A 144,179-nucleotide genomic window follows, 5' to 3' on the forward strand; every position below is an offset into this window, starting at 1 on the left:
TTCTGTTGGCTTTCCTGACAGGGACCTAGTTCCATGCAGCTGTATTTTCACTGTGATTTTTGTAATGAATCTGTATATGAGGAGAGCATTCCTTTGAGAGGTGTTCATGCTTTCCACACTTGTGGCAACAATTATTTTCTTTGTAGTTCCTGTTGGATCTTTCTTTCTTTGGGATCCCACTGTTTCTTCGAGCCATATCTTGGAATCTTTGAGTGAAAAACTCTATATCGATGTCGTCACTTTCTGAGTCATCTTTCTTTGACTCTCCTCTCTCAAGATCTTGAATAGGCTCGTTGTCATTCATTTGTATAACCCCTTGCACTCTTTCCTTCCACCACTTATAATATTCTCCATTGAATCTTGGTGGTCTTGTGCTAGATTTTTTCCTTCTTTAGGTTTGGTGAACTAGTCATGAAGGAGATCCTTTCTAGGTGTTAACCTTTTAGAAAACACCCGCTCTGATACTAATGGATAGAACCTATGGGTTCACACTTTGCTAGTTCACAACCTGAGAGTTTACTAAAACAGTCTAAGGGACCAGGTCCCAAAACTGTTTCCACAGATAATGACAGAAAGTAAATAAGGCAAGTAATTTTACGTGAAAAACTCCTTGCTCAAGGGATTAAAAACCACGACCTACCCTAGTAGGATTTCCAACTTCCCTAAAGACGAGCAACTTCAGATTACAACCCGTTGCAACCTAGGAATTAAACTCTTAATCCCTAACCCTTTCAATACACCCATTGTAATCACCTTTATAATAACTCTATTGCAAAGCTCCAAGTCTTGACTAACTCTAGCCAACGACTTAACTAATACTTAGCTAACTCTAGCCAAGAAAACAAAGTTATAAAGATTGAAATCTGTTCTACTATGATGCTTCTTGATAAGCAGTGTAAGAACACAAATTAAGAACATGAAACAAGACTCAACTATCCTAAGGAATTCAGATGTCTTTAGTGGCAGGAACTGGTCCCTCTGATTGTTGAGATCTTGTTCTTGTGGACACCTTCAGAAAGGTAGCCGCCACACTTGAGAGAAATATAGACTTTTAGATTTGCAAGTGTTAGGTCAAATAATCCCAATATGATGTATGTCTATGAGACCAAACAGAGAGCATTTGAGAAACATGTGACCATGGATAGCAACTTTTCAAGGGCTTTTAGTTTCTAGAACACATACAGCTGTGCTGCTGCAGTTATGCCTGAACAGTGCAGCAGCTTTACAGCTGTTAAGTACCGTGCAGTGCTCCCATGAGACCTGATGGAGGACCTGATCCTTGACCCGTTTGTTAAATCATCAAAACCATGAAATGCTATAACTCATCATTAACTCATATGTTATTCTCTACTTCAACCGATAACAATTATTTTTGATAATTTGTGATAGTTTTGATACTTATATTTTGACTTTTTTGATAGCTCAATTTGATCAATTAAAGCGGAATGTATTCATTGACTAGACGGGAGAAAGCACATTTGTTTATTTAACACTAAAAAACTTCTCATAAACAAAAACAAATGTCATTTTTAGTCTTTCTCAAGAAAGATAAGAAGGATTTTGTTTGTGACACTGATGGCATCCATTGTATTTTTTTTTTAACTATCCAATATTCTCATAACTGGTTGCTCAGGACTAATTCGGATTCAGATAGGCTCATTAAGGGAGTACATCACTCCCTACTAAGAAGTTATCCATTTTCGAGACTTGACCCCAAAACATATGATTAAGGATGAAGGTATTCAAATCATTTTGCCACATTCTTTGCTGCGTTATTACTCGTGAGTTGTGCCAACTCAAGTAGCGTCAAACATGGAACATGGGAGATATATGTAAACGTTTTTGTGAATACTATGAAAAATTACATCCTTAATTATAATTACATTAATAACAACCTTTTAAAGACAGTGGAATGAAGATCGGAAGAAAAAAACACTACAAATTTGAAACTAAATTAAATTAAAATATTCAAAAATCTACAAAGATTCTTCTTTTCCTATTATAATCAAACTATAACCGGAAATTCTATTATTCATTCATACAGAAAAGCACTCTACAAAAAAATTAGAGATACTTCAACATTATAAAAGAATAATAATATTGCAATAGAGAGAATAATTAGTAGTACTAGTTTTTTTTTTTTTACTTACACATGTTAACGTCAGTACACAGAACAACTTTTTGGTTCCTTTTTCCAAATATGAAATGAAAATTCACACTCTCTATTTGTTCGGGTGACTGAGGAAAAGCTCTCAAATTTTTCAGAAGCTGTGCTACTTTGCAAGTCTCTTTTTTTATTTTTCCCTTCTAAATCCTTAAAATATTCAGAAATATGGGGCTTCACTATAATTTTTTGATATTTGCTTCAAGTATTGCGTTTGTTTCTAAGTAATCTTTGTGTCTTTTCTTCATTGTTAACAGTTAACAACCGTTTCTAGTTGGCATTTATATATGGCTTTAATGCAGTTTGGTCTGCAAAATATTTATGAGTTTTTTAATATTTAGAATTAGGTGAATGCTAATTTTAAAAGTAGAAAGTAAAAAAACAAAAGTTAAATACTTCTCTGATACTTATTGCATGTCGAGTTCTTTTGTTCTGTTTCATGTTTTTGGTTTTTGGGTTTTAGAGGTGAATTCAGTGAAATAGAAATATTTTATGTGCTCAAATTCCCGAAAATAGTTGAAAGCAATTTAATATTCTTTCTGTACGGAGTTTGAAATTGTCAAGAGATATCATGTACTAATACTAAACAACAATTGAGCATTTTCAGACTTTACATATAAGTCAATTTGACTTAAATTTTATAGAGTAAAATTATGTGCGCAAGTTTCGATTATTTGCACTTTGGTAAGTACATTCTCATTATTAATTTATATGCTATGCTCTATTCAACCGATGACACATTAAATAACTCTTATTCTAGTAAGTGATTTGATAATTTGTGACATTTCCAATACTTCATTTGACTTTTTTTGATAACAAATGAAACGGAATGAATTCATTGACTATACGGGAGATTGCACATTTGTTTTATTTAACACTGAAAAGAACTTCTCATAAACAAATGTCATTAACTTGGTCTTCGGCAAGAAAAATAAGAATGAAAATGTCCGTGACAATGAATGCATCCATTTTTTTTAACTATCTGGTATTGGAAATCTACTCGCCACGATTAATTCGGATTCGCGTTGGATAGGCCCATTAAGGGAGTAAAACACTCTCTACCAAGAAGTTATCCATTCTCGGGGCTCGACCCCAAGATACGTGGTTAAGGACAAATGGATCCAAACCATTCCACCACACCCTTTATTGCGACAACATCCATTCTTACTTGTGAGTTGCGACTAGCTAAGTAGAGTCAAACACGGAATATGGGATATGTAAATTTATTTGTGAATACTATGAAAGTCACATCCTTAATTATGATCACATTAAACAATCTGTTAAAGATATTGGGAGAAGAATTGCAAGAAATATCAGAGGAACTGTCCACATACAATGACATCCCATATAATACAACAACGAATGAGTTATATGACCTATCCATCCATAGTTCTTTTTCCTTCTCTCTTTCTATTGCCTTATAATACCTCACCCAAGAATGTCAACTGCTAATTGGCAATTGCAATTAGAGAAGATGAAGCTACTAAAACTAGCTATGAGAACCCTTTACTTCTCTTTCTTGTGCTTGTTGATTTTCTGTAGTTTAGAGTCCACTGTTTCTTCAGAAACTGAGATACTGAAACAAGGGGAAGTTGTGAATTCTTCCACTTCACTTGTTTCTTCCAATAAGACTTTCACTCTTGGATTCCTCATCCCGGCCGAAAGAAACAACTACAGCTACTTAGCAATTTGGTATACCAATAATTCTATGATCAGATTTCCAGTATGGATTGGCAACAGAAATGAACCTATACATAACAATTCTGGTGTTCTTACAATAGATAGCTCAGGTAGACTTATTATCAAACATAATAGAGGGAATGTTGTGCTTTCGGCAGAGCAAACTACACTTGACACCACAGCTACCCTACAAGAATCAGGCAGTTTTGTGCTGAGTGAGGTGAGTTCAAATGGTTCATTAATCCGGGAGTTGTGGAATAGCTTCGACTATCCCACGGATACCTTGTTGCCAGGGATGAAACTAGGGATCAAACACAAAACCGGAAAGAATTGGAGTCTTACGTCGTGGCAAAATCCAATTACACCGGCACCTGGAGCTTTTACGCTTGAAAGGGACCCGCTAAGACGTCGTTTAGTTATCCGACGACGAGGTGTGATTTATTGGACAAGTGGAGGTTTGGAGAAGGGGGAATTCCCACACATTTGGACAGAGTTTTTGAACCTGAATTATAAATTCTCCACCTTACGCAATGCCGATCAAGAGTACTTCAGTTATTCACTTATATACGATGAACTGACAAGCATAGAACGACGAACCATCTCCGGTTGGCAATTATCTGCCTCAGGGAGTATACTTGATGGAGACAGGCCAAATGTTGCCTACACAGAGAACTGTTATGGCTACAAAGATGAAGCTCCGCAATCAAGTGGGTGTGAGTTATGGAAGCAGCCAAAATGCAGGAAGCCAGGCCAAGAATTTCAATTAAGATCAGGAGATTTTATGTTTGAAAAACCTTTAGGGCCACGGTATGCTGAAGGAACGAAAGTGGGAAATTCAAGCTTTCCCCTGAGTGATTGCAGAGCTGAATGCTGGAATGATTGCGATTGTGTTGGCTATGATTCTTCTGAATATTCTAATGGATGCACATTCTGGAGAGGGAAGAATTTGAACTTCAGTCAAGATATTTCTGGCATGGGCTCGAAATGTTATGTCATTACAGAAGTAACAGAACCTCAGAGTAAGTTTCTGACCGATACAATTTCATTCATACAACTATTGAACCGAAAACTACAGTTTTCTCGGGCAAAATAACCACAATAAGTGGGAAAATGTTTGGCTCTGCTTTCTAACTTTGCAATTTTTGATGATAAAACATGCCTACTAGGCTTTTTGGTAAGATTTAATGAGTATTTATTTTATGAGTAACCAACCGCAAGTTCAGTAATTTAAAAGTGAATGAATTAGTTAAGTAACTTTTGTAGAAAAAGAAAAGAGATAATGGTTAAAAACACACCTCAAGTATAACTTTTTTTTGAGTTTTTTCCCTGAATTATTAGATGTGAGAGTTTCCTAAATTATCACAACTAGTTTGCAAAACACACCTTAACTAGGGCTGTTCACGGTTTTGGTTAAAACCAAAACCAAACCGAAAATTTAATCAAACCGAATAAAAAAACCGACATTTGGTTTGGTTTGGTTTGGTTTGATTTGATTTTAAATTTTAAAAACCGATAATATTTGGTTTGGTTATGGTTCTATTAAAAAATAACCGAATAAATAACCGAACCAAACCGATAAATTATACACATAAATTTTATAATTATTTATATGTATAATATTAGTTTTTCATAAATAATTATAAATATTTTATACCTTTTAATCATTAATTTGATTTTTGATCCACTTATTTCACATGATTGTTTAAGACTCATGTTTTTAAGAATATGTCCAAGCTCATGTCTTTAAGTCTTTTAACTCTTTTAAGTGTTAAGTGTAAACCTACTAACAGAAGTTCACGCTAGAATCTAATGTCTTTAACTTAAATTTTTAACCTTTCTTTGTCAGTCATTTGATTTTAGATTGTTTCTTCTTCTTTTTTTCGAATTTATACCTTTCTTTTTTCTTGTTTGAATGAGTCCTAAACTTCTAATATTTTTCATATGAAAAGTATAGGGGTTGTAGATTTGGAGGTTCCTATAGAAGATACTTCAGTAACATCAGCATTTGCTGTAACTCAAGTACATGGTAATGCCCTAATACTTCTTCCGTGGGTAATCCTCCTAAAAAGCAGAAAAGAACAACTCCTTGTAATCGAGACCCTAGCCTTGGGGATAATGATAGAAAAATATCTGAAGTTTGGGATCTTTACACAAATATTTTTAATAAAATGGGAGAATTGAGGGCAAAATGCAAGTACTGCCCCAAAGTTTGGGATCATTACACAAAGTTTTTTTATTTCATATATTTTCATTTTAATTTTAGGTAGTCTTTATGTTTAATTAATATGTATGTTTGTAAACAACAATTAAAAGATCCTATGCTCTACTTTATTTTCAGGTATGTGTATTAAGATGACAAAAATGGTGCAGCCACTACTAAGTTAGTTTTTAGCTCTATATGTAATAGTTTAGCAACTTTGGGTAACTTGAGTACTACACTATCACTAATAGTGAAAATGTTTCTATGATGTATGTTTCACCTTAAACTATAAATAAAAGTTATCATTTGAACAAAAAAAAAAGACATGTCTTTTTCAACTTTTTAATGTTTTATTGATAAGTCTCATGGCTGCTAGCCATAAACCGAAAAATCAAACCAAACCGACAATAACCAAACCGGTGGTTATTATTTTATTTGGTTTGGTTATGGTTTTAGACATTTAAAAACCGACTAAATTGGTTTGGTTATGGTTTTAATCAATAACCGATCCAAACTGAACCATGAACACCCCTAACCTTAACTATTAATTGTTCACTTTTTCTACCTGAACTATCACCAACTAGTTTGCAAAACACATCTTATTAAAAATGAACAAAGGTGTATTTTGCAAACTGGTTAGTGATAGTTTAGGTAGAAAAAGTGAGCAACTGATAGTTGAGGTGTGTTTTGCAAACTAGTTGTGATAGTTTAGGTAGGAAATTGAATAACTGATAGTTGCAGTGTGTTTTGCAAATTAGTTGTGATAGTTTAGGTAGGAAATTCTCATACCTGATAGTTCAAGTAGAAACTAAAAAAAAAGTGATACTTGAGGTGTGTTTTTTATCCTTAACACAAAAGAAAATGGTAAGTTGGATGACCATTTGAGAAATAACTTTTATTTATTAGTCTAAATTCAGTGACACTTCCTTCTCACAGTGAATGCAGAGGCAAAAAAGAGAGAGAAAAAGAAACTCTGGATAATTGCTCCTATAGTAATCCCTGTGTTTCTCATGCTGCTTGGTCTAAAACTATGCCTAAGGAAATGGAAACAAGGTACTAAAGACTTAAACCCTCCTCCTCTCGAAGTTTATTTGGAGTCGTGTTAGATCACTCTTGAAATTAATACTATGTTCTTTTCCTTATCTGATGGTCTGAATTTGGACAGCAAAAGCAAGGAAAGAACAAGAAATAAGAGAAATACTCGCTGACATTTATGATATTCGGGACGATGAAAGTGGAGGTACTGCTGTAAAAGTTTACAGCTATTCTACTATTCTAACTGCCTCAAAGTGCTTTTCATCAGAATGCGAGCTGGGAAAAGGAGGTTTTGGATGTGTTTACAAGGTAACTTAGAAGAGAAATTAGTTTCAATGGAGTATCATGGTCACATAATTCCCTCCACAACATTCTTTTTTCACCTTATGTTGTACTCCTAACTCGCGTAAGTTTCAATCCAGGGAACAATGTCAGATGGACAAGAATTAGCGATAAAGTTGTTGTCAAAGTGGTCTAAACAAGGATTATCGGAGTTCAAAAATGAGCTTATTCTCATCGCTAGACTCCAACATACAAATCTTGTCAAGTTGGTAGGTTTCTGTGTACATGGAGATCAGAAGATGCTTATTTACGAGTACATGCCCAATAAAAGTTTGGATTTTTTCCTGTTTGGTAAGCTTCAAATTTTACATGACTTTTAGCCGTAGTGAGCATCATCCTTGAAAATGCATATACTTTTGTTCACTTAGAAGTGATTAAGATTTCAATCTAACCCTTCTAAAACTCTTGCTTCCATATTAGATCCCAATAAACGGAGACTACTACCATGGGAGAGACGTTTTAGCATTATTGAAGGGATCGCTCAAGGACTACTTTACCTTCACAAATATTCAAGGTTGAGAATAGTTCATAGAGATTTGAAAGCTAGTAATATCTTACTCGACGAGAACATGAACCCTAAGATTTCCGACTTTGGAATGGCAAAGATTCTCAAGCAGAACATCCCGGAAGACAATACCACAAGATTTGCTGGAACATTGTAAGCAAAGAGTAAAATTTAACTTGTGATCTCTTTCTCTTAAGTTGTGAATTTTGCTGTCTGATAAGAATTGCGTCATTTGGCAGTGGATACATGGCACCAGAGTACGCCAAAGAGGGAATTTTCTCAACTAAATCTGACGTTTACAGCTTTGGAGTTTTAGTTCTGGAAATTGCTAGTGGAAGGAAAAATAATTGCTTTCACAATCAGGGAGGCCCTCTCAATTTAGTCGAATATGTGAGTAATTACTATTAAGTTCCACATTTTATATTTCCGTACTACCCCATCCTTTAGATCAAGTTAACAACCTTTGGTTCGAGATCTACAACTATAGATTCCAAGTAATCTTTTTCTATTTTTGCTTTTATCGAATATGTTCTACTACTCTTATTTGTTACTCGACCATTAACTGTTTTGGTGTAGAATTTATAGTCAATTATCATGTTATTGTAGGCATGGGAGCTGTGGAATACAGAGGCTATAGTAGAGCTCATAGATCCAACAGTTAGTGATTCTTGCTTCTCGAAGGAACAAGTAGAAAGGGCTGTTCATGTAGGACTACTTTGTGTTGAAGAATGTGCAGCTGATAGGCCTAATATAGAAGATGTCATTTCCATACTCAATAACACCAATATAGATTTACCAAAGCCAAAAAGACCTGCATTTGTCTCCAGATTTTCTGTGTTTAAGGAATCCCAAAAGGACCAGACAGGAAAATATTCAGAAAATGGATTATCCATCACTACGGTTCAAGGGAGATGAGGATATTGGATTGTAGCTTTCAGTAAGTTTTTTAATTTTTGCTTGTGTACAAAGAAATTATGAGTTATTTTGTGTGTAGTTGTGGAAGACGTGCGATTATTGAAACCAGCTGTCTAGTCTAATGAACTAAATATCTTCAATAAAAGTATGCCCACTAGATAATCCCGTTATTACCTAATCTCATATTATAATCACTGTATAACTTGTTTGAAAAGATTCACTTACTTTGTAAAAGTTATGACACAAGATTCACAGACCAACAATGAGTATAAGTTGGAATTTTTTTTACCAGTTTATTATGAAGCTTTGGGCAAATACATTAATTGTGTAAAGAGAATTTGAATGGTGATGAGCAAGAGTTCATGGATCTACTACTTTCTTTCTTGAAGGACTCAGAAATTGCATATAGTTATGAAGTTGATATCACTGAAAATATGTTTTCCTAGTGGCAAATGGTTCCTATTATTATTTCCAATTTTTCATCTATTTTATTTACAATGCAATGACCTTTCTAAATTCTTTATGACTACATGTGTTGGATATCAACGATTTGGTCTAACCTTTAAGGCATGGTAAAGGAGGGCTCTTGGGAACATTAACTTGTTATCTCTAAAATAGAACTGTACTAATTTTTATCAGTCGAGGAACGACCCTTCAACTCGACACCATCTTAAAATTGTGTCTAGGAATACAATTGAGTTGAGAAAATACAATAATATGAAAACTGCAAATAACCTATGAGAGAAGGAGAAATGAAAATTATGCTAGCTTCACTGCAAAGTATCTACACCAAAAAATAAAGGTTTCCTTAGTAAGAGCTAACTTCTATTGGCTTTAGTTAATGATTGAGCTATATGAAAAAATTGTAGATGATTGAACTGAAACAATATGTTTGTTTTAATTGAAAATAAAATATACTAAATTGAATAATACGAAAATTACAACTAAAACCTCAAGAATCAAAATTGCGAGTTTTCCAAAAAATTACTCCGTTAAGTTTTCTTTTATATTGTTGTTGCTGTTTAGCGCTCCCATTAAGAAATTCAATTAACAACATCAATCACAATTTCACATCATTGTGTAACAGAAAAGATATCTGGAGCAGATTCAGAGATATTATTAGGATGGTGCACGATTATAAAGAGGCGAATTTAGAATTTATAATCGACGGATTTAATTTTTAGGTTCTTACCTTTAACTCATTACACTTTTGGAAACCTAGGCTCAAAATTATTATTCGTTACACTAAGGTTTTTTTTTGTTTTTTCATTAACACATGTCGACTTTTCAGTGAGTCAGTACAAAGCAAACCTTTTTTATTCCCATTGCCAGTGCATAACGACGATCAAATTGACTCGAATCAACACTCATTGGCCATTGCCCTTACTATCTGTTTGTGAGGAAGCTCTCAAAAATTTCACCCAAAAGGAGCAAGGCAAAAGCTACGCTACTTTGTAAGTCTCCTTTTTTCTTCTAACGGTGTATATGGCATAGAAGAAAATATTTTTCATGAAAAAATGTATTTTTTGAAAATAAGCTTACTTATTCTCTCATATTCCATAGAAAATATTTTTATGAAAAATACCACCCAAGCTCCACTAACCCCACCCCAACCCCACATCACACCCATCTCACCCCCACCCACCCACCCCAAGCAGCCACCCTCCACCAGCCACCCCTAACCAACTACCACCCTCGAGCGTAACACATTTCGTGGTCGTTTGGTACGCGGACTAAATTATCTCGGGATTATAATCCCGGGATTATAGTCCCGGGACTAGTTTATTCCATCTCCCAAATGGGATAAAATAATCACAACCTTAGTGGGATAAGGTGGGATATCCCACCCTTAGGATTTTACTTCATTTTATACTCAGTTTGGTAGAAGTTGATAAATTTATACCCTCTACCAAACATGGTATAAAAAATTAGTGCTGAGATATCCCAACTTATACTATGCACCAAACGACCCCTTCATCTTCACCCACTTGACTCCCTACCCCACCCCACTCTACCGCTCCACCCAACCCCCCTTCTAAATTTTCTATTTTATATATTTTATTTTACTTTTATAAAAAATGGAAAAAAATTCTTACAACCCTCCCCCTTCCCCGAAACCACAATCCACCCCACACCAACTTTAACTACACATATTTCTCATTTTTTATAAAAATAAAATAAAATATATGGAGTAGAGAATTGTGGTTGGGGGAGGGGGAGCAGAAAACAAAAAACAAAAAACATTTTTTTTTTTTTTTTTTTTTTTTTTTAGGGTGGTGTAAAAAACTAAAAAAAAAAAAAAAACTTTTAAGAACTCTTTTTAAAAACGGGTTGAGTTGGATGGGTTGGGTGGTGAGGTGGTTAGTGAAATGCCACTGGTGGGCTTGTTTTCTTACTTTCGTAAGGGAAGTTATTTTCCCCATTTTTAAAGAACGTATTTTCTAAAGAAAATACTTTTTAAATTTTTTAACCAAATGAATCAAAAAATGTTTTCCTCTATACCAGACATACCTAAATCATTAAAATATTCAGAAAATGTATGGCTTGAGGATAAGTTTATGATAGTCACTACAAATTTTTGTGTTTGTTTTTAAGTTAATTTTGTAGGTTTCGTTCATTCTTAACAGCTGTTTCTGATTGATATCGATATATAGCTATAATGCAGTTTGCTCCGTAAATTCTCAGATACTTGTTGCATGTCGAGTTCTTCTATTTGGGTTTGATGCTTTTGGGTTACGGGGTTTAGAGGTGAATTGACTGAAATTGGAATATCATTGTGCTGACATCCTAAAAATAGTTGAAGGGGTGGTGAATAGTTGCGGAAGTGGTTGGGGTTTGGTAGGTGAAAAGTGGGAGTGGGTGGTACAAAAAACAAAAAAATTCAAAACTTTTTTTTTCAAAACAAAACTAATTTGTGTTTGGGGGCGGGGGTGAGTTGGGGTTGGGGTGGGGTGGTTGCAGGTAGGTTGGGTGGTTGATAGAATGCATAGTGGACTTGTTTTTCCTACTTTTATTAAGGAAGTCATTTTCCTCATTTTTAAGGAATTTGTTTTCCTAAAAGAAATGTTTTCCCAAATTTTGACCAAACGAATGTGAGAAAATTAAGGGTGTCCTCCATACCGAACACACCCTTAATTGAAAGCAATTTAATATCAACTTTATGTCTTTTGTACGGTGTTTGAAATTGTCAAGAGATACCGGGTGTGTTCGGTATGGAGGAAAACATTTTTCAGAAAATATTTTTCAATTTTCTCATTTCGTTTGGTCAAAAATTTTGAAAAATATTTTCCTCAAAATTAAGGAAAATGACTTGCCTAATAAAAGTAGGGAAAACAAGTTCATAAGTTCATAAGTTCATTCCACCACCCAACCCAACCCCAACCACTCCCAACCCCCCACCCACCCCACCACCCCATCCCTCGCCACCCCCTGGCCCAAAAATAAATTTTTTCTGGAAAAAAAATTTTGACATTATTTTTGATTTTTTGCATCCCCCCACTCAAACCCCGCATTCTACCCCCCACCCAAAAGTTTTGACATTTTTTTTTGCACCTCCACCCCACCCCGCACCCTACCCTATGTTATATCCCTTTTTAATTGAGTCAAAGCAAAGTACAACATATTGGTGATTGCTATATCATTTAACTTAAGGAGTCGCCACCTAATTATTTTTAAAGGTGAATTAGGACACCTATTTTAACTAAGTAAATGCTAAAAATTAACTTCGATTAATAGTCTACTTAACTAATGTGATTCTAGGTAAGAGTTCTTAGTTATCCTAAAGGAAAGGAGTTAAGCATCCTTTAAGATCCGTTAACTACGATTAACCGGCCAAACTTAGGTTAATAAAAAAAAATCTCAAAATATAAGTATAGCATTTTAGGTACTCCGTAACCATTTGAGAAAATAATTTGTAACTAACAAGCTTATAATATTATAAGAGTAGTCAAACTTTAACGTTTTAAAGACAGAACAAAATATGAAAAATCCTTACAAGTCTCTGAGACTTTCGGATGGTCAAATAGGTACAAAAATGATTTGAGCTCACTGTTTCTCAAAAAAGCATCTGGATAGTTTTAAAATATTTTGGAATCAAAATGGTTTAGTAAAGAAGTTGGTTTATGGGCAAAGACTCCAAATCAACATCTTCTCTAAAAAAAAAACTGAAAAGTGGAAATATTAATCCATGATTTCCAAAGCTACGGTTTTAGCAATAAATTAAAATAAGATTTGACAAAATACACAAGTTTAAGTAGTACTATTCATTTCGACGGATATAGCGATGCCTTCAAAAATTATTGTCAAATTTTATCATTTTAAGCTCTTATATAAATATTACCACTCCTTTAAGTGATGAAAATGCTACTCTACCTAATAATATAATAAATACGGGGGTAGTCTAAATGATAAAACTAAAATCTGTATTAACTATAAATTTATCCTACAACCCCAAAACGGGGATAAACCCAAACATACACAAGTCAACAAAAATAATAAGACTAGAATGACTGGTAGAGGAAAGATTGCCGGGGGAGGCCCGAAGCTAAGGTCGCTCGTTCCTCTTCAGAGATTCGATGTATTTAAGGGAAACTTTGTGTTATAATCGACTCCATGCCCGGGTATGGTAGTGAGTCTTGGATGTCGCTCCAAGATGCATATGAAAAAAGAGAAAACAAAACAAGAATTAGAAAAGGAAAATCTGATTCATAAGCGTGCATAGGTCAACAAATAAAACCAGAACAAAACTACATAGTTACTTAGAATATGGCAGCTCATGAATCATACTAGCAAAGACTGCACAATTGTTAATGTCACACACTTTAAAGTATCATGAGGTGTTACTCATAATTTAACCTATGGACAGACAGTGGCATGTTTTAGGTCTCTTTAAAGTCATCTAAGATTAACAAAAATGCAATCATCTATTAACATGATTTGCAAATAGTTACACAATTACAAAGTAGTAGTATGCTTCAGTTAATCACAATATATGCCTTGTGTATTTAAAATACTACATATACAATGGAAACAGATAAAATGAATTTAAAATTATTTTAAGATAGTGTAAAAACACATTCTAACTCAAACAGTACTCAAACATAAAAACTAAAGATTAATCCCACAAAACTCTTTAAATTATGGCATTTTAACATCTGCACAAAGTAAACCTCTTACTTGTTAGCATGGTGATAGAAGGGAATAGCAAGGTATAGCTCATCTCACCAGGCAAAAGGCAAACTTTATTCCATTATGGTTCAGGATCTCTAATATTTGAAGGAAAACATAATACATAGTTTTAACATGCTCACAGTTCTTAATCACCTCAAACAGGTCTCAACGAAAAACCAGATAAAATCCTTCGGCGATATCGTCCACAACCATCACATAATCAAATCTCAAAAGAATATCCTAAACCATGATTTTGTAACAGATTTTGCTAATAAAAATGGACAGCAAAAGGGGTAAAATTCACCTTTTTCGGGTGCAGTGAACAGAGGTAAGGGTCCTTCAGATCTACCCGGGACAGTATCCGAACTTATCTAATGAAGCAAATGCGAAGCCTTTGTGATATTTGAAACTTAACAGAGACAAACGAAGCTAGAAAATTAAGTTTTACAAGAAAGAAAAGCAATGACGCTTCAACGGTATGGGCGGCGGCTCCGAAACCTTGTCCGAAATGGACTCAAAGCAAATATTTATAGGACGAACTTAGGGTTTGAGGTTTTGGGCAGGATTTGACCCAAAACTCCATTCAAAATCCGAACGTTTGAAGTATATCCTTGGCTATCGATTTTCCTTTTACGAAATCAGATTTTTTTCTGAAAAGCGTTTTGCTTTTTTCCTTCGTGACAGTGGGTCTTCTGTCTAAAGCAAGGGATTGCACCAAAATGGAGGAACAAAACTTGTGTCTAGAGAAAAGAACAGTTGGAAGATTTCTGAAAATGGTGAAGTAAATCTGAAGCCATGTGGAAAGACAAAGGAAAAGAGGTAGAAAGGAGTAAGCTTATGATTTTTGGTCAGACATCACGTGACGGAGCAACTAATCAAATTTAAGATGGGTATTTTGGGTATTTTAATTGTCTGCGCAAGACCTGGAATACATATAGGTCGGTTGTTGTATCTTGGGCTAGTTTGGGCTTACTTTGGACGGATTTGGGCTACATTTTGGGCCATTAGTTGCCAAATTAAGGATCAGATTTTTATATAAATTGGGCTAGTATGAGGTCTTTTATCTTGGACTTAATATGCTTTCTTCCTTATATTTATTTGGGCCCCCTAAATTAAGATGAAAGACACTCTTTAGTTAATTATATATTAACGCGTGCTAAATATTACTTAGTATAAAAATATATTTATTAGTACTCAAATAAAATTATGCGATATTGTAATAGCCGCGTGATAATATTTTTAAAGTTTAAAAGTAAGTAAATGCTATCGTCTAAATATATATAAAATAAATGCGATGCGTAAGATGTTAAAAGCGATCAGGGCGATTATGATATTAAGTGAGAGCAGTATAATGAAAGTAATAATGATAATGATAATAATAATAATAATAATAATAATAATAATAATAATAATAATAATAATAATAATAATAATAATGATACTGATAATAGCTAATGACTATAGTTGGATAATGGAAAACGATGATATTAATAGAAAGCTAATAATTGTAATAAAATATAAATAATTGTTCTTAAGTTGTCCAAATATTAGAAGCGTAAATAAATATTGTGGAAGAAAGGAGGAACAAAATCGGGTGTCAACAACTTGTCCCTCTTTGGCTGGTAATGATGAAAGAATTTTCGATCAAAGATGTTGACTTAGTAGCCTATTTTGTCCCGACTAAAAGAATTTGGGAGACTATAAGGATAAAGGAAATTTGAGAGAATTGCGGCCGAACTCCGATCTCCGAGTTTCCTACATATCCCAGGTTGCACGAGAATCAGGCCGTGTGTAGTTCTGGGATAGCTATGACACCTGCGAATAACGAGTCACGATTGATGCGAATCTTTGAAAAATATTGTCCCAGTGTCGAATTATCATGGCACTGGGTATTATGATTGAGGAAATATATCGAATTTGACAATTCTAAAATATGAATACGTGTGACCTCGATGATCGGATTATGGATGTAAGCGGAATATTTGAGGGGTAGAGACGAGCGTTTGAGGTAGACCCTTGACCTTTGTCAGGAAATCTGATTATCCTTCCCAACATATTGCCCAAGTTCACTGCCGAAGAAATAGTTCCACGTTGCGCTAAAGCTCCTGCGAAACTTGAGCTAGATAAAAAGTTAATAAATAAATAAATAAATATTGAAGGTAAAGCGATGTAAAATAAACACATGAAAATGACACATCTCAAGTGTTAACTTATGAGAATGCGGCCATATGAGCTGGAATGATTTAATAAAATGATAGCCTTAGCTAAGGCTAATGCAAATGAGGTTCTGGGCCGATGATTCATGAGAATGATGCCTTTGGCGATGATTAATGAAAATGACGCCTCAAACCGGATATGAAGATGAGGCTATTTAAGCCGAATGATTTATGAAAATGAGGCTTTCTAAGCCGACATAATGAGGTTTTTCTTTAAAACCCAATGATTGATGAAAATGAGGTTTTTCAAACCAACATGATTCATGGTGTAAAGCATTTATGCAGTGAATTTTAAAGCATTTGTGTGGTGCATGTGCGTTTGAAAGCATTTACGCGAAGAGGTTGAAAGCATTTGTGCAGTGCGTGTGCAGTGTTTCTTAAACCAGACATGCAAAGCATTTTTTAAAGTAGTTATGCAATGCACGTGCAGTGCATTTGAAAGCAGTATTGCAATACACGTGCAGTGCATTTGAAAGCATTTATGCAGAGTATTTATGCAGAGCATTTGAAAGCGGTGCGATACATTTGAAAACAGTAGTGTGATTCATGCGCAATGCATTTGAAAGCATTTATGCAAAGCATTTGAAAGCAGTAGTGCGATGCATGTGCAATGCGTTTGAAAGCATTTATGCAGAGCATTTGAAAGCAGTAGTGCGATGCATGTGCAATGCGTTTGAAAGCATTTATGCAGAGCATTTGAAAGCAGTAGTGTATATGCAATGCATTTGAAAGCATTTATGCGAAGCATTTGAAAGCAGTAGAAAATATTTGTGCATCGATACATTTTGAAAATCTTTATAAGACTTAAGCATTAATTTATCGTAAATTTCGAGAATTATTGACACTTGAGAGACATAATTTCTCCTAAATGTTATAAGAAAACTCGAACCTTTTGACACCTAGTCCTTGCAAGGCTGTAAACATTACATATTTTTAGCTCCCACAATTTGAAAAAGAAAATTTGTAAGTTTCAGGGGAGGTTGATTCGCGTTGACTTTGAAGATCCAGTTCTTGATGCTTCGTGCTTCCAGCTTTGTCTGGACTTGTAACCTCCGCCTATTTCTAATTGGCCAATTAATAAAACTATTTGATTTAAAAATCATATTATTTCAAAAGGAAATATGCATAAATTTATGGTAAATATGTACATAGTGATAAATAATTTATGTCGAACTTGGAACCGTGACACGTTGTGAAACAAAGCGACCGTTCTTTCTCCAAAGCCTTTCCTTTGTCTGATGATTATGTCGACCATATACTTTTTCATGTCTCTCGATGTCGTTATGCAATAATGCCCTTAATAATTGTCCCAGTTTCTGGCATAGAAGGATATTGAACTTTCAACATGACAAAACCGAGCCTTATATAGGCTGCCTACGTATCCCATCAAGGAAATCAGGTCAAGCATAGTTCAAAACATACAAGGCAAAATAAAATTGAGGTTTTCTAATAATGTGACCGAAGCCTATGTAGGCCGCCTACGTATCCCACCACGGGAATCAAGTCAGGCGTAGTTTATATTACAAGCAAATGGGAATTTTAGAAATTTCTATCTTAAAGAGACCAAACCCGATATAGGTTTCTTACGTATCCCACCGAGGGAACGTAGTTTTCATTACATAGAAAGACATTACAAGATATTATATATAAATAAACGAAAAGCTCCTAAAGGTAATATCTCTTGACGGCATCTGCATTGATGGCTTTCGGCCACACTTCGCCATCCATTTCTGCTAGAATTAGTGCTTCTCCAGTCAGTACTAGGTGAACCATGTAAGGCCCTTGCCAGTTAGGTGCAAATTTTCCCTTAGCTTCATTTTGGTGTGGGAATCTGCGCTTCAACACCAATTGCCCCGGTTTGAATTGTCTCGGTCTTACCTTCTTGTTGAAAGCTTTGGCCATTCTGTTCTGATAAAGTTGTCCATGACAAACTGCATTCATCCTCTTTTCATCAGTGAGCATCAATTGTTCATATCGATTTTGTATACACTTGGCATCACTCAACTTAGCTTCTTGGATAATCCTGAAGGATGGTAGTTCTGCCTTTGCAAGTAACACAGCCTCTGTTCCATAGACCAAAAGATAAGGCGTTGCCCCAGTTGAAGTCCTAATAGTGGTGCGATAACCGAGAAGGGCCAATGGCAATTTTTCGTGCCAATGTTTATAATTGTTAATCATCTTCCACAATATTCTCTTGATGTTTTTGTTGGCTGCTTCAACTGCTCCATTCATCTGAGGTCGATAAGGGGTGGAGTTACGGTGAGTAATCTTAAATGTTTCGCATATCTCACGCATCAAACCACTGTTAAGATTAGGTCCATTATCTGTGATAATTGACTCAGGGATTTCGAATCGACAGATGATGTTATTGCGAACAAAGTCTACCACTACCTTCTTCGTCACTAACTTGTACGAAGATGCTTCTATCCATTTTGTGAAGTAGTCAATGGCTACCAAAATGAACCTATGTCCATTTGACACAGCAGGCTTGATAGGACCAATGACATCCATGCCCCAAGCTGCAAATGGCCAAGGAGAACTCGTCACATTTAACTTATTTGGTGGGACTCGAATCAAATCGCCATGAATTTGACACTGGTGAAACCTTTGCACAAAACAAATGCAGTTTGTTTCCATAGTCATCCAGAAATAGCCAGCTCGTAGAATTTTCTTAGCCAGAGTAAAACCATTCATATGAGGCCCACATGTACCGTCATGCACTTCTTCAATCAACTTGACCGCTTCTTTGGCATCAACACACCTTAGCAATCCTAAATCTAGAGTCCTCCTATAAAGGATTTCTCCATTTAGGAAAAAGTGGTTTGCTAATCTTCGAAGTGTTCTCTTCTGAACACTGGTTATGCCTTCTGGATAGTCTCCTGCCTTGAGATACCTCTTAATGTCATAGTACCAAGGTTCTCCATCAGGTTTTTCATCTACATGGAAACAATAGTCTTGCTGATCTTGAACATTCACCTTGATAGGATCTATGTAATTCTTGTCCGGGTGCTGAATCATAGAGGACAAGGTTGCCAAAGCATTAGGGAACTCATTTTGAGCCCTTGGGACATGTTTGAATTCCACCTTGATAAACCTCTTACATAAATCTTTCACACAATGCAGGTACGGAAGTATCTTCACGTTTTTAGTGGTTCATTCGCCTTGTACTTGATGAACCAATAAGTCAGAATCACCTATAACCAACAATTCTTGTATGTTCATATCAACGGCCATTCTGAGTCCAAGAATAAGGTATGAATCTCTCCTTATTAATATTAATTTTAGTTTATTTACGGAGATAAAGTTATTAAATAGTCGTATAATAAGTTGAATAGTTGAGAAACTTGGAAAACATCGTGTGGGATGTTTTATGGAGACTATTGATGTTGATAATGTTGTTGTGATGTTGGTATTGTTGTTGTTGTTGTTGTTGGTTATTGGATTGTGATTTTGGGCTAGGCATATAAACAGGGGAGATGCTGCTCGAATTTCGGCAAATTCTAAATGGATTTAAATTAAGGGTTTAAGACGAGTGTATGACGATGAGCTTAACAATAATATGAATGGTCATATATGTAGATTACGAGGCTACGAATGATCTTAAGTGAATTGCAAGACAGGAAGTAAGTTGGAAGTCGAGAAATTATCTTCCAGGTATGTTAAGGCTAGTCCCTTTCTTCTAAAGGCATGATTCCTTTCTTATGAATCCAATAGGTGTTTTCCAAATGTCCTATGATCCCCTTCTGTGAATCCATAAATGTTTTCCAAGAATATTCTTATTCTCAAAAGCTAGAGATTCATGATTCATAGAGTTCTTATGATGCTAAAGATAAACATGTTTTATGATGACGATGATCCTATTTCTAGAAACTCCTATGTTATAATTACATACATATGTTTCATAACCTCTTTACTTCCAAAAGTTAGAGTTCATGATTCAAAGGCATGACTTCTTTCTTGATAATCCTTAAATATAATCCAAAATGTCCCTATTTTCCGAGTCAAAGATTTATGATTCTATAAGCTTTTATGACAACAATAACGGACATGTTTTTACAATGTTAGTGACGATGCTAAATATGAGAATGTTTATATGATATGATGATGATTTCATGTTTAAAAGTCCCAAGCTTATGATTCAATGTGAATATGAGAATATTGAGTCATTTTCGTGATTTTCTTGATTTTTATTAATTGTTGTTAATCTCGCCTTATAATAATTGTTCCTTCAAGGTGAGATAGAGCGGTGATGATTATTCCATAATATAATCGGAGGTTCCCGACCTTACGTTACTCCGATGTATTTATAGCTTTTATTTGGCTCTCATGCATGTTTTATATATATATGTATGTATCTTCTCACACTGCGCCGCGCTATAGTCGGCCGGGCATGGCACGTACATGTGCACACCACTGTAGTGGGCATGTTATGATATTGCTCCGGACGCGGGCTAATGATGATAACACTGAGCCTTAATGGCCGGGCATGATACTATATATATATAACACAGAGCCTTAATGGCCGGGCATGATACTATATATCTATCACACCGAGGCTTAATGGCTGGGCATGGTACTTTATATATATGTATTAAAATGTTTTTTTAAAGGCCAAGCATGCATGACAATCGCCTTATGAGGCATTCAGATGTACAGGTTATCTCTTTTATTCCATGTTACCTTTCATATCTATATTACGTTGTTATTCATGCCTTACATACTCAGTACATTATTAGTACTGACGTCTCTTCTTGTGGACGCTGCGCTCATGCCCGCAGGTAGGCAGGGAGAGGGATCAGACCCGTAGGTGTCCTATCAGTGGATTCTCAAGAGTACTCCACTTACTTCAGAGCTGCAGTCTATTTGGTATTGTCCTTATGATCATTTGTGTTCTATGTAGAGGCTCGTAGGCGTGTGTGTACAGTTAGATGTTTTATAGCTCCACCGGTTCATATTATGGTATAATATATTGGTGGCCTTGTCGGCCTTATTTTGAGCTGTTGATACTTTATTGTTAGCCTTGCTGGCTTTATGATATACGCTGTATTGTGGCGACCTTGTCGGTCCGCGTATGTACATGTGTTGCTAAATGATTGGATCTTCCTATGTTGGGCCTTTTCTGCGTGCAGATATTCTTTGAATTATGGTTTATAATGTTTCAAAGTAACGGATAAGTCAGATGGTTCCCGGCCTACGGGTCGGAGCCCGTCATACTCCTGGTAGGGGTGTGACAGTTGGGGTGGAGTTGTGGGGCTTGGCTAGTTATTTCCTGAAAATGTTTTCTACCAACCAAACGAACATGAGAAAATAAGTAAGAAATTCACTTATTTTTCAAGAACACAATTTCCAGGAAAACATTTTTCTTGGAAAACATTTTCCTTCATACCGAACACACCCTTGGTCTCTGACAGATATATACCAAACTTTGATTGTTAAATCTGACCGAAATTGTGAATTTTTTTCTTTGTCCAAAAACGTCCTAAATTCCGTCAGCATTCCATGAACCACAATATAAAACATTATACCCTACACAAAATATACAAAAAAAAGAAAAAAAAAAACGGAAACCGCATATCCAAAAGTTGCACCAGACTCTTCAAAAATATACCAATAATAACATAAACTACAAACACTATACTTTCAAATATGAGTTTCCATTAAATATTTTCTTTTTTTTCACTACAATCAGAGTTGGATAAATATAAGATGTAGATAAAAAATACTCACATTTAACAAACTTAATAAAGGACCAAAGCTTCTCAAGTAGCTATTTTGAACCTACAATCAAAAGTGGCGGGATTCTCAAACTTCACTTCCACGTTGGCAATTTCAAATTTTCAACAAAACCCGCGTAGTATAAAATCCCCAAAAATTCAAATTACCATCACATAGAAAAATTGTGAATATTTCGAAATGAAGAAGAGATCGAGATCAACAAGGAAATCATCAGCAATGGAATTTCTGTCAACTCCACCGGCAACAAGTCCAGTCCAATCAATGAGTGAATCACCAAAGCCATTCGAGTTCAATTTCGATACCGGTAACGTCACGCCTACGTCATGGAAAAGGAGGAATGGAAAGAAGAGTAGCTTTATTTCAAGTCCGGTTCAGTTGAATCCTGTTGGTGAACCGGATTCGGTTAAGAATTTGAAATCGATTGTAGATCTGAAGGAATTTGCGACGTGTCAATTGGATAGTGTTAAGAGGCAAATTGAGAGATCGCATGTGGAGATTCTTAAGGATCTAGAAGCTTCCAATTCTCGTCTTCAGAAACGACTCAAGGTGTTTATACACGTGGCTGTGAGATTTTGCCGTTTTTGTGTAGAGCATAGGCTTTTGCCGTTTGTTTATTTCAATAATGCTTAGGTCAGTAGTGGAATTAGCTCTTATGCTTACTTATATTGTGTGTGCGCGCGCGCTGTATGTCTATATGTATGTACTTGTGTTTTTTATGTATATATGTAAGGAATGTATGTGTGTGTGCATGCGTGCATGTATATGTGTATGCATATGTAGTATTATGTATGTATGTGTCTCTGTGTATGTATGCGCCCGCGAATGCATTGTATGTATGTATATGTATGCTGGTAATTATCTTGTATTCATAGTGTATGGACATATATGTAGTCCTTTTTTTTTTGTTCTATGCTTCCACATATTTGCATGATGATTGAAGATTTTTGGTTTTGGTGTTTCCGGATAGATACGCTATGTAATGTATCCTGGTAATGTATCATTGATGGAATTAGCTCTTATGCATATGTATATTTTTTTTTGTGTGTGTGTGTGTGTGACTGTTTTTGCATATGTATGTATGTAATGTACGGGCGTATGCATGTATGTATCCTGGTAATTATCTAGTGTGTGCATGTACATATATGGAATCCTTATTTATTGTTCTGTGTTTCCACATATTTGCAAGATGATTGAAGGTTTCTGGTTTTGGTGTTTCCGGATGGATACGCTATGTGACGTGTGGTGATTTCCGTGTAATTTTCTCAATTTGGTGATCTGTTAACTGTTTCCGGTTTGTTGATCTAGTTTAAGAACTTGCATGAGTTGCATCAGTAACAAATTGTTTTTTCCATCTATGTTTTGACGTTGCTTTTGAGTTTTGAGATGCAGCTTCTTTTTGAGTGTTTGTCAAAGCTTATTATCCTAGGAACTAGGAAGTTAGGTGTAAGATCTGTAATATAATGAGCTAGGAAACTGGAATAGTGATGTTCTAGAACATTCCGACAATATTACAGTTTAATAATTGGACGGCTGGTTAAAACTCTGATTTACTCAGATCTTACATTCGTTATAAGTGTTCACCCCCCTTTTGATGTTTCTATAGTGCTGGACTCCGGAAAATTTTAAATTCACTGCAGAAAGTAGTACCAAGGGAGAGCCAGAACTGTTTTAGCCAGTTAGATAGGCTTTCAGAATAGTAAAGCTATTCTGTTTGCTGAAGATGAATGCTTATGGAGACTTCCTCAATTGATGGACTAAAATGTGTCTACTTTTAGGATATCCAGGTTTGGCTCACAAATATTCGAGCTTAATGCCAAGTTCTGCAACATTGTCTGATGACATGGACACATGGTGACATCTAGAATTGAAGTTTTAATTTATGCTCTTCTGAGTGAGATTCCAATGTTAAAATACCAAATTATTTGTACATTGCAACAATTAGTGCAGTTCTTCGTGCTCTGCCTTCAAACATGAACCAGAATGTTTTGCTGATTACTTTATTGAAAGAGGATATATAACAGACTTGCAGGAGATGTGAGTTTCCTTTAGGAGTAATGACCTTCTCCTCTATTTGCTCGACGGGAAGTAACCAGATATATCACATTGGCAACACTATTGTAGAAACTGGAGCTTGTACATGCAAAGTCGTGGTCTTTAATGATATCATCTGACTAATAGACAGCATCTAGATATAATGCCCTTTTATGTTACTGAAGTCCAAACTTCTTCTTCTTTGCCCGGACTCTGAGCATAGAGGGAGCTTAGTGCACCAGGCTGCCCTTTTTTATGTGATTTCTGTTGTTCATGATTCCATTGAACATGGGGTTTGATTGCATTTAGTTCTCATCATGAGTAGTTTTCTCTCAGTGGCTTTGTACTCGTTATGTTGTACTTTAACTTCTAAAGCAAATTAAAAAGGGTTAGAATAACCATCTATGACCAGTTTTCTAGATAGTATAACCTATTCCACGCCTCGGAGCTGTTTCATATCTGTTGTAACTGTGGTGTTTCATTGCGTTTTCCTACTAATTTCTTGGTAATTAAGTAGATTCAGACACAAGGATGCCAGCAAGTGGCAGATGAAGCAGAAAAGGAGTACAAAAAAATGTCTGAGCGAATCAATGAAGGCAAGGAGGCAATGAAGGTGAATCTTCCATTATCTGCTATTACCTTTCACAAGTTTGATCCTATTTAATCTCAAATGTTGTGTCATTACCATTATTAATTTAATCTTTCCTTCCTAGGGTTCATATTCTATGTTCATGGCAGACCTTCAAGCTAGTGGTGCTCGCTGTAAGTTCTTAACCTTATGTCAACTATGAGGATATGCTTTTTAGTAAGTGCAACTATACTGCCACAAGTTTCTTAACAATGCTGAATGCTCTAATAACCTTGAGACATTAGGCTTTAAATACTTGGAATGAGCAGATGAAGAAATTGATTTATTTGTCTTCTTTTGGCTTGGCCAAAAGTGTAACAGATTCTTCTGAATGGCCTTTTGGATTAGGATGAACATCTCATAAACTTTGTTCTCATTCTTTACAGTGTGCAAACAGACCATCCCGGAGCTGTCACAATCCGTCAAGAAAGCCATAGATACTCTCAAGAACCGTTATGGGATCCATTCAACTTCAGCTTGTTGAAGGCAATGCGTTTGAGGTAATTCCTTTAGCTGCCTTGTTGTTGTACTTGTACCTATCTTGTGTTTCTTTAAACCTGAACTAAGAATCACATGGGGCGGTAAGTGTTTTAGTTATCTATCATATTTATGTTAAGTATTGCTTTTCCTGGTATATGGAACATGAATTAGGAAAAAAATATCTTTTGATAGTACAAGATCACCAGAACAATATGGTAGCCAGTATAAAAGCGTAAAAAGTTGCAGTGTGTTCATTCTGACTTATGTGAAATCTACCTGGGGGAAATGCCTATGAATTCATTTCTCCTTATCCCTATGGCCATATGGAAGACTTGATAAGATCCTGGTTTGCTTAATACGGTCAGCATAGTTTCTGTTTGAATAGTGTTTCTCATGCAATTAAATTATTTATTCCTCAAAGACTGTTTAACCTTGTGGAAGAAATGGAAAATAGAGTTTAGCTCTTGTAAAAAGTGAGTATTTGGCATAAAACTGATAACTATTTGAAATCAGTACTTCCAAAATCATAAATGTGCCTGGATCCTATGCAGAACAATCCTTTTCTACCTTTTCAAGCCGTCATGCATCCATATACAATTCATTCATCCTCGAAATCATTTCCATACAGAAAGTTGAGCACCAAGCCAGTATATATAGCCAAGGGTTGAACCCCTGATTGATAATAAATCTTCAGATGGCAGCTGGCTGATGAATGAAAAAACATCAATCCTTAATTATATTGACGCAAAAATTTTGTTCTTGCTTTCTCATTGTTTATTGTTGTGTGTGTCTGTTTTCCCATTAAATGATTATCTGTCAGGCTGTTATAAAGCATTGTCGTTCTGCTTTGGATGGACATTTTTCGAAACTTGTAATTTTCTTGAAAGCTGGAAACCAGTTTCTCTGAATTTCATTGAATAAAGACACTGTATGAGGCTTAGGAGCACACGGAGACAGTTCAATTGATGATCTTCCGAGCCCTGCTTACAACAGAAATTCAACTCATGAAAACTAAACTCTTTTTTGGTGCTACATTTTTGCAGGCATAATTTTTGATTGAATAGATTGGAAATAGGTAGGCTGAATCTGAAGGGTGATCTGAGGCAGTTTGCAGCTTACAATTTCAGTTTCTTGAGGAATAAATGCAACACAACGCGCAAATTTGAGTGCTTACTCTTGTAAATTCATATTCTGAATCTGAAGTGTGATCTGAGGCAGTTTGCAGCTTATAATTTTAGTTTCTTGAGGAATAAACTCAACGCAACATGCAAATTTGAGTGTTTACTCTTGTAAATTCATATTTTCTAGATGCATTGGAGAATACTAAGAAGGTAATTAATCTGTCCATGCACGCTTATATTGGCTTTCTGGTTATGTTCTTCTAGAACATCACTTTCATGCATGTCACCCAAAGCGGAAACTTAGTATTGGTAATATACTAGTTAGTTACGGTTTATAAAACCGAAGATATTTGAATAAGAAAAGAAACCTGGAAGAGTTCTGTTTCCTTATATCCACCAAGGGTACCGCTCCAATACCAATTTATTAGTAGAGGTGAAAGAACTGCTTCAAGGGCCTTTAGTCAAGTTTAGTCACAACTAAGTCTTCAATGTGTTAACGCCATTCTTTTCTATACTTTTGCATAAACGAAATATCGTCCTATAAATAAATGTAACCACAATAAAGTTAGAAGATAAAGAAAAACACAAGTTGTCATAGACTCCACCATTTGGCAATACCTAGCCCATATTGAACAAAAGCTCATTCGGTCAGTTTCAGCCCGTCAAAGTAGGTCCCAAGCTAATTGAACTTTAGTAGTCCAAACATAGTGTAAACAGTCCAAACTTAGACTTTACTGGATTATTCAATAAGTTGAGTTAATTCCAAGACTAGGTTAGTCGAGTTATTGAGTTCCAATCACATCTATTTCCTTGTTAATCTATCCAAAATAGATACAAAGTTAAGTGCGAAAGAAAAGTAGTTGGTCAATTGTTCAGGATTAATTGTTTATCAAGCATAAATAACAATAAAATGAACAGTTTGGGTAAGAAAAGAAATTAAAGCTTTTACACAATACTATAACTTAAATAATTGTGAGTTGAGTCAACTTGCAAATACTGATTGCTCGTGAGTCCATCAAGTATTGGCCAGAGTTCGACATTTTTCTCCGATTCATGCCTTAAGTGTTAATTAATTCAACCAGGAGTATTCGAATTTTAAAAGATTGGCTTAAACAAAACTTAACTATGAAGGTCTCAAAATCTGTTCATGGAAAAAAAATATGATTTAATAAATAGAAATAAAGTACATTAACGGCAACTGGGGTCTCTTCTTTTTAACAATGAGTAAGCATTCTTTATTGGAACAAAAAAACTGAAAGAAAACCAGAAAAGAAGCTAAGCATAAAACCAAAGATAATGAAAGAAATCTTGGAAATGGGGAAAGACTTGGGGATTGACAGATGATGCATTAGATCTCTCATATTTTAATATATTCTACTTTTTAGAGAAGATGATGAGATCACTGAATAATGTCTTTATAATTTATCACTTTTTCAAACATGTATTTATATCACTATTGCTTTTTGTGTTTTGCTTGCACCAAACTAAAGAACATTCGTAACGTTAAAAGTAAGTCTCTTATAATCTCGACATGCAATAGCTTTTTCATGCATGTGTCTTTAACCTTTATGAGTATTGTTAAGATATGGTTAGGTTGGATTTGATGTGACCTTGTATGGTGCAAAAATAAAAGGCTTCTAGTTCGAAATCACTTCTTTCATAATGACTCCCCTTTTCTTTTGCTTGAAAAATTAAGAGGGGTTCCCACTTCCCTCCCAATGATTTTACTTACTCCCTACATATCAAATTATTTATTATGATTACTAAAAATAGTTGTCTCAAATAATTTATTTTTTAGAAGTTCAAGGCACAATAAATTGTTTTTTCTCCATTTTATGCGGAGTAGAATTTTATCATTAAATGGAGATGTCTCATAAATAGAGTAAACATTTAATGGAAAGAGATTATAACGCAGCCATAAATAATGGTAAAGTTAGTCAAATGCCCCCACCGCCCCTCCCAATTAATATTTCTTAAGGGGCTGTAAACAAAAAAAAAGACTGATAATTTGAGACGAAGGGAGTAGCACATTGCTTCGAGTAATTATAATTATGGGCTTTGTAAAATTTAGTAGTCTCAGATTCTATATTTATGTTAAGAAGTTTATTTAATATGTATGGGTAAACCAGAACTCAATAAGCAAAAAAAATAAAAAAAATAAAAATTGTGGCCCAAAATTCATAAACTAAAAATCCTGAATTTACTCCGATTATTTGCTTCATGTCTTTTCTAATGCGTGTATATACTGTGATCTCACATCTTTTGGAGAGTCGATGGGTTGTAGAGTTTGACAAATTAAACTGTTGAGGTCATGATATTTTAGTGTGTATGAAAAGTTTTTATATTATTGTGTAATCTTGTAGTTATACTACATGTTATATATTTCTTTTATACGATGAAGTTTCTTCTTGGCAATTCAATACACACTTTTATCAGATTGACTCTTGAAAATTATAAGAGATCAGGTTTAATCTATCTATATCTGTATATAATATAAAGCTAGGCATAAACAAGGTGATGTGACACTTCTCTATGGTCACCATTCCTATTTATCTTTTTTCTCTTTTTTTGGCATTTTCTCATTTTTTTGCATTTATGTGTCATGTTATTAAAAAAAAAAACAACTAAAAAGGTATTCATTTAATTAACTCCATTAATTATATCTTAATTATGTTAAATGTGCTACATTTAACACTCTCTATAACATTTATAAGAGAAACGTTTACATTCATTACATTGTAATAAAAAAATCTGATATTACTACCCAACCTGTCTCATTCCTTATAATATACTCTCATTATTTTTGCAAATTTCTGTTCTTTTTATAAATTCAAGGCAGAATGTGGAAAGACCACTAATTCTAATTAAACTGAATAATCCCAATTTATTACTCAATTAAAGGGTAAGATATTAATTCAATGAAAGATGAAAGGACTATATATATATATATATATATATATATATATATATATATATATATGATCGTTTTCTTTTTCTTTGCGCAGAATTTGAGTTATAAAAGTAAATGTTGTTTTTAAGCTCTAATTAAATGTGAGAATTAATGCATATAAATGCATATTATCATACTCCCTCCATTCCATAATAAGTGACTTTTTAGGCTTATGCACACCCCTTAAGAAAGTGTTCACTCCTAGAAAATTAGGAGTGCTTTTACTAATTTACCCCTAATTAAATGCCTAGAAAAAGAAAAGCTTAATGATTCTTAATTATGTAAATGAGGGTCATTTTGGAAGAAGAAGATCAATTTCTTCTTGAAATCCTAAAACACCACTTATTTTGAAACAAAATGAAAAGCTTAAAAAGTCACTTATTATGGAATGGAGGGAGTATATAACAAGGTATGTAGGCTGCTCACAACTTCTTCCCATCAGTTGCAACGTTATGAACTTTTTTTTGCCTCATTTTGTTTTCATTGATTTAATTTTTTTTAAATTTTTTTTTGGGTTATGTGTTCATGTTTCAGGGAGGAAAAGAAAGAAGGCAAAACTTTGTGCCTTTGTCCCATGAATAGAACCAAACCATATGACTTTTGGGTAAGTTTCTTGTCTTTGTATTTCATTTGCTCTTTCTTTACCTTTTTTGTTTCCTTCTTTCCTTTATTATTTTTTTTCTCAATGTTTATATTAATCGAGGTGGTGTTGATGAAGTAAAAATCGGATTAGCGAAATGGATAAAAATGTTCTAGTAACATGTATTTTTCATGTATTACCTTTCTGGTCATTATTCATATTAATTCGTTTCATAGATTAAGTTTGTGTACTTTTTGGTGGATAGTTCGGGAAATATTATTGAACATCATATGAAATGTTGGTCTTTGCTTTTTGAATGATCTTGAGGGTCTATTCTTCATGCATTCTTGATCATGCAGGATATATGCTTTGAGATTTTTTACTTTAATACCACATATCAACATTTGTTTGGAGTCTTTTTCATGAGAATGTCACTCTAAAATTTACAGGATACTAGATAGCGTTATTGGTGAAGGTGTGACTGAGGTTTACAGGACAATATTCAAGGAATGCAATTTTAATTTAGAGGAATTGATAAATGATTGCAAAGCAATGCTTAATAGCAGAAAGGACGACAAGATCAATAGTAAAACAAAAATTAAATTGGAAAGAAATGTTACAGGCTTTCTTTTCCGATACAGGCTTTCTTTTCCCATACATACTTGTGTAAATATATTTGGAGCTCACATTTCAGTCATATTATCGTGAGAACAGATTATTATAAGATTGACATAAATTTCGAGATGAAATAACAGAAGACGAAAGTAGATGGGCATGTTTTGTGCTATTAAAAAAGAGAGTATTTTTTTCCTTCTGCACCTAAAATGCGGAAGACAATCTTATGATTAGGGGTGTACATGGACCGGGTTGGTTCGGTTTTTTTAAACACCAAACCAAACCAATTGCATCGGGTTTTTTAATTTATACACCAAACCAAACCAATAAAATTCGGGTTTTTCAACCTCGGATTTTCTCGGGTTTTTCGGGGTTTTTTTTTTGGAATAGTCTTGATACAAAATATATAACTTTTACTTCAAATATTTCTTTAGTCCTAGTAAGATACAACTATATAATTAAGGTGTTTCATAAGAAAATAACACAAAATGCGAGAAGAGTGATGACATTGTAATAAAATATTCAACAAAAGATAATAAAATCGGTTAAAATAAATATTGCTAATTAATAAGCCATAAAGAAAATGACCATAATCTAAAAGTACTAAGTCATGCTAAAATAAGTACGGCTAATAAATATTAATTACATGACAAGAAAAAAAACTTAAGTTATGTATTTTCATTCTCTAAACCAATTATACAAAACTAAAGAATAAATATCCAACATTATTTTCATTCCTAGTGGTAAATTGAATTTCTTTTGTTAGTATTAGTGTTGAGTTGGTTTTGGTGGACTTTATATGAGTTACTAACATCCATAAGATATAAAACTTATTGACATTCAAAATTCTAAGTTCAAGCTTGAATAATATGATAATAGATAAAAAAAACTACGAAAAATTAAGAAATATTTATAAATTACATTACAAATAAATATTTTTATGTATAAAATATTTTAAAAATTGAATACATGTAATGTCGGGTTGGTTTGGTTCGGTTTGACTTTTTTTTAGCTAAAACCAAACCAAACCAATTATGATCGGGTTTTTTTTTTCAACACCAAACCAAATCAAACCAAACAACTAATCGTGTTTTTTTCTCGGTTTGACTCGGTTGATCGGTTTGGTGCGGTTTGTCGGTTTACTTTGTACACCCCTACTTGTGATATTATGGAATGAACTACAATTGAAAAATTATTACTCTAGAAATGTATTCACATGCTTATCTTTTTTCTTTTCAAAATTAATTGCTTAAATCATTTTTTAAACTTCTAATGATAGAAATGCTAAAGTAATTAATTTCTGCATTCAAATTCTTGAATCCCACTTCCAATATCGTTTACATTCATTAAGAATCCTCTTAATTTCTTTCTATTACTTTTTCTTTCCCAGTTTTATTTCAACCTTTCGAAAGTGTAATTTCTTTTTGGCTCTTTCCAAAATTCTCTCACTTCATTTATTCTTATTCATCTAGTTTAATTGAGAGTGATCATTTTATTTTACACCATTGATTAACAAAGTAAGAAAGCAAAAGAATATATCTGAATCGATCAAGTAGGAAAAGGAAAAAGTATTCTTTTCTGCCTCATGTGCTTAGCACGCTCAATTGTTTAATAGATATCGGTTTTTTTATAATAAAAAATATGACATTGTTCAACTCTCTATTGAAAGAAAGAAAGTGAATATATATATTACAATTATATATAAGAGAGAGTTTTGTAGTACTTAGTTACATTATAACTATTTAGTTAGGTTGCCAATTAAAAAGGATTTGCTCTTTCAAATATTTGCCCTTATATTTGCTATTTATTACTTCATATACCAAAATATTTTTTCAACAAGTCAAGATATTTTCAAACTCTTTTTGGTAATACATCACTCCTTAGACTAACTTTTTGGAGGTGAGGTATTACCATGATTTTTTTTTTCTATGTCTTATTTTTGCCCCTACATTATTTCTTTTTTACTTGGGTTGTCACATCCACTATGGTGCATATAATTTGAGCCCTTCAAAAATACTTGAAAAATTGTGCATGGTGGTCATATCATCTGATAGAAATAACTTTGCACAAAGATATTCTAAAATGGTATTAATAATAATTTTGGAGAACTCATGGCGGAGCGTCAGCCATATTTTCTTAGTAATTCTAAAATGCCATTAAATTTCTCTTGATCTAAATTTTATTTAAAAAAAATATTTTGAATATATAAAGGTTCAATGATGTAACAATATTTATACAATAGAAAATAAATTTTAAAATCGATCCTTAGAGAAAATAAAAATGAGAAGGAACAAAATTATTAGATATATACGTCGTTGCACCGAGACATGATTTGATTATTTAAATTTATCCAATGCTAATGTATTTGGGGCTATATCATAGTTATAATATTATTATAACATAAATTTAGAAAATATATTAGATAAAGAAAAAAAAATATCGTTTCCTCACATGCATTTCTTGAAAGGAAAAGAAAACTTTTAATTAAGAAAAATCATTATTTTTTTCATATATCTTTTAAATGTTTTGAATAGCCAAGTATTGAGGTTTATAGTACTTTTTACATAGTTTTTAAATATATAAAATTTCAAAGACTTAAAAAATTTATGCCCAAATTCACTATCAAAATTAAACTATTTGACTCTCGAAATTTAAACTGTGACACATAAATTAAAACTTAGTGATTATTTTATTACCTTGATCTTGGGCCTGGGCTCAGCACGGGCTTCTTGACACTAGTATATATATATATATATATATATATATATATATATATATATATATATATATAAAAGGGCAGCCCGGTGCACTAAGCTCCCGCTATGCGCGGGGTCCGGGGAAGGGCCGGACCACAAGGGTCTATTGTACGCAGCCTTACCTTGCATTTCTGCAAGAGGCTGTTTCCACGGCTCGAACCCGTGACCTCCTGGTCACATGACAACAACTTTACCAGTTACGCCAAGGCTCCCCTTCACTAGTATATATATATATATTAGATGAGAAAGTTGAATACTTATATACATAAATGGGAAAATTTCAGAAATATACAAGTTGGTCACTTACATTGCAAAAAAAAAAAAAAAAAAACCCAAAACTTACATTACAAGAAATAGCCCAAAATATACAAACATATACATACATGTACAGACACTTATACCAGCATATACAAACATATAAGAAGGCAGAGAGAGAGAAGTTTGGGTAATTTTTTGTAAGAATTAAAAAAATGGGTCAATTTTGGTAGGATTGTTGCCCCAATTAACATAAGTGTAATTTTCTCTACATAAATTAGACGTACAATGGAATCATAATTTTGTTAATTAAGAGACACCAATTTGTTAAAATTATTTTTATGTCAAAAAATAAAAAATAGTTATAGCTATATGGATTAAATAAAAACACAAGTGTATTTAAAAATGAAAACTCTTAGGTGATGAAAAAATAGATAAAAGTGTAAAATGAAGTGTTAATAATAAAACACATGAAAGTTAAAAGTGTGATTGATATGAATTTGTATATTACAAATAAATTTTAAGTACTTTTAATAATTAGATATTAAAATGATAATTTCGTTTATAAACTTAGGCCTTTCAACACCGCGCGAAGCGCTGATAAATTCTCTAGTCCTCAACATAAACAAATATATATATATATATAGGTGATTTAGTTCAGTCTTATCATTTGCTTGAGCCAATTGGTTGCAGAATTACCCATCATTTGTACAACGGAGGGGGGTGTATAAATATCTACAATTTTAATCACTCTCGTACTATAAGAGTCCGAGTTAATTATTGCTTAATGATGGAATTAAACAAATCAAAGTTTGAATTAAAGGCATTGCAAGTTGCCAAGACATATGGCAGGGTTTTATCAAGTCCCATTCCCATAAGGCAAAGACAATTGTACGACTAAGATATACAGTAGAGAGCTGTTCTTTTCACTTTGGTTAGCTCAGTTTTATTATTGGTCACACTTGCTTTGGGCAAAAATCTGCACGAGGCTGTATTACAAAGAAGAATGTGAAGGTAAAATAGTATAAAAGTTTCCACCCTTACCATTCAGAATTGTTAGATTATGAACTTAAAAGGAGAAAAAGAAAAGAAACACAAGTATGCAGGTTAAGTAAAACCCTAAATGGGAAATTGGACAAATATGGGATTTTGCCAGACAAAGAATTGAAGAATAGATTGAAAGGAAGAGACTTTGACTGTGCTTTTCTTCCTAACGACATCTTGTAAGAACCCTTTCGTTAGAACATAAGAAAACTCGTTCTTCCTTTCATTGCCACGTGTCAAAACCCCATTTGTCAAAACACACTTGCCACAACACATACTCATATATCAACGTTCTAGTTTTGGAACATCTGAAAAGGAAACTGTGGACAGGATTAGGTTTCAAGTCCAATGGTTGTAATTTTACTTTCATCCATTTATATGTAGAGTTATAAACTACCAAAGGTCCTCTCTTTTTAGCTTTCATTTTTCCAGTATTCACGGATCTAATCCTCATAAAAAGAAATAGAATCAAAAACTCTGTGCACGATTTCTGACTAGGAATAGTAAAGATCATTGACACATAACGCACGAATGTTTAGAACCATGGATTTTGTCCTACCAGGTTTGTTGGTTATGACCCTTCTCTTGAATTGACCCTGTAACTCATTGGTGGATTAAGAATTTGCAACTTATAGGTTTTTCGACGATTTCAAATTAATATACAATAATAATTAGGTTCACAATCAAATATTTATAAATATCTAATGAATTTCTTAATACTTATACAAGATTTGAGCAAACAACTGCTAGATTGCGGTGAACTCATAAATTACACTATAAGTCTGCCTCTACGCGTGTTAACTAGTTCAAGTTTACTTAACTCGTACATTTGTCATATCTAAATCTGACATATACCACAAAAATTTCTAAATCTAAGCTGGACTCTTGGGGACCTATGAAGGGTCCATTCGTTTTCTCATCTGAGGATGTTTCTTGTCTTGGCTGCTATATAGATGGCAATTCAACAAACCAGTTGTCTACCCTTTCCAAAGAATTTTTTTTTTTTAAAAAAAATACTCATGCCAATGTTTTAAGTTGGACAAACGGTTGGGTTTAGTGGTGGAGTCAGGATCTTTGCTGAAAGAATTTATAACATAATGATGTAAACTTAGTAAAAATTCAAGAGAATTCAACATTACTATATATTACTAACATATATAAAAAAATAATTGTTATATTGTATATACAGTATAACTATTCCGACAGAAAAAGTTCGGATGAACCCCGTGTGCCCCGAGCTCCGCCCCTAGGTAGGGGTTGTTGCTTGTCAAGGGATGAAAGAGACCGGCATTGAGTTGTCTCGTTATTCCAGGCATTTTTCTTCTTTGCTTAAGCCTCAGAAGGAGGAATAAAGCTACAAGTACAACCCAACATTAGTATTCAAAAAAAAAAAAAAAAAAGGCAGAATTGGCATTTATGCAATTTGCCCAAAATATTTTGTCCGAAATGCCAAAGCAGAACAGAAGAAGCAGCAAAATAGAATAGAGAACCAGTGCTGACAACAGACAATAGCAGGTTACACGCCTGAGTGAAATTTGGAGTATCTCTGCCCAAAATATGGCCTTGCAGTGAACTGTCACAGCCGGTACTCATTTGGTAAATAACCTTTTGTTTTATGGTCTAAACGTACGGTAAAAAAAAAGATGTAATTGGATGCAAGAAGAATATATAAGGCATAATTTGTCAAAGTCGCAATCAGATTCTAACGACAAAGAATGGAAGTTTGAGGTCTTTGAGATTCAACCAACTTAATTATGTCCGAAGTAGAATTAATGTAACAAAAGGATATAATACAAACTCTTAAGTGTGACGCTTGAGGGTAAGCTATTGAGGGCGGGTTAAAAAGAATGATTTCTAGGCTATCAAACTTTCAAAGAAGAGCTGTGTATGACACCTTAATTAAGCTAATAATCCACATTGAAGGGAAGTGCTATATAAGATAAAGTATAATTTTACATGATATACGTATTTTTAAGCTCGATGATGATGTAGTTTGAAGAACAAATCCGTGAGAATTGTTAGGCGAAGCAGACAATACGTATAATAAACTTGGGCGGTGACACTAAAACCACTCTCTTCCTCATTGGCTATCTTCCTTAGCTAGACCTACTTGTCAACACTCAACAGCCCTATCGCCATAAAGGTTTGAATAAGAATTAGAATTAGAATTAGAATTGGAATTGGAATTGCTTAGTGACGAGGCAAGACAAAAAATGATGGAATCAAGAATAAATAAAAAGAATCTCTTTCTCTTTTTTTCTTTTGTTGAAGTAGTTGCATGGGACTTGACGAGATGGGAAAGAACTTTGCAATATTCTCATTAGGATTTGTAAATGTGAAGGTGTACTTTTGATACTATTGGTTGTGGGTATAGTCTGGTTGTGGTATAGTCTTGGTACTCTTATCGTGCATTTTGATTTGACCTTTCATTTTGCACGGATGCATTTCTTTTCTCTTTCCTTGCTCTTATTTTTTTTAGTGACATTTGCTTTAGAATTTAAAAAAACTGCAAATGCAGTTTCGAATTTTTTTCGAAAAGTTATATCGTTTGAGTAGTGTTTTTTTAAATAAAGAAGTTTGGGAATTTTCAATCTCAAATTTCAAATCTTTCACAATTCTAAAACTATTGGAACTAATAATATGTCTTTAATTTGTGGAGTAATATTTAAAATATCAGAGTTTGTTTCCAACTTTTTATTTTATAATTTTACAAAAAAAAAAAAAAAAAAAAAACGTATTAGTTCAAATTAAAACTCAAACAATGACAAGTGAGGGATGGCTCAGTGGTTAAGCACCTCCACCCACGACCGGTAGGTCCTGGGTTCGAGTCACACTGGAGGGGAAGTGTGGAAACACTATAAATCCTCCTAAATGGGTGGGGAAAAAAAAACTCAAACAATGAGTTTGCAAACACAACTTTACAAACTCTAAACCATTGTGAAAAATAGTTGGAGTATAATTTAAGGATGATTGAGAAATAGTAAAACAAGCATTCTCACTGAAAATTCTAGAAATTATAATTCACATCACACTCTAGGGTGTGAATATTCTGATCCAGCCTGTTATATTATTATATCAAAATTTTAATTTGCAATCATCTGGATTTGTCTTCAATTTAGTTCAATTGTGTTAATTATTGGTACTTTTAAAAAGTCAAACAAGAACACTAATGTTACTAAGATTCTCATTTGATAACTAAAGTATAATCTTCAATGACATAAATTATTTGCAATTTCCATGTCAAGAAACAATTATAGGAAATGAACAACAGTAACTTTCAGAAACATACATACTTTCAAATTAAGTAATTTTTTTGTGCATTATCGTTTACTTTACTGATTTACACCATTTGAAGGAACATTGCCTACCAGTAATTTTGTTTGGTGGAACATATTTAAGACACATCAAATTGAAATGACGTGAGTGAACAAAGAAGAAATAAAGTTTAATACTATGATAAACCTTGACGGCATTAATACTTTATTCAATCTTATCTCATTTAATGCAAACTACAAAATATATGGAAAATCTAGAATTCCAACATTTAAGGTTGTGGGTTGTCTGAAGTAAACTAAATGAGACAAGAGGGAGAGCTCACATGGTAAGCACCGTCCACCTCCAATTCGAGAGTTGTGGGTTCGAGTCACCAGAAAAGCTAAAAGGGGAGCTCATGGGGAGGGGTAAAAAAAATACGCAATAAAAAGTAAGGGTATGGTGAAGTTATAAACTTCCATATAGTGTAAATCTCTTTTATTCATTTGTTGCACTTTCTAATTGATCAAATTACACCCATTTCCTATATATCCTATATGATCAAATCAGTTGCAATATCTTGATACTTTCCAAGTATAAAAAATGCCAATGGGTTTAAATATTTTATACATACATATTTTTGTAGTTCGAATTTAGTGACTGAGAAATCACTTCCAGTTCGCTTTTACTTTTTGTGCTATTAAATATGCCAAAAGCAGTAAAATAAGTCGGAATCAAGCATGTAATCAAAGTATATCATTTAAATTTTGACGTTAATTGGGACTGCCAAAGAACCACCACGATAATTTTTTATGACAAACATTAAAAGAGACAATGATTTGATTGTTCTTTGATCCAACAGAATCATTTGCTTGATTCAGCAACCAATTAATATTTACTAATTCTCCCAATCAAAATACTGTTTCAATTTACGTGAACTTATTTTTTTATTAATCTGTGTTATAAAGAATGATCTCTTTCTATATTTAGAAACAATTTATCTTTATACAATGATTTATAACACACAAAATGTACGCGATTCATTTAACACAACAAATTTAAAAGTCTTCTCTTCTTTGTTAAATTTCGTATCAAGTCAAATAAGTTCACATAAATTGAAACGAGGGGAGCAGTATTTATTAAAATTTTGAGGTTGATCCACTCCTTAATGCTCCTAATCAAAGCAAATAACGTCACGTGTACAACCTCGACATATGGACCCATCATGTCCACCCCAGTCAAGACCACATTTAACCCCTTTGTCTAAATGACAAAACCCTCATCAAAGTCCAATTCCTTGACCACAGCGTACAACCCAATAATGCACCGTACCCACCTTATATCCAATAAACAAACGCACGGTTTCCGTTATATAACAACGACAAAATTTGACGGCGTCACATCCTTCTATAAATACCTTTGCATTTTTTTCCAATGTTGTTTCTCTTACTTTGTCTGCACTCTATATTATTTGTTCTCTTCCCATTACATATATTCTCCATCTTCTTTGTAACTTCTTGCTTCATTTTTGTAAATATCTGAAACTTCATCCCATTGTTGCCACCGGCGAATATTTCTGTTTCTTTAATGCAGCTGTATTTATGGTGATTTGATTATATATATCTTCAAGATTTGCAAAAGGGTATTCAAAAATAGCAAAAACGAAGGGTCTTGTGGAAGCCATTTTGAGTATTTGGAGACGGGTTTAACTCAGTTGCTGCTATTTTTGTTATCCATTTTGAGGTATGATTTCTGTTGAAATTGAAGTATATCCGCCATCAAAATGATAGACAGACAAATATATATATATATATATATATATATATATATATATATATATATATATATATATATATATTATTTCGTCCATCCAATTTTACTTGTTCAAGTATACTAAAAGTAGATGTTCATTTTTACTTGTTCAGTTTAAAAAATCAAGACATACTTAACAATTTCATACCTATTTTCCCTATATTATTAATTATTGGGTTGGAAACTTCAAGAAATTGTTAGTGACTACACAACTTTTAAAGTATGTTCGATTGATTTTAATCATTAGATGACTTAATAATAATTAAGTCAGGACAATTAAAAATGAACGGAGGGAGTAATGTATAATATATTTTAAATATACATATTTATATAAAATAATACAATATCTATTTTTTTTTCCACATATTTGACTTGTGAATATGATTATTTTCTACCAACTAGCTCATTGTATAACTTGCACATTTTTTTGGGTGGGTCACTATCAAGAGTGTTTTTTGGTTAAATGGGGTTTGTCTGTATGTACAATCAGTGGCCGCTTTCAAAACTCGACAATGTGTATTAAATTCTACAGCGATTTATCATTCATTCTATACGATACTCTGCTGTGCTACTCATGCTACCACTGCCACTCTCTACACCTTTTTTTTTCTTTCTCTTTTTACTCATAATAATAATAATGAAGATGAAAAAGGGAGGTGATAATTGATTAATAAAGATTAATGATGATGAATAATCTGTCAGAAAATTCGGCTGTGGTCATTGATAAAATGACAAATAAAGAAGACGATCTTAAATGAGGCTTTGTTTTAATTTCTTTCCTTTTTTTCTGTTTTCATTATGAAGTTTCTTTATTTGTCTGCACATTAAAGCAATCACAGAATGAGATTTCTTTTTGGTCATTCAATTATTGACTGTTCTTTTTAGTCTTCTTCTTCTTTAATATAAATACACTCTCTTTTTTTTCCTTTTTCTTTCAGTACTTGTTCTGATCCTCAGAGTTCTCTGTCTCTCTTTTTCTTTCGTTGCCCCTTTAACTTCTTTTCTTTTTGTCTTTGGCTAAGAAAGAACATTCAGGTATTTATTTTTCCATTAACTTCACATATCAAATTTGAATTTTATTTTAACATTTGTTCTTTCGTTCAAATTAAGGTGTAGATTTTTTTTCTTTCACAGTACTATGAGGTTTTTGTTTGTTTGTTTGTTTACTTTAGATTTTATCAAAGTGTTTACCTACTTTGTGTGTGTATTAATTTATTACCTATAACTCCTCCTCTTTTAAAGGAAAGCCAGCTTGAAATCATTTGAAAAAAAGTTAACCTAGAGAGCTATCATGATCTTTTCCTTTTTTTTTTTTTTTGTTTGTCTCATTAAAAATTGTCAATGTTTTACATTATCTTCCAAGAAAAATAACAATATGTATATTCTAATAACTTTTTAAATCTGACATCTCACACAACATGTTTAGTACAAGATTCAAAATACATTTTGTTACATTATATATCTATTTAAGTTTATGATTCGTTCTTACTTTATTAAATTCTTGCACACAAATAAAACCGGTGGGTGTATTGTTTACAAGTAAGGGTTGTTATTTGTTTTGTGCATTTCTTTACTCATCTATTTATTAAAGTTTATGTTTTATTTTGTAGGGAGTAAAAAGAGAAGAAAGATAGAGTAGAAGAGAGTGCAGGAGAAGGATGTTGACGTGTATCACGTGTAAGCAAAAGATAGAAGATGATGGAGGTGAAGAAGGACCTCGTGGCCGTGCTACTCCCAATACTAAAGAATCCATTAAAAGCCTCACTGCACAGGTCCTATTTCAACTTTTTTACCATTTTCATTACATAGAAAAAAGACTCAAATTTTATGATATTAATTTAAGTAATATGATAAAGTAAAAAAAATATTTGATAAAAATAGGCCGATTTTTGCTATTGTTCATCAGCTTACGGGTATTAGCAATCAGTTTTAGCTATTATTCCCTTTCCAAGGATATGTTCGTACGCGCTACTCAACATAAAAGTGAAAACTGTTTGATATTTAAAATTTAAATAATTTGTTTGATATTTAAAATTTAAATAATTTGACAAATTAATAGAGTGAAGAGATATAAGAATAAAACACAAATTTGACCCATATTTCGAGTCATATTTGGTTATTCATGAAGACCGCCCTTTGGTGAGGGCATTATTCGACTCTTAGGAGCCGCTTCGACATGGTTTGAAATCTCAAATCATGTCTTTTTGGATGATTTGAGATTTTATCTCATGACATGAAACCATGGTGCTGGGTTTACCTTGTGCGCACCCGAAGGGTAGCAACTGCGGGTTCCCATGTCATCAAAAAAAAAAACAACATGAAACCATGATTTCAAATCGCAGGTCCAAACACCTACTTAACATATCTTGGCCAAATCCTTTGCGACTCTCATTTGTGTAATTTTTGATAGGTTTATTTATAGTATATTTTTGAAGGTGTTACATGTCTTTAATTTCATTATTTGTGTTTTCTGATTTAATAATAGCACTTATCCTATTGAGTTTCACGGACCTGGTGTGTCAAGAAGCTTTTTTTAGCTCCAGCATTCTTGTGGCTATAAATTCCTAAAAACTATAGAAATTGAACAAAAATAAAATGATGTAAAAAAAGGCAGAAGGGTTTAGAGATTGAACGAGTAGTATTTTCTGGTTTGTTCCCGGGAATGCCCTTATTTCGGGGTGGTCTTTAATTTTTGACCATTAAATTGGTGATATTTAATTTTTGCCCTTCGTTACAAGTCTTTGGTTTCGGGTTCGAATTCCCGCTCAGTCAAAAATTAAAAAAAATTACAAGACAGAGTTTGGATTCGCAATGCAAAACTCTGCCTTCATGATTCGGGCAGAGTTTCAAACTGAAGGCATAATTCTGTCTTGCGAATCCAAGCTTCTGCCTTGCAAAATTTTATTTATTTATTTTTACTGAGCTGAAATTTGAACCTAAAATTTCAAAGTTTTAGACGAAAGGCAAAAATTAAAAACCACTAATTTGAGGGTAAAATTAAAGACCACCCCAGAAGAAGTGTAATCCGCGCAAAAAAATGTTTGTTTTCTATTTTTTATGTTTGTTTTCCATTTTTTTTCTTCTTTTTCTCCAAAGTAGGGCAACTCTTAGTACGAGGCCTGTCGCTATAGTCACTACTATATCTTTAGTGAGGGCCCACATTTAATTCTTTTGGGCCCACATTTCTCAACTGGAGTTGGGCTATATTTGGACATTGAGTTCGAACAGTAACATGAAATGAACATTTTGTTGGTCACGCGGGAAGGAGTGAGGACCATATAATGTGACTATAAAAACCAAAGTGAGTCCAAAGATTTAATAAATAGGCTTTTATTTGTGGGCACTATTGTTCCCTAATGGCTTTAAATTATTTGACCCCCACCCTTTATGTTTAGCATGTAGATTGGGTCATGTTCACGTTATTTCTTGGATCATGTGTCTTAAGTTCTTGGTCCCATAGTGTTCCTTACTTTAGTTTACGAACCCGCGACTTAAATAGCGCAAAAGAAAAAAAATTAAATCAAACTAGTATAAAAAAAAAAAAACATAAGTAGTATTCACGCACGAAATTCGTGCATGAAAGGACCAAACTGCAAAAACACAGTTTTGGCCTTTCACGCACGAATTTTGTGCGTGAAAGGGGTCACCAAAAAAAAAAAAAGAATATTAGTAGTCACGCACTAATTTTGTGCGTTAATGTTGGAGCTTTTTTTTTTTTTTTTTTTTTTTTTTTTTGCGTTACCTTTCCAATCACGTTTTTTTTCATGTTTTGGGCAAAGATTAGTCATGTTTTAAAATCCCAAAATATCAATATTTTATATAAAACTTAATATATTTTTTTTTGCGTACAATAATGTCGGCTCATTACATGAAGTCCAACTAAACGTTTGGATCGTCGTTTTAGGGATTCTAAAGTGCCCTAAAGCAAGTTTTGAAACTTGTAATATTTATAGGGTTTTGATTTAAGTGTTTTATTATATTTGAATGTACAAATTTAAATATTTGATTTAATAATAATTCATCCAATACGAGAGGTCAATTGGATTGTAATTAAATGGAATGAATTATTTTTTAATTAGTATAGACCTCTCGTATTGGATGAATTATTATTAAATCAAATATTTAAATTTGTACATTCAAATATAATAAAACACTTAAATCAAAACCCTATAAATATTACAAGTTTCAAAACTTGCTTTGGGGCACTTTAGAACCCCTAAAACGACGATCCAAACGTTTAGGTGGACTTCATGTAATGAGCCGACATTATTGTACGCAAAAAAAAATATTAAGTTTTATATAAAATATTGATATTTTGGGATTTTAAAACATGACTAATCTTTGCCCAAAGTATTAAAAAAAACGTGATTGCAAAAAAAAAAAAAAAAAAAAAGCTCCAACATTAACGCACAAAATTAGTGCGTGACTACTAATGTTCTCTTTTTTTTTTTTGGTGACCCCTTTCACGCACAAAATTCGTGCGTGAAAGGCCAAAACTGTGTTTTTGCAGTTTGGTCCTTTCACGCACGAATTTCATGCGTGAATACTACTTATGTTTTTTTTTTTTTTTTTTTGTACTAGTTTGGTTCAACTTTTTTTTTTGTGCTATTTATGTCGCGGGTTCTTAGTTTACTTCCATATTTAGTGGTCCTTATATTTTGTACTTTCATCATCTTGCAATTATAAGTACTTTTCTATCTTGCTCATTCATTTCCATCCCCATGTTAGGCTGAACAATTGACTATTAAAGGGGTAAGAAGCTTAGAAAAAAATAGTATCCGCAGTATACAAGAGGGCCTATACCAATTTGTCCCTACAAACACTATCTGATAAGTCATGTTATCCATCGAAAATGTTGTTGCACCCGTGTCGAATCTTTTGAAAAATGCTTAGCTTTTGGAGGATTCGACAGTTGACACACATCTGATTGATTTTTTGAAGAGTCCGAGTGACATAATTGATAAGAATTGTATTATAAAGTTCACATATGCCCTTGAAAGATGCATAAGCAAAGACAAATATATGGCTGATTCTGTGAGTTCTGAACTCATTGCTTTAGGCTCGAACTACATATACATAATACAACGAAATTAGTATGTATACAAATAATAAGATCACACTTACTTTACATTCACTGACTCTAAGCGTATGGTGAATTGTGTTTAATGGTGGATGTGTTTCTTGGATATACCGGTGAACATCTGCAAGGTAAATTTCCCTTGAACAAACATGAGGAAGTTGATGAAGTGATCTTTTTCATTGTGTGAATTTGTTTTGGTCAACTCTACTTAGAAAACTCTACTTAGAATTTGCAAACCCAATAAAAAGAACAGTCTAACATGTAAACCAGCAGAATCTTAGAAAAGACAATACCAATTGCCTGGCAAAGACTTGTCTGAGTTATCTTTGACATGACCAGTCATTGATATCCTGTCCATTTACAGTAGTCCAGCCTCCAAATTACTCAACCCTTCACATGTTCAGCTGTTAAATTGATCTGTACCCCAGAAAGTTAAAACTTCTGAAATTAAGTGACTTTCAAACAGTAATATTTGCTTTTGAACATATTATAAAATCTTTTGCTTTTGGACTATCTTCTTTGACTGTTCTTTGTTTGATAGTACAAGTCAAATGCCTGATCTTGCAGCAGTAGTAGGTACAATCATTTCATGTTGTCTGAAATCGGCAGAAGCGTTGTCAAAGGCACGAAGCGTGCTTAAGCCCAAGCGAGGCAAAAAACATTTTGAGCGTTTTGCCTCGCTCAGTGAACGCTTCAATGTCCTTCAATGTCATCATCAAGCTCCAATGCATACTTTTTTTCTTGCCAATTAGTAGGCGTTTGTCCATGTGTTATCAAACCCTGGTTTGAAACCAAGACCCCAAACTAGCGTTTGGACATGCGTTTTCACTCATAGTTTCAAACCTTAAATCATCCACAAAGGCATGATTTGGGGTTTGAAATCATGATTTCAACTTTTTTAAATATAAAATTTAACCTATAAGTTTATATTTTGTAAAAAAAGACCCATAAGTTGGTAGATATTTTTAACAATTACCCTCATCAATCATTTATCAATCTCATTAACTTCCACCAACCTTTATTTATGTGTACCAACCTTTAATTTGTGTGGGAGGATTATATTAACGAGTAGTTACATTACTATTCATGTTAAATTTTCATTTTTATTGAACTAAAGTTTGATTAATTAATGTTGTATTTTTAAGAAAGGTCTTCTAGTAGTGTACTAATTTTGTTATGAACTATGATTTGCTCATTTGGTAAGATTGTATAAGAATTGAAAATGTTTTAATAGTTTTCACAATTGTGGGGTTTTTATGTCTATAAGAGAAAATACAACTTAAAATATTCAAATTGCATATCCAACATGGTTTTAAACCATGTCCAAACGGGGCCTTAGTGTAATCATAGGCAACTCTAAACCAATGATAATTCACTTTGTCGGTTTTTTTTTCCAATTTCTTTGACCATATTAATTTTATTCATGCTTATAATTATTAGTCTTGGAATAAATATATGTATATGTGTATTTTTTCTCTTTTTGTGCCTTTCTTCGTTAAAGCTCACGCTTCATTTGCCTTTAAAGTCCCCAACTGACCGTAGAGCATTTTTTCGGTTTTTGCATTTGATAACACTTAAACCAACATTCATTGTTCAAATTATACTAATAGTACAATTCATCTTATAATCAAAAATCTATCTTTTTGATGTTGTACTTAGCTGTTTTGAACTTATAATTTTTAAACATTTGCAGATCAAGGATATTGCTTTAAAGGTCTCTTGTGCTTATAAATGCAAGTCTAGCACACCAACAAGTACTTACAGGAAAGGGCATAGACCATATCCTGATTTTGATTCAATATCAGAAGGAGTTCCATATGCTTATCAACCAGCAAGTTCAAGTTCTACTCCAGCTTGGGATTTTACAAGTGCTGGAAATTTAACGACTCCTAGGCCTGATCCAAGATTTGCTAGAGGATTTAGTGGTGCTGGTGGTGGTGTAGAATCTATTTCTCAGTCTGGTAGTGATGTTGTGGTGGAAGATGATGGGCAAAAAGAGTGGACAGCACAGGTTGAGCCTGGTGTTCAGATCACTTTTGTTTCTCTCCCTAATGGCGGAAATGATCTTAAACGAATCCGATTTAGGTATCTATCAAAAATTCCCTTTCATTTCTATCTAGAAACTATATTATGGAAATTATGATTGTGCCAACTTCTTGTCTTTGAATTTAAGTTAGGAAACTGCCTTTCTGTAAAGAAAGGTTCTTTGGAATTATTATCCATTATCTATTAATTATGCTTGTCCTAGGCTAATGTCCAGTCCCTTTCATTCGTAAATTGAAGTCAAATTGAGTTTCCCTTTTCTTTGTTCCACTCTTGTCCGCTCAACCATCTCACTTGTTTAGTATTGTTGCTCTCAAATATCTTACTGTGGCTTATGAAAAACATTAGTATCTTACTGAATGTACCCTTCTCATTAAATGAATGACCAATTGAATGCATCCATGTTTTGTAGCTTTCTAACTGGCCCTCTAAGCTGTCAAATTGTCCAAGAATTATCAGTATCACTCATGTCCTTAGTTAAAAGATGAGTATTATTCATGTCCTTATCGAAACAACAGTTGATTTTACTGACATTAGTTTCGTTGATTCTTTTTCAGTCGGGACATGTTCAACAAATGGCAAGCTCAAAGATGGTGGGGTGAGAATTATGACCGAATTATGGAGCTTTATAACGTTCAGAGATTCAATAAACAAGCTCTTAACACACCTGGAAGGTCTGAGGATGGAGTAAGTCACTTTTCACTTGATTTTGTCTATGTACTACTGCCTCGACCTCCATTTCCTTTCTGCTTTGATCTAGATCACTCATTAACATCCATGAAAATTAACTCTTGTTATATAAATGTCCTGTTAAAACTTTACCAGTATGCTAATTATATCGCAAAAGTTATCCATTTGACTTCCAGTGTAAGGTACTTTTTATCCCTATGTGGAATAGTAGGGCCAGGATTCCCTAGCTGGGGGCAACTTCTTTATGTGTATTGACTGCCCACTTTCCATTAGATCTTCATTAGCTACTTGGACCTTGCTCAAAGTAAATAGCCAGCTCAAGTAATCAGATGTTTTTTACAGGCAAGAGTCATACTTTTGTGGCCTAAAAATCAACAACAGCATTAATATTATTTGATTAAAAAGACTGAACTCTTCAAGTTCTATTCCCAAAGATGGATAACCTGAAGAAAAGGGGTCATTTTTAATAGCTTGAAGAGATTGATATCTAATAGCATCAACCTTGGAGAGATTTTATATTGATCGATCATTATGTTCCTTTTATAGCTTCAACGAGGTTAGTAAAAACACATCTTGAATTAATGAACTTACACGAGATTAAGAACATATCAGAAGAGAAATACTTCCACTGCTGTCTACTGGCTAGTCATATTTGGAATGTTCAATAAAGATCTAGGGTGTGTTTGGTATGAAGTTTTCCAATTTTTTCATTCTCTAGGAGAACAAGTTCCTTAAATATGAGTAAAATGACTTCCCTTGTGGAAGTAGGGAAAACAAGTTTTATAAGTGACATTCCAAGTTTGTTATCTCCTCCCCACCCACCCCTGAACCCCCACTCCCCACCCCATTCCACCCCTATAGTATTTTGCTAGCTTACATATAAATGTTTTTTGGGATAATATTTTTTTGCTTGCTTACCAAACACTAGAAAATAAGTAAGAAATCCACTTATTTTCCAAGACGCAATTTCCTTCATACCAAACACACCCCTAATATTCACTGTTTTCTGGACATATACACCATTCTTTATTACATTTCGAGATTGGACAGAGATATTGATGTGCCTAAGATATTTTTCTGCAGAGAGATTCTAATTATTCGAGGCTTGGATCCGCGATAGAGAGCCCTATGATGACTCCTGCAACAAATAAGGACTGGAATCCAAGCAATTACCATAAACCATCTGGATCAACTGGTTTCCCAAAGGGTGACATGTCATACATGGACGCGTCAAGGACAACCACCGACTCTAGAGATGAAGCTTCACTTTCTGTTAGTAATGCCAGTGAAATGGAGTCGGAATGGGTAGAACAAGACGAGCCTGGAGTGTATATAACCATCAGACAACTAGTTGATGGCACTAGAGAGCTACGGCGTGTTAGATTCAGGTATTTTAAAACCTCAACTATTGTTACTTTGATTATTCAACAAATGCAAGATGAAACTTCAGAAAAAATGGTATAGAATTTTTTGACTTAGTGCTTCTAACTTCTCATCTGTGAATTCAAGACACGATTACTATTTTGCTGAAATTTGTTAGCATTTGTATTCATTTGGGACATTTTCTTATAACTTTTTCTTCATTCACACAGTCGAGAGAAATTCGGGGAGGTGCATGCGAAACAGTGGTGGGAACAGAACAGAGAGAGAATACAAACTCAATACCTTTAAATCAACAACTTTCTATCCACAGAACAGAAGAATTATTCCATGGAAAAGGAACAATTTTGCCTGTTGAGTTTGGTGAAGCTGAAATAGAGATCATTACAAGATACTTGTATTTGAAGTACTTTCATAGTAGTTCTGATGGAATGGCTCCAGTCTGCAGAACAAACTCACGTTGACCAATTTAGCATTTTTCATGGCATTTCTTGATCTCTAGTTATACATGATCTTGCAAATTCTCTCATGAATATCCTTTTCTTTAAAGGTTTCAAGTTGTTTTCCTTGTAACTAATCTTTCTAGAAAATTTAATTGAACCAAATGCTAGATGATGCAAAACATTGGTTTACTCACTACGTTGTCAATATATATAGCTCACTGGCATTTATTGACTCTCAATTGATAATTTTGTGGTCCATTGTTCTACTTTGTGCAATGAATTTCAAGGACAGAATGGGTGTTCAAGCCCCATGTCTCAAGTCTTATAGATCGCCTTGTATTAAGTAAAACGGCCTGCCTCACACCCCTGCCTTTTAAAACACTGATTTAAACATCCCAACTTTTTCCTTTAGGGATTTATCATGTTAAATTGCTAACAAAAGGATCATCGAGGTTTAAACTTAGCATATTAGAGAGAATTCTTTATGTTTGGAGAGAGAGCCAAACAATAGATCTACTTCATTAGTGAAGAGGACTTGGTATACTTATCAAACGTTTACGCAATAAGGGCAAAAACCCACCATAAAGTTGAAATTCCCAGTCTTATCGATGAAAAAATAAACTACCAAGACCTGATGCAGCTGCAACTTAAGCAAGCAAGCAAGCTTTGGCCTGCAATAATAACAGAATCTTTTCCATTCCCCAGACTAAAGGTTTTTCCTCCAATCCACCACTACATCTGAGAAAGGTATAGTAACAATGTAAATGGAAAGTAAACGTTAAGGAAACCCATTAATGTACTAGTAACACGTTGAGAACCAGATATAATTTATTCATCAGAAACACATGAAAAACTTCAAGTGTACATTCAAAACAAGTAAACACATAAGGCATTTTTCTCTACCATGAGAAACCGTCTAGGTCCACCAGAGGTAGAACATTATGATCACAAAGAATTTGAAAATGAAAACAGGTACCATTTAGAAAAACCTTGTTATTCAAAGGGCCAGTTAGAGTACTCGGAGTAATTACTGTATTGATGGCTGGTCTGTGAGCTGGTTTCTGCAGCTGGAGTAGAACTACGGGAACGTCTTGAATGAGATGAACCAAAGTTCCACCATCGTCTCCGTCTTTCTCGATTCTGAGAACTGTTCTCCCTACTGCTGCTTCTGCTTTCACTCCGAGAAGAATGGTCATTGCCAGATGTTTCGGGTATCAGCTCCTTTCTACAAACAGGACATGAACTCTTCTGTTGTAGCCATGGGGAGATACAATCGGAGTGATATAAATGCTTGCAAGGCAATTTTTTTGCCTGAGTCCCCAGTGAAAATTTCTCTTTACAAACAGGGCAGTGGGAATCCGATTTAACATCCTTTTTCGATATCTTGACTGTTGGCAGGGAATCAATTGAACATCTTGAGGCAGGAGGAGGAGGAGCACCACGCTCAAGATTTCTTCTATTGATAATTTCTTCAAAAAATTCCTCCACTCCTGGACCAACAAAATAATCACCACCATTTTCTTGTCGGAAGCCAAGAGCTTCATTAAGGAACTCCAAAGCTCCATCCTCCCCAGGCATCTCAACAGGCGTATCACCACTGAAAATCAGCAACGGATTCCACAAATTTCCTCGTTGTTCATCAGATCTCCCTCTCTCAGAAGTACTATTACTTGTAGCTGATATTTGTCTTCTTAAAAAGTTTGCTACCGATTCCATAAATCTCGGCCTCTGGCTCTGATTGTCTGCACTACTACTCATTATGTCTTCAAGATCTTGAACAAATCCACCAAGGCAATTGGGGCAAACAGCATTTTCTCTTCCGAGATTCACGGGTTGCCTACAACTATGACACCAGTGGCTGCAACTGTCGCTTGACATGCTTACTCTTCCTAGCTCTTCTACCCAACTTTATCCACAAAATGTCTCTTCCAAACTATTATTCTGACACAAAAAAAGTAAAAACTTGTAGCTCATTAAGCTCCTACAAGAGGCACTTTTGAACAACTAATAGTAAATATCACCACCCCAATTCTTTTACTATTCAATTAGAACCATAAAAGTAACCAATATGAGTATCAAATGAAAGATCATCATAAATCCAAAATCAAAAGTTACAGTAAGAAACTTGACGAGGAAAACAACAAAACTATAATCTTTAGCTTTTAAAGGCAGATCAGATCAGACACATAAAAGAAGATAAAATCATACTACTAATTACATCCATATATATATATATAGCAATTATCCAGTTCCAAATTCTTCAATTATCTGATACCCATTTGTTAATCCAATTTCACAAACCAGTGTTATCCATCTAATTAACCATCTGATACCCATATGAAGAATATATATATTTACTCAATTGCAATAATAACACCATCTGCTCAAAATCCAATTAAATGAACTAGTAGAAATTAAACTCAAATACAGCAAATCTAGTAGATAAAAGAAAAGGCAATAGAATGAAGAAAAGGTTAAAGTGATTACCTTTGATAAAAATGGTGAGTTTACATAAGAAATGACCCAGATTGAGGAAACTATGCACAATGCTAGTACATAGATAGGGACAAAAAAAAGGGGGAAAAAAAAGAGACTTTCCGTGAGTGAGTGAGCACAAAAGAGTGAGTGCAATAATTATGATTCATTTTTTTATTACTATAGTTTACACTCAATTTAATACTATACAGTAGTACAGTTCAGTTGTGGGTGTTATCGATAGTGGCACTTTCCGTCAGCGTATGATGGAATCCGAATCTGCACGTGGTTGCATTTACCCACTCCTATTATTTTATAGCAAAGAAATTGCGACCGCTCATTTGCTCTTTAAAATCGAACTTATGCTTATGCAATATTTTAAAAAGCGAAGGCATGAGGCGGAGCGTTTTACTTAGTACGAGACAAGGCATAAGTCTCGAGGTACGGGACGTAAACCCATGAATCTTTAAAATTTTAATTTATAATATAGTAAAATAGTATAATAACACAAAAATTATAAAATATATATAAATAGTTTTAAGAAATTAATAACACGATTAAAGAAACTCATAGAAAGCAAAACTTCTAACATGATTTTACAAGTATAAATAATTGCAATAATTTAAAAGTTATTATGAGATACAAACTATTTTTAACCCCTTAACTTTCAAACAATAAAAGAATCACAATTTCTAAAGCATACTACTATCATATATACTATGCAATTTACCTCCCAAAAAGAAAATAATCAATAAGCTTTATCAAATTATAATTAAAACATCACTCGTTCATGAATGAAAATAAAATTACTTTCAAATAGCAAAATAATAAACTATGATAATTTTGAGACACATGACAAGAACATGAAGACTAATGGCAAGTGAAGATGTAAAATTTGGCTAAATATTTAAAAATGTTAACTGATGTTCACCCTCGCAGTGTTCCCAAATAGTAAATATCCAACACTACGGTTCGTTATTTGAATTATTCTCAATCGTCTTATTTCTATAGATGAAGCATACCATTAAGCATCATTCATTTAATAAAGAATTATGAGGGTCAATAATGTCAACTGGGGAATTTGACACATAATTTGTGTAAGAACTCTTAGGCTAGCCCCGAGCGTTGGGCGTGTTTAGGGCATACAGTCGGACAAGCCTCACAAAATTAAGCCCCACACATAAGCCCCGAGGCGTTTTGCCTGTGCCCCGTCCGGGAGCTAGCCCTGAGGTGAGTCCCGAAACTACCTTTTAAAACACTGGGGATAAGTTTTTTAAAAGCGCGAGAATAACTTGTGTGATATTGTCTGAAAATATCAGCACAAAATAGAGGCAAAAGTTCAAATGACCAAATTTAGAACCGTGATATTCTTTTCTTTCCAAAATTGGGGGTAGAAGAAGGGAAAACATGGAGAAAAGGGGGGGGGGGGGGGTGTTAAAATGTGGGGATTTGAACCCTCGCCAACCAGTTGAAAGTTGAGTTAGTCAACTAACTGAGTCACTAAATTCCCCATGAGTCATGACTTGGTCTGCTGGGCTAGCTCAACCAAATCCGTAATTCAATTGAGATAAGATTTTTAGAGTCCATTTAAAACCGATATCTTTTAGGGGGGCTCGTGAGTCGTGAGGTTTGAGCGAGTTGCACTAGGTCAATCAGTGGACCAAATAAAGAAAATACTCGTCTAAAAAATTTATAGATAAAAAATACATCCGACTTATAATTTCCTGTTTCTGAAATTTGCTTTTCGATTAGTTGTATTTTCTAGAAATTAATAGATAGATGAGTAATTTTAATGTTACAAAAAATGATTTTGTCATTTTATTAATACTAACATATAATATTGTGACTTTACTAATATAACAGAGAAAAATCAATACCACGCTTGAAATTAGCCGCAAAACAAACATACATATTACATTGATTTAGTTACTCTTCATTTTATATTGTATTCATTTTCCGAAGTTCTCACTTGAATAGATGTCACATATTTCATTTTAAAATGAATGGTATTGTTAAATTAACTTAAACAAGGGTTTTCTTTATGGTTACAATAATCAATATTTCCATATGTTTCTACCAAAAAGTCTGCCAACTACTTTCGTTGATGCACTAATTAATCTTTTATTAATAACAAACATCCAAACAATTAACTCCTCGAAATTTAAAACTTCTATTCAGTTGTTAGCAAAGAGATACTTTTTGATTTATTTTATTTTATTTTCTATAATGATAATATATAGCCGAGCTGATTAATATGAGCAGTTATTATTTCAATTGATTTTTTTCTATAATAGTGATGTCCGAGCTAGCTTGTGCATACTTACACCTTCCACTAGCAACAAAGACACCCCCTTCCCTATATTATGGAAATTCTACACTTAAACCCCTGTGAAGTATATCCATAACTAACTAACTAAGTATATAAAATAGAATTATTAAAGTTTAAATAAATAGTTCTTCTTATGTAATCTTAAGATTATTTTTGAAGTAGGATAAATAAACAAACTAAAATTAAAATGATAAACTTGTATATAAATAATTAATAAAAATACAAATAACTTCTATGTTTAAAGGGTAGGAAAGTTATTGCTAGTAGTTGGTTTGTCTTATTAAGTAACTTGTGTTTATTTCTTATTTACGAGTTTTGAATGATACGTGTTTCAAAAAAAATTATTCTCTATTATAATCAAATGCATCAAAAGATATTCGACAAAAATGTTAATCTTCTTTAATAAATTTCATAAAAATAAATACATGAAAAAGAACTTATTTATAATTTTAGTTTACTTATTAATTTAATATGCTTAGTTACAAATATACTTCAATTTTTAAGGTAATTAACCCTAGAAATTGAATCATATTACACGAATGTTCAGTGTAATTAACCCTAGAAATTAATCACTAATTTATTCAATTTGTACAATAAGAGGATTTTTCTAAATTGTTCAGCATGAACTTATCCTAGTTTATCTTTAAAAAAGCAGATAAAACAAACTCTAAATATAAAAGTTTTAAATTTGGAGGGATTAATTATTAGCCAGTAAATTTTATTAAGACACTCAAATCATGAGTTATTCGAATTGAGCATCTGAACATATGATAAAGGTTTTTGTACTAGACATTTTCAGTTTAAATTTTCAGAAAACTTTTGCCTATATTCTCGAGCATCTTAAGTAATTAAGTTAATTACATAAAATATGTCATCTCCTTTAATTATACATATCCACCTCAATTGCAATAAACTTGAGGTTTTACGGCTTATTAAGGCTAGGGGTGTTCACGGTTTGGTTAATATCGATCCAAACCGAAAACCAAATCAAACTAATACTTGTTTTTATTTGGTTTAAAATTTTTAAGAACCGATAATATTTGATTTGGTTTGATTTTATTAAAAACAAATTGAAAGAAAAATTGAACCAAGCCAACGAATCGTTTAGACAATTTTTACAATCATATATATACAATATATTAATTCTTACTATAATTTTAAATACTTTGTATATATTTTTATCAAAATTTCATTAATGAACTTTACACCGTAGGCCATTTAATAAAAGAAATCTGTGAAACCAATAAATCCAAAACCTCAAAGTGGCTCTATTTCATTATATTTCACCCATATCCCAATTCCATTCATTTAATATCCCTTTGGTGCATGTCATTGACATAACAGATGTCGTTTTCATTTATGCAAAGAAATAACTATTAGTTTTGCCTAGTTTTGTGTTTTTTTTTTTAATCACAAATTTTATTCAGTTGATTAAAACTTATAGATCTTAAGACATTGTCTCCATAATCCAAGCAATTGTGGTAATAACACATTATAAGTCGGAAAAGATGAAAAATTATTTCCTAATAGTAGGAAAGCAAATGAAAGAGGAAAACACCGTTTGGTTTTTTAAAAGTCGAAAAATCGAACCAAGCCCAAAATAACCAACTGTGTATCATAATTGATTTTAGTTTTAATAATAAAAAATTGCTAAATTTTTTTGCTTTTGATATTAACCAAAAATCGTCTCAAAATGAACATTGAACACCCCTAATTAATACTAATGTTTAAAGTAAAGGAGGTGATATATTTCTAAATGGTTAATTTATATATTATCTACATAATAGGGAGTTGAGAATACACGCGGAAAAAAAAAATCAAAATTTAAACCGAAAGCATTTAATAAGAACAATTTATCATGTTTTCAGATACTCAATTAGAATAAGCTATGATCCGAATGTCTAAATATAATTTACTCACAAGTCTAAGGGATTGTCAATGTATTAAGCTAAAATTAATTAATGTATTATTAATTTGGAAGGGTTAATTGCTTGATGTTATCCCGTTTTATGTAATTTGATTACATGATTGTTATAACTGAAGTACTAATAGAAAAAGAGATTATTATTAAGGAATGTACGAGGAATTTTTATTTTTTTGAATTTTCCTTCCCTTTCCAGTTCTAGTTCAGAATGAAGTGTTAATCCTATATTGATCATGTCACGGAAAAAACACAAGAAACCTCAACGCATCAATCCGAATCTAAGTCAATATGGGAGAAGTTTATCTATAAAAGGATCATTAGGGACTCTATTCTTCATTCCAAAATATCTTATATTTGCTTAATTTGACTTACGTCATGGAAGACGGTGATAATGTGAATCATCATCGATTTCCCCACAATGTTCCAATGTTGTCTCAGTTTCCAGTCTTCACAAGATTGTGTTCTAGATGCCAACCCAATTAGCTATTTTCTTCCTGCTCAGTCATCACCAATAGTAATGTCGCATCCTTCTGGTAGTACTGATGATTTCTCTATAATGTACCCCATTCTAGATGACGACGAAGTTTCTGAAAATCCTTCAGAACCCACACTTTCTCTGTTTCCAGAAGCTTTTGAAAACCCTTCAGAGCCTACTTTTTCTCTGTTTCAAGAAGCTTCCACTGTCCTAAGTCTTTCTCCTCCAGGTACACCCGACACCTCTTCAACTATAATTAGTCAAGATTCTTCTGCAGCATTGGCTTCATCAAACAATGCATTGGGTAATTGTGCTCCCAAAAGGTCGTTTTTAATTTCACTTTCAGAATCAGGACAAGTTTCTGAAAACTTAGCTGCTTTTAAACCAATTGCAAACAATAATCCTCCTTCGTCATCAACAGCATCGCTGCCGTCCACTGATCTCTGTCTTTCTCTACCGTACACATCCGACACCTCTTCGACTATAACAACTCTTCATTGCTCCATTGGTAGTCAAGATTCTACTGCAGCATTGGCTTCATCATCGGGTAATTGTGCTACAAAAAGGTCGCTGTTCCAAGAATCTAATATTAGGGTAAGAAAAGAATCGACGAATAACCCCAAACGGCAACGTTTAATTTCACAACCACCACCACCATCGGTGCTGGTGGAAGAGTATTGGATAACTAAGAAGCTGACAAAGAGCGATGTTAATGGAGCTTCAAGGCTTTTATTACCAAGACAAGAAGTGAATACTTACATTTTACCTTTCTTGGATAAGGAACAACAAGCTATGATTTCCCAAGATGGGATTGATGTTACTGTATTGGATTTGGATACAGAAACAGAACATACTTTGACTCTCAAGAAATGGTTGACTAATAGTTTTCAACTCATCAAAGCATGGACGGCTGAGTTTGTGAAAATAAGGAATTTAAAACAAGATGATGTGATTGCCATTCGTTGGGACGAAAACAATTCAAGATTTTGCTTTCGAGTTCCAAGGAGGAATCAACAAGTTGCTGCTGGTGTATGATTTATGGTGTTCAAATAGTTTTGTTGTGTTTGTTTCATTAGATGGTTTATTCTTTCATTCCTTTTATTATTGTCTCGAGCTTTAGCTTAATGATTAATTTTGTAAGTTATTAAAACAGAGCTTTTTTGATGTTTGCTTCACTTATATAGAGTATCATTCTTTTTACTTCCAGTATTCTGGTTTGATCTTTAGTTTATTTTTAAGCTTATAAAGAAGAAAAAGGTGAGGTCCCTAAGATTAATCAATACCTTGTATTTTGTTACTAAATAATACTGCCTCTTGTCTCATCTTATCCCTTTTTACTAGTATATGCGTTTTGAAAACAGAATAATATTAAAAATATAAAACTACCTCTTTAATGTTAAAGGTATATTTTGTAACAAATAGTTGTGCACGTTCGTCTTGAATCCCTTAAGCATGGAATATTGATGGTAAGTCAAGCTTGATTCAAGCAAGTGCTTAGTTCAATTTCCAAATGAAACTTCATTTAAAAAATTCCAAAACCGAATTAGAAGCTGCCTAGTGCCCATAGGAAAACACTTAAATATGACAAGCATTAAGGGGACGGTCTTACTAATAAAATCTCTGCTTTACCAGGGCAACTTCATATAATGAACAAATTGAAATCAATAACACTATATGAGTGAGTCCCATCCTATAACAGCATATTAGTTAACCAAAAACTTTTATTCAACAACTTGAACGTTGATGTGACAATGTCTTCACCAAAACAAAACAAAAAACATTTATTCAAAACATTTTGAACGTAGACGCGACAGTATCACCCAAAACAAACAAAAACTTGCCAGCACGATGGCTCACCAAAGTAACATCAAATGCCGTGCACATAAAGACTACTAATGCGAATAAAACACTAGAGAACGAAGTACGACACTCTCGGCTATGCTATGACATTTCTTCATCCAGCAACTTTCCTCGAAAAGCCCCTTCCCGGAAGAAACTCTTTAGACCGTCCATGGAACAAGTCCTGCTGCCCATGCCACCATCCTGCCTTCATTGGCTTAACTACTGGCTGCTTTATAGGTCCTCTACCAGAGGAAATGCTCATGTTCGCCAGCTTCTCAGTTGCATCAGAAACAGCAAAACTCTTCACTCCAGAACCAACCACTGCAATTCCCAGAAAAAAAACTAGCTTTAGGGGCACAACAATACAAGTATACCAGAGAAATTTGTTCCAAGAGAACTTGTGGAAAAAATAAGTTCAATAATCACTTGGATCACTTGGAACGTTTCTTCCAGGAGGTCGATATTTTGGTTGTTGGGCTACAGAGCCTTCCAGGGATTTATCGTTCCTCATTGTATCCTGAACAATTGTTGCGTAAAAATTAGATTCAGGTAGAATACCACTACGTCTGGCCACGACATTTGTCTTGTCTATCAGAGGGGAAAACAATAAGATATAAGGTTCTCTCGAAAGAAAACATACCTGATAATTCATATCCAGCTTCCTTTGTACACCTGTTACATGAGTACCAGTGTGAAAAGAATTGTATAAGTATCAGAATAAACAAGGTATGGACATTTGTGTCTATAGCTGAAAAAATGGTTGGTTCTTTCACAGTTAAATTCAGGAAAGAAAAATATTAAAACGTTTGTGCAAATAACGCTAGCCCTCTGATTTAACTGGCTGACAGTAAAATCCTTCAAATTCTTAGACATTACCTGCGTTAAAGGGCACCTGTGACTTGACATTAGAGAAGTTGCCACTAGGTTTGGGGTTGTGCAACAAGCCAGACGACCACTTGTACTTCTGCTCCAATGCAGCGCTTATGCAAGCTACCAAAAAAAAAAACTTTCAAGTTCATCATAAAAACATAAAACCCAAGCTTCTTTCAAGTAAATGTAGAAGAAAGTACAAACCAGGAGGAGGAGTCTTGGCAACAGCAGCTTTTGCACGTAGTGATGGAGGTACATAAAAGCAACTCTGCCACATCACAAATGAGATTATCTAATTTAATAGAGGCACAAAACAAAGACACATGTACATTAGGTTAAAAAGGGGAAGGAGTTTGCCACCTGGAAGAAAGGATGCTGAAGAGCATCAATCGCCGTCGGCCTCTTACAAGGATCCCATGAGCAAAGTGACTGCAGCAGGTAACACAAAAAAAGGATGAAACGCCAACCTATCAGATATTCCATTCCCTTGCGAGTATATCCAGAAATGTTGCATATATGATAATGCTGTGAACAATTAAGAAAAATGATATGAATGCTTTTAAGCCTTTCTTACCTTGATTAGGCTAATAGCATTTTCACTGGCAGATGGAACTAGCGAGGCGAGATCTACACCAGCAATCTGTCAAATAAAACCAGAGAAGGTGTCAACCCACATTCAAAAGTCAAAAGAAATCACTTCGCTAGTTAATAACTTACTATCTTTGTCATGTTACCTGTGGAAATTGGTAGTTAATATCACTAGCAAGTTGAAGTCCCTGAGTCCAATCCCTCTTGGTTGGGGTCCCTATAACACTGCATATTTTGTAGATCTCATCAGCTTCGCTTGAACCCGGAAACAGAGGACGAAGACTAAACAACTCAGCCATCATAGCACCCATTGCCCACATATCTGCAGTATTGAAAGATAATCAACATACATCCAGAAAGAAAAAGCTGAAACAGATACTGTGTATCTTTTACTTACCGACAGCAGGACCATAGATTGGTGACTGGAGAAGAATTTCTGGAGCACGATACCTGCAGTGCCACATAATAGATATCAGGAGAAAAGTAAGCGAAACGTTTTAGACCAATAACATATAGAAAAGCAGGCATACTAACCAACGTGTTGATACATAATCCGTATATGGAGGCTGAGAGTTGATCTCCCGAGCAAGACCAAAATCAGCTATTTTAATTATATCTTTCGAAACCAACAAGTTCTCTGCACGACCATCAGTACCATATGTTAAAATGGGTCAGATCACAATGGAATGATGTCATAAACTCCATAAACATAAAAGACATTCAACTGCAATAACATGCAGATTTTCGTGACAGCATGCATATTTACACAACAAACACAAATAAAACGTATTAGCCCTTCTAGTTTTCCTTGGTGCCTTGTAGTAAATCTAATAAATCCTCAATGCATCTTTCATTTTGCCAAGCTCAGTGCTCCCAACTCAAAAAGCATTAGACATTTCAAAAAGATAACTAAATGACAACGGCAAGTAAGAACTGGACTAAATAAAGAATTTGAGCTTAAACAGTTAGAAGGAAAGAGCAAAACAATAAAAATAACATATAAAAGAAAGGTCATAATCCACAGCATTTACAGACAAATGAGGAAAGGTCAAAACACCTGGCTTTAGGTCACGATGAAAATATCCTTGTCGATGCATGTAAGCAAGACCCTGAAATACTTGGAAGCACCAATTTCTTACTTCGGATTCTGAGAAAAGCGTTGGTCTGTCCTTCATAAGCTGGTATAAATTGCACTCCTACAAAAGCTCATACAAATTTAGACATTCAATTAATTGACCAGTCGCAACTATACATTACAGAGAAAAACCATGACATACCAAGTATTCAAACACGAAGTACAAAATGTCATTCTCCCTAACCACTTCCTTAAGCTTCACAATATTCGGATGGTTCATTTTTCTCAGAGACTGCAAAAGAATACACGGTTATTAAATTTTCAGCAGAGAAGAAAGAAAATATGGCCAAAAGGATGGAAATCAACTAACCTTGACCTCTCTCAAGTTTATGCATTCTTCCCACGAATAATAGTTCTTCTTCATCTTTTTAATCGCAACCTGTGTTAGATAAATGAATAGAATTAAAAGAATTCCAAAATAGAGCAACATCAGTAAGTTATTAATTGTTCCTTACACATCTACACTTACCACTTCACCAGTCTGTTTATTAAGAGCACGCCAAACATTTCCAAACGTACCATTACCAACTTCCTTAATTATCTGGTACCTGCACCATTAAGAAGGATTAGAGATAAGCATACAGAAAAAGGGGAAAAAAAAACAGTAAGGAAAATGAGACCAGCACCTTTCCATTCTAGCAGCTTCAATAGCACGTAGGACTCTTATTTACTGGAGTAGAGGGACGACACGCACATAAACAAAGTGTAGTTCTTCTGTCTCAGGATGACTGGAAAATTTAAAAAAAATTACTAAAAGGAACTATGGCCTGGCTGATTCAGAAAAATCCCCCTTAGTTTCCTTCTGCAAAACTGATGAGGGCAGAACTGGCAATGACAGGACGGATGGGCTTCACAGCCTTATTTGTAAGATATACGGCATAAGAAAATCCAAAACTGTAACACTGGAGAGAAAGCAAGCAAAGGCAAGTGCTGCAGTGCATCTTGACACCACTTCAAAGCTAACCGAGACTCAAACCTTCTTTCTCAAAACACATTAGCTCCTTGCCTCTAATACACTTTAGTCTGATACCAAATCTTCAATCAACTTAATCGTGAAGAAGAGGTCTTTAGAAACTACCAAACATGAAGCAAGCATGTAAAAAGCTAACTAATTCCCAATGATGTATAAAAACATCATCATAAGAAGGTGTGCTGCTTACTAGCGGAATTGCACTTAACATCCAACACCTAGCTTATGTGGAAATCGCATATGGTCTCCTGTACTGATCATTCAAGAGGAGCTGTTCACTATGTGAAATCTCCACGGATGAGGAACCGCCAATGGAGGACTTCCTGAAAGGACAAAGCTTGATACTCAAAGTGATCTGAGAAAAGGCAGACTTTCTCCATGTCCTAAACAATACTATTCTGTTGGAATTGAAGTCTACTGGACCCTGAGAAATCATAACCAGGTAAAATAGGTCAGCAGTATGTCAAGGCACAATACTAAATAAAAGGAGAACACCCAGAGAAGCCAACTAAGAATAATCAAAGCTTGAGAAAGACAATGCCAGAGCAACATTTTGACAAGTAATGCAATGCAATTATGTTTAACATGCAATCACACTAATTAAGGATCCCAATCAACATCCTTGCCTAGATAAGCACAAACAGGATTAATGGCATGAAGACCAGCTAGTTCATGGTTGTTCAAGACTTCAAGTTATCATTAGGAAAGTAGCATGTAATAAATAATAACCCTTCCTCCATCTAGCAATCAAAAAGTAGGAACAAGCACTAAATAGTTACATTGCGAATTAACAACAAACCTATGTCACATTCGTAGCTCAAAGCTGATTAATATCAACAAACAATCACTAAACGCACATTTAATCCTTTCATTACATAGCGGAACAATACTATCAATAAAAAGGTACACCATTACTTACAATTACTATATTACTCATTTAATCAACTGCGAAACTCAAAGAACTTCATCAAGCCTAAACCAAAACATAGTAATAATTATTTCCAAGCCTCAATAGAATCATTAACTTCAACAAGGTACAGTTATATGCTCAAAAAGCCAACACTTAACTTCATCCTAAGGCCTAGTCACCACCATGATTCCCATAAAATAGCCACACAAATATCCAATTATATAGCCTAAACCAATCTCTTACCTCCCACAACAAAATTACAATGAATAACAAAAACCTTATTACCAATAGTCATAGCACTAATTCCAATAAACAACAAGATTCCCAAACAGCATACACACAACAAACACTCGACATGACAAGATTCAAAACCAAAGCAATAAAGAATCAAACTTTAGACTTAGATTCAAACCCAAAGCAACAAAGAATCAAACTTTAGACTTAGATTCAAACCCAAAGCAACAAAGAATCAAACTTTACAGCCTAAATATTCATATCTAAACATAAATAGTGTAAAAAACAATTTTTATCAATAAAGAATCAAACTTTACAGCCTAAATATTCATATCTAAAGCATAAATAGTGTAAAAAAAAAACAATTTTTTTGTTTTACCAGATCTAATCAGAAACTCAATTACCCAACAAACATATCAAGAAAATCCACACCAAGATATGAGAATCACACAAAAATAAAGAAAAAGGAAAAATATTTTTACCTGGAATTGAAACGGCATATAACCAAGAAAAGCCCACAGAAGAGAGGAAAAAGAAAATTTAATAACTCATATACCAAACCCTATGAAAAAGTAGTATATATTATTTTTCTGACTTTTCCACAGCAGCCAACCCCTATATGTATATATCTCTATTGGGTGCTATAATGATGAAGGTATTATGATAATATAATATAATAAGAATAATGATGTGAAATCTTGGCTTTATTTGTGAGGAAAAGCAAAAAAATAAAATCTTATATATTCACCTTTCTTTATTTAATTTCATGTTTAGTTGTGTTAAAAAAGGAAAAAGAAGGAGAAAAGAAGGAAAGATTCTTTGTCAAGTCGGCTAGGTAGGTAGTGATTTGGTGCCACGCATTACTCACGTGGTAGTTAGGATTTTCTTGATATTCAATAAGAATAAAAAAGATCTTTTCTACAATAACAAAAAAAAAAAATTAGTGCATGACAAAATTGCAGTAAGATTTTTGTGGCCACAGAATAATAAGGTATTTTTCAATTCTTATTATACAGCACCAATCGGTACTAATTTACTTGGTGCATATAGTTCGGGGATTAAACTATCTAAGATTTAGGAGGATAATGAGGAGGAGCTAGAGATCAAAGGCACGGTATAGTCGAATATAGTAATTTTGATCTAAATATTATTTTTTTCGTTTTAATTTGTTTGTCCAAATAGTAACTCTTCACACTCGGACATCCTATATGTCATATTTGAGATCACAATATTCAAAGAGTATTTTGATACACTGTACACATCTTTAGTTTAAGATTCATAAGTCCTCTTGATATGCTAAATTCCATGTCAAGTTAAATTAAGACAATTAAATTGAAACATATGGAGTATTTGTCTTAAAATATTTATTTAATGTGCATAAATTATTATTTAGAACCCAATAATTAAAAGGGGCTAGAATTCTGAACTCATAAACTTTAAATTTTGACTTCGTCTATAAAATTAATTAGAATCAAAATTAGTTCTTACTAACATGCACCGAATGTAGGAAATATTTTCCTTGAATCCTTTCATTACTTGAATTGGTTTATATACAAAATAGGAGAATAATATTCTAACCTAAAATAGGAGATTACACAATATACAAAATATTTCTAACCTAAACTAGTAGACTACAAAATATTCTAATTAATATTTACATAATCTATCACACCCCCGCAGTCGAAACGGGAGGTTTACGAACGCTGAGACTGTCCCGAAAATCTTCAAATAAGACCTGTGGTAGTTCCTTGGTGAAAATATCGGCAACCTGATAGCGGGAAGGAACATGAAGGACACGAACCTGTCCGCGCGCAACCTTCTCACGAACAAAGTGAATGTCCATTTCAATGTGTTTGGTGCGTTGATGTTGCACCGGATTTCCCGAAAGATAAATGACACTCACATTGTCACAATATACCATGGTAGCCTTATAAATAGGACAATGTAATTCCAACAGAAGATTGCGAAGCCAGCAGGACTCGGAGACAACATTAGCAACCCCCCTATACTCCGCCTCAGCGCTCGAACGAGAGAGGGTAGGTTGGCATTTCGAAGACCACGATATCAAGTTATCCCCAAGAAAGACACAATAACCAGACGTTGACCGACGTGTGTCAGGGCATCCCCCCAATCCGCATCAGTGTAGGAAAGAAGGTCCATAACTGAGGACGGATAAAGATGCAAACCATAGTCAAGTGTACCCTGAATTTAACGGATGATACGCTTAAGTGCATGCATATGAACCTGTCGCGGTACATGCATGTGTAAGCATACCTGTTGAACAACATAAGAGATATCCGGCCTCGTGAAAGTAAGATACTGAAGGGCACCTGCGAGACTGCGATAGTGAGTTGGGTCATCATAAGGAGCACCCGATGTGCCGCTCACCTTCCGTTTAGTATCAACAGGAGTAGAAGTAGCCTTACAAGAAGACATCCCAGCTCGATCAATGATTTCTTCGACATACTTGCGTTGCGAAAGAAACATGCCATCCTTATGTCGAGTGACATGAATGCCAAGAAAATAATTCAAAAGACCCAGATCCTTCATAGCAAATTCCGAGGCAAGGAGAGCCATAATAGAGCATCGGAGAGAATCTGAGGAAGCAGTAAGAATAATATCATCAACATAAAGTAGCATGTATGCCATATCGGACCCCTTTTTGTAGATGAACAAAGAATTGTCAGATCTGCTGTTTGAAAAACCAAGAGAAGAGACATAATCTGCAAAACGCTTGTACCATGCTCTCGGGGCCTGCTTAAGCCTATATAAGGACTTACGGAGTAAACATACATAATCCGGATGAGTGGGATCTCTGAAACCCAGAGGTTGATGCATATACACGGTTTCCTTGAGCTCACCGTGTAAAAAAGCATTCTTGACATCTAGCTGATGAATAGGCTGCTTCTTTGATAGGGAAAGATTGAGAACGGTACGGATCGTAGCCGGCTTGACCACTGGACTGAAGGTCTCACCACAATCAATGCGAACCTGCTGAGTCTTACCATCACCTACAAGACGGGCTTTATGCCTCTCAAAGTCACCATTAGATTTTTCTTTATGAGTGAAAATCCGCATAGAACGAATAACATTCACATTAGGTGGACGGGACACCAATTCCCACGTCTTATTTTTAATAAGAGCATCAAATTCATCATCCATAGCCATTTTCCAATTCAGGTCGCGAAGGGCGGTCACAGGGTTACGAGGGAGAGGGGATTTCATAACCATGGTATTCAAGTTAAACGTGCGTTTTGGCTTAAAAATACCATCTGCGGGTCACCATTGGGAAGGATTGGTAGAAGGGGGAGGCTGGGGTGACGGTGGGAGGGGACTGCCAGCGGAGGGGAGAGGGGCAGCGAGCTGGGTGAGGGTGGGAGGGGATTGGGCAGCGGGCTGGGTCACGGTGGGAGGGGGGTAGATGAAGCCAAGTGATGCAACCACAATGGGGAAATTCCATCGTCCAAAAACTCATAAGTAATAGAAGTGGGAGAATGGAAATTGGAAAAGGGGAAGACTGTTATATCCCGTATTTTTGAACGTCAGATTATTTGCTAAGGTGGGGCCCACACAGAGAGATATTTTTGGAACATTTGAAAAGTCATATGAATCACATATGTAAAGTTAAACACAACTCATGAAGGACCCTTGGGCCAAATCAAAGTGGAAACCCTCCAAACGAATATTTTTAAGAAAACGTTTTCGGGTGACCTGACTTTGAGGGGCAAAAACGGTATTATAAGTTTGGAATTTGGAAAAATTCCAAGAAATAAAAGTTGTAGATAATTGAATTAGTTTTCCAACCATAGGTCGTGGGTTCACAGGAGACGTGGGATAAGGAGATATGGACGTTTAAAGTAAGAAAGGTCAGTGGGCTAGGCCCAACTCGGGCCCAACCGGGTTAGGTCCATTACCCACACCCTTTTAAATGAAATTTCAGGTCTTTCTCCTCATTTTAAGACCTGTAACAACCAGAAAATTCTGGAGAGATAGAGAAAAAAGGGCCTTGGAGAAGAAAACCCAATTTTGATCAAAATCCGAGCCCCGAATTCCGAAGCCCATGAAGAGAAAAGTGTTGTACGTCGCGTTGTCTTCAATTTGAGCTAAAAATCAACAAAAGAGGAGAGTGATGACGTGGTGGCTGCCTACTTAAGGTAATATGAAGGTTCTTTTTCATTATTAACAAGTTTATTTAAAGATTTAACGGATTAGAACAGAAGAAATAGCGATATAAATTCGTTTGTCGGTGTTGATGTGGTAGCCGTATAGGGGGCTGTTTTGGTTGGGTATGGTGAGCTAATTTTATTTAGTATTTTGATTGTTGTTGTGTTGTGGATTTTATGTTGTTAAATGGAGATTTAATGGCTTGAAATAAAGTTGTAATCATTTGCGGATTATGGAAGAAGTTAACATGATATTAGTATGGTTTCTTATAATTGTAGGAAGATAATGTTGTTAGTGTGAATTATTGGTGTAGTTTGTGAATTTGGAAGGAAAGAAAATGTGTTGTCATTGTTATTGTTGCGCCTTGAGGAGTTTTCGGGTGAATTGTGGATTTTGGTGGAATTTTTGCATATTTTGTAGAATGATATGAAATACTTTCGAATTGTATTTGAATGATCTTAAATTAGTATATGAATATCAAAACGTTGATATTAGTTTGGAAGTGTGAAGTTAGATTGGAAGTTGTCGCACTATGTTGGAAAGAAGACTATTTATGCTAGAATGTGTTTTGTAGCGATTGTTGATGCTATTGGTATTGTTGTTGGTATGGTTGTTGATATTTTGGCCGAGTTAGAATCTCGGGGATGTTTTATGTATAGGGGAGATGCTGCCCAAATTTCTGTAGACAAGTATTGGTTAAGGTTGAATTCTTAAAGCCTTATGATTAATATTTGGTAAATGTGACCAATTGTAGATTTTGGGCGAAACGGGATTTGAATTTGGACAAGCATAAAAGTCGAATAAGGTATGTAAAGCTTTACCTTTCCTTCTCTTGGCATGTCCTAGGTATGATAGGCTTTGATACGAGCCTCGGGGATGACTCTACTCTTCGGAATCTACGTTCGAATTTGCCCCTTTTTCATTCAGTAGAATTGAATTGAATATGTTATGAATAGTTAGAAAAGGTGCCTAAATGTCTAGAACTTGCACAAATAGGACCCGACTACCTTAGAACTCTCACGGGTAACGTTATGAAGTGTAACATACGTAAATTATGTGCGCCACCTCATTTGACCCGAGGTGGGCCCACTTTCCCGGATTTTTCTGATTTGTTCCGTTTGACTTATTTTGGAAAAACAATTCAAAGGAAAACTCTTGGTTACTCTTCTAACTACTATATGACATTCGATTGACTCATTTTGTTAAGTCCCATAATATATTTTGAAACATGAAAATGATTTCAGAAAGCTTATTTTGACATATGCTATTGTGATATCCGAAAGGCATACGCTATGACTACCGTTCAATCTCTTTTATGTGATTTGTCGTCTGAGTTATGCTATAGAGATTCTGTAAATGTTTATATTTTGATATGTTTAAACAATCCCAAAAGCTTTAATTTGATATAACCCCCCGCGACATCCGAAAGGTACGTGCTATGACTATCGTCTGATTTCTTTCTTAAATGACCTATCATTCGGATTATTCTGTCGAGTCTTTGTAAATATTTTATGATGCATAAGTTTCTCACTACTCCACTCGTGGATGTCTCAATGTTTCCTTCACTGAGCCCGGGCCAGGATATGTTATCACGCGTATTCCACTGCATTGTTCGCCGTGCCTTGATGTGAGGGGGCAGGTATAAGTGTACATGGGTTGTGGAGTATGTTGTGCCATGTACACTTATTCTGATATGCTATGATATGATATGATATGATATGATATGATATGGCCATCTGATATGCTATGATATGTGCACACTCTGATATGATATGATATGTTACAGAGCTATTTCCTAATCCGGAGTATGATGTGTTGTGGCGCCAGTGTCGGGGTGGCGACCACGTCTGTTCACCGAGTCCCATAATGGGGACCGGATATGGCATATGTTTTGACATGCATTATCTCTGCTTTATGAGTAAGCACTTTGATATTCCGGTTATTGTACTTACTTTCTGTACTTCTGACTCTGATTATGATTCCTTCTGTTGTACGTCTGTACTCCCGATCCCGATCATGATACTGTCTGTTATACTTCGGTACCTCTGATTTCGATATGTTTTCATCTGTTATATTTTCTGGATTTCTGGACCTGATTATGATTCTGTTTATTGTACCTTGTGCTTTACATACTCAGTACATATTCCGTACTGACCCCCTTTTCTTCGGGGGCTGCGTTTCATGCCGCGCAGGTACCACCAGATGAGTTGAAGTTATTACAGAAGATGTTCCAGCGGAGTTGGCAGGCTCCATTTGCTCCCGGAGTGTTGCCGAGTCAGAGTTTGTATATGTATGTTATAAATTCTGAATTTATGTTAGAGACTTTGCAGACAGAGTCGTGGGTATTGGTTATCAGTTTGTAAGCGGCTCCATAAGCCGATATGTCATTCTGTGTTATGTAGTAAATTTTATATAATTACGGACTTTGCCTAAAATTGAGAACGATAAAAGATGGATTTCAAAAGCTTAATATGTATTTTACTTTTATCTGATTTTCAGCGTCTAAAGAAATTATGTGTGTAATAAGAATCTGTGGGTTCGCTCGGCTCCGGATATGGGGTCGGGTGCCCATCACACCCTAGTGAAATTGGGGTGTGACAAAGACATTCTCATCAAAAATCACGTGACGAGAAATAATGATTTTATGGGATGATAAATCATAACACTTATACCCTCTGTGATTCGTAGGATACCCCAAAAAGACACACGGTGTAGACCGGGCTTGCAATTTGTGGATAGTCAGAGAAGAAAAGAGTGGATAGCATAAACACCCAAAAACCCGAAGATGAGAGTAAGATGGCTTTCTTTGGTATAGCACTTGAAGAGGAGAAACGTGACCTTATAATTTACTTGGTAAAATATTAAGAAGATATGTTGCCATTTGTAAGGCGTGATGCCAGAACGAAGAGGGGAGAGAAGCATGAGCAAGAAGAGTCCGAGTGATATTATTGATAGAACGGATTTTTCTTTCGGCTTTCCCATTTTGTGAAGACGTATGTGGACAAGAAAGACGAAATGACATCCCATTAGACTCACAAAATTTCCCGAATTGACCATTATCATATTCCCTCCCATTATCACATTGGACATTTTTAATATGATGTTCAAATTGGGTATGAATGTGGGTTTTTAAAGCTAAGAATTTCGGATAAACATCGGATTTCTTAGCCAAAGGAAAAGTCCATAAAATTTTCGAAAAATCATCCATAAACAGAACATAATATCGATGACCCAATGAACTTAACACGGGAGAGGTCCACAAATCACTATGAATAATATCAAATGTCATCAAAGTTTCGGAAATAGAAGAATCAAACGGCAACTTAATGTGTTTACCAAGAACGCAAGAACGACAAATACTAGAAAGACTAGATTTATTACATTCAATGCTTTTATTAACCCTAAGACAATCTAAGATAGAATTTCCCGGATGACCCAAGCGAGCCTGCCAAAAAGGAGAGGACAACGCCGCAAAGGTTGATGGAGTGGTGGTTGGATATTTGATGGTGGTGACCGGATAAAGATCTCCCCGACTATCACACCGCATTAGTGGCATCCCCGTCTGAAAATCCTTCACAGAAAACCCATATGGATCAAAATCAACAGACAATGAATTATCAGTAGTAAACTTCCGGACTGAGATTAAATTTTTAATGAGTTTAGGAGCATGTAAGACATTTGATAAGGATAAAGGGGGGTTTGGGGGAGGCAAACTAGTATGACCACAACCACGAATTGGAATCGAATGACCATTTCCCACAACAATACCATTATTTTGATTGCTCAAATTAAAATAAGACGAGATATTACCGTCCAAGGATGTCATATGAGAAGTGGCCCCGGTGTCCATGAACCAATTTTGATCGGGCGGGTTTAAGGACATTGTGTGCATTGCGGACTCAATGTCGGTTGGAACATACGACTCGGGAGAAGCCACTGCCGCCGTGTAGAGCTGCTGAGCTGGAGGAGGGCCCAAAATACCCCGCTGCCGTGGCGGGACTGGCGGCAGACGAGCCCAAGAGGCTATCAGGTACGGGCAGGGGGGAGGAGCTGCCCAGCGGGGCTGGGGGACCCATTGCCAGTGGCCAAACTGCTGCTGACCGCCGCTGCTTTGGCCAGAATTACCGCGGCCACCGGTGACTTTGCTGGGGCCCGAGCCCCCCTTACGGCTAGTTCCAGAATTTTGGCCGCGGGAATTTTTTGATTTCCCTCGGCGTGAGTTTGTGTTGTCCAAGGGGAGTGGTGCGTCGTCGACCGAGGCCACCATAGCCGAACCAGACCCGTGAGACACCATAGCCGCAAGTTCACGTTCTTCCAAAACAAGGGAAAACCGAGCCTCAGTGAATGGGGGGAGCGGCTTTGCATGGCGAATTTATGTCCCAACCCCTTTGTAGGCTTCAGTGAGACCCGAGACCAGTTGAAGGACAAGGCCGCTATTCGTCACTGGAGCCCCGAAGTTTTTCAGTTGATCGACAAGGCTCTTGAGACGTTGACAATAGGCGGAGGCATTGGGAAAATCCTCCATACGAGTCGTCGTGAATTCTTGTTCAAAAGTCACCGCACGAGAAGTTTGATGATCTTGAAAGATACCACGCAAGCGATCCCAAGCGTCCATGACAGTAGCGTCTGGTTCGATGATAGTGTTTAACAGATCATTCGAAATTGTCGAATAAATCCATTGAAGCACGGCAGCGTCAATGGTGGTCCATAATTCAACTTCCTCATCAGTTTTGGGAGCCGGCTTCTCCTTACCTTTGGGTGGAGGAATGATGTGATAAAGGACCTTGTGAGAACGAGCATGAATTTTGAAAAGCTCTGCCCATGTACCGTATTGTGAGTTTTCCATCTCAAGAGTAACAGAGATGTGATTCTAGATATTGGAGACCGCGAGGGCCGGGTGGAACGTGGGCTTAGCCGGGGTGGTAGGTGCGTCGGCCATGGGAAAAAGAGGAGAAGGGGGGGGGGGGGGGGGGGCGACGGCTTAGTGGAGGAAAAATAGGGATTAGGGCATAGCGGAAGGAGGAAGAAGAAAGAACCCTAATCTGATACCATGTAGGAAATATTTTCCTTGAATCCTTTCATTACTTGAATTGGTTTATATACAAAATAGGAGAATAATATTCAAACCTAAAATAGGAGATTACACAATATACAAAATATTTCTAACCTAAACTAGTAGACTACAAAATATTCTAATTAATATTTACATAATCTATCACCGAATAATAAACAATGTCAAATCCAAAAAGTTCCAAGGAATTATACCTAATTTAATTTGTAAACTAATTCTTTTAGTATTTTAACCCCAAAAGGACGATGAGATTTTTCCAACCTTAATGGTAATTTCGAGCTTAAGTAATAGAATTTTTTTTGATAAGAAATGCTTTTCTTGGATTCTTATGGCGTGAATCCAACAGTTAGTGAATCAAACATCGCATAGTTAGTAGAAATTTTAAAAAGAATAAAGGTCTTAGGACAGCCTACAACCATTTGACAAAACTTTTCATGACCATAAAATGCAAGTTGGGCTAACCTTGAGTAATGATAATTATCAAGTGGTACATTTGCATAACGTTAAGTACTAGTAATAAAATTCTGGTCAAATGTTTAGTCTATTAAAGTAGAGTTTTGTTATATCAAGTCAGAAATAAAACCTGTTTTGTTATATTAAGTCAGAACTAAAATCTTTCAACTAGTTGGCGCGGGTAAGGTGGATATGGGTTGGCAGGAAAGAGAACTACTGATATAATACATTTGTTTGAGTGGATTGCCCTTCTTTTGGGGTGGTCTTTAAATTTTGCCCTTCATATTTGTGGTCTTTAAATTATGCCCCTCATATTGCTGGTCTTTAATTTTTGTCCTTCGCATTGCAACTCTGAGCGTTCACATAGAAATCATGAGGTTCTGAGTTCGAACCCCCGCTCAAGCATAAATTAAAAAAAAAATTGCAAGGCAAGGTTTGGGTCGCGTGTATGCCGGACCCGACATACACTTGTTAAGGAATTGCCAAATTTTTACCGGACCCGGCATACTCATGCCTTATGGGCAGACTTGGCATAAGTATGCCGGGTCCGGCATAACTTGGTAATTCCTTAACAAGTTTATGCCGGTGGGGGCATACTTATGCCAAGTCTGCCCATAAGACATGAGTATGCCGGGTCCGGCATAAATTTGATAATTCCTTCACAAGTATATGCCGGTGGGGGCATAGCGAAATTTAAACTCTGCCTTGCGATTTTTTAAAAAAATTTTGACTGTGTGGGGGTTCGAACCTGGAACCCATGAGTTTTAGCCGAAGGGCAAAATTTAAAGATTTCAAATATGAGGGGCAAAATTTAAAGACCACCCCAAAAGAAGGGCAATTCTGCGAATTGCCCAATATTATATCATCTTCTTCCATTTTTTCCTTATTTAAATGAAATGGCTTATGAGTGTTGTAGAGATATGGATATTAAGATGGGACGTCCGGTCATATTAGATTAAATAAGATTAGAGATGACCACACTAATCAGAAGGTACAAGTAGCACGTATTGAAGATGAAATACGAGAAAGTCATATGAGATTGTTTGAACATGTTCTACGTTGACCTACAAATTCATCGGTCCGTAAGTGTGGAACAACAACAAGTGAAAATGTTAAAATTGGACCGAATAGACCTAAAATCACATGAAAGAAAAATTGTCTCGAAAAATCTATAAGTCCTTGGCATTAATGCTAACTTAGCTAAACATAGGATGGGAGAAAAACATCCATATTGTTGACATCTACTAATTGATGATATGTTTTAGCCTAGTTAGAGAACTTCTATTGTTGTTGTTGACTTGTTTGTCACTTTTGTGTTTTTTAGTACGATGAGGATATATATGAAGTAAGCTTAATTGGTGAAGTGGGGAGTTATATAGTCGATCCCAATTTGTTTGGGATTGATGCGTAATTGTTGTTGTTAAATTAAATGAGATAGATTATTATTTCTAGCTTCATGTTTTGGATAAATTATAAATAATGTCCATATAATTTTATTTTTAAAAATAGACGATTACCAAAGTATAATTTAGTCAAGTATTAATTATGTAATCAATTTAATTTTAGAAAATCAGGATTAGGTGATATCTACTAATTGATGATATGCTTTAGTCTAGTTAGAGAACTTCTATTATTGTTGTTGTTTGTCACTTTTATTTTTCGTATGATGAGGATATATATGAAGCAAGCTTAATTAGTGAAGTGCGGAGCCATATAGACAACTTTAACTTGGTTGAGACTGGTGCATAATTTTTCTTGTTAAACTAAATCACCTATTTTAGATTATTATTTATTGCTTCATGCTTTGAATAAATTATAAATAATTTTTCATATCATTTTATTTTAAAAAAATAGACGATTATCAAAATATAATTTTAGTCAATAATTAAATATGTGATCAATTAAATTTTGGCCTAATCAAGACTAATTAATGCCAAAAAAGAAGAATCAGGTTTGATCCAATGTAGTTAAAAATAATTCTAAGCAAAGCATTACACATTTACATTATTAACAAATACATTCTAATTTGACTGAAATACAGATCTTTGTTTATCTTAATATTTTTCTGAGGTGGTGTTCCTATATATATATATATATATATATATATATATTTTTTTTTTGTGTGTGTGGGGCGTGGGGGGTGGGGGGTGGGGGGGGGGATTGTTTTATTTATCAAGTTAGTCATGAAATGTCGGCGGGGAAATGGGAACACACGAATATGCCAAACCTTATCTGATTTTCCTTTTTCTATGGCATTATTTATTCGGATTGAAGAAAAATAAATAAATAAATAACCTAATATAATACTTAACAATTAATTGGGCAAATAGCAATATTCAAAATATTGTTTGGTGGATAGTGAGGTATATGAGCTTGGTCTTGCGGTGGCACCTCGTTTCCAAGCCACTAGTTCTATACGCGTTAGTAAAAAGCTACAAGCCTACAACTATAAATTAATTGATGAATTTTCAACTTATTAGCGGGAGCAGAGCTAAAGGCCCCGATATGAGTTCGATTGAATTTAATAATTTTTGCTTAAACAGTGTATTTATGTTGAAAAGTTAATTAAATATGTATAAGTATTAAGTAGGTTAATAATAATTTTGGTCCTTGGTTATTGATTAGTTTTAATTTTAATCCTTGTGGTATTTGGCTAATTACATCTAACCTTCAATCACTTGAAATGACCTTTTCATCTATTTGCTGGTGAATATTCATGTATCATGTTAAAGTTATACTATTGGTACAGATTTGAGGGTATTATACTTTTAAAACTAATCCAAATTTAAATATATCTCCTGTATAAAGGGATCAAATACACACATTTTAAGTAACTGAAGGTTAAATGTTGAGTCAGATATAAGAAGGATCAAAATAATTAGATTTTATCCACAAATTGGGAGACCAAAAGTATTATAGTCCCATATTAAATTTTAGAACTCAATTATTAATACTTGAAGTCGTCGTTCTAAAATTTAGAACCATAACTTAAAAATTTGACTCCGCTTTTACTCAGTAGCATCATAAAAGTTAAAAAAGCCAATATATGTGTATGCTTTCCGTGACATGAATTTTCTTCCACTACCTAATAAGTTCTTCAATAAAAAATAAAAAAAATCACATCGGCGTAGCTAGTTGAGTCAGCAATCCAAGGAGTTTAATTATAAGCCACCACTAGGGGTGTTCATGGTTCAGTTTGGATCGGTTATTGATTAAAACCATAACCAAACCAAATAAAATAATAACCACCGGTTTGGTTATTGTTGGTTTGGTTCGGTTTGGTTTGATTTTTCGGTTTATGGCTAGCAGCCATGAGACTTATCAATAAAACATTAAAAAGTTGAAAAGGACATGTCTTTTTTTTTTTGTTCAAATGATAAATTTTATTTATAGTTTAAGGTGAAACATACATCATAGAAACATTTTCACTATTAGTGATAGTGTAGTACTCAAGTTACCCAAAGTTGCTAAACTATTACATATAGAGCTAAAAACTAACTTAGTAGTGGCTGCACCATTTTTGTCATCTTAATACACATACCTGAAAATAAAGTAGAGCATAGGAGCTTTTAATTGTTGTTTACAAACATACATATTAATTAAACATAAAGACTACCTAAAATTAAAATGAAAATATATGAAATAAAAAAACTTTGTGTAATGATCCCAAACTTTGGGGCAGTACTTGCATTTTGCCCTCAATTCTCCCATTTTATTAAAAATATTTGTGTAAAGATCCCAAACTTCAGATATTTTTCTATCATTATCCCCAAGGCTAGGGTCTCGATTACAAAGAGTTGTTCTTTTCTGCTTTTTAGGAGGATTACCCACGGAAGAAGTATTAGGGCATTACCATGTACTTGAGTTACAGCAAATGCTGATGTTACTGAAGTATCTTCTATAGGAACCTCCAAATCTACAACCCCTAACTTTTCATATGAAAAATATTAGAAGTTTAGGACTCATTCAAACAAGAAAAAAGAAAGGTATAAATTCGAAAAAAAGAAGAAGAAACAATCTAAAATCAAATGACTGACAAAGAAAGGTTAAAAATTTAAGTTAAAAACATTAGATTCTAACGTGAACTTCTGTTAGTAGGTTTACACTTAACACTTAAAAGAGTTAAAAGACTTAAAGACATGAGCTTGGACATATTCTTAAAAACATGAGTCTTAAACAATCATGTGAAATAAGTGGATCAAAAATCAAATTAATGATTAAAAGGTATAAAATATTTATAATTATTTATGAAAAACTAATATTATACATATAAATAATTATAAAATTTATGTGTATAATTTATCGGTTTGGTTCGGTTATTTATTCGGTTATTTTTTAATAGAACCATAACCAAACCAAATATTATCGGTTTTTAAAATTTAAAATCAAATCAAACCAAACCAAACCAAATGTCGATTTTTTTATTCGGTTTGGTTAAATTTTCGATTTGATTTTGGTTTTAACCAAAACCGTGAACAGCCCTAGCCACCACTTCCATAATTACTTTTAAGAAAGATAAAAAGGATATTCCTTTCGCCTTAGATTATTTTTTCCCCAATATTTCTTTATATTGTGTGTTTTTTTTTTGTTTTTGTTTTTGGGTCCTATTTTTCTATCTCAGTTTAGTCTTTTAAGTTGTAAATATGTCATCGATGAGAAGGTTTGGCATCTCGATGTCGGCTCTTCACCACCTAAGGCTGTAGTATGTTTCAAAGGTTGGACTGTTCGGCCATTAAAGCGGTAAATGAGTTGTTGTGTTAATAGTAAAATAGCAAAGTAGAGCGGTTGCTAAATGCAATCATGCATCACTCAGGACATATATCAAAATGATTCGTCTAAAAGGTACATTCAATGATTTGGTTAGGAATGATATGGTTTGCAGAAAATGGCATACAAATGCGGTCCAATCTTCAGAAAATCTATACTACTATGATTCTTCAAATAAGGTTACTTTTTAAACTTATTCACCAGAGGGCAATTCGCCGAATTGCCCTTCTTTTGGGGTGGTCTTTAAATTTTGCCCCTCATATTTGAAATCTTTAAATTTTGCCCTTTGCTAAATTTCATGGGTTTCAGGTTCGAACCCCCACACAGTCAAAATTTTAAAAAAAAATCGCAAGGCAGAGTTTAAATTTCGCCATGCCCCCATCGGCATACACTTGTGAAGGAATTAGCAAAGTTATGCCGGACCTGGCATACTTATGCCTTATGGGCAGACTTGGCATAAGTATGTCAGTTCCGGCATAACTTTGATAATTCCTTCACAAGTTTATGCCGGATCCGGCATAAAAGTTTGCCCATTAAAAGTATGCCCCCATCGGCATAAACTTGTTCAGGAATTACCAAACTTATGCCGATGGGGGCATACTTATGCCTTATGGGCAAACTTTGCCTTGAAGCATATATATGTATTTTTTTTTTAACTTTTCAAGGTAAACCTTTAGTAATGCCTTAACTAAAAGTGTGCCCATAAAACATAACTAAAAGTATGCCCCATAAGGCGTAAGTTTTCCTTAAGGCATAACTAAAAGTTTGCCTTATAAGGCAAAGTTTAAATTTTGAAGTTTGCCCATTAAAAGTATGCCCCCATCGGCATAAACTTGTTCAGGAATTACTAAACTTATGCCGATGGGGGCATACTTATGCCTTATGGGCAAACTTTGCCTTGAAGCATATATATATGTATTTTTTTTTAACTTTTCAAGGTAAACCTTTAGTAATGCCTTAAATAAAAGTGTGCCCATAAAACATAACTAAAAGTATGCCCTATAAGGCGTAAGTTTTCCTTAAGGCATAACTAAAAGTTTGTCTTACAAGGCAAAGTTTAAATTTTGTATGCCCCCTCCGGCATACTTTTAGTTATTTAGTTATGTTTAACTAAAAGTCTGCCGGAGGGGGCAGACTTTGCCTTGAGGGGCAGACTTTTAGTTATGCCGGATCCGGCATAACTTTAACTTTTTCTTAAAGATTGTATGCTGGATCCGACATACAATCCCCCAGTCCTGCCTTGCGAAATTATTTTTTTATTTTATGCCTGAGCGGGGGTTCGAACCTAGAACTTCATGTATTCGCTCATCTTTCCAAGCAAAGGGCAAAATTTAAAGACCATAAATATGAAGGGCAAAATTTAAAGACCAGAAATTTGAGGGGCAAAATTTAAAGACCACCCCAAACGAAGGGCAATCCGTGCAAAAAAATGTTCACCTGATCTACAACGTGCAAAATGTTAATTACTCCCTAGCAAGCCCAACGGTAGAAAACCATGCATGTGCTTCTTCCATAGTGATATATTGTGAACTGTATATAATGTATACTATATAGCTGCTAGAGCGTGGGGATATAGCTTCAAAACATGTTTGATCATGGATATATTATGCCTATATATATATAAATGGGATAGGGGGGTTATATTTTTTGTTTCAATAGATATATAAGTTCTAAATATATAAGTTTTAATTTTTGTAGAAAGAAAAATAGCAATATTATGTGGTTTTTACTTATATGTTAAACAATATTATGTGGTTTTTACTTATCCCATTTTCTACAAATAATCTAAATACCGTTTGTAGGTGTCCTAAATGTTCTTTAATATCTTTACTAAATACTAATATATCATCTACATATACTAATACAAACCTTTTATATTCTCCAAATATACTATCCATTTTTCTTTGAAAAATTGGTGGAGCTGTCTTTAATCCAAATGACATTACTAACCATTCGAAATGTCCTTCAGGACAGGTGAATGCAGTCCATTCTATACTATCTTCATGCATTCGTACCTGCCAATATCCTGATTTACAATCAAATTTGCTAAATATTTTCTTTCCTTGTATTCTATTTATTAGTTCTGTTTTGTCTGGTAACTTATATCCATCTGTTCTAGTGTTATCATTAAGTCTTTTATAATTTATTACCATTCTTGCTTTTCCTCTTACTATTTCACTATGATTTCTTACCATAAATGCTGCTGATCTATGTTTAGAAGTAGATCTCCGTATTACTCCTAAGTCCAATAGTTCTTTTATTTGTACTTTAAAATCTTTTACATCTTGATTTGTTGCTTCAATAGATGCTGTTTTAATTATATAGTCTGGATTTATTATATCTAATTTACATACAATCCTGTTATTTTTCCAGTGTTTTAATGGTTTTTCTCCAATAATTTCTATTTCATCTAGAATTTTTATTATATTATCTAGGTCCTTTTGATTTTTTATTATTCCTATTTTTTCTATTCCTGTTTTAAAATTATATAACTCTGTCTCTATATCTATTAAAGTATAATCTTTTTCTAGCAACTCCTCTTCTTCTAGAATTTCTTTTTCTTCTAAAGTTAAATTTTTTATTTCTTGTTTTTCTTTACAACATGTATTCTTTTCTTCACATTCTTTACAACAACTATCTTTTTTCTTTTGCAGGTCTGTGGTAGGGATCTTGTTATGACGAATCCTTGTTTCAGTCTTAAGAACTTGTACTGGTGTATGAGTAATATTTTTTAAGAAAATTACTCCATCTCTTGTAATCATACAACTACCATTATTATGTAACATGAAGTCTAATCCTACGACAAAGTCTACATTTATATTAAGGTCTCTTACCCATATCTTATCCATTTTATAACTTGGTTTGTAAAACTCTGAACATGTATTTATAAAGCTAATGTAGGCTTTATGAACATAATGTCTATATATATTATGGGTTCCATCCATTTGCATGGCCGCAACTGGTTTTTCTAGAATTTTTATTAAATTAGGTGGAACTATTCTTTTATTTATTATGCACTTTGTGCACCCTGAATCTACTAATGCTAACGTTTCTATCTCATAATCATCTATTTTAATTCTTGCAAGTATTTTTATTGTTCCTAATTTTTTATCTTCATTACATACTAATGCTTCATGGTCTTCTATGCTCATTAATTCTGTTTGAGATTCTTCTGGTATTATTGTTAATGGTTTCATTATTGGTTGTATATTTGATAATCTTATTTCTTCGTCTTCACTATCTACTTCTCTTTGTTTTCCTCTTTCTAGGTTACATAATCTGGTTTCTAATTCATTTATTCTTGTTTCTAATGTTATTATTCTTAGACTAATAGTAGGGTCTTCAATTTTCTTATGAGTTGTTTCTTTATTTATTTTTGTTTTAAATTCTTTTTCCATACACATTGTACATCCTTCTATGTAACAATTTTTACATTTAACTCTTTTGTCTCTACTAGGATACCATTTACAAAAGAAACATGCATTACTATCCAATCCTTTATTTCGTTCAAACTCATGGTTACAGTCTTCGGCTATATTTGCTAAATTATCCATGGCTTCTAAGTCTAGATTTTCTAATCCTATTTCATTAATTAATTCGTCTGCTTCTGAGTCTGATGAGTCTGTTTTGATTTTTTCTTCAGTGTCTACACTTACTATAGAATATATGCTTTCTGTATCTGACATATACTCGTCTACATTTATTAATGTTTCTTGAAAATCTTCAATTAGCTGGGAATTTCTTGTCTTATTATTTATTCTTTTTGGACATGTATTTGCTAAGTGTTCTACACTTCCACAAGTGAAGCATTCTAATTTATTTCTATAATTTCTTTCTGTTCGGTACTTTCTTACATGCCTATTTCTGTCTAAATAAGGTTTTCTAGCTGATGATTTTCTAAGATAATATTTCTTTCTATTATATTGAGGATAATTTCTATTATACTGCGTTCGGTATTTTTTATGCTTTTTCTTTTTATAATTGTCTTTATCATAACTTTGTGTCGTGTAAACTACGCTTTTACAAAAGTTCATTTCATTTTCTTTTAACTGTTTTTGTATTTGTATATGAGTACATTTTTCTTGTAGTATATCCATTATATGTTGTATTCTATGTCCTATGGACCACGTTAAATTAGGATTCTGCATTACTCCGTCTCTCTTATTCCATCTATCTTCTATTTCTCTTCCTAAGGCTCCTGGTAGTTTATTAAATAACTTTTTACCTAATTCTTGATCAAATGCATTTCCACTAATAGTACAGTAGTAAAAATAATCGTTTAAAAATTTCTTAATATGAAACCAACTACTTATGCTTAGTTGTTCTAATTTTATTACTGCATTTCTTTGTAGTACTAATAATCCACTATTTGGATCTTCCCCTGTAATTAAAGTATGTATTTTATTAGTAAAATTATATGGGTTTGCTCCCATGGATACTAGGTGTTGAAATTCCATTGGAAAATTTTCTTTATAAGCTTCCCATAAAGCTTTGGCTGATTCTCCTAAAAATGTTTCTAAATATTTATACATTGTTTCTGCGTCTGTTTCACTATATGTTTTTATATAGTCTGCTACTGCTATTCCTTTCCAAAGATCTATCACTGAATTCCATCTTTGCGGGTCATGTGCTGCTATATTTAATATTTTACCTTTATTACCTCCTTCTTGAAGAATAATGGGTTCTTCTATAGGCATTCTTTTTCCTGATGGTTTAATATTATTTAAAGGTTCTCCTCCTGTTCTAAAAACTCTTCTTCTAGGTACATTTCCTGTGCTAGTATCTATAGTATATTGTTCTCCTGTTGTTCTTTGAAATGGACTAGAACTAGATGCACTAGATTCCATTAATTCTTTTTGACTTATTATAGAGTCTATTTCTAGTTCGTCATCACTGTTTTGCATGTCTTCTAATATTTTATCAAAATCGTCTGATTTTCTTTGGTTTATCTGTTCTACTCTATATCCCCAATTATCAGTTCGGGCTTCACATAATTTAAAGTGACTTATGGTTTCTTCTATTGTTAATTCTCCTAACTTACATCCTTTACATTTAAAAAGCATATTTTTATTTTCTTTTTGAAGTCTTTTTGCTTTTTCTATAGCTTCGTCTACCGCAAACTCGTCTTGTATTAATTCTATATTCATAAAAGTTGTGTCTGTAATTTCATTTTCGTCTAAAGTACTTTCTTCTTCTATGTCTTTTTGTGGCATATAATTATAATTAGTAAAACGTTCAGATGTCTCTCCCTTAGAATTAGTGTACATTAGGTGGGATTCTGGCTGTAAAATCTTTTTTGTATTAAAATCCTCTAGATTCCATTCCATCCCTGCATATTCTTCAGGATTTATTTTTATAGGCTTTATTAGTCTTATTCCTTTATTTCCCATTATTTCTACTACATCTTCTACCTTAATTTTAAATTTTGTATTACTATTATTAGTCATTTTTCCTAGAAATCCTACGCATATTAATAAATTATTACCGTCACACATCTCTTCATATCCCTTGGCCTGTATTCCTATTTTTATGTGCTTTCCAAATTCTGCTAAATTCATTATAAAATCTGGGCTAATATAAAATACTCCTCCATTATTTGTCATGTCTACTTCCGTTAGTCCTATTATTGATTTTTTCATGTCTGACCATCTATCGTCATAAATTACTATTAAAACTTTAGTTCCTAAGTTCTTTCTAGTTAGTCCTTTTAATCCTACTACTATTAATCCCATATGCATTAAACTTCTTCTAGTATTTTTTATTTTTCTCACAGCTACTGGGTCTATTAAATTTATGGTAGTAATTTTATTTCCTATGGCTGATATTTGTTGTTCTCTATAATGTCTATATAATTGAGCTGTACTTGAAAACTGTCTTATATTATATAGAGTTTTTGGATTTAACAGTTTCAATTGGTTTTGTTGAAAAATTTGTATATCTCTATCTACGTCTATTACCTCACTTAACTGCTGATTATTTTCTTCTGGGGTTCTTCTATTTAAAATTCTTGATAAGAAATTATTACTTATTCTATTATCTGAAAAATTTACTCTTTGTCTTTCTTGCCTTTCTGATCTTCCTTCGTTTCTTTGTCTAGTTGAAAGAAGGTCCATTTTTGTGGTTTTTTCTAAGTACTTTAACTTTTTCTTTTTGAGGTGTTATTTCTACCTTTTTTAATTGGTCTATTAATTCGTCAACTTCTTTATTTTTAAACGTCTCTTTATCTCTTTCTTTTTGTTGTTCAGTTAACCACGAAATGCGTTCGTCTAATAATTCTAACCTTGGTATTATTTTTTCTATTTTCTTTATTATTTCTAATATTAATGAAATTGTAGTAGTATTTTGTTGTATTATTATTTGGTCCGATTTAGCGCTAGGTATATAATCTTTATAGTCTGCTGGTAAAGGTATAGATTTTTCTATTAATTTCGCGGCTTCTTCTTGAGCTAATGTTGGTCTACTCATGAAAGAGTGATTTCTTTTAGTTCTGCTACTGTCTTTTTTAATTCTCTAATGTCACTAGTTAAAATTTCTATTTGTTGTGTTATTTTAGAGACTATGTGGGTTGTTTTTAGTTCTATTTCTTTTGGTTTTTCTATAATAACTTTAACTAACTTTTCTATTTCTGTTTTTGTAGGTAATTTTTCTAGATTAAATTTATTAACTAGAGTCTGAACTTTCTTTTCTAATTCTAATTCTTGTGTTTTTAAGTAGTCTAGGTTTTGTTCTAATTTTTCAAAGGTATTCTTTTGCTTAGTCTGAGATGTAGTTACTACTTCTAATATTCTAGTGATATCTTTATTATTTTCTTGTATTTTTTTTCACTGAAATTTATGACTAAATCTACTAATGTATTTAACTGTTTGTCTTCACTATGTAATATATGATCTCCGTTACTAAAGTTACACTTTATAATACTATGGTCTGTTAATGCTCTATACTTCTTTTCTGGGTATATTTTTAAGTCTAAGTATTCTAGATTTTTTAAGATATCTATCTCTCTAGCTTTATTTATTATCCTAACGGGATTTTTATTTTACAAACTTGTTTCTGATGTTCTATACTAGTTGTAAGTCTTTCTATATCTTCTCTTATACCGTGTAATTCCCAAGTTATAGCAGAGATTGTTTCTTCGTTAATCTGACTTTGTAAAAGTCTATTTTGTATTAGTGATGATAATGTTTCTGAATTTATTATCTCTAAATATGCACTTAGGGCTTTTTCTACTTGTTGATTTTCTCGTCTTTTCTTTATATCTCTATATAAATACCAATGATTAATTTGTATTTGTCTGACAAAGGGTAGTGTTCTCATACAATCAATATGGTCTAAATCGCTTTTGGTTTTTTAAAGTCTTTCTAGATTTTATATATCGTAGTAATTTATATTCTAATCCTGATATTATATGTATTAACTCTTGTAGTCTTAACTGGTTTTCTTTGGTACTGCTTAATTTAGTATATTCCGGATATAATTTTTCTAACTCTTGTTTTATAGCTAAATAATTATCTTTCATTACCCAAAAAAAAAAAAAAAGTAAAACTAGTTTATATTTTTGTCTAAAATATGGGTTTAAAATACAGATTTAGGTCCAAAAATCTTCTCGCTCTGATACCAAAATGGGATAGGGGGGTTATATTTTTTGTTTCAATAGATATATAAGTTCTAAATATATAAGTTTTAATTTTTGTAGAAAGAAAAATAGCAATATTATGTGGTTTTTACTTATATGTTAAACAATCCTACTCGGTACTTCCTCACTCCTTGAATCTACTTATCATGTAGGTGTTTTTCTTATTTTCTGCCTATTCTCCCAATTTTTATATTTTTATATTTTTCGTTTTTTCATTTTTTCGTTTTTTTTTTTTTTTTTTTAAATAAATCTGTTTAGTTATGAATCTTTATTACACTGTTCATCTCTTTCTCTTAATCTTGGTTCTTAATATCCGTCTTCTTTAACCACACCCCGGTTACCATGGCCAACATCGTCCTTTTATCATTTGGACATTAAAACGGCCTTTCAAACACCTAGGAATTTACAGGTTAATCCATCGAGTTCATTAAGAAATTAAGAGAATAACCATATACTAAGAGTAATAGATTCATAACAACAGGTAAGTAATTACTCAAACATAATATTTTAATTCAACATAATATTGAACATAAAATAATTTACATAGTAGGGAGATTAGTACAGAAAACATAGATAAAAACTTACATGTCTGAAGATGGAGAGAGGTTTCCCTTTCGGGGAACCCGAAAAACTACTTCACACTAAAAGAAAATTACTGGAAAGATTAAAACTATTTTACAGGGAAGTTATATTACAAAGGATTTTATTGGGAAAAGGAGTTTGGGCATTTTTGGAAGGGAAGAGGAATATGGAGTGGTTGGTGAGAGAATTTTTTGTTGAAGGCTTTTTTGGTGATTGTGTCTTGCTTCTTGATCGATGTTAATTTTCTGATGCTTGCTCTGCTTCTAAACACTACTATTTATAGGAGTCTTGACGGACCTCAAATGCGGACTTCAAATTTGTGAAGAATCTTTTGAGTTCAGTCGGGTACTCTTTGGGCCCCATCGTCACATGAAACTTTTCAAAAGATACTTTATAATTTTGTCCGTTTGCTGAGCTGTCCCATTTCCAGATAAAACTACTACTTTATTACAGCTACTTTAATAAAATCTGGTCTTCTTTTTTCTGAACTGTCAACATTATTGCTCCAACGTGTCTTGAAAAATTACAAAGTCCAAAGTCAAAAGTCTTCTACCTCTATTATTGAGCTTGTCTCATCTCATTTTTCTAAAAGATGACTAATGTCCTTGTCTCTCTCTTTTCCATACCTTTGTCTTTAATTATTGATGCTTTTGTCATTTTTTTAATGTCCTTGTTTCTCTTTTCTATGTCTTTGTCCTCATGATCCACCGAACTAAATCTTCCAAGTCATGACTTTCTTTCTATTTCACTTTGTCTTTTCCTTTCATGACTTTTTCTCTACTTCACCTTTGTCTTTTTCTTTCATCTTTTTCTGAACCGTGTCTAACCATGCCTTTTCAAATCTTTTTTTTTAACTGATCTAAGTGTCTAAATTGTGTAGGGCAATTGAGTCAAAACTCATGCCTGAATCTACATCATTTGGATCTTGCGAGTCTTGAAAATTAATATCTTCTCCTTCAATATCTGAATGGACTGGTGACATCCCTTGTCTTGGAGATAATTCTGGACTAGGATCTTTGACTATATATTTATCTTTTTCTTTTGTCTGAAAAAATCTTTCTAGTGTCTCTTTTACTATATTTTCTATTTTTTCATTTTTCTTCTTTTTTGCAAGTGTGCTTTTCCTTGTAGAAGTCGCTCCTTGCGTAAGTGTCTTTGGTAGTCTCCGTCTGGTTTGGAGAGATGAACATCCCTCGTCTTCACTTTTTGGCAAAGTGACAGCCATTAACGGATTTGATAAGTCTTTACCGGCTACCGTTTGAACCGGACTAGCTGTATCCTTACCCGATACAGTGGGTCTAATTGCATTCATTGGGGAATGCACACCCGTCTCATCCATTTTTGTCTGAGATGGAGAACTCTGAGACTGCATCAATTCGAATTTTAATGCTTGTAGTCTTTGTTCTAATGTCTTCACCTGATCCAAGAGTTGCATTTTTTCTTGAACCAATGTCTCTTTTTGCTGGTTTAGTCTTTTGACTACATCAGTCATGGTAGAACAATGGTCGCAAAAGATTATTTTGTCTGTGTCTTTTTGTACATTGTACTGGGGGATTTTGTCTGGGTTTTGTCTGAGAGCTGGAGAAATATAATAATTTGGACCCAATGTCCCTCTAGCATAATCTAATGCTTCAGTAAAATTATTAAATCCCTTAAAAAGAGGTTTTCTTATGTCTTTAATAGAGTCTACAACTTCTATCCAAGTCTGAAAAATACCATTAGTTTTACCGTGAACTACAACATAAAATTTAAATTTTTTGTCTAAATTTCGGTCTGTAAAATATTGATAGAGATATACAAATCAGCTACTGATTTGTCAGACATAGTAATTTATGACATAGTAATTTATGACGATAGATGCTGATTTGTATCGTCATAAATTACTATGTCTGACAAATCAGTAGCTGATTTGTATATCTCTATCAATATTTTACAGACCGAAATTTAGACAAAAAATTTAAATTTTATGTTGTAGTTCACGGTAAAACTAATGGTATTTTTCAGACTTGGATAGAAGTTGTAGACTCTATTAAAGACATAAGAAAACCTCTTTTTAAGGGATTTAATAATTTTACTGAAGCATTAGATTATGCTAGAGGGACATTGGGTCCAAATTATTATATTTCTCCAGCTCTCAGACAAAACCCAGACAAAATCCCCCAGTACAATGTACAAAAAGACACAGACAAAATAATCTTTTGCGACCATTGTTCTACCATGACTGATGTAGTCAAAAGACTAAACCAGCAAAAAGAGACATTGGTTCAAGAAAAAATGCAACTCTTGGATCAGGTGAAGACATTAGAACAAAGACTACAAGCATTAAAATTCGAATTGATGCAGTCTCAGAGTTCTCCATCTCAGACAAAAATGGATGAGACGGGTGTGCATTACCCAATGAATGCAATTAGACCCACTGTATCGGGTAAGGATACAGCTAGTCCGGTTCAAACGGTAGCCGGTAAAGACTTATCAAATCCGTTAATGGCTGTCACTTTGCCAAAAAGTGAAGACGAGGGATGTTCATCTCTCCAAACCAGACGGAGACTACCAAAGACACTTACGCAAGGAGCGACTTCTACAAGGAAAAGCACACTTGCAAAAAAGAAGAAAAATGAAAAAATAGAAAATATAGTAAAAGAGACACTAGAAAGATTTTTTCAGACAAAAGAAAAAGATAAATATATAGTCAAAGATCCTAGTCCAGAATTATCTCCAAGACAAGGGATGTCACCAGTCCATTCAGATATTGAAGGAGAAGATATTAATTTTCAAGACTCGCAAGATCCAAATGATGTAGATTCAGGCATGAGTTTTGACTCAATTGCCCTACACAATTTAGACACTTAGATCAGTTAAAAAAAAAGATTTGAAAAGGCATGGTTAGACACGGTTCAGAAAAAGATGAAAGAAAAAGACAAAGGTGAAGTAGAGAAAAAGTCATGAAAGGAAAAGACAAAGTGAAATAGAAAGAAAGTCATGACTTGGAAGATTTAGTTCGGTGGATCATGAGGACAAAGACATAGAAAAGAGAAATAAGGACATTAAAAAAATGACAAAAGCATCAATAATTAAAGACAAAGGTATGGAAAAGAGAGAGACAAGGACATTAGTCATCTTTTAGAAAAATGAGATGAGACAAGCTCAATAATAGAGGTAGAAGACTTTTGACTTTGGACTTTGTAATTTTTCAAGACACGTTGGAGCAATAATGTTGACAGTTCAGAAAAAAGAAGACCAGATTTTATTAAAGTAGCTGTAATAAAGTAGTAGTTTTATCTGGAAATGGGACAGCTCAGCAAACGGACAAAATTATAAAGTATCTTTTGAAAAGTTTCATGTGACGATGGGGCCCAAAGAGTACCCGACTGAACTCAAAAGATTCTTCACAAATTTGAAGTCCGCATTTGAGGTCCGTCAAGACTCCTATAAATAGTAGTGTTTAGAAGCAGAGCAAGCATCAGAAAATTAACATCGATCAAGAAGCAAGACACAATCACCAAAAAAGCCTTCAACAAAAAATTCTCTCACCAACCACTCCATATTCCTCTTCCCTTCCAAAAATGCCCAAACTCCTTTTCCCAATAAAATCCTTTGTAATATAACTTCCCTGTAAAATAGTTTTAATCTTTCCAGTAATTTTCTTTTAGTGTGAAGTAGTTTTTCGGGTTCCCCGAAAGGGAAACCTCTCTCCATCTTCAGACATGTAAGTTTTTATCTATGTTTTCTGTACTAATCTCCCTACTATGTAAATTATTTTATGTTCAATATTATGTTGAATTAAAATATTATGTTTGAGTAATTACTTACCTGTTGTTATGAATCTATTACTCTTAGTATATGGTTATTCTCTTAATTTCTTAATGAACTCGATGGATTAACCTGTAAATTCCTAGGTGTTTGAAAGGCCGTTTTAATGTCCAAATGATAAAAGGACGATGTTGGCCATGGTAACCGGGGTGTGGTTAAAGAAGACGGATATTAAGAACCAAGATTAAGAGAAAGAGATGAACAGTGTAATAAAGATTCATAACTAAACAGATTTATTTAAAAAAAAAAAAAAAAAACGAAAAAATGAAAAAGCGAAAAATATAAAAATATAAAAATTGAGAGAATAGGCAGAAAATAAGAAAAACACCTACATGATAAGTAGATTCAAGGAGTGAGGAAGTACCGAGTAGGATTGTTTAACATATAAGTAAAAACCACATAATATTGCTATTTATATATATATATATATATATATATATATATATAAGTGTCAAGGAGGGACGAACACAGCAGTCCCTCCTTGTACTCGCTGCTTCATGAATTGTACCCGCATTAAATTCTTGTACCATGAGCTATATAATTTGGTCACTTTACCAACTATTTTTATATCTCATGTAGACATGTGTCATAGTACTTAATATGTATTCCCTCCTCATGTATAGACGTATGCACTTTAAATTTAATTCTCCGACACATTTATTTCCTCCGTGCACTTTTATTTGTTCACTTTTGACTTTTCGTATTCTAGCTGAATATTTATTCTTTTCTCAAGGAGGGAGGAATACAGCTGTCCCTCCTTGTACTCACTGCTTCATGAATTGTACCCGCATTAAATTCTTGTACCATAAGCTATATAATTTGTACACTTTACCCAACTATTTTTATATCCCATGTAGACATGTGTCATAGTACTTAATATTTATTCCCTTCTCATGTATAGAAGTATGCACTTTAAATTTAATTCTCCGACACATTTATTTCCTCTGTGCACTTTTATTTGTTCACTTTTGACTTTTCGTATTCTAGCTGAATATTTATTTTCTTCTCATGTATAGACATATGCAATTCAATTTTAATTCTCCTACACAAATTTATTTCCTCCATGCACTTTAATTTGTTCACTTTTGACTTTTCACATTCTTTGAGAATTAATAAATCCCACGTGAATATATGTCATAGTACTGAAAAATAATAAGTGTCATGGAGGGACGAACACAACAATCCCTCCTGGTACCCACTGCTTCACGAATTGTACCCGCATTAAATTCTTGTCCCATGAGCTATATAATTTGTACACTTTATCCAACTATTTTTATATCCCATGTAGACATGTGTCATAGTACTTAATATTTATTCCCTTCTTATGTATAGACGTATGCACTTTAAATTTAATTCTCCGACACATTTATTTCCTCCGTGCACTTTTACTCGTTCACTTTTGACTTTTCGTGTTCTAGCTGAATATTTATTCTTTTCTCATGTATAGACATATGCAGTTCAATTTTAATTCTCCTATACAAATTTATTTCCTCCATGCACTTTAATTTGTTCACTTTTGACTTTTCACATTCTTTGGGAATTAATAAATTCCACGTGGATATATGTCATAGTACTGAATATTTATTCTCTTCTCATGTATACACGTGTGCACTTCTATTTTAATTCTCCGACACATATTTATTTCCTTTGTGCACTTTTACTTGTTCATTTTGACTTTTCATGTTATTTAAGAGTTAATAAATGAAGTACTCCTTCCGTCCCATATTAGTTGGCCACATTACTATACTTGACTTTTCACGTTCTTTAAGAATTAATAAAAATGAAGTACTCCCTTCGTCCATATTAACGTAGACATGTGTCATATTACTTAATATTTAATTCCCTTCTCATGTATAGACGTGTGCACTTTAAATTTAATTCTCCGACACATTTATTTCCTCCGTGCACTTTTACTTGTTCACTTTTGATTTTCGTGTTCTAGCTAAATATTTATTCTCTTCTCATGTATAGACATATGCAATTCAATTTTAATTCTCCTACACAAATTTATTTCCTCCGTGCACTTTAATTTGTTCATTTTTGACTTTTTACATTCTTTGACAATTAATAAATCTCACGTGGATATATGTCATAGTACTGAATATTTATTCTCTTCTCATGTATACACGTGTGCACTTCTATTTTAATTCTCCGACACGTATTTATTTCCTCCGTGCACTTTTACTTGTTCATTTTTGACTTTTCACGTTATTTAAGAATTAATAAATGAAGTTATCCTTCCGTCCCATATTACTTGACCACATTACTATACTTGACTTTTTACGTTCTTTAAGAATTAATAAAAATGAAGTACTCCCTTCGTCCATATTACTTGACCACATTACTAAAAATATATGTCTATTTTTCTATTCTATATTTATCTTCCTTTCTATTTCTATTATCCCCGTTTCCTTCTTTGTCAATACTTTTAACATGAAGAGAGGACGAACAATAGCAATGCAAATTTGCACCAAAAGTTATTTTAATGCTCCCACACATAACTTGTTCACTTTTGACTTTTCACGTTCTTTGAAAATTAATAAATCAAGTATATATTTTATGATAATATCCATATTTATTGGTATATAGTCTCAATAGCCTCAGAAAATGATTTGAAAATGAATAATTAATGTGAAGGGTAAAATAAGAAAAAGATTTTTTTTTTCTTGATATGTTAACATCGACAAGTAAAAGTAAAGGGAGGGAGTGACATTTATCCCCGTTTTCCTTCATTGTCAATACTTTACTTATTTACTCTCCTTTGCAGTCTCTGATTATTGTTTCTTTACATTTATAAAATGTATTACTTTATATTTTCATTTCAGAATTAAAATTTGGTGATTAATGATATAACATATATCTTTCTAATTTTGATTTCTTTTTAACAATTAATATAAAAAATTATAATATATTTTTTAATTAATTTAATAAAAATATTTTAATCCAATATATACAACAAAATGGTTTTTATGTTTGGATCTGAATAGTTACTTAATTGAAATGGATATCAAACTGTCGGTATACATATAAAATATTAAAGAATTTAAAAGAAAAAATTTAGAATCAAAATATTAATTTTTCCTCATAATCTTACTAATTTTCTTTACATCAATGAACAACTTTCATTGTCATGATAATGATAAAAGGGTCCGACTCTTTCCATCTCAAAGACTTTTGATTACAACGACTAAAGTGATGGTACATAAAATACATTTTGTAAATATAATAACAATTAGAATGTTTTTAAAAGTTATTTTCAAAATACAAACCTTAAACACTGATTAATTAAGGTGAATAGACATGTTCGGCCCCGTGCATCGCACGGGCATGTATTGCTAGTTTACATAAAAGAAAGGAGATATATATTTATAGAATATTGCATCAAAATTTGTCAATTTGTGTTTGATTAATTAGTCCATCCATTTCTCACAACACCTTATATTCCCTCATCTCCTTTAATTTCAGTATTGTCAGCATTCATATATATATATGCTTCACTCTTCAGGTTTTCATCCACCTTAATTAATTATATTCCATCAAAAGTTGGATCGATACCATAATTCCATTCTCAAGGGGGGAATTCTCCTATTTTATTTTTATTCTTTTTTATGAAAGAAAATAAATAATGTATTTATGCATGGATGAGAAAAAGATGCCTTGTGTTGGAGGAATATGTTATAGATGGAGATAATTAATCTTCTAATTAGTACTAATTTTCTTCCTCTCATGATCCAGGATTTTCACTTAGGGTGTTCGGAAAAAACAATAAAAGCTATATATAAAAAATAATGTTCTCATTGGGAATCAAACCTAAGAGGCTAGAGATAATTTTGAACACCCTGGACCTCTTAAGCTAACCTTCTGCATTTGTTCAGGGTATTCAAAAGTTAATATATGTATATAAACACAGAAAATATACCCTATATAGTCAATGTTTGTCTCGATATTTTTTGGCTACTATAGCGAAATGTTGTTATAGAGAACGTATAATGTAATTAATAGAACATAACATGAAAGATCGGTTCCACAGAAAATTTGACTGTTATAGTGAAATTGTTGTTATAGATGATGACTGTTATAGAGAGAATTGATTGTGTCTATATATATATATATATATATATATATATGCATGCGGGTTAGCCATGCATACACTTCACATGTTTCTAGCGATTCATATGGCATCATAAAATGATACAAGTTTTGGGTAAGAATCTACAACGCACTAGAATGCCTTTGTTGATGATCCTTTACTCTGACAACATCTAGGGTTCCTCAAACAACGTGATATCTCACACCGGGTAAATCCTTAACCCTTCCCTCTCTTACTAAGACTACAGAATGTTCTTGTGAATTATGGCCAATACCAGGTATATAAGTAGTGATTTCAAATCCAGAGGTTAATTGTACTCTGGCAACTTTACGTAAGGCAGAGTTTTTTTTTTTGGGGGTGATAGTGGAAAAGTTGAGAAATAAGTCACCCTTACTGCCACTCTACAAAATCGAACATGAGATTTTCACCTCATACGGCTCCTCGTTCAATTCTTTCGAATTCATTGGATCCTTTTCCGCATTCGAGAATCCTCCCCCCCCCCCCCCCCCCCCCCCCCCCCCCCTTCATGCAGAAGAGGAGTCGGTGTCGGTGGAGTTAGAGATGGAGAAGGTGACGGTGGTGGAATATGTGCAGCGGAATAAGGAGCTAAAAGCAGTGTGAAGGTGTGGGAAGAAAGCGGAATTCTGGCCATACCCAAACCCACCAGTCCACCACTATACTTCACATCCTCAAACAACTACTTCAAAGATATGACGACCAATTACAGGGACAACTATAATTATTGGAACCATGGCTATAATATTGCTGAAAAGCACGGAACTCTTCATGTTACTCATCGAGATGATGACAAAGTCAGCAACCTCTTTAACGATGATAACGTTAATGCCTGCTGCCTCATGTGATTTATATAATGAATTATGATATGTATGTGTTAGTGTTACGCAACATGCATGTACATTTACTATATATAATGCAATTAGTAGTTAATTAAATTTTTAAACGTGCTTTGCTTAATTTCAACACTGCACTTGATAAGCTGACGCAAAAATAACAACGGGGCCTCATCCCTCAGCAGCCCATTAAGAGCACTTGGTCCACTTCCCACATCTCAATATTGTTTTTGCACGGATTGTCCTTCAAAGGCACTGGTCTTTAATTTTTGTCCCTCAACTTGTTGGTCTTTAGTTTTTGTCCTTCGCCTAAAAACTCATGAGTTTCGGGTTTGAACCCCCGCTTAGGTAAAAATAAATAAAAAAATTCGCAAGGCAGAGTTTTGGATTCAAACTCTGGGTTATAAGGTAGTAAATTCCGCTTTAAGGTAGAGTTTTGCAGGCAAATTCTGTCATGTGAATCCAAATTTTTCCTTGCGATTTTTTTTTTTTTTTGACTTAGTGGGGGTTCGAACTCGAAACCCATAAGTTTTTAGGCAAAGGATAAAAATTAAAGACTACCAATTTGAGGGGCAAAATTAAGGACCACCTCCGAATAAGGACAATCGTGCAAATTGCCCTATCTCAACCCCAATATAACTGTCTTTTTTGAGTGGGCTAGCCCAATAATTTAACCCGATATTCTGCAGCTGTTAAGGGGTCATTTGCACTTCTAACCCTATTTTGTGCTGGTCTTTAATTTTTTCCCTCAAGGCTAACAATTTTATCGTTCAACATAGATTTATATTTTGACATCATAATATATCACAAGTTATGAATAAGTTCGATTTTCAAAAATAAAAATTAACGACCAGCCCATTTGAAGCGCAAAACGTGCATTTTCTTGGCTGTTAAGTCAGTATAATGAGCGGGCTTGGAGCTATCATTATCATGCAATTGCTCCCTATGACCCAATTTAATGTCCGAAAGCCTTAAAAAAATGTCCAAAAAACCTTACGAACGGAATATGACTTGAAAGGCTACCAAAAATGCATGTAAAGTCCAATCATCTATTTAGATTAGCTAATTAGCTACACATATCATTTAATCTGAAATTAAACATGCATGTTCACCTTATGCCATTTGAAGATTCATTTTTCATTTTTCAAGAATGTGCCATTGCAAACTGGCTAGAAATCAGCAATTCCTTGAGAATATTATAAAATTTAATTGTATCATGTAAAGTTAAACTACGTTTTACCATGCTTGAATTTGGCAACAGAAAAGAGAGTTACGCCTCACTGCCGTTCCTTATAATTTGTCTATCAATTTTTGCCTGGGCTAAGGGGTACCTTGGTAAATGAGAATAAAGGCAACCATATCCTTTATGCTCGGACAATTTCTTTAAAAGTTAAATGATTTTTTTCTTTTTAAATTTGTGCATTTTTGGGATTTCGTTTTTCAGCTAGAACTGTCCGAACTTTATTTTTCTCAACGTAGCTACAAATCTAAATTATAAACACATGACTTTCAATTTCAAATTAAAAAGAGATTCTATCTAAACTCGTGGCTTTTTTGAAATTCATTTTGTTGGGCCAAATGTGCAACAAGCTTGACCAACACATTTTTTTCATCTTCTGGGGTAGCTATCAGCAGCGTACGCAAGATTTTTTTATAAACAGTGTCGCATTTAAAGAGGTGACAAAAGAATATATCACTATACCGACACAATGTTAAAAAGTTGCATCTTTTGTAATACTAACACTCCAATCTATCATACTCAATAAACCATCGGAGATTAAAGCGACACAATTGACAATAAAAGCTATTTTGAGAAAAATTGTGATACGAGGTAGAAATTTACATGTTTTAAGATGTGTTTTTATTCTTGCGTCATGGTCATATTGATAATATTTCGAATGTGAATCTTTTACGGGGATCAACTTTCAAGGAACTTAAATCAACTCTCACTTATTAATGTTTTTTTTCCGACTTATTTCCTCTTTCTTCCAAACAAGATGAATTTTGAGATGTTAAATTTGGTTTTAAAAGTTTGCAAAATATTTTAGGAAAATATCTCCACTTAATTACAATTTCAAAAAATCAATTTAGAAAAAATTTAAATAATTTCACAAAGTTCACCAAACAAAGGAAAAACAATGAATGTGAAGAAACTCTAACGGGAGCTTCACACCAAAATATTACCGTACATATCTAACAGGAGAATGAATAATTAAATTAAGTCATATTTTAAGCATGCTTGAATAACCAATATCTTTTTAATCTCCTCATTAGTCTCCCACGAAATGTAGGTCAATTACTAACTTTAGTTTCTCAATTAATAGTCAATACTAGGCTACTAGCTATAAGGCTCTAAATATTTTTAAGAAAAACTGAAAAAAAACAATGCTTATTGAGCATTGAACCCCCGATATCTCAGACAGACACATTAGGCTGCCTTCACCGCTGAACCAACTGGCCTTTACTGCCAAGGCTTGTCATATTAAGCGATTTATCCATTGGTGTTTTTTAGCATGTAATGCATATATATCTACGAAAATTTTCAGACAAAGCTGTGTCGGGTGACACCCCTTCATACAAGGTGCGTCCGCCCCTGGTAGCTATAATTCTAAATTTTAACGTGCTGCATTTTATGGTGAATTAAATAATTATTCTCTGTTAGCTCACACATTTTTGATAGTTAAACTTTTTAAATAAGATCTGTAACAAAATTTGATCGCAACTTTGTTTCATTCGGGTCAGCTCCAAGTCTCCAACATTCTAAACAAAAATAAGAACAAACAAATGTGAAAACTAAAGAAGAAAAAATGACAAAATTACACCATTCAAATAAATAGTTATTCTATAGAAATATATGTCACTCGAATATGCCTTCCTTCATTCAAAGAAGTTTTTTCTGTTTCTCACACGCCGCGTAAACGTTGAAATCACTCTTTATGTCACTCTACACTCCCAGTGGTAATAGATTAGAGAAAATGAAGTTGGGGATTAGTACAACCACCCTAGAGCTGGGGAGCCAAATAAAATGTATGACTGTTTACATTAAAAATTAATATTGGGGAAGTAAAAATCTCATTTTTGCACGTTGTTTTTGAATTAGGACACTACATGCACAATTGAAAAAAAAAAAAAAACATACTCAGTGTATTCTCACAAATGAAGTCTAAGAAGGGTACAGTGTACGCAGACCTTACCCCTATCTCTGAAGGTAGAGAAGATTGAAAAAAGTTTTTTTTTTCTTCTTTAAAAAGAATAATCCCACCACTAGCTTGGTTCAAAATAATAACTTTTCATTAAATAAAGCACCAATACAACGTACCGAAATGGAGACTTGAGAAGTTAATAAAGGGTTGACAAGGAAAATTAAATGTACACACTACAAACAACATGTGATTTATCCAGAAACTAAAGCAGCAACATTATTGTAATTTAATTAAAAACATGTCTTAATTAATTAGCTCCAATCATGTTGTTGCTTGTCAAGCTCTTGCAATATGTAGATCAAAGCAAATATGATCAAGGGTGCAATGGTATATTATTTCTGGAATTAGTGATCGTATTGTTGACTTGGACTTGTTGAGGGAGAAGAGAGTATTTGATATTAAGGGTCTCAAAGATCTTCTTCAACTCAAGGATGAGCTCAGTGATCCTGTTGCTTCTATCCCCATAGTTCTGATGGTTAATGGTATGTTGAACACATAGCATCATTTCCATTGTGTGCACATTCCCTATTCCTTTCACTATCACTGAGTGTTTTGGATTCCAATATTTTGGCTTGCTCTCGAGGTACCTATAGTTCATCAAATGCAAACACATGCTCATATATATATATATGCTGAATTACAACTATAACAACAACATGCCTAGTCTATTTCCATAAGTGGGGTCTGACAAGGGTGGGTGCACACAGACTTTACCTCTATCTCTGTGGGGCAAAGAGATTGTTTCCGTCGTTTTTCAGAAAAATGATTTGAAGAAAATGCATATCTAATGAACCGAAATCAATTTGAAAAAAAGGGATCCATAATGGTCATATATCATGGTGTTTCTTTATGCTATCTCATCCATTGAATTGTCACTATCGAGACAAGTTCAAAATATTTGCTAAGCGTAAACTAGTTTGTTCAGGCAGTCACGAGCTACTAAAACTAAAAACAGAACTTAACTTCTCATTGACTACATCTAAACATTTAGAATCACAGCGATCCAGATTGAGAAAACAGAAAGAGGTTAATTATGCACACTAATAGAGTAAGCAAGAAAATTATATTATCGATCAAATGACATAAAAGATAATTGCTATGAAAATTAAAGTAGATTAGTAGCCTAAAATATAAGACAAGTTCAGACGTGGATGTAACCTCGCTTTTTGCATGGGTTTAATTGAATCAAATATTTCGGCGCAGAACATAGATATATAGGTTAAGAAACTACTAAAATGCATCCAAGGTGTGACCTAGTGGTCAATGAAGTAGGTGGAGAACCATGAGGTCTTAGGTTTAAATCTTGGTGAAGACAAACGACACAAAGTGATTTCTTCCCATCTGTCTAAGCCTTGATGGACAGAGTTACCATCTATTTAAGCTAGCTGGTGAAAAGTAGCAGGTGGTCATTGGAATAGTCGAGATAACTATAAAGAAATTATTAATTAAAAGGAAAAGGGAGGTGGAGGGTGGGGGGGGGGGGGGGTGGGTTTATCAAAAGAGTTCTTACTGTTGAATGGCCTTTTTGAAGGCAATGATGGTGTCCATGGAAGTATTGGTATCAATATTAAAGGAAATTGCGTCGCCCATTTCAGGGCTTCTGTAAAAGTTGCTTATTGACTTTGTGATCAGCACTGCATTTGGGTAGTATATTTTCTCATTGTCGTAACGCAAGAATACTGTCGTCAATATATTCATCTCTTCCACTATCAACTGCATACACATTTAGAAAAGAAAAAAAACAAACAAAAAAATTGACATATGTCAAGGAATTAAATTAGTAAGTAGTAACCTATTTTGCCAAGCCAGGTATTGAATATTCTACCAGTTAGTCTTGAAAATTGTCATTGTTATTGAAAAGTAATCTAAGTAGAAACACTTTCTCAACAAATAAATACATAAAAATCACAGAAAAAAGGAACCAAATGGTATTTTTTAGAAATAAGCTGATTATTTGCTATAACGGGTTAAAATAATTATAAACTGATATTCTGAAAATTCTTTAACCTATAGCTTGTGTCGATTGATTTATATAAAATAAATCCTTCATTTGTATATTTATATATGTTCGGTTAAACCAGCTCAAAGATATTTTCAACATAGTGTGATATTATTTGTTTTAGACCAAACAGGCACGATTTTCCTTAAAAGGCGATCACACCATTAAGTGTATCCTACACCTTATATGTAGCTTTCTAATCCTTTCAGCAAAATTTTTTATTTTGTGTTTCACACAACTGATGCTATTGTGCAAGGTACAAAATGTTTTTTTTTTTTGCTTTCCAACTACTAATACTAGACTTTATCGATTATATATATATATATATATATATATATATATATATATATATATATATATATATATATATATATATATATATACACACACACATACATACACGCACACCATGAAGGTTAATTGGTAGTGCTAATTCGTAATGAGATATATACCTGAACTCCATCGATGACACAACGATCACCAATGTCAAAAGGATGGACGACAAAGACGAAGATGATGGATTCGAAGATAGTCTTGCAAGTGTTTTGGAAAGCAAATCCCAAGAGTACAAGTTGGGATAGTAGGAGAGCAAGTATTTGTGTGGACAAAAGTCCCATCACTAAGAGTGAAATCACAACTATTATGAAACTAACTATCCCACTTGCTAACTTATGAAGCTGTTGCACTGCCGTTTTTGTGTCATTCAATGAGTGTGCCAAGTACTTCCTCTCATAGTATGCTCGTACCTGCATGAACTTAACAATTAATCAATCCCCATAAAATTTTCAAAAATTTAACTTACGTTAATTTGGCAGTGTAAAGAATTTGTGTACTAGAGATGTGTTTGGTACGAAGGAAAACATTTTTCTAGAAAATAAGTGATTTTCTTACTTATTTTATGATATTTGATTAGTAAACATAAAATATTATCTCAAAAGCATTTATATATAATTAAGGTAAATACTATATATGAAGGTAGAGGTGGGGTGGAGGGGATATTGAAAAGTGAGGTGAGGGGTGCGGGAGTAGGGGTTTGAGGAGGGTGTGGGGGCGGGGTATTAGGAACGTCAAGACCTCTCCTTCGAAAAGAAACCATTGAAAGAAAGATCTATACTATTGAGTATTGACCATACGCTATTTCTCATTTTGTTTGGCGTGGGGCCAAATAGAGAATGGTGTGGGGGTGGATTGGTGGGGATCCCGGGAGACAATCAATATGAAATTCGTTAATGGAATTTATTTTTCATTAATTCACTAGAGAAGTTATTTTCCTATTTTCTAAAGGAATTTATTTTTTTAGATTTTTTTTTAAAACCATTTGACCAAGATAAGTATTTTCCTCATACGAAACACAAGCTACATTTAACATGTTGCAATAGGTTATTAGCTGCCTTACTTTACTTATTAATAATCCCACTCTTTACAAACAATTACTTGTAAATCATACCAGTGATTATTTGGTATAATGTAAAAGGTCTTTTATTTTATACTATTAGTATATATTAAAAAAAAGTTAAATTAAAAAATTATATGAAGATAATGTATAGTATAATAATTACCACCCAATTTCTAAAGGCAGACTTGGTGATCCTTCCAGTTTCAACAGCTCCTTCAAAGAGTGGGAATATGGTGTTTATCTCTACTCTATTTAGGAATCTCATTAGGTCTTCCTCCTCTATGTACCTTCACAAAAAGACAATATTAACCATAACCTTACAAAATTCATTAATTATATTGTTGTCTTTTGGGTTAAAAGTGAACCTTAATTTTGAAACACAAGATCTCTTGGCCTCTTACAATTTGAATAGAAGAAAATGACCTTTTTAGATCTCTTATGTGTTTTTTTTCAGATCTCTTATGTGTAAAAAATGAAGATCTCTTGTAAAATGGTCATAAAACTAATTTTTTTTTTTGTAAAGGGCCAAATAATCATTTTCCACATATATTACATCCAATCTGTACTCCATAGAAGTACAAGGACGTTTATAGATAAATTTTGTTCAAATTTAAATAGAGTAACGTTGATAGAGTGTACGACATTCAAATTTGTCAAAGTGTAATACACTTGGTGTGAAGGAATAATAGAAACATTCAAATAATACATATGGAAAAACATATTTGTCATCAAAGCAGTTGTCAACTTCACCTTCTTAGTATTTGCTATTCTCACTCACTACTCATTATTGATGAGGAGTTCTTGACAAAGTAAAATTAATCTGTGTGGAGTCTACCTACGTACTGTACTTGACTTTTCTATTGTATTAGTATTTGTGAACAGTATTAAAATAGTTACTAAAATTAGTATATGAATAAGTAGAAATTAATTTAATATCCAAATTAAATTCAAATATTAATTAAGTAAATTGATTTTTTAAGAAATTAATTAAAGTAAGGAGTATAAAAATAAGAAATTAGGGGAACTAATCTGGATATATAAAGGTAACATGGTATTTTTTCAAAATTTTATATTCATTTGGATAATTAAATTTGAAGTTTAAAGTGATATTTCTCTTAATCAATCTAGAATTTAATAACTACCACTTATAAGTGATATAATATAATAGACAATTAACATCTTAAATTTCGTGCTAGATTTAATAGATATATTTCGAGTTAAATTGTAGTTGGGCAGATATTAACATGAATGAGGGCGACAATTATGTTTGGATTGTTACCATTCCCACTACATTTTACAGAAGTTTTGTTTGAATGAAGTAAAAAGAACTATTGCTTTGAGTGGTAGTGGAGCTATTGCTTTGAGTGGTCCTTCAATTAATTCCTAGCAACAAAATTGATGGCTTTCAATGGGGCCAAGCATGTTGAAAAATACTCCCCAACAAAGTAACAACAAGACCCCAAATTAGTGTTGTCCATTCAAACTTTGGTGAGTGATATACATATTACAAAACTACGGTATCTCTATTTTTAGAAACAAGGTTCTAGTCTAACCTGACTGCAATTCTTTATAGTCGGTACAAGTATATACTCAAGGTAAATAGTGTCAAAATTCAATGGTAGGTAAAACTTAAGGTTTACGACCCGCCTTTAATGATATTTATTTTTTCATTTTGTATCTTTTCTACTTCATTTATGAATTTGAATTTTTACATCAGAATTAGATTCTGTTTGATTGTATTAGATTGATTATACACATATTGTATTGTGATATATTGGCTAATCTTCTTATAAAAAAAATAAAAATTAAGGTTATTTTTCTAAATGGGTCGCTTTGGGTTGTTGTGTTATTTCTAGGTGAAATTTTTTGGAAGATGTCCCTTTTGGATCCAACTTATATATGGTCTAAAGAGCAAATTAAAAATCTTATGAGAAAACGTTATATCACAATCTTATAAAATTTTGTAGCCTATTGCAAACTTTAGATACGACAATTGTCGATCTGTAAGGTCGAACAATATATGAGTAACAATAGTTCCGAGTCTAATGTTGTCCGGAACAGTGATATTTTTTCAAGGGTTATATTTGAACAACTTTTAAAAATAGGAACAAAATTTAAATGGAGTCCTGAAAATTAGAACATTTGCGCAAATCAATCACGTTTTGGTTCAAAAATATATATTTTTAAATAAAGTATTCTTAAATGATTTGATAGTGTAAAAAGTAATTTATGCGTTGATACATAGAAGTAAGACTTAATGATTGATTGTTGTCACGTGTGTGTAACACAATCTCTGTAAAGGAGTAGAAGACTTACTTGGCACCACGATTGGCAACGTTCTTGAAGATCTTTCTTGACCAATTTCTAGCCTCCATTTCACTAGTAATCTCAGTTTCAGTGTTCCCAAACTCATCCACACTCTCAGAAATTGTTGACAACCCAAAGAACCTTACATAATTAGCCAATCTCTTCACACTCCATGCTGATGTCTTGCTTTGCATACTTAGCTTCTTTAGCTTGGACAATTTCCTCGATTGTTTCAGTTTTTGTACTTCTTGGACATCAACTGGTGGACCAGAAAGTGTGTCTAGAACATAGTGATGGAAAACACTTTCTTTCATACGGTCGAAGTAAGTCGCGACAAAAAAAGACGAGGCTAAAACTTTTACCAGAATAATCTTAACGGGCCAGATAGTTGTAGCAATGAGTAAGGCCAGTAAAGCTTCGCGTAATTTTGTTAGCATCTTGTTTTGTTTGTTGAGCTCTGAGTTGAACATGAAATTCAAAGACAAAAGGACAAGACCTAACCAAACACAATTTTGGAAGCTTTTCCTAAGACCATACACAAAATACAACACCTTTTCACGAAGCATGAAGTTTCTGTCGACGAGGAAGACGAGGAGTCGAATGACAAAACTTGAAATAAGGCGACCACTGAAAATGACAAGAATCACAACGCACCATTTCCACAACTTAAGACCCCATAAGGGATTTTCCCTTAGAGGTGAAATTGTGAGAGCACATATTAAACAAGATGTTGTGAGTAACAAAAAACACCATTCAAACAAAAGCCTTAAAGGGATTTTTCTCATCTTTTTTTTGTGCTTCTCTTTAATATTCCCATATCCTTCTTCATCCTTGTGATGTTCTTGGTCATATTCGTCATCACTATCTACATCCTTTTCACATGAGGGGTCGAACGACTCATCCGATTCATCGCCAAAATTGAAAGTTTTTTGGTTGACTGGAACACTACTATTGAACTCAAAGACTCGAGCTTTTGGTTTTGAGAAAGTAAGGCGGCGTATTGTTTGAAATTTTGAACGATTTTGGGTAGGTTTTGTTTCTGTCATGTAATTAGCATCATCGGTGCTCTTCTTGCGATCTTGTTCGTCTATGAACTGAATCACATGATCAGAGGCTGCTAGTTTCTCCATCCTTTTTGAGCTACTTCACTTGGTTTAATTTCATCATACTATCAGTCGTCCTTATATAGAATGTGAATGTGTCATCAAAGGTTAAGGTGACGTTTGGTTGAAGAAATGGAGCAGCTAATCGCCACATATTATCGTACATTATTTTATACAAATGTTTGGTCTCATTTTTTACTTTCCAAAATAAAACACATAATTCATTCCAATATGTTGGGTTTGAGTTTCCGTATAACCAATACTATGAGAAACCTATGAATTATTTTATGCTGAATAGAATGTGGAAATGAAAATATTAAAACTATTAAATGATCAAATATAAATCGTGAAAATAGGATCTTTTACCCTCTTACAATTTGAATAGAAGAAAATGATTTTTTCAAATCTGTCATGTGTTTTTTTCAGATCTCTTATGTGTAAAAATGAAGATCTCTGGTAAAAAGGTCATAAAACTAAATAAAATTTATAAAGGACCAAAAATCCAATATTATAGTTTTTGAAAAGATAAGACTTACTTTAAAATATACATTAAATATATAATAACTTTTAATACAATATACCAAACATCTCTTATATTACTTATTCATGCATTACTAATTTTTGCATAACGTGTTACTTAACCAAACGACTCCTAAACGAAATTCATTATGTTGAATGTTGTTCACCTCCAACTCCAACCAACTATCTCTTGTGGTACAAATTACAATAGCATTAGGCCCCATGTATTGGAGGTGCATGCATTAGCTTCTCTCTTAATACAACAGTGAAGGAAGGACGCATATATTGAGGAGTTAAAAAGTGGTCGACCAAGTGCAATAATGTAGTAGTAATTCACAGCCAACATTAATGGCATTTTAGATCTTTTGCTATAAGTTGATTGTCGTCATACCTTCTTGCTGAGATAGGGGCGTTTTTGTCATTGTAGATATTATAAGCTTTAAAGTGATTGTACCATATGGAGTTGTTAGCGGGTCATTTTGCATCTTTGTCCCTATTCTGTGCCAAGTTTTTGCGCGGATTGACCTTTATGCGGACTGATCTTTGATTTTTGTCCCTCAAATCATTGGTCTTTAATTTTTGCCCCTGCTTCTCATTTAATGAAATTATTTTGGCCAAAGTACTCTTATCTGCTTGTCTACAAAACCTGAGATTCTGGGTTCGATCTCGAGTAGAGGTGATGAATTTGTTGTTTTCTTCTCATTTAATTCATGAACTTTGCCTTGTCCGTCATAAGTTATGTAGGAATTAAATTATCCGACATAAGTTGTGTAATAACTAATTCGCAATGTATAAGTTTATAGAAATTTTGCCTTGTCCAGCATATAATTGTAGGAATCAAATTTTCCGGTATAAGTTTTGTAGTGCCGAGTGAATTAGTTACTACAGAACTTATGCTGGAAAATTTAATTCCTACAGAAATTATGCCGGACAAATAAAAACTTTGCCTTGCGAAATTAGGATCAAAGATAAGGGTGGACCTTTTTTTTTTTTTTTTTTTTTTTGATGTCAAGGATATTTTCGACCATTTTCTTGTTACTTAAAGTGCCGAAGGGAATGTAAGATATATACTTATATTATTAATATCTCAAATAAAGAATAAGAATCATCTTTGAATTTTCTATTATATCTACTACTAACTTTGGTCAAAAGCAAAATTAATTATATGTTTTATGACCTTAATGATATCCTTCATGATGAAGAAAAATGTTTTAATTTGTCTTTATGGCCTTCAAATGGTCTTTATGGCCTTAATTACTCTTAAAGTTTAAAAAATGTTTGTAGATAAAAGATAACTATTTTGCTATATATCTGATCTTATGGGATCATCTATTGATATAGCAAAAAAGATAAAGTAAAATCCTTTCTTCTTCTCCTCCTTTTTTTTGGGCAATTGTGTTTGTGCAAACTTCAAACTTCCAGCCACTAGTGCAAGTATTTAGAAGTGCTGTGGAACCTTGGGGAGCGACCGGGCTGAACGATTTGCACCACAGTCGTCGATTCGAAATTGCTTTCAAGGCAGTGGCTTGCCACGACGCAGTGTTCATCCGATAAGTTGATTCTATCCTTTTGTTCGTTTTACTGATTAATATTGTTAATATTTCCAACAATTTGAAAGCGATTTTTTTATACAATATTGATCAGTAGCATATTGAGAGGTAAAAAAAATAAAAAATTATATACATATTTTGGTGATGAAAGGTAAAATACTTTTATTTCCTCTCTAAGAATGTGGTCATAGGGGAAAAAAAGATGAGAAATCTGTTTTGTCTAAAAAAAAAAAGTGAGAAATTTTGGCATGAATAAATTTAAGTGTATGATATAATTGTTGTGGTTATTTCTTAAGTGAATCTTGTGTCTAATGCAAGAGATTGAGTTTTAGAATCTTTTACTACTAGGCAAATTTGTGCTAACAAAGTTAATCTTGTGTCACCCAAGTTGAAGAAGAAGAATGATTTATTATGTTGGTGATTAAAAAACTACTCAAGTTCTTTTTAAACTCGTATTTGGAAGAAAAATGGAGTGAAGGTTTTATTTGAGTATGATTTTGTTGTGTCAACCTAAATTTTATTATTGATACTTACTTTTCTCATAGTGCTTTCTTAAGATATTTGTTCATAATGACATAGTGTGAGTAAATTTTACATGATTATTTGGATGAAATTATATTATTAGCTTGTTATTTATAAGATGAAATGGCTTATGAGAAATTAGAAATACTTTGTATGAGCTATGAAAATATTATTCCCCCATATTAAAATTTTGAAGATGTGGGGGTTACGGTATCTTACTAGAATTATGGTGAGAGAATCTTTTAAAAGTGATAATATTTCACTTAGTATAACACCTCATAAATTCGGGTTAGGTGTGAATGTGTAAAACAAGTATTAAGCTATATGAATCCAATCGGGATGAATTTGGGAGATAAGCAGTCGTTTTGAAGTCAAACCAAATAGTGAAGTTCGTAAGAGTTCTCAAACTCGTCTAAATTTCGGTAGGTTTGACTTCTAAGACAGTTTTGTCAAATTACGTTGGGAATTTGGGAAAACTTCCTTCACGAAAGTTGTAGGTCTTTGAAATACCTTTCCAATAGTAGGTCGCCCAGCTCCAACGGAGCTCTGTGCTAGGATTTATATCCATTTTACTGAAATCTATTGGCAGTGGCGCGAGTTTTCGTGCTACAGACTGGTATTGGCCTTGTAACGCAAGGGAGCCACTTGCAATGCAAGGGTGGCTCAGAGGAGGTCCCTTTCCCTGGCCTTACAACACAAGGATGGTGAGAGACCCCGTTTTTCTAGTTTCGAACCCTATAAGTTTAAAACTTCGTTTTAACTTTTTCCCACTTTGTTTTGGACAACTTTTTAAGAGAAAACAATCCTAAGGCTTCCACAAAACATATAAGGTACGTTATTTATCAATTCCCATCATTAAACCATCAATGTAACATCAAATTAACACTAGTTCATCCTTCAAACCATATGTAACACCTCGTAACTTCGGACGTAAGTTTGACTCATAAGATGATAATATAATGGAACCAATATGAGGGTTATAGGAAGTGTTATGAAAACCAATTACGTCATAAGAAATGTCTTTAGGCAAAGCAAAGTTGAAAACCACTCTACGGGGCATGTTTGCAAGTGAGTTTATAGAAGGTCTTACTTCCAACGACCATAACCCCTTTATTAATTGAGAATTTGGGAAAACTTCCTTGATGAAAGTTGTAGCCCTTTGAAATATCTTTCCAACGGTATATTATGGGTCTTGAACGGAGCTATACACAAAAAGTTATGGCCATTGTACGACAGACTGTTCGACAGAATATCACCCTCTGTCACAAGATGCGACTCAGGATGCGACTCGCAAACACTACATGCGACGCCGCAGTCCCGTCGCAAGTTGTGCCAGAGAGATTTTGTCCAGACTTTTCTGGACTACTTTAAATAAGACCCAACTCGTCCAAAATCATATTTTCATCATTCTTGGTCAAGAAAACCTCTAAAATACTCTCTAACATTCATCCACAAGAAAATTCAAGGGAAATCCATGATCAATAACACCAAATCCATGAACCCAAATGTATGAAACCTAGCCAAAGTTCATCTAATTCAAGAAAACCCAAGGGAAGTGAAGTAGGGTTTTGGTGCTAAAGGAGTAACTCCACTCAAGACTTGTTCAACCACTATCTAAGGTAAGTTTCATGACTTTCTCATGATGATTAAAGTGTTGATGTATTCTTGGGAGAATAATAATTGGGTTTGATGAAGGGAATTATATGAACTATGCTAGAGTTGTTGGATTGTTGACTTGGGATTTGTTGTATTCATATGAGTGATGAAGAATGATGTTAATTACATCTAATTGAGATTGTAGAATCATCTAGAAGTAATAGAATGGGATTGGGTGAAGAAAACACCATTAATGAAGGTTGTGGAGCTTCATGCCCACCAAGTGTTTGATAAAATGCTTAGATGACCAAAGCATGAATATTATTGCTAATATAGAATCCCTTTGACTTGTATTGATATAGATCAAAGTTGAGAGGGTTGACGAACATTGTATTACGCTCAAAGGCTGGAATTGAGGTATGTGAGGCTAACTATCTACGTTAGGGAATGTTCATGATTCTCCCTACGCCTCATTCTTCATACTTGTTAGAAATTTGACTCAGAATATAGTTAGCTCTAGTTTCATGAAATGATATAGAACTGTTATCTTCTAGGGTTGCAGTTACAGAATTCGTTCATGGTTGTCACTTTGAACATCATGAACCCAACACGTAATCCTTATAGACTTATGCATTATTATCACATGAGTCTCAGTCAGTGTATAACCAGTTAACTGCAAGAGTCCCAGAATCAGAAACAGTTATCATGCTATCAGCTATAGCCAGTCTCAGTTTTGTAAAATATCAATGTTGAACACCTGTATCTGTACTTTTGGGCCCTAGGCCACAGTTTATGCATACGTATTGCTTGGGCCAGAGGCCACAGTTTTGTGCACATTATTTGGGCCCTAGGCCACAGTTATATATATACAGTTTTACAGGTGATTCTTCATCCAGAACAGGGAGTACTTCAGCTTCTTGCTTTCCTGTGTAGTTCAGTTTTAGTTTTCAGTTTCAGTTCCAGTATTTTATTGCTTCAGTTGCTTTACATACCAGTACAATTCAAATGTACTGATGTCCCTTTTTTTTGCTTGGGGGCCTGCATCTCGCGATGCAGGTAACGATACACAGGTTGACGACTCAGCTAATTAGGAGTGCACGTATCAGCTACTGGTGAGCCCCACATTCCTTCGGGGCATTGTCAGATATCCGGTTATTTCAGTTTATAGACAGATCTATCATTCAGTACTCTTAGAGGCTTCATAGACACAGTTCAGACAGTCAGATATTTATTATGTTAGCCTTGTTGGCAGTTGTTCAATCGTTTTGGTTTAGCCATGTTGGCTACTGTCAGATATATTTCAGATTGTCTAAGTATTTCCGCATTATGATTTCAGTCAGACCTTTAGTATATCAGCATGTGTTTAGTTATTCCACATTTAGTTATGTTTTGATATCACATGTTGATTCAGTCAGCCAGTTGGTTCGCTCGGTCACATGCAGTCAGGCACCGGGTGCCGTGTTACGTCCAGGCCTAGGTTCGGGGCGTGACACCATAGTTTCTTGAAAATTGAAGAAAGAGAAGTTGAATGAGACTTTGGGAGAATTCTTAAAGGGATGTTCTATGATTCTTAATGAGATTATTGAGAGGTATGGGACTAGTTTAAGGTATTATAAACAATTAGAATCCATGGGTGATTCATGGGGGATTCAAGAACACGATTTTGGGCACAACAAGCCCTATTTTTGCGATAAGGGTGGGAACTCTTCGAATTTGGTTAAAGTTCTGAACTTTGTCATTATTAACCTATTGTAGAGTGATTGTTGAACCTTGAAAATTCTATTGGTACCATTTTAGCGGGATTTGAGGAATGTCTCTTTTTGAACATACTCTTTCAAACGGTTTTTCCGAACTCTTTGGTTGTGGTTTGTGTGCGTGAGGGACAAAACCATATTAAACCTCATTTGTACTATATTATATATGCATAATCATGATTTTTTTCCTCTCTAAAGGATGATTGAAGATTGAGATATAAAGCTTTGGTATTCAAACTTGAATTACCCCATAAGGGATATTTAAACTTGGTAATTGAAAAAGCTTGACTATCTCATGTGAGTGCTCTATAATGGATTGTGTTAAACTTGAAACTTGTTTAAAGAAGTGAACCCGGTATCCAAAACTGAAATGACTTGATGTACCCCCATAATGGGATGATGAACATAATCCTTAATGAATAATGTGACTATCATAATATGACTTGTGATTAGGCTTCCATGCCATGATTTGAGTGATTCGGATTCTATGCTAGGATTGTGATTAGTCTCTTTTGCCATGATTTATATATTTTTTTTGGCCTAGTTACTCGAGGGGAATGGTAGTCACTATGGATCTTAGTGGGGTTAGCCTAGCCATTTAGAAGGAAGAGTGGCCATCGAGGATTGGAAATCCTGGTGTGGTCTCTACCTAGCTATTTGGGAGGAAGGGTAGCCATTGGGGTTGATAACCCTGATGTGGTGCTTCTATGCGGTTTAGGGAACCTTAAATGGCCGTCCCTTCGTTATGTTGATTTGGGCCTGTGTCGGCATGTGTTATACTTTGGTTGCCTGTGAGTGGCTTGTTAATGATCTTGAATTCATGATTGAAAGACTTAAATGTGATAAACGACATAACGAGCTAAAATTAATTTATTTCTTCTTTAACGATTTTCATTAAGAGTGTTCTAAGTTTGGTGATTTGTTCTATCTCTGAATTTAAACTGCTTTTATTGACATCATTTTACTGATCCTTATTATAAAATTGTGTTATATTAACTATTGTCACGGAGACACTCACTGAGTACCCAGTACTCAGACATACCATTGTTGTTTTTGATGGTGTGTTAGGTAAGGTTGAGGAGCAAGTTTGTGATATGTGCATGGATTAAGAGAGCTTGCTACTTTCTGGACAATTTGGTGAGCCCACGTGCTTGTTCGTGGGGCATCATCCTATCTTAGTTATTTTTTTTTATTTTCGGGTTGCGTTCCGAAGTTAGATTATGTTTTATTTATCATCTTAGAGGCTCCATAGATAGACGTCATTTCTGTGGGTAGTTGTTGCAGTCATTGGTTGACACTTTGGGTGTTGCTACGCTTTATAACGATACATTTATGATAGACTTCCTCTGATTTTATTATTTGATGGTGATCATGAGTTAGTTAGCTATTTATAATGTATCGATATAACGGATAAGAGATCATCGAAAAAGATTTGACGTTATTGATTTTATAAGGTGCTTCTGGTGTTGTTCATAGCAAGTTCTTCTAATTTGTAACTTCACCAAAATCGATACCGACGCACAAAATACTGGTGGTATAAGTGATTAGGGTTGTAACGATGTTAGGTCATATGTTCGTTTTCACCATTTTACCCCTGCTGATCTGCTTCAGAGACTAGGAGCGAGTCCAGTGAAAACTTAAGGAGTTAGAATCCTTAAGTGAAGGAATTTGATCAATAGTTGACTTTTGGCTAAACAGACCTTTTTCGAATTTCCATTGATTTCGTGAGGTTCGGAGGGTCAATTATGACTTGGCGGGGTGGATGGTTCGGTTTCCGAGATGCTTGATTGTATTTTGTGCACTTGTTTAAAAACTTGTTTTATTCGGTTTGGCGGTTGACTTAGTAAATTAGACCTCCGTTGGGAATTTCGAGGCCACAGGTGAGTTTGTAGCGCTTTTTTTTAGCCATGTGTGCATATTGGTTTGTGTATATGGCTTCTTGGACTGATGTCGGGATTTTGGGAAAACTTAGTGGAAAACCAGAAGTTTCTGGTTCTGGTGTGACCGTTGTACCAGGACCACCACAACGGAGTGTTGACCACCACCGCGGTGATTTGGGTTTAGGGGAAGTCCGCCATAACGGGTAGTGGGCCGCCGTAGCGGGACTGCTACAGTGGCGGTCTGGACTGCTATTGCGAGCCGTGCCTTTTAATAATGAGGTACACCACAGCGGGGTGTCTGACCGCTATAACGGGACCGCTGGGTGATGTGGCGTGATTTTACGCCACAATCGATGCTTTTCGGTTATAAGTTTTACTTGTTTTTAAGCAAGTCTATGTGATTTTACGTGGTTTTTATTATTTTTCAGGTAATACGAGGTCCCTAGAGCCTAAGTGTGGAAAACAAGCAAAAAAGAGGAAAAAAGTTGATCACTGGAAACAACTGAAGATTCTGGAAATTTTGGTGGAAAATTACCCTGCGCGTTCGCGCCCACGCGTGTAATTGACTCTACGCGTTCGCGCCAGTGTATCACGCATTCGCGCTAAAGAAGAGAATTGCTGCTGACATCATCCACGCGTTCGCGCTGCCATGTGGCGCGTTCGCGCTGAAGGTTTTCCGGCCCAGTCCGAGCAGAACTTGGATTTTGACGATTTTTTCTATCACAGTTCATTTAAAAAGCCAACTGGGAGCATTGTAAGATTATCTTTGGCATAAAACACAAGTTTGGAGGCTAGGGTTCCTACGTATATTTTCTTTCTTTTATTCAAACCTTGTTTATGGGAATTGCTTGGTGACAATTGAGATTGAAACTCCTGTTGTGCTTATTTATTGATCGACATTATTTTTAATCAAGTAAGTTATTGTTATTTGAATTATTCTTGTTCTTCAACGTTTCTCAAGGGAGTAGCTAACCCTAGGACTTACCCATTTACTTTGTTTGAAACTCGGAAGAGGAAGAACGAGGTTGGGATAGAATAATTAACACCAATTTGGGGCGTTAACCCTCATCTAATGGAAATTGACCTAGGAATAGGCGATACCACTTGTAGCCATATTCGGGCGTTCTTAATGCTCCTAATTTCTTGAGGGGTCTTCAATTGGTAGTCTAGTTAATCTTCGGGAGAAGTTAATTTAGAGTCATTATCCGAGGCTAAATAACATAAACTTGCTATTATATAATTCGTGAAATATATTGGATCGTTACTTGAGAAGTAGTTTCCTTTATTCCATTCTTGTTGCCATTGATCAATTTACTTTCTTTCTAGATTAGAATTTATATTTCCGTATTTTATCAAAACCTTATCAAAAACCACCATTGATGCGTTCGGTCTAGCTATTGTTAGTGATAATTCCTAATCTGCTTAAATTGCCTACATATTGTTCTCTGTGGGATTCGACTCCAACCTTGTTGGGTTAATATATTTGACAATGTCCGTGTTATGCCATTAAAAGGTGTAATTTGAGCGTATCACTGGGGCGGAAACATTGACGGCTGCAGCGATCATCGGGAAACAGTAACCCATTTTTATATTGCTAAGTACGAGTCATTAGTCATAAACTCCCCTAAACAGTTCCCCGAGCAATAGAGGCGATTTATTTCATTACTTCGGTGGAAGCATCCTTGAGGGTAAGTCCTAACCATTACTTTGTTCACTTTCATTCCTCCATTAAGTTCTTATGCCAATTCTAGATTCTTCAATGGTGTAAGAAAATCCTAGAATCATAGAATCAGTAAACCCTTATTTAAATTATGGATTATTGATTATATTACTGTTCATATTATCTAGAAGTGTAGGTTGTCATCTTTTAGGATGGAATTGCTTAATTATTTGAGATTATATGTTGAGACTAAGAGTTTCACCCAAATTGGGGGGTTTTTGCCTAAATTCTGATTTGAAGAGTTTAAAATGATTAGAAACCTATAAATTGGAGGATTATGATTGTTTAGACTGAGGATAGGATAAATTCACTCTTAAACTTTGGTTTCTCCCTGTTGGATGGTTAGGGGCATTTTGGGTATTATTTCCCAAATGTTGTTTCTTATTTGATTACGCAAGGGGAAAGCTCCACGAGGAGTAGCTTGCGTTCGTTCCCGTTCTGCATTGAGGTAGGTTATTGTTTATTTGAGTTAGACTTTGATTAGTAGCTTGTATATGTAGTAAAATTGACGGGAGAAATCATGATTAGGCTTTCAGGCATGAAGTCTGGTTGGATACTACTTAGGTTGGTATGACTTCTGATTATGTGGGCTTGTTGCCATTACTTTATGTATTGAATATGAGGTGTATTTGTTGTGAATTGGAAATAAGGGGTTAATATATTGTCACGACCCATTTTGCTTAGGTCGTGTGGGCACTTACCTTCCCACCTTGGTAAGTGAGCCCTCATCCCAACAACGAATAAATACATGAAGAATGAATTTAAAACAACGGAATATAACAAATACCCTAGGGTCTAGTCTGAATAATACAAGAGCATTTAAGAAGAATAATATAGTCTGGAAGTACTAATACATATTGTCTATATCTCTGGAATAAAAGTAAGACATAAAATAGAAAAGTCTTCAAGGTCAGTGGATGCCATGCTCACCCTGGAAACTCGAGTGAAAGTTGAAGGTCGCTCAGCCACGGGTCAGAGAAGTAGATCCGACCTGGTACTCTGCATTATAAAAGAATGCAGCAAGTGCAGGTCAGTACAATCAACAGTACTGGTAGGCATCATCGGCCGACTAAGCATAGTTAACACAATTCAGAAAATAAAGCAGATAAGCAATGAATCTAGCAAGTATAATACAATATAATCACAAACAGATATGCATCATCACCTACGTAAAACATCTAAACCCAAATCTGTCAAGTCCAAATGTATCCGGTCCAATCCAATCACCACAATAGAATCATCACGATCTATTAGCATAACAGAATCATCACAATCCAATCATCACAACATCTCAATCAAGTCATAATGCAATGTAGTGTAATTAATGGTATGAATGCGATGCCATGTCATGCAAATGAGGTGTACACCTGTACTCCGGATGGAAATATCGACGTTTAGGAAGCACAACCCAACGTGACTCGCTAAGTCTAAGTGCCACCCGTCCTGGATCTTTGCCTAACAGACAGACGAGACCCTGGCTAATTCCTCACAGGGGGAGTCTCACCCGCACCACCCTGGGGGACCTGCGGAGTCCATGCACTAACAACGATTCCGGAATAACGTCGGAATAGGCCATGCAAAAATGATGTCAGAATAGCTCATCGGACATCGGGCATTAGCCATCTCACAATCACTCAAGTAAAAGAGTCTGTCAAATATCAGTTTTACACAATCAAAGATTCCGGAATTGAACCTCGGACATCGGCCTTCTCACAATCACTCAAGTAAAAATAGTTCATCGAAATATCAGTTTCATATAATCAAAGATTCCGGAATGGATCTTCGGACAAAGGCCTTTTTACAATCACTCAAGTAAGAGAGTTTATCAATTATCAGTTTCGCTCAATTAACTATACCGGATCATCACCGGGTATCGGCCATGCATGAATATGAGTGCGTTCAATGCATATTTAAATCGATCAAGTTCAATATCACAAGTACCACAACGGGGTACGCCAACAAGTATCACATCACAATACCAACAATGGGTATGCCAACAAATATCAATAAGTCAAGTACCATAGTGGGTACGCCAACAAATATATCCAAGTACAAATACCAACCACGGGTATGTCAATTCTATCCAAATCAAGACGACAAGAAAAAAGTCAATAATTACTAACTACACATGGCATCAAGTCAACACAATTCAACAATCAAGCACGCATAACGGGGTGGCTAGTCCCAACACACATCAAGGCCTAACCTAAGGAAATATCCATCCCAACTTCATACTCGAAGGTTCACATGCTGTCTCCGACATCATAATCTAAATATGTGATTCACTATACAAAGTCTCACTAAAGGTAAGCCATAACCTACCTGGACTACCGAACCGCAACACCAACAAGTCACTCTTTTGACTTGCCCTTCTTCTGAAGCTCAGAACCAAAGTAGTCTAAGCATAATTGAATTCTATATTAAAAATCATGAAGAATGATACTAATATTGCTATGATATCAACTAGGTCCATTTTAACCCTAGAAATTGGGGAAACGGGCCCACAAAGGCAAAATGGGAAATTCGCGGGCAAAATACCAAATTAAGTACTAGGTGATCATAACCCGACCACTAATTGTTGATTTAATTCAAGAATTGTCCTAAATCTGATTTCCAGTAAAAACCCCCAAATTGGGTATAAACCATAAGTCTCCAAATTCGAATTTCAATGTTAAGAGTGGAAGATATATGCTTAATAAGCTTAGATTAGTCAATATCTAGCATACCCATCATCAATTTATCATTAATAATCTAGGGAAATGTTCTTCAAAAACCCTCTCTCAAATTCCATCTCTAAGGGATTGTTAAAGGGAAGGGCGAAAATTAAGATGATTGGGATTAAAGAAGGGTAACGGATTAGGAAAGTTTTACCTCCAAGAATTTCTCCAAATTAGCTCCAAGAACAGTTCCCTCAAGCTCCAAAATCGAGATAGAAAATAATGAGGATCTAGGACTTATTTAAGACACATTTAATGAAAAATAACTGCTCGTCACCGCTGTAGCGGTATCTTGACCGCCCCAGCGACCACCTGGCCGTTTCAGCGGTAATGACTAAAAGTCATTGACCGCTCCAGCGGCAGGGCTACTGCTCTAGCGGTACCGCCAAAGCGGGCACCAGACACCAGAAACTTAATCCAAGATTTCCTTTCGATCCAATTTTCCGACTAATTCCCGAGGCCATCTGCTCACATACCAAACACATAGTCCCACATAAAAATGCGCTACGAACGCACCTGTGGTCACGGATTCCCAAAGAAGGTCTCGTTGATTGAGTCAACCCCTGGTGCCTTAATTCCAAATTCCCCCTAAGTCCCAAAATTCACTCAAGTTCATTTAGAACAGAACCAATTACACATACAAGTTCTAAACGACCATCCAAACCTCTCGGAATCGATGGAATTTCGAAAAAGGTTTGTTTGCCCAAAAGTCAACTTTGGGTCAACCATTTTCACTTTAGACCTATATTTTCACCAAAGTTGCCCGAATCTGGTCTAGACACCTCAAGTAGCGTGTTAACGGTTCACTCGGGTCAAAAGTGAGCTAATCAATGCTCGAAAAGACTATAACAACCAAACAGGTCGTTACATCAGATACTAATCGAATCGTTGCTCGTCCTCGAGCAAAGAAAAAAAGGGAAGTAGGGAATACCTTAATCAGTAAATAACTGGGGATATCGGCTACGCATACTAGACTCAGTCTCCTAAGTATCCTCTTTCACAGGACGATGATTCCATTGCACCTTCACAGAAGCAATCTCCTTGGACCTCAATTTTCGAACCTGCCTATCCAAGATCGCGATAGGCTCTTCCTCATAAGTCAAATTCTCATCGAGAAATATGGAATCCCAATGGATAATATAAGTACCGTAGGCACGGTATTTCTTCAGCATCGACACATGAAAGACTGGGTGAACTCCCGCCAAGCCTGGTGGCAATGCCAACTTATAAGCTACACCACCGATATAATCCACAATCTCAAACAGGCCAATGTATCTAGGGCTCAACTTGCCCCTCTTACCAAACCTCATAACTCCCTTCATGGGTGAAACCTTCAATAGAACCTGGTCACCAATAGCAAACTTCAAATCCCAGACCTTCCGGTCCGCATACATCTTTTGCCGACTCTGAGCTGCCACGAGTCTGGCCTGAATAACTAGCACTCTATCAAGGGACTCTCTTAATAGATCCGTGCTCCCAGATCGAGCCTCGAATGCATCGAACCAACCAATCGGAGATCTACTCCTCTTACCATATAAAGCCTCAAATGGCGCCATACCAATACTCGAATGATAACTGTTATTGTATGCAAACTCTACCAAGGAAAAATGCTGATCCCAATGACCGCCAAAGTCAATAACACACGCTATCAATATGTCCTCGAACACCTGAATGGGCCGCTCGGACTAGCCATTGGTATGGGGATGGAAAGCTGTACTAAAAAGTCCAATTGGGTACCCAGCTCCTCATAAAATGCTCTCCAGAATCGGGAAGTGAAGATAGTACCTTGATCAGATACAACAGAAATAGGGATCCCATGCAACCTCTCCGTCACGACCCAAACTAGATGGCCACGACTGACACCCAAGACCCTACTCGGCTGAGTGCCATGCTACTATTCCATCCAGGAGTCACAACCTTTTGTGAACCTTTAATCTACGAAATGACGCTTCCGTCAGGTAAAAAAACTTTTCAATAAAACTCTTTCGTCAAATCAAGGACTTCTCCCTTATCTTTAATTCAAAGAAAACCCTTAGTCACAATAAAATCTTAAAAAAAATAAAGCATAAAAACTTGTCGACCTATATGGTCATTTTACACAACTATCGACATCTCGACGCACTATCCACAGGACACTGTCTGCAAAAGTCTCTAACATACATGAGATACGATAACATAAGTGTTTACACCTAATTTTGGCTCGACGTGCTTAAAATTAACGTTTCGGGGAACCTTGATTGTTAAAAGAGCACAAAATACAGTTTTTACACATTTTTTACATTTTTGATGGTTTATTGATAATTGTCCTCATTTTAGGAGTTTTATCAATTTATTGTCATTTTTCAAGAATCATTATTCTTGTACATGTACAACGAACACTACCATTTTTTGTGAAATTAATAATTGTTTCTTAATTTTATAGAGTACATTTTCATATCTTACACATTAATATTTATATTTTATACTTACATTATTATTTATACATGTATTAATAAACTATATTTTAGTACAATCCATCAGTGTAGAGAAAACCAGAGCAATTAATTTTTAAACGCAGAACAAGAATTCGATCAAATCAAGGTCTCGTCACCTTTTAAAAAGTTGACATTTGAGGTGATGGGTTGGGTTCTTGATCCATTGGTTAATGTATCTTTACGCATTAGTTAAAAGAGGTAAAGTGGACAAGGGGGTGTATTCTTTTATTCTTGGGACAAAATAAGGGGCCATTTGGTATTATAAAGGAAAAGGGAGGGGTTAATTTTATTACACAATCTACAACACACACAACACTTTGCAGTTTCAGATATTTTCTCCTTATAACCTAAACATTTTTTTCTCTCTCTCTCCCTTCACTCCTCTTTCAGGCCGCCATCCACGACCACCCCTCATTACAAGCTCCGGCGAACCACAACAGCAGCCAACCATACCACCGTCCTCCTCCTCTTTCCCCCCTTTTCTCCTCCACCTCCGGTGAACTCCACCAGCTCACTACGCCCTCCGTTCTCCATCCCCCCACTGCCCAGCGCAACCACCACAACCACACCACCACCACAGCGCCACCCACGAACTAAACTCCCCAACATCACAATGACAACACCGCCCTTCTCTTCTCCCTATCTTCGTTTTGTTCGCTGCTCCGGCGAGGAGCTTTAAGCTCCGGTGAACCGGAGCAGCCAGCGAACCACCATCTCCGTCAAACACCACCAGCACCACCATCGCGAACCAGTTGCTGCTCCCCTTCCCCTTTCTCTCTTTTTCACGTTTTATTTTTTGCTTTATTTTAGGTTGTGAATGTTCAGATTTGGCCGGACAGAATAAAGCTCCGGTGTAGCTTCAATTTCTCCGACGATCCTCAAATTTTGTTCGTGATTATTTTTGCTCCAAGCATTACCATTGCTGATTTGTTTTGCTATTATTTCCGTTATTGCCTATTGGTGTTGATGTTGGGTTGTTGTTGTTCTGTTTGATTGATGGTTGCTCCACAAGGGATTGATTTTATTCTCTGTTGATTATTTTGTGACACTTCCCGGAGAACCTCTGTCATTTTTCTAATGGTTTTACTACTGTCGCATTGTTGCTAATTATTTGGACTGATTTTACACATTTTTACATTATTTTTGCAAATATCATTTTTGCAAATATCATTGTTGGTTCTGTGCCCGGAAAATACTTCCGACGGCCAATTGTATTGTTACATTTTTCTCAAATTTATTTAAATTCATTTGGGCGAATACTAAACCCAAATGGCCGATGAAGAAATTTCCGTCGATTTCCAAGGCCTCCCATGTACAAAAGACGGGTTTTTATTTTAAGTTTATTTTATCATTTCTTTAATTCATTAGATAGTTATTTATTCTCTTAATAACACTTTTACTAAGTGTTTATATAGGTACTCGGAGATACATCCGAAGACGACACTCGGAAGGAACCCGAAGACTTAATCGAATCACTATTTGTATTTACTTTCCGCATTTTTTATAACTGTACAAAACATAAACTCATCGTATAGTGGAAAATTTATTTTTGGAATTATGGGTTGATATATTTATTTACTTGTCGCCTTGTTTGTTAAACTTAAAATTGTCATTCGCTTTAGACAAGACTTAGGCCGTCAATACTTTCATAACTGTATTTAATTGACTTGGTGTAAATATTTTGTTAAATAAATTCACACTTTTGACATTTAGGCAAAAAATACTAGTCCATCCTTTATTTTATATTATTTATACACTCTTAATACAACTTACATTTTATATTGTTTCGTGTACACTAATACATATTTTAATTAAGTTAAATTCACATTTTGACGCTAGGCAAATATTAAGTCTTCTATTCACAAATCTTTTGTTCTTTAGAGGCATTACACATATTCACTCATTTTTTATCCACAATCCCTTATACTTACTTTTTACCAATACTTTTTACAATTATTTTGTTCCTATTCTTTTGATAGGATGTTCATTAAACAAATACTTTTTTTAAACGGTAGAAACAAGTCAAATAAACTTTACTTTTCTGAATAATTTTGCTATATAAACTCTTTACACCAATGAATATTCGTCGATTATTTTTACATTCTTTATGGACTAATATACCTAGTTATACAATTCTTTAGACATTTTATGTTCGATATGCACTCTTTTATTCTTGAAAATACATTCTTTATTTATTTAATATCCATACATTCTTACATAGACGCACATTCTTTATATCCTTGATATATTTATTTTACACAGTCTTACATTTTTTGTATATATTCTTGATATAATTATACATTCTTCACACAAACATATATGTACACCCTTTGTACTAACAGATACACTTTTATACTTACGAGGTACATTCCCTTTATACTCTTTTATATATTCTTTTTTACTATACATTCTTTATGAATGCTTGATTCTTGATATAAATACATTTTTATACACTGTATATACTTAGTATATTATCACTTAGTGTAGCTTTTCATGAAGTCATAACATTTTGAAAACAGGTAATAATAATGATAAACATATAGATAATCCCCCTCTAGTGTTCAGTTAAACTAAGTTTAAGGACTGTCTTCGGACAGGCTCTGAGGGATGCTTAATACCTTCCCCTCGGGGTAAATAAAACCCTTATCTAGAATCTCATAGGTTTCATGGACTAAAATGGAGTAGACACACAAATACATATAGGTTTCCTGATTTTCCTAAAAAATAAGGTGGCGACTCTAACCCCTTTATACCAGTTAGAAGAACCGGAAAGTTGCAAACTATCTTGGACCCGTTCAAAATAGGGCGTAACAATAAGTACACTGACTCGGCAACACTCCGAACTGAGATAGAGCTCACCAATCCAGCTGATAGCCTGGGAACATCCTATAGCTAATGTCTTCTACTCATCTGTATACACCTGCGTGGCATGAAACGCAGCGCCCCCAGGCAAAGGGACGTCAGTACGAATAATGTACCGAGTATGTAAGGCAAAACCGAAACAATATATCTCGACTCGGATGATAAAAGAGTAACAGACTCAATCTGTACCTGTAGCCAACTCTGATAAACATGTATGTGCATATGAACTTTTGATGCTGCATGAGTATATATATATATATATATATATATGTATCTATATATATGCATGCCTTCGCCCTGCTCGCATCCCCTTCGGGCATAATAGCATAATGAGTCCTTCGGGCATAATAGCATAATGGCCCATTCGGGCATCATAATCATCGTATACCAGCTGATCAGGTGGTTTATACGCCTTAGCCCTTTTCCCCTTCCCCATGAAATGATGTTGTGCATGTATGTAAATATGCAATTGCATGAAAATCTTTGGAAACCATCAAAAGACTCCCTTCGGAGCAACTTTTAGTTCAAAACAGGAACTTCTTCCCTTTTCGTAAAAATGGGAACTTCTTCCCCTTTTTCTCAAAAATGGGAACTTCTTCCCCTTTTCATCTGTCTCCTTCGAGACTCAAAAATCAAATGTGAAATGTATAGGAATAAGGAAACCTTAAGAATGTCCCCTTCGAGAATTAGACATCGTTATGAAATCGCACAACTTATGGATGCCCCTTCGGGACTTAAGAAGTCAAGGAAATCGGATATCTTAGATCTAGGAGTGGATTCATTATGGATATCATTACGCTTCGCACTTGTCATAGATCATGCCAAAAATAAGGAAAGTATAGCCTTAACATACCCGATTAATCTCCTACGAATTAACGCTTATTCTCCCGAACTTGCAAATCTACGTTCAAGAGAAATTATACTACCGTTAGACTTATCGTCATATGCTTATCTCAAGTCCTTAAACCAAACTCCTTTAGAATCTGCCAAAATTCGGGCAGCATCTCCCCAGTTTATATGCCTAGCCCGAAATCACAATTCAACAACCAACAACAACAACAACAACAACAATAACATTATTTCCAACACCAATATGTGCCATAAAACAGCCCACATGCTATTTTCCAACTTCCATGACTAACCAACTTACTATACAATTATTTAACGACTTTATCTTCGTAAATAAGCCTTAAATAATACCAAAAGAGAAAGATTCATACCTTTTTCCTATCCAAACGATAATATCTTCAAGATTCCATCTTGAATTAACGCTAAAATCCACCATAGAATAATTCTAGAATCACACCCATGCGTTATCCGGACCTAAACTACTACTCTGCTACTTGAAAATTGCTCACTTTTGATTCCCTCAATCCATTTTTTGATTTTTTGGGCAAAATCTGATGAAAAAGGGGGTTATTAACCTTTAAATAGGGGTCAAATTTGGGCTGGATCACTGTAGCAAATCGGTTACTGTTGCAGTACTGTAGCACGCGTTTCTGCTTTGTCAGCCGAACTTGTAATGTCCATAAATCTCTACTCCGATGTCCTATCGACGAGCGGCTTGTTGCGTTGGAAACTAGACTTTAAGAACTTCATTTTAGGCTTTTGAAACACCTTAAAACACTTCATATGCAAAGAGATATTCTTCCCTTAATTTGGACCAAAATCTTCACACGAAACTTTACCCATCCTTTCTCCAAAGTCGTATTACTCCATTTCTTCCACTCATTTCCTTATAAAACCTTCTGGTATACCTTATATACATCCTTCAATCATTAAATATACTTAATAATTCTTTCTCCTTATATTCCAAAGTGGTTTTACTTAACCCTAACTCAACATATTTATATTTCAAATTTGATAAGTGCTCTTCGAAGATACAGGGTGTAACACTCACAATATCCCGAATATACATCTTTGCTAAATTCTCTGCGGTATAGGAAACCTGAACCGGAACAAAGTTAGCGAATTTATTCAACCGATCCACTATTACCCAAATAGAATCAAACTTGCCAAGGGTCTTCGGAAGGACTGTGGCTGTTACACCTCGGAAAATTTTTCGTTCATACACAGTGAATAGACTGATGAAGGGTACGATGTATGCGATGTTTTGATAAGTGAGGAATAACATTTGATGATTCTAAATGAGATTTCAAAGACATTCGAAGTAAGAGAAGAAAGTTTGCCAAGAGGAGGCAAGACATACGAGATGTATCGGAAAAGATTTACGAGTAACGAGTTAATGATGATTTAATCATGCTTTGGGGAAAATGAAGAGATATAAGAGTAGTACATGGAAAGTTGAGCAAGTCCTAAGAAGGACCTATAAGCCAAATATGGGCATAAGCCATCCAAAAGGGCGATTTAAGGAAACATTTTCAGATGATCTGAATTGGATGGGCCAAAACGCCATTATAAGTTTGGAATTCGGAAAAACACTATGAATGAAAGTTGTAGATAATTGAAAGCGATTTCCAACCATATGTCGTGGGCCCTAACGCGATATCGGGGTCAAGAGTTATGACCTTTTTACTGAACGAAATGACGCAGACAACTTCGGAAGAAGCTGTGAGTTCCACGATCATGTTTCACGGTCCGTGTGCACGGACCGTATACTGGTCCGTGGAATGCCCAACAGAGATGATGATTTCCTGGTGGTGATCCATGACCAGATCCACGAACCGTACAATATTCCACGGACCGTGAAACTGTTCGTGGAAGTCCCGACGAGCTGAATAAGTTCTGATTATATATGTGTGATCCCACTTAATTTATTTCATTTCCCACACACTTCTTCATCTCTCAATACCTCTAGAAGGTTCCAAAAACATCATATACAAGAAATCAAAGGAAATCCATGATCAATTAAATTAAACCAAGTGAATCAAATGTAAGACACTCATTAAAGTTCATCCAAGACAAGGAATCCAAGTGAAGGTGAAACTAGGGTTTTGCTCAAGAGAAGTGTTTGCACTCAAGGTTCATTCATATACCATCTAAGGTAAGTTTTATGGTATTTACATGTTGTTTAAGGTATTTGGAAGTTGAAACACTTGGATTGTAAAAGGATATAGAAAATGGGTCATGAAAGGGTGAATAGTGTCATTTTGAGTGATAACTTGAATTGAGTTATGATTATTGGTGTGTTGTGATATAGTTATGTTATAAATGATATTAAGGCCATGGGATAAGAATTATATGTGAGAAAAAGTACTAGTATACTATGACCATGATTATGGGTGAATTGAGGTGGAATTGTGAAACGAGGGTAATATAGATGAATGAAGATTGTTGGTTACGATATTGTGAATGTTATTACAAATGTTTGGGAGTTCATATACAATACAGGAAAAGTTGTATAAACAAAGGGAATGCTGCCCAATTTTCTCTAGCTTTAGTAAGCACGTTCATGTAATCGATTAGCTAATGTGAATGCGAATTCTCTTGAAGGTAGAAACGTGAGCATTGAAGGAGGACAATCAAGCGATGAAAATTGTTAAACGAAAGAGGTATGTAAGGCTAGTCCTTTCTTTCTAAGGCATGAATCTTATGGTTTGAATCCTCCTATCTCTCCATGATTTTCCTACATATTGGGAACTATTAATCTACGAGTACAAAGAACTTCATACGAGAAAAAGGAGAAGAGATACGTTATGAACATGAAGATACCGATGATGAATCTAAGTTTAGAAGTCATAAAGCTCATGAAATGATATTCCTACGAAGTCAATAATCCTTATATGATTCCAATGATAGTATTTTCCTTACCTCTCCATGACTTTCCTACTTTCCGGAAAACTAAGAGCCTATGTTCATGAATAGCCATATGGGATAAGATAAGAGGTATGTTACGAATGCAATAATGATGATGATGAGTCTAAGTCTAAAGATTCTAAGGCCTATAACATTATGATTCTACAAGGCTAATGATCCATATTATGTTCCGTTGATGTTGTTCATTGACTACACTCACCTTATATGCTAATTCCTTCAAGGTGAGGCATAATGCTTATGAATGCTCCATAATGGAAGCGGGGGATCTCGACCTTATGTCACCCCGACATTGTTATAGATTTTCTATAAGCTCTAATACATGTCCTATGACCAATGTTCCGAAAAGTTACGAGTCTATGTTCATAGAGGATTTCACATGAGATAAAGGTAAGAGATATGCTATAGATACGACGATGGTAACGATGAGCCTAAGTTAGAGATTATAAAGGCTATTATGAGATATTATTACGAAGCTCGTGCTAAGAATACGATGCGATTCTCATAGATTGTATTTAAATCCAAATGTATGCTCCATGAAGGGTTATGATAATTTTATGAGACATATGTGATGATAATGATGACGATGTTGATAGTGATGATGATAATAATAATGATGACGCTAAAGATATTTATGGGATTTTATGTGTATATGATTCCTATGATAGTATGCTCCATAATGGAAGCGGGGGCTCTCGACCTTATGCCACCCCGACATTGTTATAGATTGTATATAAGCTCTAATACATGTCCTATGGCCAATGTTACGAAAAGTTACGAGTCTATGTTCATAGAGGATTTCACATGAGATAAAGGTAAGAGATATGCTATAGATACGACGATGGTAACGATGAGCCTAAGTTAGAGATTATAGAGGCTATTATGTGATATTATTACGAAGCTCGTGCTACGAATACGATGCGATTCTCATAGATTGTCTTTAAATCCAAATGTATGCTCCATGAAGGGTTATGATAAGTTTATGAGACATATGTGATGATAATGATGACGATGTTGATAGTGATGATGATAATGATGACGATAATAATAGTGATGACGCTAAAGATATTTATGGGCTTTTATGTATATATATATATATATATATATATATGTGCTTATGTATGAATATTATGAAACCCTGAGCTTATAAGGCCGGGTAGAATATGTATATATTTATGTAACGCGCGCACACCTCTGCAGTTGGGTACGAATAACCCTGAAGCCTTGGTAGGGCCAGGTAGCAATAACCCTGAAGCCTTGGTAGGGCCAGGTAGCAATAACCCTGAAGCCTTGGTTGGCCAGGTAGTATATGATATAAATACGTATATGCTATGATTATTTATATATATATGTAAGTGATATTGTCGAACCACTACGTGGCCGAATGCGGATAACGTTAATATGTATGAGAGGATGTGGTGTTATGATATATATATATATATATATATATGTGTGTGTGTGTGTGTGTGTGTGTGTGTGTGTGTGTGTGTGTGTGTGTGTGTGTGTTTGTGTGTGGTACAACGATGTATGAGCTATGATGATACATGTACTGTGGTAGTATATGATATAGGCACGAAAGGTATCCTCCCTTAAAGGTTAAGCAGGTTATGTCTTCATCTTAGGTCTTATGATTCTCTATTATGTTTATTTCATTCATGCCTTACATACTCAGTACAATATTCGTACTGACGTCTGTTTTCTTTAGATGCTGTGTTCATGCCCACAGGTAAGCTGGGAGGAGACCCAGATTTGTAGAAGCCGAAAAGCAGAGTTTCGAAAGAACTCCATTATTCCGGAGGTGCCATTGATTTACTATTTTATGTATATATATGCTTTGGGCACGACGGGGTCCTGTCCCGTTCATATGTCTAGTACTCTAGTAGAGGCTCGTAAGTACGTATGTGTGGGTAGTATGGTCTCACGGGACTTCTGTGGTGTATATATATATTGTTATTTGGATAGCCGAAGGGCTTATGTATATAAAATTATTTATGTTTTCTAAATGAAAAATGATTTTTCTATGATTTGAGTATGAATTTGATGAATGAATGCTTAACGAGTATGATAAGTAGCAGGATGAGCGGTGCTCGGTGGATAGCCCCGGGTACCCCGTCATGGCCCCTAGTCAGGTCGTGACAGTGGCAAAATCCATGGTAATCCTCTCCCACTTCCACTCGGGAATGGGCATCCTCTGAAGCACCCTACCACTGGTGCTCATACTTTACCTGTTGACAATTTTCACACTTAGCCATAAAATCAACTATATCTCTCTTCATACGGCGCCACCAATAGTGCTGTCTCAAGTCACGGTACATGTTAGTCACTCCCGGATGAATGGAATAGCGAGCGCTATGGGCCTCAGATAAGATCAACTGAATCAGATCACCAACACGAGGAATGCATAGGCATCCTCTAATCCTCAGAATGTCCTTATGATCGATCACGGCCTCCTTGGCCTCCCCTCTCGACACCTTATCTCAGATCTTGCTCAACTAACAATCCTCAAACTGATGAGCCTTGATCCGATCCAATAATGTTGATCTCGCCTTTATACAAGCCAAAATCCTGCCTGGGGCTGAGATGTCAAGACCGACGAAACTGTTGGCCGGAGTCTGAACCTCTATGGCTAACAGACGCTCGGAAACAATCAATAGAGCTAAACTACCCATGCTCACTGCCTTGCGACTCAAGGCATCAGCTACCACATTGGTTTTACCTGGGTGATACAGAATAGAGATGTTATAGTCCTTCAGGAGCTCCATCCATCGGCGCTGCCTGGAATTAAGATCTCTCTAGGTAAACACATGCTGAAGGCTACGGTGATCGGTGAAAACCTCACAATGAACACCGTACAAGTAATGCCTCCAAAGTTTCAAGGCAAAGACTATGGCCAACAACTCTAAATCATGGGTACGGTAATTCTTCTCGTGAAATTTTAACTGACGGGAGGCATAAGCTATCACCCTACCCTCCTGCATCAACACCACACCCAAACCCATACGGGAAGCATCACAATAGACAGCGAAGTCCTTGTCCTCCACAGGTAAGGCGAGGATCGGGGCTGTGGTCCAAATAAGCTTGAGCTTTTGAAAACTCTCGTCACAATCATTCGTCCACTGGAAGGGAACATCCTTTTGAGTCAATCTGGTCAAGGACGTAGCAATAGCAGCAAAACCTTTCACAAAGCGATGGTAATAACTGGCCAAACCCACAAAACTACTAACCTCGGTAACAGTAGTGGGCCTTGCCCAACCCCTCACCGTCTCAATATTCTGTGGAACAACCATAATCCCCTCCTTAGACACCACATGACCTAAGAATGCCACAGAATCTAACTAGAACTCACACTTAGAAAATTTAGCAAACAAACTATGTTTCTCCAACAACCCAAGGATGGCACGAAGATGGCTCTCATGCTCCACTATACTCTTGGAATACACCAAGATGTCATCAATAAACACAATCACAAAAAAATCACGGAACGACCTAAAAATGCCATTCATCAAAGTCATAAATGCAGCCGGGGCATTGGTAAGCCCAAAGACATCACTAGAAACTCATAGTGGCCATATCTTGTCCGAAATGTTATCTTCGGAATATCCTCTGCCCTGATCTTCAACTGGTGATATCCGAAACGCAAATCAATCTTCGAAAACACCGAAGCACCCTGAAGCTGCTCGAACAGGTCATCAATACGAGGCATAGGGCAATTGTTCAGTATGGTGACCTTGTTCAACTAGCGGTAATCAATACACATCCTCATAGTCCCATCTTTCTTCATCACAAATAACACGGGAGCATCCCAAGGGGAAACGCTTGTTCTAATGAGCCCCTTGCTCAATAAGTCTTGTAATTTTTCCTTAAGCTCCTTCAACTTGGCAGGGGCCATCCGATATGGTGAGATGGAAATAGGACGGGTGCCCGGGTCCACATCAATACATAAATCAATGTCACGATCGGGCGGCATACCCGGTAAATCTGACGAAAATACCTCCGCGAACTCACTCGCTATAGAAATAGACTCAAGAGGTGGAGATGCAACAGTCGTATCACGAACATGCGGCAAATACGCTAAACACCCCTTACTCACTAACTTCTTCGCCCGAAGGAAGAAAATGATCTTCTTTGGAGCGGGACTAGGAGTACCTCTTTACTCAAGCCTAGGAATGCCCGGCATGGCTAAAGTGAATGTCTTGGCATGACATTCTAAGATCGCATGGTAAGGAGAAAGCCAGGACATACCCAATATAATATCAAAGTCCACCATATCAAGAATCATCAAATTTACCCAAGTGTCATACCCTATAAAAGTAACCAAACAAGACCGGTAGACTCAATCAACAACCACAGAATCTCCGACCGGAGTAGACATATGCACAGATATATCTATGCTATCACAGGGTAAATCCCAACCAATGACATGAAATGCAGATACATACCAATAAGTGGATCTAGGATCAAATAAAACAGATGCTGCTCTATGACGGACAAAAATGTTACTTGAGATCACAGCATCGGAGGCCTCTGCCTCGAGCCTACCAGAAAATGAGTAACGATGGGCTCCATTACGCCCAGTCTTGGATCCCCCTATCGCACTCTGAGTACCACCTCTAGTTGGCTGGGACCCACCTCTAGAACCATGGAAAGTACCGCGGCCTGACTGAGCACCGCCTCTATTAGAAGTCCCTCCTCGACCACCGGATGATATAGGAGTCCTCGGAGCCTGATAATCTCGCCTAGGTCGGGGAAATCTCCTGGAAACATGCCCAACCTCTCCATAAGAGAAACAGGTAAGAGCAGTCGAGTGCTGAAACACGGAAGCTGAAGATCCGAATGAAGCAGCCCTGTCCATGGTCTAGAACGAACTCTCAGGAGCTCTCTGTCTAGGTGGCTCACTAGAGGAAGCCGGTAATGCTGAATGCACGGGACGACCAGAATAGGGATGAGGTGGCCTCGAAAACTGACCGGCGCCCCTCGTACCAGAACTCCCAAAACTGCCAGTCTGCGTGGCCTCTTATCACCACCACTAAAACCACGGGCCTTGGCACCCTCAACCATAGAAGCATGCTCAATAATGGAATGAAAGGAAGCCGCCATAGACTCCATCTGAAGGCAAGGAATCTGTCGAGAGCCCACTAATCCTCCGACAAAGTGCATGATCCTATCAGCCTCGGTAGGGATCAACAGAGTAGAGTTTCAGGCCAAATAGAGGAAACGGGTCACATAAGACTCCAAAGAAATGCCCCTCTGCTCAAGGGGTAAAAACTGCTCCCTACAAGCCTCTATCAAAGATCGGGGCGCATACTTCTCAAGGAAGGCCCGGTAGAACTGAGTCCAAGTCAAAGAAGGGGAACCCTCAGGTCTGCACGCCATGAAATACCTCCACCACGTCTTTGCATCACCACAAGATTGGTAGGACATATAATCAACGTTGTGGGTCTCCACTATCCCCATACGGTGCAATAACTCATGCATATTAAGAATAAATTCATAGGCATCCTCAGACGAGGTACCAGCAAACCTCGGCGGGTCTAACTTTTGGAATCTCCCAACCAGCTCCTGGTCTGAAGCAATCATAACAGCGCCCTCAAAGAGCCTAATCTCATCACCAGGAGCGGGTATCGTGTCCATGCGAGGAGCCATAGCTACGGCGGTGTGTACTGTCCTCGTAGGTCTCTGCTCAAGGGTCTGTGCCCCAACCCTAGTCTGTGAACCCCCTTCGGGTGTAGTAACACCGTTTACCGGCTGCTGGGCATCAAGATGAAGCAACACTCTGGCCATAGTGTCATGCATGGCCTGATAAGAAGTAACCTCCGACTGTGTCTGAGCTGAAGCCACATCCTCGAGCTCGGAGGACAGAGATCTCTTTCGGCGCTGTTCTACCGTCGGGGCTCCACCCCTGGCTGAGGTAGCCCCGCGGCCTCTCGTTTTGCCGCGCCCTTAGGCTGTCACTCGCCCTCGGGTGCCAGCCGTAGCTGCGGGCTCTGGCACCTGACCTCGGGGCATAGTAGCTCGAGTCCTCACCATCTGTGAGAGAAGAGATGAGATTCAGATATCAATTTGATCTTTCCAAATATTAATTTGAATAAAGTAGCACGACGGAACGAAAGAAAGTGAGATTTCTTAAATGTCCTATAGCCTCCCGTAGATAAGTACGGAGCTCATCGTACCGATTCGCGAGACTCTACTAGACACGCTCTTGTATTAAAGGCCGGGTAACCTAGGGCTTTGATACCAACTTGTCACGACCTATTTTGCTTAGGTAGTGCGGGCACTTACCTTTCTACCTCGGTAAGCGAACCCTCATCCTAACAATGAAGAAATACATGAAGAATGAATTTAAAACAGCGGAATAGAACAATTACGTAAGTCTCACGATGTATATATATATATATATATATATATATATATATATTAGTAAAAAGTGCGAAAGACAACAAATACTCCCAGGGTCTAGTCTGAGTAATACAAGAGCATCTAAGAAGAATAATACAGTCTGGAAGTACTAATACATAATGTTTGTCTTTGGAATAAAAGTAAGACATAAAATAGAAAAGTCTTCAAGGTCAGCGGATGCCATGCTCATCCTGAAAACGCGAGTGAAAGCTGAAGAGTTGCTCAACCACGGTTCAGAGAAGTAGATCCGACCTAGTACTCTGCATTCATAAAAGAATGCAGCAAGTGCAGGTCAGTACAATCAACAGTACTGGTAGGCATTATCGGCCGACTAAGCATAGTTAACACAATTCAGAAAATAAAGCAGATAAGCAATGCATCTAGCAAGTATAGTACAATATAATCACAAACAGATATCCATTATTGCCTACGTAAAGCATCTAAACCCAAATCTGTCAAGTCCGAATGTATCCGATCCAATCCAATCACCACAATAGAATCATCACGATCCATCAGCATAACAGAACCATCACAATCTAATCATCACAACATCTCAATCAAGTCATAATGCAATGCAGTGCAATTAATGGTATTAATGCGATGCCATACCATGCAAATGAGGTGTACATATGTACTCTGAATGGAAATATCGACGTCTCGATAGCACAACCCAGCATGACTCGCTAAGTCTAAATGCCACCCCTCCCAGATCTTTTCCCAACAGATAGACGAGACCCTTGCTAATTACTCACAGGGGGAGTCTTACCGGCACCACCCTGGGGGACCCGCGGAGTCTATGCACTAACAATGATTCCGGAATAACATCAGAATTGGCCATGCAACAACGATGCCGGAATAGCTCATCGAGCATCGGCCATCTCACAGTCACTCAAGTAAAAGAGTCTGTCAAATATTAGTTTTACACAATTAACGATTCCAGAATTGAACCTCGGACATCGGCCTTTTCACAATCACTTAAGTAAAAATAGTTCAGCAAAATATCAGTTTCATATAATCAATGATTCCGAAATGGATCTTCGGACAACGGCCTTTTTACAATCACTCAAGTAAAAGATTTTATCAATTATCAATTTCACTCAATCAACGATACCGGATCATCACCGAGTACCGACCATGCATGAATATGAGAGAATGCGTTCAAAGAATATGTAAATCAATCAAGTTCAATATCACAAGCACCACAATGGGGTACGCCAACAAGTATCACATCACAATACCCACAATGGGTATGCCAACAAATATCAATAAGTCAAGTACCAGAGTGGGTACGTCAACAAATATATCCAAGTACAAATACCAACCACGGGTATGTCAATTCTATCCAAATCAAGATGACAAGACAGAAGTCGATAATTACCGACTGCACATGGCATCAAGCCAACACAATTCAACAATCAAGCACAAATAACGGGGTGGCTAGTCCCAACACACATCAGGGCCCAACCTAAGGAAATATCCATCCCAAATTCATACCCGAAGGTTCACATATTGTCTTCGACATTATAATCTAAATATGTGATTCACTATACGAAGTCTCACTAAAGGTAAGCCATAACCTACCTGGACAGCCAAACCACAACACCAACAAGTCACTCTTTTGCCTTGCCCTTCCTCTAAATCTCAGAACCAAAGTAGTCTAAGAATAATCAAATTTTATATTAGAAATCATGAAGAATGATACTAATATTGCTATGATATCAACTAGGTCCATTTTAACCCTAAAAATTGGGGAAACGGGCTCACAAGGGCAAAATAGGAAATTCGTGAGCAAAATACCAAATTAAGTACTAGGTGATCATAACATGACCACTAATTGTTGATTTAACTCAATTATTGGCCTAAACCTGATGTAGAGTAAAAACCCCCAAATTGGGTATAAACCCTAAGTCTCCAAATTAGAATTTTAATGTTTAGAGTGGAAGATATATGCTTAATAAGCTTAGATTAGTCAATATCTAGCATACCCATCATCAATTTATCATTATTAATCTAGAGAAATATTCTTCAAAAACCCTCTCTCAAATTCCATCTCTAAGGGATTGTTAAAGGGAAGGGGGAAATCTAAGATGATTGGGATTAAGGAAGGGTAAAGGATTAGGAAAGTTTTACCTCCAAGAATTTCTCCAAATTATCTCCAAGAACAGTTCCCTCAAGATCCAAAATCGAGACAGGAAATAATGAGGATGTAGGACTTATTTAAGACACATTGAATGAAAAATAACTGCACATCACCGCTGTAGCGGTACCTTGACCGCCCTAGCGACCACTTGGCCGCTTCAGCGGTAATGAGTAAAATTCATTAACCGCTCCAACTGCAGGGCTACCGCTTCAGCGGTGCCGCTTCCGCGGTGATGGTGCCGCCAAAGCGGGCACCAGACACCAGAAACTTAACCCACGATTTCCTTTCGATCCAATTTTCTGACTAATTCCCGAGGCCATCTGCTCACATACCAAACACATAGTCCCACATAAAAATGCGCTACGAACGCACCCGTGGCCTCAAAATTTCCAACGGAGGTCTCGTTGATCGAGTCAACCCCCAGTGCCTTAATTCCAAATTTCCCTCCAAGTCCCAAAATTCACTCAAGTGCATTGGGAACCAAACCAATTACACATACAGGTTCTAAACAACCATCCAGACCTCTCGGAATCGATGGAATTTCAAAAAATATTCGTTTGTCCAAAAGTCAACTTTGGGTCAACCATTTTTCACTTTAAACCTATATTATCGCCAAAGTTGCCCGAATCTGGTCTAGACACGTCGGGATACGTGTCAAATATCCCTTCGGGTTAAAAGTGAGCTAATCAATGCTCGAAATCGGGCAAAAATATCGAAAAGACTATAACGACCAAACAGGTCTTTACATGTATACTCTTCTTGACATTTGAGATAGCTTGTATGTTCATGCTATTGTTGAGTTGATTTATCTGATCTTGATATGACTTGAGGCATGAGTACTTGTATTCATTGACACTGATATTATTGATTGATCGTGCTTCATGTTGAGTTCTGGACTTGAACCACGTTGAGATTCATCTTGTGATCGGATATATGTATATATATATATATATATATATATATATATATATATATATATATATATAAGGCACATTTAACAGAAGGTGAGAATGTGGCCTAGTTATGGGCTCGTGATCCGAGGTTAGTTCCAAATCGAGTTGTACATAGACACCATCGGACCCCTGCAGGTCATGAGTATTGTGTGAACAATGCCCTTAGTAAGTGTGTACGGTTGATACACTATCATTGATTACATTGCATTAGACTTAACTCATTCTTGTGGTGCATTGTGGACTGGTTAATGATTGACTCTTGATATTGTTATGATGTTGTGCCTATCTGCCTATTTTGTTGGTCTTACAAATGTATGTATGATACTTGTCACGACCCAAACTGGAGGGCCATGACGGGCACCTGACCGTACTAGTCAAGTACCATCCGACATACATCTGTGACATCAACATAAACATAGGTAGGCCGATAGGTCCATCATATGACTCTCAATAGACTCATAAGGAAAGCAAGACTGCATCGAATAATATGAAAGACTTATCTATATGAATATGCTGGACATACTGTATAAGTCGATAAGCCTATCATAACCACTTTGACAACATATGAACTCTCAAGTCTGGACGTCATCTGACTGTACATAAATGTCTACAAGCCTTTACTAGAAAACATCACATAACGTGATCGCAACAGGGCCCCGCCATACCCATACATATGTGCATAAATAAATATACAAAAGGCCATGCTGACTCCTGGAATCTCCAGAATAAATAGAGTGCATCAACCTCATCTGCTGAGCTGACATCCCAATAGATGGATCACCAACCTGTATCTCGGGACCTGCGGGCATGAAACGCAACCCCCAAGCAATAGGGGAGCTAGTACGAATAATGTACCGAGTGTGTAAGGCATGGAAACAGTATATACATAAGAATCAGGAAAGGAATCTGAGACATGAGATCAATCTGTAGATCTGAATATATTTATATGACCGTATTCCTGAAAGTGTTTGTATAACTCTGTATAACTGAAAGTGCCACTGAGGGTGTATGATATGCATGCTTTCTTTCAAAAATCATATACATATATCATAATATAACTGTTAGTGCGGTGGAACGTACAACCCGATCTATAAAAGTTAGTGTTGCGGAACGTGCAGTCTGATCCATATATCACATCATCCCGCTTCCAAGGTAACATCATAACGTACCCACTACAGCGGTGTGCACATTTACGTGTCGTACCCGGCTGACTATAGTGCAGCTCAGTGTGAGAAAATAGCTATACATATATATAAATGCATGAAATACTCGTGAAATACCACTCTGAACTCTGGAACTATGCCTGAATGTACATACGAAGCCAAAGGTACAAGTATCTCTACAACATTTAGGAATAGAATTCGTTGGAACTTGATCGTTTATTTGTTTCGTTCGTATCATAAAGATGATGCCAAAATAAAAGAAAGAGATAGCCTTAACATACCTGGTCTTAGCTCAAAGACTCAAGAACTCAACTCGTATCTGCTCTACGATCTATATATAACAACAATGATACTGTTAATTATACAAACGATTCTCTTAATCTTATGCAAATGCATATTCATTAGCTTCTTGCCTCCTACTGCCACGTGGAAGGGTGGTGACATACTTATCTAGTGGATTTATTTAATTCGTTATCTCCAGTACAATTCATCATTCAACCAATTACACACGTAATTAATTTCTTGATCTCAGTTCACTCAGTATTGATCACTTCTAACACACTTTATATACTCATTATCATACTCATGTGATATAACACTAGTCCATAGCCTCACTTGCCACACATAAAATATTATTCCAATCACTGTCATGCCACTTTTAAGTCTCAAATAATTTCGGGACTTCGTCCTTTTATACACCAAGCTCTTGACTTGCATGTTTGAATATGACTAAATCTTCCGAGCTCGGGTAAATTTGCTCATGTTGGACGGTTTAATTTCCTAGTCCAAAAGTATGGGATATTATAGGTTGAACCATATTTTATTCAAATAAATTTCGAACCTCGACGAAACTTATTTTTTTCGATTTGTTTAACTTCTAATCCTTACGATACATCTGTACCATCACTCTAACCACCTATAAGCTTGGGGGATAACCTCATTTCAGTTACTAATGTCATTTAACTCGCACGCTTTCCAACGCATGAAAACACAAGATGTAACATCCTTTCCCCATTTAGAACATTCGTCCTCGAATGTTAAACTAGTCCCTTATAAGTATACTGGTTACGGTGATCTTATAACGAGTCAATTCTAACTAGAACTCGTCTATCATGTTGTGCCTTTCTTTGTTTAACTTAATACCATTCTCCATTTGACATCAGTTAATATTGAATTTCCAAAGAAAGTGGTCATAATTTAGCTACTTCCGCAATTAACTGCAACTTACTATATCCATTTACACTTGCAGCTTAAGTCGAGTTTTCTTGTTTTGGAGTTATCTTTGCAGTAACACTGTAGAATAGGAGTTGTCTTTCCCTTGGGTAGGTTTACCATCACATATTGGTTCCTCTTGTTCTCTCTTTAATTCTTATAGGTCTACTCCCACTCTTTATTTAGATCGCATAGTCCGCAGCGTACATCCTTCTTGGAGTCATCATTTTAATCCTCTGACATGCACTATCTATAACATTCCCTTTGAATAGTTGAAAGCGAGTTTCTTTCTTAGTAATTGTTGACACCCAATTTTGTCCTGCCTGTCATCTACAATATTTATTTGCGTTTCTAATTTTTTTCTTTGATAGCTTAAGAATAGTCGTTTATACTTTACCACAATTTTAATCAATTTTCTATTAATACCGTCGCTTTTCTCATTATTATTATTATTATTATTATTATTATTATTATTGTAATTATTATTATTATTATTATTATTATTATTATTATTATTATTACAAGTATTATTATAATTTGCATTATAATCATTTCAGCATTTTTTACCATCTTATGCACACGCATCGCATTTATTTTCGCGCAATTAAATAATAACATTTATTTACTGTTGAACTTTAAAAAATATTATCGCGCGGATATTACGACATCGTATATTTTTATTTGAGCAGTAATAAATATATTTTATGGTAAGTAATACTTTAGCACATGTTAATATATAATTAATAGAAGAAGATCTTTTATTTAAATTTAGAAGCCTAAATTGTTTCTTGCATTCAGCCAATATTAGCCCAAATCCGAGCCCAATCAATCCACATTATTTTTCGGACCAGTCCAAAAAATCAGCCCACAAATATTTTCGGACCAGTCCAGCCCACCATTCATTTAAATGACCCAGTCCATTAACCCTTTTAACCCGGTCGTTCAACAAAGATGAAGCCTTTAGGGTTATTTCATTTTCCTTCACGCCGCACCCCCCCGCCCTTCTCTTTCTCTCCCTTCCGCCATTTTTTGTTACACTCCACCTCCCTTTAGCCGTGGACAGAGTTGTCCATCCCCATTTCCGTGCAAAGCTTGTTTGTTTTCGAACCATAACAAACGCGCCCCTTTTCTCCTTCCTCTCTCTCTTCGACGAACTTAGCAAAATCACAGAAGCCTTTCGCGATTACAGGCCATGCATGGCCATTTGAGGGAACGAAATTAATAATCTCGTCAGAATTTCAACCGTTGAGGTGTGTTTTTGTTTTCTTCCCCTCCCCTCTGCTTTAGATCTGAAACCATTTTAATGGGTTTCGTCGATTTGTGAAGTTCAAATCGTTTTCCTTATCAGCCCCTTTTTCATCTTCGGGTACGAAGTTTTAATGGATTTTGTCCATTTCTTTCTTTTTTCGGATCGGGCATTTGAAATACGAACGTTTGATTTGGGGTGGAGCATTTTTGACCTAGAGATCCCGCCTAAAATTGAAAACCCCAGCAAACCCTAGAAATGTTCCTATAAATAATCGTTTCCTTAGTCATTTAGAGAAGTTCTTTAGCCGCCCAAATTCCCCTAGGAAATATTAGTTTTCAAGCAGTGACAATATTTCTTGATATTGATAAAAAATACTAAACATTTTTTATTCTCTTTTTGTTCTGTTACTGTTTCGAATTCGAGTGCGTGCAAACTCAGAGATCGTAGTGTTCGAGTGTGTATCGGAGACCCCGCACCCACTTCGCTGCACCCAAAGAAGGTCCGTAATTCCCCTTTCCATTCATTTCGCATTTCCTTTTAGTTTTGAGTTATCTGTATGTATATGTGTTTATGTGATAGTTTAGTTAGCTAAACATGTTTTCCTGTATTAGTCCAGTTTAATAATTAAGCCTGTTATATATTAATATTTTTTAGCTTATATTGTTTAGTCCCGTATATGAGGTTAGCTTAGTCCTATTCGATTAAATATGTCTTATGTGTTGTCATAGCCTAATCTATTTCAGTTAAGCATGATTTTGTTATTAGTTTAGCCTGTTTAGTTAAACATGCATTAGGATCTATTTTGGGCTAGTCTGTCTACGCTAAGTGTGTATTATATATTGGTTTTGTTCTAGTTAATCATGATTTATATATTGTCTTGTTAGAATTGATTAGTTAGGGAGATTTAGATGTTGTTTGATCAAATGAGCTAGTAATAATTTCAATGTGTTAGTATTAAGTGTTGAGGCTGTTTTGGCATAATGTCATGGCCTGTTAAAGTTGATCATGTCATAGCTGCTGTGCTTTTGTTATTTCCTTCTGATTAAATGGGAGTTGATGTCATATATTTCCATACTGTGTACTAAAGAATCTGTTTTAGCTTTGCTTGTTATTTAAATGGGAGCCTAGATGATCCTGGAGTAAAGCTTGGAGTCATTTTGATCTATGGTGTCTAAAATAATGAACTGATTTTCTCAATGATAGGTAGTTTGAACCAAAAATGTTTTTTTTCTTCACCTAAAAATGAGTTGCCGACCTTAGAGTGAGACCTATGTGTTTACTAGGCACAAAACTGTACCTTCCAAGACTACAATGTCATGTAATTTGAGTAATTAAAATGACCAAGACTTTGCATGCTCCCTTAAATGATTCTGTCTAAACTGTATGGCCTGTGCTATTAACTTGCTGATTGTTACAGTGTCTAAATATCTCAGAATATATTCCTTTAAAATGGGTAAAGGCATTTAAATTTATTTCTGCCCCTTTTAAAACTATTTTTTGTACTCTATTGAAATTAGTTAATGAATGCTTGAAATTCTATATGGATGAAATATGCTAACAGTGAATGTCTAGCCTTTTAGACTCTGTTGTTTGTCCAGTTTGAACTTAAACTGTATGTCGACTTAAAACCCTGCTAAGGATGTTTGCTTAAATTTCATGTTTTGGTCTAAAGAAACCCGTCAAGAATATTAGTTTCCCTGTGATTCTCTGTTCTACTAATTGTCGATACTAAGCTCCTATGCGTGTAAGCCTGCTATATGTTGATCTAGATATACAGTAGGCAGATTTTTTTTTAAATTCATTTTTTGATCAAATATGATGAATGCATTATGTGTGTGATCCCTTTCTGAGCCTGTATATTTCCTTATCTACAAAGTATTGTATGAATATGTCTTGTATGAACTCTTTTGGTTTAGAGGTAGTTGCTTAATGTTACATCTAGACTGCTTCACTAAGACTTGTGTACTATTGCATATTGGTCCTGTATATTGTTGGCTGGATTGTGATTTTATTATTGCCAGCCCACACGAGATTTAAATAATAAGAACTCCCTCTTTACATGAAAGGACTTTGTGGCCATATTAATTTCTCGAACCAGAAACTCTGCTTGACTGTTTGAGTAGCATGTTACAATATGACGTAGAATTTTATATAAGCTGATGTAAAAATCCATGTTCCTATATGTGTTTCTCGTTTTTTTGTGAACTCATTTTGTGTCCAGTTATTAGCATCGCATATTAGTTTGTATTAAATGTTAAATTACTCGCTAATCTTCTTTGTCTTTGCTCTTTTGTTTTTTTTCGCATGTGCACTTTGGGAGCAAATTGGGGTCTTCGTAAAAGACTTCCGTGGTTACAAGAAGTCTCGTTTAGAGACTCAACCCGCAACCCATTTTTACCGTGTCACTCTCGTCTTCTTCCGCATTCGGTGTTGGGCTAAAGCCCAACGCAATATTTCCCTCGGGTCATCCTCTATCAGTCGCGCAAAAAAGTGATTTTGGGCCAAAGCCCATACGGCAGAATATATGGCAGCAACATTAAAATGGGCCAAACCCATTTAAACATATTTGTTTCCGCTATTCTATTTTTTGTGTATTTGATTGTTTGACTAAAATTTTATCTTATTTTTTGTTTTCTTAGCTTAGATGAAACCTAGTGGAATACATGGGAATAGTTATGATAACGGGTAGTTAGAGTTCGAGTTTGCTTTAGAAATAATGTATTTAAAACAATTTAGAATTTATGATATTTGAATTTAGAACACCTAAAAATATTAGCGTACTTATTTAAATAACGCATTTAAGGTAGTTAAATTTAGATAATGTACTTATTCTTGACATAGTTTAAAACAAATAATGTACTTAACGTTTTTCTTTAAAACAATTTATGATATTTAAATTTAGAATATTTAAAAATAGCGTACTTATTCTTTGTTTTGTTTAAAAAAAAAAATTTCTAAACGCATAAGATAAGATTGTCTATAATGCCTCATTCATTTCATTTGAGACTAAATTAGTTAACCCCTTTGTTTAATTACGATTTCCATTTATGTCTTTATATTCATTAAATTCGGCTAGTACTAAGTATTAAACCCATTATGTTATCAAATGCAAATATTTTTACTTACTTAATCACTTAAGATGAAATACTTTTTCTTATATTACCCATACAATATAAAAATATTATTTTTGACAAAATGCCATATATTCTCCATTTTTGAAATCTTGACAATATTTACAAACTATTTTCCTAAACATGTAAAAATGTTATATTTGTATTTTTTTAATCTTAATTAAATAACCTAAGTTTGGCCGGTTAATCGTAGTTAACGAATCTTAAAGGATGCCTAACCCCTTCCCTTTAGGATAGCCAAGAACCCTTACCTAGAATCACATTAGTTAAGCGGATCATTAATGGAGGTTTAGTTTAGCTTTGCCTTAGTTAATACTTAGGTGTCCTAATTCACCAATAAAATAATTAGGTGGCGACTCCTTAAAATAAACAAATAGGAATCACTAATATGTTATACTCCGATTTGACCCGATTAAAATGGAGTATAACAGTAATGACTCTAGGTTGCAATACTCCCTTGACACCTCAAGAATATCCTTTCAAGTGATATAATTGAGTCACTCTCCTGATATGATCCTCCTTGATACTTGAACTCGTCGATCCTTTTTCTTGATCAATTAGTCTATATACCTTTCGTCCTTATCGCTACTTCTTCCCATAATATTAATCGTATAGTCATTACCTCTATACCTGTATTATTAAATCAACCATGTGAATCCTTTATTACATACTGATACCATGTCATCTCTTAACCTCTCGCGATTACATAATAATCAGGAAACTTCTTCTTATTTTTAGAATCCTCTTCGGGTGTCTCTTCTCGCTTAACTTATATCTGAATAAAGGTTACAATACATGATGTATCATCTTAAGGGGTTTTAAATCCTATGTTAATTATGTCCCATAGTGAATCTCTCGAGAGCACTCTTTTGAGGTAAATACTCGTATCACATCTCGAGTGAACACTTATATAGGTAGTTTTCCCTATAGCACCCCTATCATCACATTGAGGTGAATACCTCTCTTCTATCATATGCCCATTTTTCAAATCTATTTCACAGTTTGCATCATTTTACGAAGTACTATCTTCCCTTTTTCATCCTTCGGTCCATACCCTTTACCATTTCATCCTTGCGTCTCTGCTTGTCATGTCACCTCATAATGCCGAAGGTCAATTTCCCTTTGTTGTCTAATGTCTATAACTATCTCATCATAGGATAGATGCCTTTGTCATAATGTTCCTTGCAATAAAATTCATTGAGATCTATCTTACACATTAGTCATTTTCATTATATAGTTCGAAACTAATCTATATTTCCTTCACTGCACCGTTCTCAAACTTGCCATCTTTGGATGTGCTTTTTCTTAATAATCTCTTCTCCTTGCTGCATAACTTACGCGGATTGTGACTTCATTTGTTACCGTATTTATGTGTACATAACATTGGTCCATTGATCATTCAAGATTATACCTTGTCCTTATCCTTGTCTCATTTCTCCTTTTTTTTTTTTTGCTCAAGTAATTCCGTTAGTAGCGCAAAAACCACAAGTGCAATCACAATGCTTTCAGTTATTCATTGATAAAACTGTGACCTATAACTTAATATTAATCCTTCCATAATTTTCTCTGATCAGCTCATACTATTATGAGCACAGTCTTCTCTACTATCCCAATGTGGTAGTAACGGGGTAATATGTCGTCCTTTTGGAATCCCTTCGGGAGATCTTATATAGTATATACTTAGAGTCACTTTCTTCTTTGTGCATAAGGTGTTTTACTCATCAAATAACCCCATACCTCTCATCATAATCTAATTAGTCACACATTACTTATGATACAATTAGAAACCTCAATCATCTCATAATAATATCCATCAACATTCTCGCATAGTACTTGAATATCCACAAGGTATGATGCTCTCTCGTACTCCGCTCATTAGGTTACTATTACTAGTGGACGTTCTTTTTATTCGCCTCACTTCTAACTTTCCTTCTCTATATTTAACATGTTCTTATTTTTCTGATCATACACATCACATATACTGGACATTCGTCACTTGTCGTTCCTTTGTTTCGTTGATCATTCTTATCTCGTTTTGCATTATCATAGTCTGGATCTCTTTCTTTCTGCATCTCTCACTTTCCTTCGTGCCAATAATAACAAACTCCTATCATATAATCATCCTGGTGAATAACCTAGGCTATAACGCAGAACGTAACTGTAGTCATAAATTCAAGGCCAAACCCATCGACAAAAACCTGTGATCGTCCACTTCTTTCACTTGAGCACCTAAAGTGACCCTTGTTCCATTTAGACACTTCAAG

The 144,179-nt window shown here is 34.9% G+C and overlaps 9 protein-coding genes across 12 annotated transcripts; 5 read left to right on the forward strand and 4 right to left on the reverse strand.

Annotated features, from left to right (window-relative positions):
- Positions 1–3,602: 3,602 nt before the first annotated feature.
- LOC132637212 (G-type lectin S-receptor-like serine/threonine-protein kinase CES101) lies at positions 3,603–4,937 on the forward strand. The gene has a single exon (XM_060354335.1). It carries the CDS (start codon positions 3,603–3,605, stop codon positions 4,935–4,937), a length of 1,335 nt encoding a protein of 444 aa, XP_060210318.1.
- Positions 4,938–6,999: 2,062 nt separating this feature from the next.
- On the forward strand, positions 7,000–9,082 carry LOC132638237 (G-type lectin S-receptor-like serine/threonine-protein kinase At1g11330). Its single transcript, XM_060355189.1, has 6 exons — positions 7,000–7,097; positions 7,210–7,388; positions 7,502–7,712; positions 7,842–8,079; positions 8,166–8,316; positions 8,533–9,082. Exons 1-6 carry the CDS (start codon positions 7,055–7,057, stop codon positions 8,839–8,841), a joined length of 1,131 nt encoding a protein of 376 aa, XP_060211172.1. The 5' UTR covers positions 7,000–7,054; the 3' UTR covers positions 8,842–9,082.
- Positions 9,083–21,995: 12,913 nt separating this feature from the next.
- On the forward strand, positions 21,996–26,436 carry LOC132635406 (uncharacterized). The gene is made up of 5 exons (XM_060351781.1): positions 21,996–22,508; positions 24,511–24,606; positions 24,707–24,755; positions 25,008–25,121; positions 26,145–26,436. Exons 1-4 carry the CDS (start codon positions 22,140–22,142, stop codon positions 25,103–25,105), a joined length of 612 nt encoding a protein of 203 aa, XP_060207764.1. The 5' UTR covers positions 21,996–22,139; the 3' UTR covers positions 25,106–25,121; positions 26,145–26,436.
- A 12,725-nt stretch (positions 26,437–39,161) lies between these two features.
- LOC132635407 (protein BREVIS RADIX-like) lies at positions 39,162–49,361 on the forward strand. Of its 2 annotated transcripts, XM_060351783.1 has the most exons (6): positions 39,162–39,417; positions 41,097–41,258; positions 46,260–46,651; positions 47,167–47,296; positions 48,383–48,687; positions 48,892–49,361. In XM_060351783.1, the coding sequence occupies exons 2-6, from the start codon at positions 41,145–41,147 to the stop codon at positions 48,968–48,970; spliced, it is 1,020 nt and encodes a 339-aa protein (XP_060207766.1). In that variant the 5' UTR covers positions 39,162–39,417; positions 41,097–41,144; the 3' UTR covers positions 48,971–49,361. The 2 variants fall into 2 exon arrangements, with proteins under 2 accessions (XP_060207766.1, XP_060207765.1); XM_060351782.1 differs by lacking the exons at positions 39,162–39,417; positions 41,097–41,258 and adding an exon at positions 45,975–46,175.
- A 571-nt stretch (positions 49,362–49,932) lies between these two features.
- LOC132635409 (probable E3 ubiquitin-protein ligase RHC1A) lies at positions 49,933–51,770 on the reverse strand. Its single transcript, XM_060351784.1, has 2 exons — positions 51,610–51,770; positions 49,933–51,063 (listed from the first exon to the last, which is right to left on the reverse strand). Exon 2 carries the CDS (start codon positions 50,998–51,000, stop codon positions 50,116–50,118), a length of 885 nt encoding a protein of 294 aa, XP_060207767.1. The 5' UTR covers positions 51,001–51,063; positions 51,610–51,770; the 3' UTR covers positions 49,933–50,115.
- Positions 51,771–56,205: 4,435 nt separating this feature from the next.
- LOC132638238 (uncharacterized serine-rich protein C215.13-like) lies at positions 56,206–57,617 on the forward strand. The gene has a single exon (XM_060355190.1). The coding sequence runs from the start codon at positions 56,269–56,271 to the stop codon at positions 57,358–57,360; it is 1,092 nt and encodes a 363-aa protein (XP_060211173.1). The 5' UTR covers positions 56,206–56,268; the 3' UTR covers positions 57,361–57,617.
- Positions 57,618–58,028: 411 nt separating this feature from the next.
- On the reverse strand, positions 58,029–63,590 carry LOC132635410 (cyclin-dependent kinase F-4-like). 3 transcript variants are annotated; one of them, XM_060351788.1, is made up of 16 exons: positions 63,357–63,590; positions 61,387–62,154; positions 61,230–61,308; positions 61,071–61,139; positions 60,903–60,992; positions 60,683–60,821; positions 60,160–60,262; positions 60,023–60,075; positions 59,772–59,947; positions 59,612–59,677; positions 59,398–59,466; positions 59,242–59,305; positions 59,044–59,157; positions 58,808–58,839; positions 58,603–58,684; positions 58,029–58,488 (listed from the first exon to the last, which is right to left on the reverse strand). In XM_060351788.1, exons 2-16 carry the CDS (start codon positions 61,392–61,394, stop codon positions 58,280–58,282), a joined length of 1,353 nt encoding a protein of 450 aa, XP_060207771.1. In that variant the 5' UTR covers positions 61,395–62,154; positions 63,357–63,590; the 3' UTR covers positions 58,029–58,279. The 3 variants fall into 3 exon arrangements, with proteins under 3 accessions (XP_060207771.1, XP_060207770.1, XP_060207768.1); XM_060351787.1 differs by having other exon boundaries at positions 58,594–58,684; positions 63,357–63,584; XM_060351785.1 differs by lacking the exons at positions 61,071–61,139; positions 61,230–61,308; positions 61,387–62,154; positions 63,357–63,590 and having other exon boundaries at positions 58,594–58,684; positions 59,044–59,158; positions 59,246–59,305; positions 60,903–61,011.
- Positions 63,591–71,410: 7,820 nt separating this feature from the next.
- LOC132637213 (uncharacterized) lies at positions 71,411–71,884 on the reverse strand. Its single transcript, XM_060354336.1, has one exon. The coding sequence runs from the start codon at positions 71,882–71,884 to the stop codon at positions 71,411–71,413; it is 474 nt and encodes a 157-aa protein (XP_060210319.1).
- Positions 71,885–97,568: 25,684 nt separating this feature from the next.
- LOC132635411 (mechanosensitive ion channel protein 10-like) lies at positions 97,569–104,427 on the reverse strand. The gene is made up of 5 exons (XM_060351789.1): positions 103,210–104,427; positions 101,057–101,180; positions 99,950–100,243; positions 99,009–99,211; positions 97,569–98,085 (listed from the first exon to the last, which is right to left on the reverse strand). Exons 1-5 carry the CDS (start codon positions 104,328–104,330, stop codon positions 97,812–97,814), a joined length of 2,016 nt encoding a protein of 671 aa, XP_060207772.1. The 5' UTR covers positions 104,331–104,427; the 3' UTR covers positions 97,569–97,811.
- Between the last annotated feature and the right edge of the window lie 39,752 nt (positions 104,428–144,179).

This window comes from Lycium barbarum, chromosome 4 (assembly GCF_019175385.1).
Source record: "Lycium barbarum isolate Lr01 chromosome 4, ASM1917538v2, whole genome shotgun sequence".
In the NCBI taxonomy this organism is placed as follows: domain Eukaryota; kingdom Viridiplantae; phylum Streptophyta; class Magnoliopsida; order Solanales; family Solanaceae; genus Lycium; species Lycium barbarum.

Bases quoted from the DNA above. Each gene is read 5' to 3' on its own strand.
- LOC132635406 (XM_060351781.1), top strand. From the start codon at position 22,140: ATGAAGAAGAGATCGAGATCAACAAGGAAATCATCAGCAATGGAATTT. The intron at 24,607-24,706 runs GTGAATCTTCCA...TTTCCTTCCTAG, and splicing joins AAGGCAAGGAGGCAATGAAG to GGTTCATATTCTATGTTCAT. The intron at 24,756-25,007 runs GTAAGTTCTTAA...CATTCTTTACAG, and splicing joins TCAAGCTAGTGGTGCTCGCT to TGTGCAAACAGACCATCCCG.
- LOC132635410 (XM_060351787.1), bottom strand. The intron at 59,948-60,022 runs GTAAGTAAAAGA...TCAATACTGCAG, and splicing joins AATCTATGGTCCTGCTGTCG to ATATGTGGGCAATGGGTGCT. The intron at 59,467-59,611 runs GTAAGAAAGGCT...TACCTGCTGCAG, and splicing joins ATGCTATTAGCCTAATCAAG to TCACTTTGCTCATGGGATCC.
- LOC132635409 (XM_060351784.1), bottom strand. From the start codon at position 51,000: ATGTCAAGCGACAGTTGCAGCCACTGGTGTCATAGTTGTAGGCAACCC.
- LOC132637212 (XM_060354335.1), top strand. From the start codon at position 3,603: ATGTCAACTGCTAATTGGCAATTGCAATTAGAGAAGATGAAGCTACTA.
- LOC132637213 (XM_060354336.1), bottom strand. From the start codon at position 71,884: ATGGAAAACTCACAATACGGTACATGGGCAGAGCTTTTCAAAATTCAT.
- LOC132635407 (XM_060351782.1), top strand. From the start codon at position 45,990: ATGCTTATAATTATTAGTCTTGGAATAAATATATGTATATGTGTATTT. The intron at 47,297-48,382 runs GTAAGTCACTTT...ATTTTTCTGCAG, and splicing joins CTGGAAGGTCTGAGGATGGA to AGAGATTCTAATTATTCGAG. The intron at 48,688-48,891 runs GTATTTTAAAAC...TCATTCACACAG, and splicing joins CTACGGCGTGTTAGATTCAG to TCGAGAGAAATTCGGGGAGG.
- LOC132635411 (XM_060351789.1), bottom strand. From the start codon at position 104,330: ATGGAGAAACTAGCAGCCTCTGATCATGTGATTCAGTTCATAGACGAA. The intron at 100,244-101,056 runs GTAATTATTATA...AAGTTCATGCAG, and splicing joins CTGCCTTTAGAAATTGGGTG to GTACGAGCATACTATGAGAG. The intron at 98,086-99,008 runs GTAAGAACTCTT...GATGAACTATAG, and splicing joins TTCAAAAAGGCCATTCAACA to GTACCTCGAGAGCAAGCCAA.
- LOC132638237 (XM_060355189.1), top strand. From the start codon at position 7,055: ATGCTGCTTGGTCTAAAACTATGCCTAAGGAAATGGAAACAAG. The intron at 7,098-7,209 runs GTACTAAAGACT...GAATTTGGACAG, and splicing joins CCTAAGGAAATGGAAACAAG to CAAAAGCAAGGAAAGAACAA. The intron at 7,389-7,501 runs GTAACTTAGAAG...GTTTCAATCCAG, and splicing joins GTTTTGGATGTGTTTACAAG to GGAACAATGTCAGATGGACA.
- LOC132638238 (XM_060355190.1), top strand. From the start codon at position 56,269: ATGTTCCAATGTTGTCTCAGTTTCCAGTCTTCACAAGATTGTGTTCTA.